Below are 144,179 nucleotides of genomic sequence, written 5' to 3'. Positions count from 1 at the left end.
GAACGCTTTAAAGACGGAGCTCAAGTTCAGATTAGGGAAGGAAATCGGCCACGTCGTTTTCAAAGGAACCGTTCCGGCGTTTGCCACAAGCGATTTAGAAAAACATATGATCAGAAGCAAGGAGAGCTCGGTGACTTCGAGCGTGAAATTGTCGTTGAATGTCACCTGACTAACAAATCCAGCAGGGGCATTTCAATCCTTCTAAAACTGCTGAAGTCGTCTGAGGTAACAGAACGCAGCATGTCATTCTCAATAGAGAGAGGTCTTCCGAAGTAAGAGTGATTTCAGGTGTGCCGCATGGGAGTGTCGTAGGACCGTTGCTATTCACAATATATATAAATGACCTTGTGGATAACATTGGGAGTTCACTGAGGCTTTTTTGTTGATGACGCTGTCGTATATCGAGAGGTTGTAACAATGGAAAATTGCACTGAAATGCAAGAGAATCTGCAACGAATTGACGCATTGTGCAGGGAATGGCAATTGAATCTCAATGTAGACAAGTATAATGTGCTGCGAATTCATAGAAAGAAAGATCCTTCATCACTTAGCTACAATATAGCAGGTCAGCAACTCGAAGCAGTTAATTCCATAAATTATCTGGGAGTAGGCATTAGGAGTGATTTAAAATGAAATGACCATATAAATATCCAACGGAGAGCAGCGCGCTTCGTTACAGGATCATTTAGTAACCGCGAAAGCTTTTCGGAGATGATAGATAAACACCAGTGGAAGACTCTGCAAGAGATACGCTCAGTAGCTCGGTACGGGCTTTTGTTGAAGTTTCGAGAACATACCTCCACCGTGGAGTCAAGCAGTATATTGCTCCCTCCTACGTGTATCTCTCGAAGAGACCATGAGGATAAAATCAGAGAGATTAGAGCCCACACAGAGGCATACCGACAATCTTTCTTTCCACGAACAATACGAGACTGGAATAGAAGGGAGAACCGATAAAGGTAGTCAAGGTACCCTCCACCACACACCGTCAGGTGGCTTGTGGAGTATGGATGTAGATGTAGGATGTAGAGTGTCTAGTAGGAACGCGAATGAACAACCACAGCTAAACCAACACCAGGCAGACCTAAGTACTGACGGACAGTGACCGCCGAGCATTGCGGAGTGGCCGGCCGGGGTGACGGCGCGGTTCTAGGCGCTACAGTCTGGAACCCCGTGACCACTACGTCGCAGGTTCGAATCCTGCCTCGGACATGGATGTGTGTGATGTCCTTAGGTTAGCTAGGTTTAAGTAGTTCTAAGTTCTAGGCGACTGATGACCTCAGAAATTAAGTCCCATAGTGCTCAGAGCCATTTGAAACATTTGAACCATTGTGGAGGGTGGTCGCAAAAAATCGTAGGAAATCAGCGGAAAGAATCACTCGTGAGTTCCAAAGTGCTTCCAGCAGTCCAGCTAGCACAATGAATGACCGTAGGATGTTTAAAAGGTGGGGTACACTCGTCTAGCAGGTTCTCATTAGCCACATTTTTCTGTAGTCAACACTAAGGGACGCTGGAGGTAGTCTAAAGAGCGACGCCTGTGGACAGTGGATGACTGGAAACGAGTGGTTTGGACTGATGAATCACAATATACACTGAACAGTCCGATGGAGGGATCTAAGTTTGAGTTCGGCGAATAGCTTGACAACATCACCTGCCACATGCATGTTCGACCTATACTTGAGTATTGCTCATCAGTGTGGGATCCGTACCAGATCGGTCTGACGGAGGAGATAGAGAAGATCCAAAGAAGAGCGGCGCGTTTCGTCACAGGGTTATTTGGTAACCGTGAAAGCGTTACGGAGATGTTTAATAAACTCAAGTGGCAGACTCTGCAAGAGAGGCGCTCTGCATCGCGGTGTAGATTGCTCGCCAGGTTTCGAGAGGGTGCGTTTCTGGATGAGGTATCGAATATATTGCTTCCCCCTACTTATACCTCCCGAGGAGATCACGAATGTAAAATTAGAGAGATTAGAGCGCGCACGGAGGCTTTCAGACAGTCGTTCTTCCCGCGAACCATACGCGACTGGAACAGGAAAGGGAGGTAATGACAGTGGCACGTAAAGTGCCCTCCGCCACACACCGTTGGGTGGCTTGCGGAGTATCAATGTAGACGTAGATGTAGATGTATAGTGCCAACAGTGAAGTTCAGAGGAGGTGGTGTTACAGTGTGGGGGTGTTGTTTGTGGTTAGAGTGTGGTTCCTTTATTGTGATTAAAAAAGCTCTAAACGCGGTATAATATGAACACATTTTACATCATAGTGTACTGCGTACAGTAGAGCAAAAGTTCGGAGACGACGATTGTTTGTATCAACATGACAATGCTCCCTGTCAAATAGCAGCGTCTGTCAGGCAATAGTTTGCGGACAATAAGGAAAATAATTCCCTGAAATGAACTGGCCTGCCCAGACTCACCACCTGAACCCAATGGGACAAAAAAATGGTTCAAATTGCTCTGAGCACTATGGGACTTAACATCTTAGGTCATCAGTCCCCTAGAACTTAGAACTACGTAAACCTAACTAACCTAAGGACATCACACACATCCATGCCCGAGGCAGGAACGAACCTGCGACCGTAGCAGTCCCGCGGTTCCGAGCTGCAGCTTCTAGAACCGCACGGCCACCGCGGCAGGCCCAATGGGACACCTTTGAGATGAGTTAGAACGTCGACTTCTCTCCAGACCCCAGCGTCCAGCATCAGTACCTTCTCTGATTTTGGCTCTTGAGGAATAATGGGCTGCCATTCGTCCACAGACATTCAGACACCTCAGCAGGGTCTAAGTAGTCATAAAGGCAAATGGTGGACACCCTCCATATTAACGTCCAATAATAGGTGTCCATAGACTTTTGATCAGATGCTGTATACACACGTTCACCTCCGCAGCTGCGTGATTAGCTTTGGTAGCTGCCACGCGAAGGACACAGATTCGATTCCCGGTACTACCAAGGATTTTTTCCTGATGGGAGGACTGATACAGGGTACACTCAGCCTTGTAATGCCAATTGAGGGGGTACTTGAGCGAGTAGTAGCGGCTCCATGGACTGGAAAGTCTGCAAAATGGCCGGGCGATCGGTGTGCTGACCACATGCTTCTTCATACCGCATCCTCATGACGCTGCAACACAGAGGATGAGACGGCGGCTTGAAGGAAGATACGAACAGAATGCAAGAAAAAATTAAAATCGAAGCAATGATAGAAAAATTGGTGTAATCGATCAGCCAAATGAAGTCTTTTCTTATAGTAACATAATCAAAAATGGCTTTGGAAACCTTTCTGACGTAAAGGAATGCGAATCATTTAGTCTATTTTACTATCAGACGACGCTGTTTTCAGTGCGTCTATGTACCCGTAAACGAAAGCAAACGTTACACCCGGTGTTAAAGATCACATAAATGATACATGCAACTGAATTTGAAACAGAATGAGATTTTCACTCTGCAGCGGAGTGAGCGCTGATATGAAACTTCCTGGCAGATTTAAACTGTGTGCCGGACCGAGACTCGAACTCGGGGCCTTTGCCTTTCGCGGGCAAGTGCTCTACCATCTGAGCTACCCAAGCACGACTCACGGCCCGTCCTCACAGCTCTACTTCTGCCAGTACCCCGTCTGCTACCTTCCAAACTTTACAGAAGCTCTCCTGCGAACCTTGCAGAACTAGCACTCCTGAAAGAAAGGATATTGCGGAGACATGGCTTAGCCACAGCCTGGAGGACGTTTCCATGATGAGATTTTCACTCTGCAGCGGAGTGTGCGCTGATATGAAACTTCCTGGCAGATTAAAACTGTGTGCCGGACCGAGACTCGAACTCAGGACGTTTGCCTTTCGCGGGCAAGTGCTCTACCATCTGTGGCTAAGCCATGTCTCCGCAATATCCTTTCTTTCAGGAGTGCTAGTTCTGCAAGGTTCACAGGAGAGCTTCTGTAAAGTTTGGCATGTAGGAGACGAGGTACTGGCAGAAGTACAGCTGTGAGGACGGGGCGTGAGTCGTGCTTTGGTAGCTCAGATGGTACAGCACTTGCCCGTAAAGGGCAAAGGTCCCGAGTTCGAGTCTCGCTCCGGCACGCGGTTTTAATCTGCCAGGAAGTTTCGAATTTGAAATAGTTTATATTGATTGGTACATTCAATGGAAATACTCTTTGCACTCAATATTGAAAGCTAAGATTTATAGCGACCGGAAACAGGTGAATATCAGTTTGAAGCCATACACAGTTCTAGAGAAAGCTTCTATCGAAACAAATACTCTATCAGCCACTGCTCCGATAGTCTTCTCAGAGCTGACGATTAATATTTGTTGTGTCAGATCAGAGGTACATTTTGGTTCAAGAGATCACGTACAAACGATAATCACTGCTGCAAATTACTTATTATCGAAATGAAACAAAGCGTTACACAATGACGGCTTTAGCGTCAGTCCTATTGCACCCAGCTATCTTTTGATCGCCAAAGTTGGCAGCAAGAAGCATCAACATAATAGCTGGTCAAAATCTTACGATTCAGTACTACGGACAAGAAAAGCCGAGAAAATGTGAACAGGGATTGAGGATACAAACTGCACTGGCACAAAGACGAAAGTTACACATACCTCTACAGCTTTAATCTGCATGCCACTGTGAAGTGCATGGCTGAGTGTACTTCCAATTGTACCAGTTATTAGGGCTTCTCGTTCCATTCACGTAAGGAACGCGGAAGAGGGATTGTTTAAATCCCTCTGTGTGTCTGTAATCCTCACGATCCCTGCGGAGCGATATGGAGGTGAGTTGTGGTGTATCCATAGAGTCATCATTCAAAGGCGGTTCTTGAAACTTTGTAAGTAGGCTTTCTCGTGACTGTTTGCGTCTGTCATCAAGTGCCTGTCAGTTCAACATCTCTGTGACACTTTCCTACGGGTCAAACAAACCCGTGACCATTCGTGTTGCCCTTCTTTGGATATTCCTACATGGTACGGGACCCACACATTTAAACGATATTCTACATCTACATCTACATCTACATGGATACTCTGCAAATCACATTTAAGTGCCTGGCAGAGGGTTCGTCGAACCACCTTCACAATTCTCTATTATTCCATTCTCGTATAGCGCACGGAAAGAATGAACACCTATATCTTTCCGCACGAGCTCTGATTTCCCTTATTTTATCGTGGTGATCGTTCCTCCCTATGTAGGTCGGTGTCAACAAAATATTTTCACATTCGGAGGAGAAAGTTGGTGATTGAAATTTCGTGAGAAGATTCTGTCGCAACGAAAAACGCCTTTCTTTTAATGATTTCCATCCCAAATCCTGTATCATTCCTGTGATGCAAATAGAATGGGTTGCACGGGTGATTTGTAGACCAATTACATTTCCCTAGTATTCTACCTGGCACCTGTTTTACCTACGTCTAAGCCTATGTAATCGTTCCATTTCATATGCCCACACAGTGTTACAACCAGGAATTTGTACGAGTTGGCTGATTTTAACTGTGACTTGTTGATATTGTAAGTCATAGGATACTACGTTTTTTCGTTTTGTGAAGTCTGTAGTTTTACATGTCTGAACATTTAAAGAAACCTGCAACCTTTGCACTATTTTGAAATCTTATCAAGATCTGATGTAATATCTGTGCAGCTTTTTTCAGACACTACTTCAATATAGATAACTGCTTCATCTGTGAAAAGTCCGAGGTTACCATTAATATTGAATGCAAGGGCATTAATATACAACATGAACAGGAAGGTTCCCAACATCTGTCACATCTGTCACATCATGACTCTCCATCCTACATAACATACTGCGTCCTCCCTGACCTACCTTATGTAGATATGCGGAAGCAGAAACAATAATTTCTAATTACATTTAATTTCGTTTGTCAGTCACCTATCAATTAAAAGGCCTATTAGTTTTATGAGAAAAATGCAGCTTATATTTTACATTTGTCCATAATGGTTGAAATTCTTATAAAAATGTACTATTTCTTATGATAATCAAACGGAGAACATATGTTTCAAAACACCGTGGTGACACACTTGACTTGTCTAAAAGTGTCTATAAGAATGAATACAATCGCTTGGCACGGAAACTTCGCAGCAGAGCGTATAATTTGCAGTACTGTGATTTTCCTGTAAGTGCAAGATTTGTAAAATTCACGCTTCTCCGACACTAAGTGCCTCAGACAAACCTTGATAAATAGTCTGGCTGACTAATTTTCAAATCAGATTCCCGTAAATATAACTGCAGTGTCGAAGATCCTCATATTCATTAAACGTACATACCTCTGAGACTTCATGCTGTTGGTTCGCAGAATGGTGTAGCTGTTTTGACGTCTATGTTTTGGATTCCACAGATTGGCAGAACTGCGGTGACTTAAGTTCTGACTGCTGCCATTGCTCCATTCTCTTACTGCACTTCACTCCTAAGATTTTTCTGACAATACGGACACATTCATGTTACTCGCCAGTCACCTCGTCTCAAAGTAATGATAAGTTACGTCGTGGGCCTCTGCAGAGACCCGTGTATTGTTGAAAACTGCGTTGAGTCGCGGTATGCTCTTTACTCTAAGAGAATGTAAGGAGAATAGTCACCACAATATTAGGGAAACTATCCAGCGACAATACGCTGCTTGACAATTGCTAAGGAACAACTGACACTTACTAAGGAACAACTGCCAATTGCTGCAGAACAACCGATAATTATTGTGCGGGACCACGGGACCAATGAATTGTAGAGGCGGGACGTGTTAACTGCAGCGAAGCTTTTGCACGAACGCTCTGTATGCATTCGATAGTTCATGCAGTACGGTGTTTGACGAATATTGTTCAGGAACCGATTAGTGCGACATTCCGTGTGGTACGGCAACGTGTCTGCAAGACTTCATTTGAGTGCTTACGAACGTGGTCGAGCGGTCGATCGGCTCGAACCTGGTCAGAATGTCACTACTGTGGACACATGAATGACTATGTCCAAAAGTGTCATTCCGCGATTAAAAAAGGCCGCTGAGGGAGGAAATTTTATGCGGAAGCCTGCCGGTGTCGTAGACGGAGCACCACACCGCACGAGGATCGACACATAGCCCCAGTGTCGAAAAGAAACAGCCATTTCATTCCTAGGCAGATCGATGCAGATCTTGCTGTCGCAACCAGTACACGTGTCTCTGCCAGAACCATCTCGCTGCGATTAAATCAGACAGGTTTGTATGCTGGGAAGCCTGTTAAACGCACCCCACCTCAACCTCACCATCGTCGAGGAAGAATTCGGTGGTGTATAGAGCATGCAGAGTGATGTTCTCCAACGAATCCCGCTTCACTGTGGCAAGTGATTCTGGCCACCCGTTAGTGTGGAGAGAGACAGAAAGATGTCACACACCACACATCATCGGTTTGGCCTAGGCGTAATAGTGTGGGCAGGCAATATGCACAATGGCTGAACACTGCTGCATATATTTGCACGATGTGCCGTTACAGCACAGTGGTATTACAAGGAGATAATTCTGGATCTTGTCAGTCTGTTTAGGGGTGCGGTAAGTCCCGACTTTCTATATTTATGGACGAAAATGCCCCCCCCCCCCCCCCCCCCCCACACACAGGACCGCTTAGGTGTCCGACACAATGGAAAGTGGAGACACTGAACGTATGGAATGGTTTGCTTATTCCCCGGACTTAAATTCTATAGAGCATTCCTGGAATGCTTTTTGCTGACGTGTTTCATAACGAACACCCCTGAACCGTGCAAGAACTGAACACCGCCTTGAGAGATGAATGGGACAATATCCCCAAGGACTCCTCAACAGTTTCGTAGCCAGCAGGAATAATAGGTACAAAATATGCATTAGTGCCAGAGAAGGGTATATCCCTTATCGAGAGTCCGACATCGACCTTCATGAAGGGAGTCTAACCCGTTTCAAACATGAACGTTATTTATGTCTGTTATCCTGTTTTCCCATGTGGTGAAATCTGTACCATCTTTCGTTATAAATATATCACTCCACTTTTATTGTGTATGTACGTCCATCATCGCCTGTGATTACTCCTGTTCCAACGTTGTCTCTGTTCCTTAGCAGATGTCAAGCAGTGTATCAGGGGCTTAACTAGGCTGGGAGGACCAGCGCATTGCCCCGAGGATAAGGTACGCTTGGAAATTAAAGGAATTAAAAAAGAAAAAAAAAGATAAATTAAAATGGGAAGGAACAATGGAAAAAATTAGTAAAATCTATCAGTCCGCGGAAGCCTTTCGCTATTTTAAAATAATGAAATACACTTTTGGAAATCATTCGGTTGTAAGGATAAACGAATCAGTAACCTCCTTTACCATGTCAAAGATTGAACATTAGTACATAATATAGAACGAAAGGGACTGAATGCGAGCAAAGTTTTTGGACAAGGAGCATTAGTCATGAGTGGTGTTTAGAGTGGTGCGCAAAAAAGAATCAAGTTACAAATCAAATTTAGTCCTTAAAGGCAAGGCACTCTAGAGTCTAGGAGACTATTCAAGCATCAGCGCTGTCCTTCGAAACAGTTCAGAATAAAACTTTTTGGTCGCAGCATGTTCCGGTGATAGGGTTAAAGACCTTGTTCCATCACAACTTCCAAAGTAACGCTAAAAACACTAAATCCAACTCGTTGGGCTGGCAGATAAAAGAAATCTGTACACGTAAAGAGATATTCATTGACATTCTTAAGGCTATGCAAACGTAATTCGTGAGAGCAAGAAATGTAACGAACGAAGAGTAGCAATAGGTCTTAAAACCACAATCTCTCCCTTTACAGGTTCAATATAATCCACTTTAAAGAATTTATACACCACATAAGGCGTTGTAGATGCATATGACTTCTTAGCAACGGTGCTGTCAGCAATAAAGACTGAAGATTAAGAGTTTAACGTTCCGTCGCCGTTGAGCTCATTAGAGTTGTTGTGGTCTTCAGTCCGAAGACTGGTTTAATCCAGTTCTCCTTGCAAGTGCAAGCCTCTTAATCTACGAATAACTATTGCAACCTACATTCTTCTGAATCTGATTGCTTGGTTCTGAGCTTTATCTTGTTCTCCCTCTATGGTTTATACCCTCCCCCCCCCCCCCCCCATACACACACACGCTTCTCTCCAAAATTAAACTGGTGATCCCTTGATGTCTCATAACGTGTCCTCTCAACCGATCTCTTCTTTTAGTCAAGCTATACCACAAACACAAATTTCTTGTCTCCCCAGTACTATTCAGTACCTCCTCATTATTTATTCGGCCTTACCCATCTAACCGTCAAAGTTCTTCTGAAGCACCACATTTCAAAAGCTTCTATTCTCTTCTTGTCTAAGCTGTTTATCGTCCATGTTTCATTTCCATACATCGCTACACTCCATACAAATACTTTCAGAAAAGACGTTCTAACTCTTAAATCTATATTCGATATAACAAAATTTCTCTTCTTCAGAAACACTTTTCTTGCCATCGCTAGTATCCGTATTATATCCTCTCTACTTTGGCCATCATCAGTTATTTTGCTGCCCAAGTAGCAAAACTCATCCACTACTTTAAGTATCTCTTTTCCTATTCTAGTTCCCTCAGTATCACCTGATTTAATTCGTCTACATTCCATTATCCTTGTTTTGCTTTATTTCATGTTCATCTTATCTCCTTTCAAGGCGCTGTCCATTCCGTTTAACTACCATCTTTTGATGTCTGTGACAGAATTACATTGTCATCGGTTAACCTCAAACATCGGGGACAGACTACAACCCTGTGCCACTCCATTCTGAACCACTGCTTCCCTTTTATGTCATTAGAGAGAGCGTGCAAAATCCGGTAGAAGGATGGGTAAGAAAATCGGAAGTATCCTTTTCAGAGGAACCATCCGGACATTTTCCTCGTCCGAGTTGAGTGGAAATCACGGAAAACCTCAATCTGAATTGGTAGATTGGGATTTGAAACCCCGTCTTGACGAATGAAGTCCAGTGTCTTAGCGCTGCGACGTATCGATTATTTGTTTTTAGAAGATGTAAAAGGAAATGCTGAAAAATTTTAAGTGGCAAAATTGGAAGCCTTACGTCGTACATCTCTCAGGACCGTGCTTGGAAACTCCAAGATCCATATTTCAACGCAGAAACCACGTATGCTCATCCCCTGCCAATCTGTTCCCTAAAGATCGTGCAGATGAAATTAGGCTCACACAGAAGCAGTCATTCTCAGAACGTTCTATTTGTGAATGGCGCAGCAACAGGCTTTAATGTACAGTACAGTAAAAAATGTCTTTCGCAACACAGTTCACAGTGGTTCGCAGAGAATACATGAAGATGTGGGTGTATAAATTTATGTGGAAAATTAAAGAGCCCAGAATATTGATTTTTCTAAAATAATAGACCATTTTGCGCATTCGAAAACGAGGAAAACTCATTTAAGTAATCTACATGTACATCTACGTAATTACTCTGCTATTCACAATAAAGTGCCTGGCAGAGGGTTCAATGAACCACCTTCAAACTGAAACTTCCTGGCAGATTAAAAGTGTGTGCCGGACCAAGACTCGAACTCGGGACCTTTGCCTTTCGCGGGCAAGTGCTCTACCAACTGAGCTACCCAAGCACGACTCACGCCCCGTCCTCACATCTTTACTTCTGCCAGTACCTCGTCTCCCCACAGTTTTAATCTGCCAGGAAGTTTCATATCAGCGCACACTCCGCTGCAGAGTGAAAATCTCATGCTGGAAACCTTTAAATTGTCTCTCTACCGTTCCACTCTCGAACGGCGAGAGGGAAAAACGAGCACTCAAATTTTTCTATGCAAGCCCTGATTTCTCTTATTTTATCGTGATGATCATTTCTCCCTATGTAGGTGAGTGCCAACAGAATGTTTTCGCAATCGGAGGAGAAAATTGGTGATTGAAATTTCATGAGAAGATCCCGTCGCAACGAAAAACGCCTTTGTTTTCATAGCCACTCCAATTCTCGTATCATGTCTGTGGCACTATCTCCCCTACTTCACGATAATACCAAACGAGCTGCCCTTCCTTGTACTTTTCGATGTCATCCGTCAGTCCCATCTGATGTGGATCCCACACCGTACAGCAATACTCCAGAATAGGGCGGACAAGCGTCGAGTAAGCAGACTCTTTAGTAGACCTGTTGCACCTTCTAAGTGTTCTGCCAATGAATCGCAATCTTTGGTTGGCTCTATCCACAACATTATCTATGTGATCGTTCCACTTTACGGTATTTGTAATTGTAGTTCCTAAGTATTTAGTTGAATTTACAGCCTTCAGATTTGTGTGACTTATCGCGTGATCGAAATTTAGCGGATTTCTTTTAGTACTCATGTAAATAACTTCACACTTCTCTTTATCCATGCTCAATTGCCACTTTTCGCACCATACAGATATCTTATCTAAATCATTTTGCAATTCGGTTTGGTCACCTGATGACTTTACAAGACAGTAAATGACAGCATCATCTGCAAACAATCTAAGACAGCTACTGAGATTGTTTAACCCATCCAGTACCTCACAGAGAAAAGAGAATATAGCATTTTCAGTTGTTAAACGACTTCTAAAGCCGAACTGTACATTTGATAGCAAATCGTGTGATATAAAATAATCAATTATCCTTACATACACAGCCTTTTCAATAACTTTTGCAAACACTGATGGCATAGAAATAGGTCTAAAATTATCTACATTATCCCTTTCTCCCTTTTTATAAAGCGGCTTTACTACTGAGTACTTTAATCGTTCAGGAAACTGACCATTCCTAAAGGAAAAATTACAAATATGGCTAAATACAGGGCTAACATGTGCAGCACAGTACTTTAATATTCTGCTAGACACTCCACCATAACCATGAGAGTCCTTAGTCATCAGTGATTTAATTATTGACTTAATCTCCCTCTTGTTTGTATTACAGAGGAATATTTCAGACATCAATCTCGGAAAGGCATTTTCCAAGAAAGTTATATGATTTCCTGTAGAAACTAAATTTTTATTTAATTCACCAGCAATGCTCAGAAAATGATTGTTAAATGCTGTACATATATCTGATTTATCAGTAACAGAAATATTTTTACTGTGAATTGACTTTATTTCGTCGACCTTGTGCTGCTGACCAGATACTGCCTTCACAACTTACCATATGGTTTTAATTTTATCCTGTGAATTAGCTATTCTATTTGCACACCACATACTCTTTGCCTTCCTAATAATATTTTTAAGCACCTTACAGTACTGTTTGTAATGGGCTACTGTAGCTTGATTGTGACTACTTCTAACATTTTGATATAATGCCCGCTTTGTTCTACACGATATCCTTATCCCACTAGTCAGCCACCTGGGCTGCCCATTACTGCTAGTACCCCGTTTTGAATGTTCTAATGAAAAGCAACTCTCAAAGAGCATGAGAAATGTGTTAAGGAAAGCATTGTACATCATCTATGTCATCGGCACTATAAACATCCTGCCACTCTTGTTCCTTGACAAGGTTTATAAAACTCTCTATTGTTGTTGGATTAACTTTCCTACATAGTTTGCAATTCAATATGACATTGGTTTGAGTACAAAAGCCTTTTAGTGTTAAAATTTGTACATCATGGTCTGAAAGGCCATTCACGCTTTTGCTAACAGAATGCCCATCTAGTAATGAAGAATGAATAAAAATATTGTCTATGTCTGTGCTACTGTTCCCCTGCACCCTAGTTGGAAAAAACACAGTTTGCATCAGATCATATGAATTTAGGAGATCTACCAGCATCCTTTTTCTTGCACCATCATATACAAAATTTATATTGAAGTCACCACATATAACTAGTTTCTGGTACTTCCTACAAAGTGAATCAAGAACCCTCTCTAGGTTGAGCTGAAACGCTCTGAAGTCAGAGTTAGGGGACCTATAAACAACAACAATTAGAAGTTTAGTTTCACTAGATTCAACTACCGCTGCACAACATTCAAATATCTGCTCAGTGCAGTGTCGTGATATGTCTATGGACTCAAATGGAATACTGTTTTGTACGTACAGAGCCACTCCCCCACCCCACAAGGAACTCCTTGAGAAACAGCCAGCTAATCTGTAGTCTGGTAAAGGAAGCCTGCTCTCTACTGGAACCGTTAGAACAACACGCTAGTCATTACAACTGAAGGGTGAATGCACCGTCTACAGGATTTAATAATGCCAGCAGGAAATTACGACATTTGAAAAAAATATTTGTTTTGGTGTCCCATGCAAGCGCCCAGAGTTTGTCGGTTTAAAAATGCTTCGAATGGTTCTGAGCACTATGGGACTTAACATCTATGGTCATCAGTCCCCTAGAACTTCTTAAACCTAACTAACTTAAGGACATCACACAACATCCAGTCATCACGAGGCACAGAAAATCCCTGACACCGCCGGAATCGAACCCGGGAACCCGGACGCAGGAAGCGAGAACGCTACCGCACGACCACGAGCTGCGGACTTGTTGGTGTAAATAATTTTCATCGTGTATACTCATTCTTGTTTGGTCTTGTACTACAGTATTCGATATTATTTCGCCCATCGTGACATTATTCAGTGTAGTAATCAGATAAATTTCAATTATTTTTTATTTTGAAAGTGGAAAGATTGTCTTAAAAGCGCAATACAGATTCTCATTGTCATCATCATATCCAGTTTTGGTTTAGGCATTTTTGCCTGTTCCAATTTAAGTAGATTGCAACTAACATGTCTATCTCTTCTTAGGACGCCATACTTTTTTTTCCTCGAGGAGCATATTTTAATTTAGATATTCATTAATCTGACACCCCTTGAATGTGTTCATGCCATTTGATTCTGCGCTCTTCTACGTTCTGAAGTATGCTTCTGACGCCTAGTTCATTTCTAATTTCACTATTCTTTTGCCCATCTATGAATCTGTAACCAGACAATGGTCTTAAGTGTCTCATATTTGCTGCTTCAGTCCTCCTCCGTTGATTCGGGAACGAACTGCTGTTACATATATGGATAGATCAGGGAAAATTGTTAAGTTTATATTTCTCTTACCAAAGTATTTAAAATAAACTAGACAGTTTCACCTTTTGACTCATCTGAGATTAGGGTGACCGGGGGGTGGTGTCATGTAGCGTGTGTGTATGTGAGGGGGGAGGGGCGGGACTGCTGTCTGTGAGGGAGGAGGTGTGACCGACATTTGTTGACTTGGGAATAGGGTGTGGAAGGGGTCAGAGTGCAGGAAAAGGAGGGGCGGCCCACTTTAGGTGCTTATCCCAGGGCCTCCGTGAGTGTACTTTTTGTGTGTGTGAGTGTGTGTGTGTGTGTGTGTGAGAGAGAGAGAGAGAGAGAGAGAGAGAGAGAGAGAGGGAGAGGGAAGGAAGGGGAGAGAGAGAGAGAGAGAGAGAGACTGTGTGGGTGTGTCTGCCTATGTGAAAAGGACACTGTTGTTGTCGCCGTAGTGTATTGTCTTTATTTTCGGCATCTAATGTTGACTGAAAGCCTCAGAACTCGAAAAAAATTAAAAATTAAAGCTAGGAATATGGAAAGCGTTTTTTTTTTTTTTTTTTTTTTTTTTCTTTTCGAGCGTCACGTGAGATTGCATTTATAACAGGAATTAGCTTCAGCTGATACGTAATCGCCTCTTTAGCTACAAAGGGACTGTTTATCTAATCACCGAACGTGATAAAATCTGCCAGATGCTGCGTCATGGAAGTCTGTCCTGAACTGGAGGTGACATCACGACGTGTGCGATGTGCTAATCTCCTGTTTGTCAAGCAGAGAGATAGATGATCTCACCGAGAATATAGGTGATCTCTCACCCGCGTACCACATAAATACTGAAGGATTTTAGTTGTATATCAATGGCAGCGCGTTCACTTTAAAGTTTCTGTGTTACTGAAGCCGAAGTTCGAGATTTTCGCCAAGTATCTGGGAGCCAATACCATTACTGTTTATGAAAGTGCAGAACACTTGCAATAGAAAGAAAAGAATGAAGGTTAATGTTTAACGTCCAGTCGACAACAAGGTCATTAGAGATAGAGCACAAGCTCGTATTAGCGAAGGATGAGGAAGGAAATCTGCCGTGTCCTTTCAAAAGCACCATCCCGGCATTTGCCTTAAGCCAGTTACGAAAGTGACGGGCAACCTAAATCCGGATGTTCGGACGGAAATTTGCCCTGTTGTTCCACCGAATGAGAGTCCAGTGTGGTAACCACCGCGCCACCACAGTCGGTTAGTAATTGCAAGTGTGACTGAAAAAGTTGTTTGTACCTTCTTGACTTTCAACATAAGGAGACACCCTCAAAAAAAACACACACACTGTACTAATTACTGGGATTAAAGGTTTGGGAAATGAAGTTTTTCTGATGAAGGGGAGTCCAAGAAGCAAGAGTGGCGAGAAATGCCTCGATATTGATAAAAATCGGCACAGTTTGAAAAAACAGCTCACTGCGATTTTCAAAAGGCTGGAATATGGGTGTGTGCTACTACGTGTGGTCCAAATCGCTGTGGAAGAACTTACTTATATAACTGCCTTAATAGATATCATACATAGCATATACTATATTATGATTACAGTGCTTATTAACATATTTTATACTCTGAAAACAGCACAGAAAGTTGTGTATTCGTCACTTGATATCATCTCTAATGGTCCTCGATTTCAGTGACCATCTCCATTCTGTGCAGGATGGTTTGTTTGGAATACCACTGCGTGGCTGCTACGGATGGATATAGACTACAGTAACTCACCACAGGGCAGCCCCATACATCCGATGTAGGTTCTCCACTCTTTATCTACAACTATATCTGCATGGATACTCTGCAAACCACGCTTTAAGATTCTGGCAGAGGGTTCATCGAACCACCTTCACAATAATTCTCTATTATTCCACTCTCGAAGAGCGCGTGGAAGAAGCGAATACCTATATCTTTCCGTACAAGCTCTGATTCCCCTAATTTCATTATGATGAGCGTTTCTCCCTATGTAGGTTGGCGCCAACAAAATAATTTTCGCATTCGGAGGAGATAGATGGTTATTGAAATTTCGTGAAAAGATCTCGCCGCAGCAAAAAACGCCTTTGCTTTCATGATGTCCACCACAAATCCTGTATCATGTCCGTGGCACTCTATTCCCTATTACTCGATAACACAAAACGTGCTGCCCTTCTTTGAACTTTCTCGATGCACTTCTATAACCCTATCTGGCAAAGATCCCACACCGCGCCGCAGTACTGCAAAAGAGGACGGACAAACGTAGTAGGGCAGTGTCTTTAGTAAATGTGTTGCATCTTCTAAATGTTCTGCCAATAAAACACAGTCTTTGATTCACCTTCCCGACAACATTTTCTCTGTGTTCTCTTCACTTTAAGTTGTTCGTAATTATAATTTCTAGGTATTTGGTTGAATATACGGCCTTTAGATTTCATTGATATATCGTGTAACACAAGTTCAACGGATTCCTTTTAGCATCATCTGAATGACCCCACACTTTGAATTATTTAGAGTCAATTGCCAATTTTCGCACCATACAGATGTCTTTTCTAAATCATTTTGCAATTGATTTTGATCTTCTCGTGAGTTTCTAGGCGGTAAACGGCAGCATCATTTGCAAGCAATCTAAGACTGCTGCTCATATTGTCTCCTAAATCTTTTATATAGATAAGGAACACCAGAGGGCCTATAACACTACCTTGTGGAAGGCCAGAATCACTTCTGTTTCACTCGATAACGTTCCATCAATTACTATAAACTGTGACCTCTCTGACAGGAAATCACGAATCCAGTCACACAACTGAGACGATATTCAATAAACACGCAATTTTATTATAAGCCGCATGAGAGGTAAAACGTCGAAAGCCTTCTGGAAATCTAGAAATACGAAATCAATTTGAAATCCCTTGTCGATATCACTCAAAACTTCTTGTGTATAAAAAGCTAGTTGTGTTTCACAAGAACGATGGTTTCTAAATCCGTGTTGACTATGTGTCAATAGATCATTCTCTTCGAGGTAATTCATAATGTTCAAACATAATAAAGTTCCTAAATCCTGCTGCATAGCGACGATGATGATATCTGCCTGTAATTCTGTGAATTGTTCCTATTGTCTTTCTAGAATATTGTTGTGACCTGTACAAGTTTCAGGTCTTTGGGTACGGATCTTATGTGGAAAAAGCAGTTGTATATAATTGTTAATAGGGAGCTATTGCATAAGCGTACTCTGAAAGGGACCTAATTGGCATACAGTCTGGACTGGAAGACTTACTTTTATTAAGTGATTTAAGTTGCTTCACTACACTGAGGATATCTGCTTCTGAGTTACTCATGTTGACAGCTGTTCTTGATTCGAATTCTTCGTCTTATTTGGTGAAGGAATTTCAGAAGGCTGTGTTTAGCAACTCTGCTTTAGCAGTACTGTCATCGATAGTATTTCCATTGCTATCGCCCAAAGAGGGCATTGATTGTGTCTTGCGGCTAGCATACTTTACATACGACGAGGATCTCTTTGGATTTTCGAGACAAGGTTTCATTGTGGAAACTATTAGAAGCATCTCGCACTGAAGTCAGCGCTAAATTTCGAGCTTCTGTAAAAGATAGCCAATCTTGGGGATTTTGCTTTCGTTTAAATTTGACTTTCTTTTTTCGTTGTGTCTGCAATAGTGTCCTGATTTTTTTGTGTGTGTGTGTACCAATGGGAATCAGCTCCGTCGTTTGTTAATTTATATGATACAAATCTCTCAATTGCTGTCGATATCAAGCCACATCTGATCCACACTCACGTTGTTAATTAGGAATGAGTGGAGATCGTCTCTCATGAAGGCGTCAAGCGAATTTTTATCTGCTTTTTTGAATAGATACATTTTTCATTTATTTTTGGAGGATTTGGGAGTTACGATATTCAGTCTCGTTACGTGACCCCTGTGTTCTCTAATCCCTGTATCTGTTTTGATGCTTGTTATTAACTCAGGATTATTTGTTGCTAAGAGATCAAGTGTGTTTTCACAACCGTTTACTATTCGAGTGGGTTCATGAACTAATTGCTCGAAATAATTGTCAGAGAACGTGTTTAGCACAATTTCGGATGATGTTGTACGCGTAACTCCGGATTTAAACATCTACTGGTTTAATGAATGAAAGGCGCTACTTTGCTTTTGTTTTGCAGTATTAATTTATTATGTTAACCGGTTTTCAGATTACAAAGCCATCATCAGACATTTAATGACTATTGTCGCCACCTACTGCGTGTTTCTTATTGATGCCTTCGAATTCGGTACAAGGTCTGATTTCGGGGCTTTATCATGTATACACTTTAATCAGAGAAGAGACAGCGTCTTGCTGCCTGCCTTGGCATGTGTATTTAGAAAATTACCTGATGTTACGGCACTAGCTTTCCAAATCGGTGCCCGTAACCTGCGGCCAGGCGAACCAGGAGGTTGCCTACCACATTCCGTCGCAGAAGCTGGACAGGTGCTGAGCTGACATGACAAAAGTCTCTGTTCCAGCACTGAAGTGAGATCGGTTACAACACTCCAGGCCCTGCTGCCTGCTGCCACAGTTGGAACATTGTCGACGCAGTATGGTGCGTGGGCTTGTAACGACAACTGTACATGTAATAATTTTTTTCTTTATGAATTTAGATAAATTAATTTAAACAATGTTTTGAACTTTTTTTTTTTGGTTCGTATTGTTAGGTTAAAGAGACTGTGAGCAACTTTTGAAACGAATATTATTATTTATGTTAGATTTCAAATAATGTGGTAATCAAAGGGAAGTGTATTTAATGTTAAAACTATTGTAAGATGTGAAAATTGTAATTTATACACTTGGTCCATACGTAGGTAATGCATTAGGATATGTGTAGTAGAAAACCTGTGGTGAATACCCTACCTGTAGGGGAGCGGTAAAAGGTGGAGGCAGGCGAGGCGGGAAAACGCACACTGGCGCGGTTCGGCACAACGGGCACATTATAACAGTCGGAGGCGAGCAACAGTCGGAAGTACACGTACTGTACCGAGGAGGCTACCCAGGAAAAGTGGATTCCATTGAGCCTCGGATGAACCGATTCCGACGACTACTTGGCATGGCTATATTCTGAGGCACAAAGTTGGAAAGATAACGACGCTAAGAAGAAGGAAAGTGCCGCTGCCGTGAGAGCCTTAGCCGTGCTTGCATGTGTGCCGTGCTTCTCGCTATCTCGCTGCCCGCCATCCGCCGCACCGACTTGCACAGGTCAAACATTTATTTCAGCTTTAGAAGTGTATCTGTGTGGACCAGTGTCGAAACTGTTTCTAACTGTTCAATAATAACGTGACTTTTACCAGAATTGCTTTAGCCATGACTTATCCTGATCACTGACCTAGACAGGATCCTTACCTCGTATTGTGCAACCCGAGTATCCTAAACTGAAAGTTTAATGTTGATGCTAATGAAAATGATCAGCAGATTAATCTATGCCATAAAGGAGCCTAAAATTTCTATGTGTTATTGCAAATGTTGAGAAAGAACAAAAGTGTGACTAAATTGGAAGAGAGTTTTTGTTGGATTGAGTTAGCGATGTTATTTAAGTAATTTGAGACAGAAATAATGACAGTTAAATTATTCAGAAGTAAGACAAAAGAGTAGTTATCCATAGATTGATAATTTTGAGTGTTAATTTGCCTTCAGTACTTAATAGTTTCAGTATAACGACCATAACAGTTCCAGCCCCCCCCCCCCCTTCTCTTGTCCATTCTTTCAAACCTTGAAATGTGTTGATCAGATTTGACCAGTAAAGCTAAGTCTATATTAATCCTAAGTGTATTAGTGTTTTTCCATCATTAATAGTGATATTGTGTGTGTACTTTCGAGATTGTCGATGCTAGGGCAATCTATGCCCGATTTCAGTCTGATCAATATACAAAATGTAGTTCGTAGTAATCATTGCTGTGTGGTGTTGTGTAAATGTAGTTCATCCAAATTAGTACAAAGGGAGAAAACTTTAGTTCAGTGGATTTTTCCGGTTCCAAACTTTGCCATATAACGCATCATTACTACGAGTTACTATGCTTGTACATGCACCCACTTGTACAAGGAAAAACTCACTCATTGCCTAAGTAGGCTGGCGAACGAATTATTAATTATAGGTGACATCTACTGTGTGTACTTCTTGTCCATGCGAAAGAGTAATTATACTTTACATTTGCTTGACTGCATCACTGTAGTTATTGACTGAGTATAAGTCCGATCTTGCTTCTATTAGGTACACGCGGTCAACTAATGTACTAAAATCCTTGTTTATAAGGTGAAGCCCGTGAACTTATTGCAGTACAGGCTTTATAGAGCTAACGTACGTCCGAGTAGGGCGGAAGCGTTACAAGTGGCTTCCCGGTGACAGGACATCCATCTGTTGTCGGTTACAAATTAATGTAAATACCGAACAGTGGATGTTCAGTGGCACGAATTGCAATAAGAGTCAGTAAAATAAACTGCAGTGTGAGTCAAGTATAATAGTGTGGTATAGTTGGCATTCAATATGGACAGGAACGTAGGCAGGGTAGATGCGCCAAGTGAAATGGAGAATGCGGCTGGCAGTAGCCGGAGTTTATGCGGCCAGATAACAGATGGCGTTAGCGAAAGACAGTTGGCGTACATACAATACCACGAACATGTCAATGAACAGATTGAAAGGTTGAGATCGCCTCGGACACAGCAAGGGACAAAACAGGAAGCAGAGGGTGACTTTGTAGATGATAGTGGGTATGTGAATGAATCCACTGACATGTTTGATTCTCCACAGATAAAGAAAGAACCGAAAGAAACTTTTGAAGTAGGATCGGAATACACCGATTCCGTAGGACAAAACAGTGTGAAAATTTTAAGCATAAACGATTTATTTGAACAATTAACCAAACAAATTTCAGGACAGAGTGAGCAGATCAAAACACAGAATGATCAGCTTCAAAAACAAGTCGGTAGTCAGGTTAGTCAGCTTAAAACACACGCTGACGAGCAGCTTAAAACACAGAGCCATCAGCTCAAAATACAGAACGAGCAGCTTAAAACGCACGTTGACGAGCAGCTCAAAACACAGAATGAGCAGCTTAAAACACACGTTGACGAGCAACTCAAAACACAGGTGGGTCAAATTAAAGCACAGGTCGAAGGACAGGGAATTAAAATTAGTAAACAAATAGAACAGGTAGAACAAAAAGTGGGTAATTTAAGTTCTGTGGTAAATACACTGAAACTTGAAATTGATACCATTAACAAAAATATGGATACTATGCAGGAGGAAATTGGAAACATTAATAGTAGATTCGATGTTGAAATTCTCAACATCCAAGAGAAAGTAGAACCTCTGGTTGAAACTAAGGTAGACGAAAAAGTCTTCGGTCTTAAAACTGAGATCGTAAACGAATGTCAACACGGGATATCGCAATTGAAAAAGGTAGTTTTAGACACTGAAAGGGATTTAAGTAAAAAAGTATCCGGATGTGTTCAAAATTGTGAACAAAATACTACGAAAATTCAAGGCAGAATTTTCGATCTGGAGAGCAAAATTAAAGATAGGCCTGGTGTTGTCTGTAATGGCACACCAATTACGAAGCTGTTAGAAGGCGAGGAACGCTTCGATCCAGCCAAGAAACATAACGGGTGGCATCCGTTAGATTTTATCAAAAATTGCGAGAGAATATTTCCTGAGCACTTGTCTGATCAGGAAAAGATAAATGTTGTAATTAGCGCCTTAGCAGGTGATGCTAAGCGCTGGGGAATAAATTTAAATACCGAACGAATGACGTTCGAAGAATTTAGGCAAAGATTTACGGAAGAATATTGGTCTGAACAAAAGCAGGACCATTTATGGCGCGAGTTTATCATGGCCAAACAGCATGATAATAGGGGCAGGAATTCTTTGAAAGATTTCTGCGAGTATTGGTACCGGAAACTGACGCATTTAAGAGGCCGCAGATCAGATTCAGAAATTATCTGGGAGCTATATAAAAAGCTTCCAGAAGATTCAAAGAGGTATGTGGGAAGCAATCATCGCAGCTTCCAAGCATTTATCGAAAGAGTCGAAGACGAAGATCATTGGCGCGAAAGTCGTGCCAATTATCGAAATTTTGGTAACCGTAATAACCAAAACAATGACGAAAGAAATGACGGCGATGGATTTCGCGTCAATATAATACAGAGAGGAAGAGGCAGAGGAAGAGGCAGAGGAAATAATTCAGGTCGCGGTAGAGGGTATACCGCGCAAAATAATAACGACGCGGGAAACTAATTTCCGCGAACGTTGCGGGCCAAACGGAAGCGGACAATACATACCGGCCCCGATTTAAGAAAAGATACCGGACCGACCGTAATGTAATGAGACAGGCTAGGGACGGACATGGAACGCCGCAAAGTGTTGTGGCGAAACAAGCGTCAGGTGCCAGAATGAGTCATCTCTGCCGCACAGAGCGCTACATGTTAACAGGCGAGTGGAGCATCAGAGGGCAACGGCCCAGCCTAGCAGAACATCTGTTCGGAAAGAAGCCGCTAGCAATACGACAGCAGTAGATACGAACATAGCCGTCAGAGCTAATGAAAATTTTACGAGTGATAATTCCGTGGCAAAGGAAACAATAAATGAAACTGTGAATACACAGAGAGGTGCGGTTAGCAGTGTTTGCAATGAGATAAAAGGCGAGGATGAATTAGCAGAAGTAACTGATTGGCGTGTGCAGATCGATGATCTGTACAAGGGCCTAAAGCAATGTGAGTGGGAGGATTTTAAAAGGGAGTATGAGGCGAAGAAATTAGTTGGTGGAAAGAGAAATAGTAGGGACGTCCATAAAGTGACGTGGCCCAAATTTGAAGAGGGGAGAATAAATAGCGCCGCGCAAAGTACGCGTGCTGCCGATAGGAGGAAGGTTAATGATAGGAAGGATTTGAAGGATGAAATCCTCAGCATTGACGAAGAAATAACTTCTGCTAACAGTCCGCCAATAGTACAAGCTGCTACCGAGAGGCACCGTGGAGAAGGGGCAGATGATTACCTGAAAGTAATTAAAGTCCACGAGAATTACACCGAATATGAAGTCACAGTGGATGTGAATAAAGCTGAGGATGAGGCCGTTTTGCCAAAAGAGGAGATTGAATTGAAATCCAAGCCTGACGACAATACAGATGAAGAACTTAGTGCCTGTCTCAGAAAAGCTTTTATGTTAGAACCTGAAAGCGATCCGGAATGGTCGGATTCCGACGATAGTCCAGATGATGGAAGGTACGCAAATGCAAACACAATTGAATATTCTAACTCTCCCTATTGTGCAAAAGTAGCGTACTTAAGTGAATCTGATGTAGAGGAAGAGAGTAGTGATGACTCTAGTGAAGATGAATTTTCAGGTGTAAAGGAAAATGAATATACTTTTACTGAAAGAGGGCATGAGAAAATCAGTGAAAATAATAGGGATGCAGTTAATTGCGGTATTGTAACTAATGATGACGAAGTTTCAAAACAAAATCCAGACGTTGAGACCGAGCAAAGAAAGAAAGAGCCACCGGACGACTCAGTGTTTATTTTGCAAAGAGTTCAAGTAAGCAAAGACTTTGAACTTCAGAAACTGAAAAAGCCGCCAGATATAAATGGTTCACAGGTCAGGAACGTATCTTGGGACGATGTCACAGTCGACCAAGGTGCGTTGCGGAAAAAAGAGGAAGGGGCATGATTTAGAGTCCGGGGCAGGTTTATATCGGAATTTGAGAATGTCATGAACACATTACATCATGAAACTACAGGATTTCCACCGGAAGAAGTTTTGTTAGGCAGAAGTAGTAAAAGTTTAATTGAAGAGAAACTAGAGTTTCCACCTTGTATAAGTTTGGGATTGGATCAAAAGAAAGAGTTGGTGATAAAAAGGGCAAAGCAAAAAGCTGAATCTAGATCTAAAAGACACAATAAAAATTTAAAAGTTTCAAAATTTAAAATTGGAGATTATGTTCTTTTAAAAACCCACGAAAAGTCTAGTGAACTAAACCATGAAATTTCAAAATTTAAATATATTTATAATGGACCATATATAATACAGAATATTCCACACGACAATGCTTACTACCTGATTTACCCAAAATCCAAAAGACCTTTAGATGTAAGAAATATTGTGGACCTGAAACTGTATGTTCCTAGGAACGAGTAAATGTGCTGTATCTTATGCTGAACCCAAGTTATTCTAAATGTATCTAATCTTTGTAAATGTCTGTATACCCTTGAAAGTGTGCTAATGTTGTTATGTGAGTTTCAGATTACCAATTGTACTGTAACTGTAAAAATGTATGGAGAAAAGGACTCAAAAGAAAGGATAAATGCTATCAGCCAGATAAAAGATGGGACTGTCAAAAATGAAAATGGGCAGTGTATGAACCATAATATGAAGGACTGCCAAATACCAATGAGGGCAGATAAATAATCGATGGAAAATTGTAAATGTGATCCAGGAGATGTGACAATATGAAGTAAAAAGGACTGCCCAAATCCGCATAATAGGCAGCAAATATGTGTAGTTAATTTTCTGAATATATGTGTGTGTGTTTTGTTTAGTAAGTAAGAAAATGGACTGCTATTCAAAGCATGCAGCGATAAATTATCTTATAGTGTATACAAAATATGCAATTGTTTTTGTAGTTAAATGTTTGTATTCCAGAATTTTAAATTATTTCTTTGAGAAATTTAGAAAAAATGATCAAATTGCTATTTTAGTGATGTTATGATGGGAAGTTGGACTGTGCAAAAGGGACTTGAGTAAATGACAAGTAATTATTCTTGATGTGTTAAAAAAGTGTAAACCTATATACAGTGAGTAAAAGGAAATATGTAGTGTAAATCTTTTTGGACATTTAAGTAAAGATTCAGAACCACTGTATAATTGTAAGATTTAGTGTTCCCATAAAATTTGGACTTAAGAAAATTTTCTGGAAACAGGGGCATGTGTAACGACAACTGTACATATAATAATTTTTTTCTTTATGAATTTAGATAAATTAATGTAAACAATGTTTTGAACTTTTTTTTTTTTTGGTTCGTATTGTTAGGTTAAAGAGACTGTGAGCAACTTTTCAAACGAATATTATTATTTATGTTAGATTTCAAATAATGTGGTAATCAAAGGGAAGTGTATTTAATGTTAAAACTATTGTAAGATGTGAAAATTGTAATTTATACACTTGGTCCATACGTAGGTAATGCATTAGGATATGTGTAGTAGAAAACTTGTGGTGAATATCCTACCTGTAGGGGAGCGGGAAAAGGTGGAGGCAGGCGAGGTGGGAAAACGCACACTGGCGCGGTTCGGTACAACGGGCACATTATAACAGTCGGAGGCGAGCAACAGTCGGAAGTACACGTACTGTACCGAGGAGGCTACCCAGGAAAAGTGGATTCCATTGAGCCTCGGATGAACCGATTCCGACGACTACTTGGCATGGCTATATTCTGAGGCACAAAGTTGGAAAGATAACGACGCTAAGAAGAAGGAAAGTGCCGCTGCCGTGAGAGCCTTAGCCGTGCTTGCATGTGTGCCGTGCTTCTCGCTATCTCGCTGCCCGCCATCCGCCGCACCGACTTGCACAGGTCAAACATTTATTTCAGCTTTAGAAGTGTATCTGTGTGGACCAGTGTCGAAACTGTTTCTAACTGTTCAATAATAACGTGACTTTTACCAGAATTGCTTTAGCCATGACTTATCCTGATCACTGACCTAGACAGGATCCTTACCTCGTATTGTGCAACCCGAGTATCTAAACTGAAAGTTTAATGTTGATGCTAATGAAAATGATCAGCAGATTAATCTATGCCATAAAGGAGCCTAAAATTTCTATGTGTTATTGCAAATGTTGAGAAAGAACAAAAGTGTGACTAAATTGGAAGAGAGTTTTTGTTGGATTGAGTTAGCGATGTTATTTAAGTAATTTGAGACAGAAATAATGACAGTTAAATTATTCAGAAGTAAGACAAAAGAGTAGTTATCCATAGATTGATAATTTTGAGTGTTAATTTGCCTTCAGTACTTAATAGTTTCAGTATAACGACCATAACAGTTCCAGGGCCCCCCCCCCCCCCCTTCTCTTGTCCATTCTTTCAAACCTTGAAATGTGTTGATCAGATTTGACCAGTAAAGCTAAGTCTATATTAATCCTAAGTGTATTAGTGTTTTTCCATCATTAATAGTGATATTGTGTGCGTACTTTCGAGATTGTCGATGCTAGGGCAATCTATGCCCGATTTCAGTCTGATCAATACACAAAATGTAGTTCGTAGTAATCATTGCTGTGTGGCGTTGTGTAAATGTAGTTCATCCAAATTAGTACAAAGGGAGAAAACTTTAGTTCAGTGGATTTTTCCGGTTCCAAACTTTGCCATATAACGCATCATTACTACGAGTTACTATGCTTGTACATGCACCCACTTGTACAAGGAAAAACTCACTCATTGCCTAAGTAGGCTGGCGACCGAATTATTAATTATAGGTGACATCTACTGTGTGTACTTCTTGTCCATGCGAAAGAGTAATTATACTTTACATTTGCTTGACTGCATCACTGTAGTTATTGACTGAGTATAAGTCCGATCTTGCTTCTATTAGGTACACGCGGTCAACTAATGTACTAAAATCCTTGTTTATAAGGTGAAGCCCGTGAACTTATTGCAGTACAGGCTTTATAGAGCTAACGTACGTCCGAGTAGGGCGGAAGCGTTACAGGCTGAATTCGAAGGCTGCGCTGCCGTAGTGGTTACCTGGACTACACCCTGCTGGAGCCTGGTGCTGCACCAGTTCTGTGGTCTACGTAACAAAAAGTGATGTCCTATTATAACAGATCTGGGCTTCCGCCGTCGGGGGTTCGAGTCCTCCCTCGGGCAGGGTGTGTGTGTTGTCTTTAGCGTAAATTAGTTGACGTTAGATTAAGTAGTGCGTAAGCTTAGGGAACGATGACCTCCGCAGTTTGGTTTCATAAGACCTAACCACAAATTTCCAATTTCCAATTACAGATCTGGATCAAGTGGCGATAAATACTCCACCTGCCTCAGGTATGCACTATCTGTCATCAACCACTGGCTACACTGAAAACTACGAGGTGTGGCTAGAAAAAAACCGGACTAGTACTGGTGAAACAATAAAACGAATGCAATGAGGCTGAGAGTCGCGTGGCCTGTCACGTGACTCTCGCTCCGCCTACTGCTCGAGTTTCATCTGCCACCTGCACTCAGTCTGCCCGTGGCGTCTGTTTTAAGTAGTTGACGTTTTGTCTGTGCGTCGGAAAATGTTGAGTGTACAGAAAGAACAGCGTGTTAACATCAAATTTTGTTTCAAACTAGGAAAATCTGCAAGTGAAACGTTTGTAATGTTACAACAAGTGTACGGCGATGATTGTTTATCGCGAACACAAGTGTTTGAGTGGTTTAAACGATTTAAAGATGGCCGCGAAGACACCAGTGATGACACTCGCACTGGCAGACCATTGTCAGCAAAAACTGATGCAAACATTGAAAAAATCGGTAAACTTGTTCGACAAGATCGCCTTTTAACAATCAGAGCAGTGTCTGAGTTAACAGGAGTTGACAAGGAGAGTGTTAGGCAGATTCTTCATGAAAGTTTCAACATGAACAAAGTGTGTTCAAAAATGGTTCCAAAGTGTCTCACAATTGAACAGAAGGAACGCCGAAGAATGATTTGTTCTGACATCCTGGAAAACATTGAAAGTGATCCCACCTTCTTACAAAATGTTATTACTTGCGATGAATCGTGGTTTTTCACTTACGATCCCGAAACTAAACGCCAATCGATGGATTGGAAAACTCCTGATTCTCCACGACAAAAAAAGCGCGAATGTCAAAATCGAAATTCAAGGCAATGATGATTGTTTTTTTTTTTTTGACATCAAAGGGATTGTGCACATTGATTGGGTACCAGAGGGACAAACAGTGAATCAGCATTACTACATTAGCGTCCTGGCTACCCTACGTGAGCGAGTACGGAGAAAACGGAACGATTTGTGGAGAAAAAAGTCATGGATCCTTCACCAAGACAATGCCCCAGCTCACAGTGCGTTGTCAGTGAAGACGTTTTTGGCAAAACACAACATTCCCATCTTAGATCATCCACCCTACTCACCTGATTTGGCCCCCTGTGACTTTTTTCTTTTCCCTAAAGTCAAGTCAGCTTTGAAAGGAACTAGACCTGAGACTGTTGAAGCAGTAAAAGAAAAAGCGACGGAAGTAATGTATGGACTTACCGAAAATGATCTGCAGCATTGCTATGAACAGTGGAAAATTCGTATGGAGCGGTGTAGAGACCGAGGAGGAGAGTACATTGAAGGAGATAACATGAAATTGTAAATAATTGTAAATAAATGTTTTTCCAGTATCAGTCCGGTTTTTTTCTAGCCTCACCTCGTAATCCGCGCCAGTCGTCTACCTGAAGTGCGTCATCAAGCCCCAACTACTACTAGACGCTGCCTGCACTATATGTGGGTCTAAGGGCCACGCCTAGTTATGGGGCTGCCGCGCTGCTGAGGACTGAACTGTTGTCTTCCAGCTTCGGGCCTACAGCTGGCTGAAATAAACTGTCTCCAGAGAGCCTTTTGGGGATCCTTGGTTCGCAGTCCACACTTGGGTGTTCCCTGCTGTCTGTTGGCTGGTCGTTGCATCTGCAGTGTTGTGGCCGGCCTGCACCATGAAAACTGTGTTTAAATATTGAAAAAGGGTAGACTTCTTTCATAAGTACTGACAAATGTGCCTTGAATATTTTGATGATACAGTGAGTGTATATTTCTAATGCTCAAGAGAATTAACTTAGTAACGCTATCTGACTCGTGAAATACGAAGGCGTCCTGAAAAGTAAAGCCATCGAATTTTTTATTCTGTCCGCAGTGTCGGTCGAGGTATTACATGCGTGCATATTATTCGCTTACTTACTTTCCCGCTTCGCCGACGCAAGTTGCAACCCTCTGCCGCTGATGAACTTCGAATTGTGGCGTGTAATATAGCGATGTGTAAGGTAACTATGTCCGTGCGTGAGAAACAGCATGGTGTAAAGCGGTTTCTAACGGCAGAAAACATGCCTCCAATTGAAATCCATAGAAGAATGAAAGCTGAGTACCGTGATGATTGTATCGAAATGAGTACTGAGCGATGTTTGATTGTTCGTGCTCGTAATGAAGGAAATGGCGGTGTTCACCTCAACGTGTGTGAAAGAGCTGAGTGGACGACCACGTACGGCAACCGATGAGACTCATCGAAATCGGACTGATGTACTCATCAGAGAAAATCGTCCGATAACACAGACACAGCTGTCAGATAAGTGCGGCATATCACGAGAGCGTATACAGGCACGGTGGGTGCTCGAATGAAACAGAGAAGATTGGACATCTGTTAACGATTTCTTTTGCGTTCCAATTTGAGGGTTACGGGTTCCATAACAACACTGTGACAGGTGATAAAAGCTGGGTTCACCATTTTGATCCCGAAAACAAGAGAGCACAAAGGTATTTCCGCCACCAAGTACACCGACGCCAAAAAAGTTCAAGACCACGCTATCTGCAGACAAAGTCATACTCACTGTGCTCTGGGACGCTATAAAATTATAGATATGGCATGGGTAGACTCATTAAAACCATCTAGTTTCAGTTCTATCCGAAAGTCAAAGTAGCGAATTTCGAAATATGACAATTGCGTCGTAATTTTGATCTAAAATCATAGTTGATTCCAAGACTGTTCACATAAAAAATGCTATAATTATTTGTAAATCTTGATAGGGAACATAAAACAGATTTAACCTATTCGTAGAAAACACAAAACTGCAAAACACCGCCGACCACGGTGGCCGTGCGGTTCTAGGCGTTCAGTCCGGAACCGCGCGACTGCTACGGTCGCAGGTTCGAATCCTGTCTCGGGCATGGATGTGTGTGATGTCCTTAGGTTAGTTAGGTTTAAGTAGTTCTAAGTTCTAGGGGACTGATGACCTCAGAAGTTTAGTCCCATAGTGCTCAGAGCCATTTGATTTTTGAACTGCAAAACACCTATTTGACAATCAGAGTGGGAAACACGTCCAAATGAAATTAAGTATACCATCGTCAACGCAATATAAACCTCGTATTCCCATAAATAATTACCGATAGTTACCGTACATGTTATTCCCAACCTGTATGTTTCACATTTTTCTAGTTTTTAAAATGACATTAACCTGCCTCAAAAGCGTGTAAATGAAAACCAGAATAACAACTCCAGCATGAACCTGGAGGTTGTACGACGTATCAATGCAGACGACGCACTTGGCAGTCAGCGATGCACGAAAGTGGATGTGTGTTAAAGGGCCCCTCTATAAACTGTTGTCATCACTAATATATGTGAATATTGTAATCAGTTGTCAAAGTGCATCAGACTCTAAATTAAGCCATCTGGTGGAAAATGAAATCATGGTCAAAAATATTTATTTAAAGGCAAACATTAACTTAATACTACTACCAGAACCGACTTTTACAAGCTTGCGCAAGAATTCTGGGAGGCTACCGTTAAAAATTCATCACCAAAAGGCTAAGTACAATTAATTCAGTGACTTCTTCATTTTATCCAAATTTAGATACTTTATGTCAGAAGACGAGTACTAGAATTTGCTCATACCCAAAAGATATTAGGATAGGTGGACGAAGTGACTTTAGAATGTTGATCGTATGGTAGATTTGGAATGCATGCCTGAAAGGACCACCATAGATTCTACAAGGTACTGCGAAACCTTCAGAAAATTGAAAGCGCGAATTCGAAGAATTCGTTCACACACGGAGCATACTCTCTTTCAGCATGACAATGCCAGACCACATACGAGCGCTGCAACATCTGCAGCACTATGACGCCTTTGGTTCACTGCAATCGATTACCTCCATACAGGCCCGACTTGGCCCAATCCGATTTTCACCTGTTTCCTAAACAAAGAACACCTACGAGGACTTACCTTGGTACTGAAGTGGTGCAGTCAGAGGTGAGGTTGTGGCTCCGTCAACAAACTCAAACATTCTACAGTGACGGTATCAACTAACTAATCTCTCATTGGGAGAAACGTATTTGTCACCAGGGTGACTATGTTGAAAAATAAAAATGTAGACATGAAGAATAAAGATGTAGAATATTAATAAAATTTGTTTTGTTTAAACAGCTTTAAACGTTTTCACATAAAAAATTCGGCGGAAATACTTTTCAGCTCACCCTCGTGACTGGAAAATAGTCACACAAAACACACTTTAATAAATTATGTGCAATGAAAAGAACTGGGGGCCTGTATATCTAACATTTTGTAGGTACCACATAAGGATCCTGGTTTGTAAATGTAAAAGTTTACTTTGAATATGTGTTAGCTTTCCACTAATGGAGTCCTGCTGTGCAATGGTACCGTTTCCCCGCTTGTACACACGTAACTACAGAATGCAGAGAATAGTTATTTAGTAGAAAGATCATGTAGAAGTTCGAACTCCCTTCCTACCTTTCATTTCAGTAGTTAAGTGAAACAACATATGATGTCTCATAACAGCAGTCCAGTACATCTTGACCATGCTTTTATCAGCACCTGAAGCCTAATTAGCTCCAGAGAAATTCTATTATTACTTATAATTCTCAGTACCACCTTTGTAGTTGAGTGGCTATTCAACACAATGACTGTAACTGAGGTATTTAAGTTATTTAAGACAACAATATGGCGGCCACCCAGCATGGAACTTTCAAGCAGATTAAATACAAAGAATGATATGGTTCTGGTGAGTGAGATTAACAAGCAATATATTGATCTTAAATACAAGAGAAACACTTTAAAACCCCAGATATAACTTTACAAACCAGAGAAGCACTGTCTGATTTTTTTTTTTAAAACTAATCTTTACACATAAGAGAGGTTAACGTCTTTGAATTCATAATAGTACAAAGTGAAGTAAAGCATTATGTAATGCAATAACCAGTTTCCAAACAGTTCGTAATAGTAACCTATGAGCACCTGTATTCATGATCAGAAAAAAACGTAACACCTTGAACGACTAGAGATAGGACGTCTATATTCACAGGACATGTATATTAGTGCGTTCTGCAGAAATGGTTAGCATTTCAGTAACCTCGGTTTAGCACGTGTCCTGTTGCCTGATAGGCATAGGGTTCGCCATGGGCCCTAATAACTTGTTCCATGCGTGATGGCATCGACGCGTATAAAGCGCGGATGGTGTCCTGTGGTGTAGACATCCAAGCTGCATTCACCTGGTTCCAAAGTTCATCTATGGTGGTTGGCACTGGGTCACAGCGCTGTACCTGTCGCTTCACCATATCCCACACATTTTCGATTGGCGACAAGTCTGGTGATTTGGCGCCCCAGGACAAAAGGCTGACATCCAGCAACATGTGGTCGTGCATTGTCTTGCTGAAAAATGTCGTCTGCGGTGTCGTCTCAGGATGACGTTCACGTAGGTCAAACTGGTCACAATGCCCTGGACACGCACCACTTGTATTGTACCCAATAGTAACCCACATCATAAGGCCTTGAGTTGGCGCAGTATGTCTTGTGCAAATGCATTCACTGTGTTGCTGCTCCGCCTGTCTGCGGCGGACCAAAATGTGGCTATCATTTTCAAACAATCAGAATCTGGATTCGTACGAAAAGACTATTTGATGCCAGTCCTGTCCCCAGAGACGTCGTTTCACAAGCCATTGTCGTCTAGCTTGTTTCTGCACATTCGTCAAAGGTAGGCGGAGAAGTGAACGACGCGCACTTAACCCATGCCGTAACAAACGGCGACGGACTGTCAGCCCTGATACTGTACAATTTGTTGCACTGTTCAACTATTGCGCCGGAGCCGACGAGGACGCAGATGTGTCCTCCAATGCCATTCGGATGAGGTGCGATCTTCTCGGGGATTGGTCTGGGTGGTGCGACCTGACCCGTCTCGTTATGTTCTACGGCCTACCATTCTGCACACACCCCTTGCACTGCCGAAACACTTCGTCCCACAGTAGCAGCAACTTCCCGGATGGATGCATCACATTCTCTTATACCAATAATGCGCCCTCTTTCAAACTCACTACTTTGACGGTACGGTTGAGGCATCCTGCACGTCTGCTCATATCATACTGATCCATTACCTTCGGTTTATAGCGACAGCGAAAGCCGCAGGTTCATTTTACCAGTAGGTGGTGTTGCGCCACGATATCGATGCTGACGTTGAACCCGCGGGCCGACATGGTTGAAATGCTTATCATTTCTGCCGAACGTACTAACGTACATGTTCTCTGAATATGAACGTCCTATCTCTAGTCGTTCAAGGTGTTCTGTGTTTTTCTGAACATGAGCGTATTACACTACACGGAAACACGCGATCAGGTACCTAAGTGCTGAGTAATACCAGCAAATATTCCCAAATTAACCTCGCCACAAAAAACTAACCTTCGTCACAGTAAATAAATTGAGTTGGTCTCACCCAAATCCTTAAGCATTGCAATGTCTGCTCAATGGCCTGGACCTCCCCGAAAGACAATTTTCTTCCCAACATCAGAACGGCGCAAAGTGCCTGTTCGATTTTACCACAACAAACTGGAACAAGAAATGACCAAAAATAATGGCGAACTACTCTCCATCGAGAACTCCCACACCCATGAAAGAATACTATTGGCCAAGAGCAAAACGACTCGCCAAAGACATAAGTTTGTCGCAGTGACTAAGCAAAGAGGTTGCTAAAGAGATTGTGTCAATAGATAAAACTGGTTGGAATAAGTTCTCATAGATTATAGTAAGTACACTACTGGCCATTAAAATTGCTACACCAAGAAGAAATGCAGATGATAAACGGGTATTCATTGGACAAATATATTATACTAGAACTGACATGAGATTACATTTTCAGGTAATTTGGGTGAATAGATCATAAGAAATAAGTACCCAGAAAAACCAACTCTGGCCGTAATAACGGCCTTGATACGTCTGGGCATTGAGTCAAACAGAACTTGGATGGCGTGTACAGGTACAGCTGCCCATGCAGCTTCAACACGATACCACAGTTCATCAAGAGTAGTGACTGGCGTATTGTAACGAGCCAGTTGCTCATCCACCATTGACCAGACGTTTTCAATTGCGGAGAGATCTGGAGAATGTGCTGGCCAGGGCAGCAGTCGAACATTTTCTGTTCAAAATGTTCAAATGTGTGTGAAATCTTATGGGACTTAACTGCTAAGGCCATCAGTCCCTAAGCTTACACACTACTTAACCTAAATCATCCTAAGGACAAACACACACACCCATGCCCGAGGGAGGACTCGAACCTCCGCCGGGACCAGCCGCACAGTCCATGACTGCAGCGCCTTAGACCGCTCGGAAAATTTTCTCTATCCAAAAAGGCCCGTGCAGGACCGGCAACATGCGGTCGTGCATTATCCTGCTGAAAAGTAGGGTTCGCCGGGATCGAATGAAGGGTAGAGCCATGGGTCGTAACACATATGAAATGTAACGTCCACTGTTCAAAGTGTCGTCAATGCGAACAAGAGACGTGTAACCAATGGCACCCCATACCATCACGCCGGGTGATACGCCAGTATGGCGATGACGAATACACGCTTCCAATATGCGTTCACCGCGATGTCGCCAAACACGGATGTGACCATCATGATGCTGTAAACAGAACCTGATTTCATCCGACAAATGACGTTTTGCCATTCGTGCACCCGGGTTCGTCGTTGAGTACACCATCGCAGCGCTCCTGTCTGTGATGCAACGTCAGTGGTAACCGCAGCCATGGTCTCCGAGCTCATAGTCCATGCTGCTGCAAACGTCGTCGAACTGTTCGTGCAGGTGGTTGTTGTCTTGCAAACGTCCCCATTTGTTGACTCAGGGATCGAGACGTGGCTACACGATCCATTACAGCCATGCGGATAAGACGCCTGTCATCTCGACTGCTAGTGATACGAGGCCGTCGGGATCCAGCACGGCGTTTCGTATTACCCTCCTGAACCCACCGATTCCATATTCTGCTAACAGTCATTGGATCTCGACCAACGGGAGCAGCAATGTCGCGATATGATAAACCGCAATCGCGATAGGCCACAATCCGACCTTTATCAAAGTCGGAAACGTGACGGTACGCATTTCTCCTCCTTCCACGAGGCATCACAACAACGTTTCACCAGGCAACGCCGGTCAACTGCTGTTTGTGTATGAGAAATCGGTTGGAAACTTTCCACATGTCAGCACGTTGGAGGTGTCGCCACCGGTGCCAACCTTGTGTGAATGCTCTGAAAAGCTAATCATTTGCATATCACAACATCTTTTTCCTGTCGGTTAAATTTCGCGTCTGTAGCACGTCATCTTCGTGGTGTAGCAATTTTAATGGCCAGTAGTGTATAAGCACTGTGATTCAGAAAAAGGGAAAATATACTGTGAGGAAATGAAAGTGTTGAGTTAGCAGGCATCTTCAACCAGAGTGTGCTTCTAACGCGTGCCTGCTATCTGCAGGCCTGACACAGCTCTACGCCCGCCGAGACACAGACTTTGCTTCGTCCATGACCACCTGTCTGGCCCGGCATCATTGCACTGGTGTCCGTCTCCTGCTTCCACGTGCAGAGTCAAGCAAGAACTGCAGCCCAAGCTTAACACGAGCAACTGGAGCACTGTCTACTTCAGCTCTATGAATTCTGCTAAATAAATTATGATTTAATTTCATTGCCTTTGTGATTCCGCAACAACTGAGGAACTGGTTCTTCGTACCTTCTGCTCTGTTTACGATACTACAATGTCATTGTCACCTGCTGTGGGGTCAATAACGCTTGAACCATAGTGATCCCATTATAACTGGCGTCAGTGTCACTAGAGATATAGAGCAACATCGTGGGCCGGCATACATCATCTGCACAGTGGGGTGAATGAAGAAAAAGTGCCTTTCCCGATTGTCGTTTCCTCAACTATTGTGCAATGGCAGGCTGATTGGATTGGCAGACTCATTTGAAAGTGAAGAGTGTAAAAATAGATTAGGGCAGATATCTGGAGGAGTTTAAAAGAAATAGCATCCCGTTATATCTACTCAGTGCAGTTTTTTAGGTCATAGTCCCCCCTGTATGGAATCATCCTCGGTGACAAGCTTCACATGAAGAAAAAGCTAGGATGTTAGACCAGGATGTTAGACAGAAGAGTAGTTGCTGCAAGTGGCCAAATTACGTTTGATGGCGGACGTGAAGACTTGTAAACGGAGCGGGAGACCCACGTCCGCTGGGTACCGCTCCAAGTGAATTTTAATGCTGCAGAAACGTATGCAGAGGCGGAAAGTTGCTTAATTGGCGTTGTGGAGGATAGGGAACAGAAGTTTTTTGTTAGATACAGGTGCGCACATGTCAGTGACAAGTTTGAAATTATGAGAAGATGGCGGGTAAATCCCCCACAGTCAAGATTATGTGGAGTTGCTGGTAATGAGTTGCATTTATTAAGTTCGGCCATGTTAATTTTTAAGGTGGGAGAAAAGCAATTCCGGGAAAATATGGAATTTTTGCCCTGCATATGTGATGGGTGCTGCACGACGATGGGGCTAGATTTCCTGTATAAGAATCATGCTAAAATTGACTTTGGACGACACGTGGTGAAACTCGGTGGAACACTGCTCCACATGGGGAAAACTGTTGTCAGTGACGACTCGTCCGTCATAAAATATGATTAGGCAGAATTACGTGCAAGATCACCAAGGGTCCATTCGTGTTATATGATACTGCAAAGTACAGGGAAACTGCTGTAGGTGAGCGTAGGAACAGAACTGCCTGTAAACATGTGTGTGTGCTTAAGCCATTAGGGGAAAACGATGAGTTACATAAGGCATAGTGTTTCATGTGCAGCAGTATTATATGCACACAGGAAAGTAGGTATTGATAATTTTCGAACTGAAGTCTTGGATTTGTCTAAAAGTTAGATGTTATAGATAAAAATTATCTACACAGGACGAATAGAAACTCCAAGCCATAAGCAAGTCCATTATGTAAAACGCTGAAACATTTAAAAGAAATGGGAAAAGTAGTGATGGAGGAATTATGTTAGTATCTGAGGAACGGTTTAATCCTCATTGGTTGTTACCAGCGACAGTGGTGATGCAACACAAAAACCCAGCTGGAAGCAAGTCAGCACTGCGCTATAAGCCACACTGTGTGGGCCATCACCTGCAACCATTGATGGAGGATTTTACTAACCAACAGTTACGCTATAGAATCATTGAGGAGAGTACCAGCTCATGGGGTGCACCCGTGCACCTAAAAAAAAGCTAGGACAGAACGAAGAAGATTCTGCTGCAACTACAGATACTTAAATAGTCGTATGATTACAAATTCGTGTGGAGTTCCGAATATAACCGAAACCGTGGACAATATGGGCAATGCAGGTATTTTCCTCTATAGATCTACGGAGTGTCTGTCATCAACTGGAAGTAGTACCAGAGGATAACCTAGAAACTGGATTACGGTTCCTTCGGGTCACTACCGTTCTCGTCAGAAACCATTTTGATTTGAAAAGTGCACAGGCCACATTCCAAAATTTGTTGGGCAGAGTTTTGAGGGGATTAAAGCAAAACTATTTTATGAAATATCTAGACAATATTATTATGTTTGTGAATGTATGGAAGTGCTTGTAAAATGGTTGAGGGAGGTTTTTAAGAGATAACAAGCACCACATATAACCCTTAACACAGGGAAGTTAATTTTGTGCTACAAGAAGTAAATTACATGGGGCATACATCCAGCCAAGACAGAGTATGAATAGATACTAGTTTGGCGAACTCTATACAGAGTTTTCCAACACCTCGGATAGGCAGTGAACTACAATCATTTTTAGAATCACCGAAATATTACAGGAAATTTGCCCCAGTATTTGCAGAAATAGCATTTCCAACACCTCGGACAGGCAATGAACTACAATCATTTTTAGAATCACCGAAATATTACAGGAAATTTGCCCCAGTATTTGCAGAAATAGCATAACCTTTTGCACACTTATTAAGGAAAGGTATAAAGTTCCAACGGACATCAGGGTGTCAAAACGCATTTGAAAAATTTAAGTATTTTCTGACAATTACTCCAGTATTACTATTTCTGGATTATGAAAAGGAGTTCATGTCGTCATCTGACGCTAGTAATCATGTATTGGCTTGTATTAATTCAAGAATGAAGAATGAAATATTGTTGATGAAAAGTGTAATTTAAGTTGAAGTTAGTCACTAGTGCCATGTATGTTTTGTATTGTTATATCCTAACATATTTTGATAAATAATACAGATAATCTTATTTTGGTGCAAAGATCGAATTTCGTAGATCAAACTCTCCTCTGTGTGGAGCCTCATCCATCATTGTCTTTGAGATAAGGAAACCGAGCAGCCATCTTGTTCATCCAAGTGATTATGAAGCTAATATATCGTATTTGGTGCTTTTAGAAGCTATACTTGCGTATTGATTTCTAGCATGGTTTATTGTACTAACGAGTCCTACAATGTGATGTCGATGGCTAAACAGGCTATAGATAATAGTATTATTTAGTAGCTGATTCTGGAGACACAGTCTTCAAACTTAGAGCACCTGGGTACCAACGTTGCGATTTGTAAATGTCACGGCCGGCCGCTGTGGTCGAGCGGTTCTAGGCGCTTCAGTCCAGAACCGCGCTGCTGCTACGGTCACAGGTTCGAATCCTGCCTCGGGCATGTATGTGTGTGATGTCCTTAGGTTAGTTAGGTTTAAGTAGTTCTAAGTCTAGGGGACTGATGACCTCAGATGTTAAGTCCCATAGTGCTTAGAGCCATTTGAACCATTTTGTAAATGTCAAAAATGGTTCAAATGGCTCTGAGCACTATGGGACTTAACTGCTGAGGTCATCAGTCCCCTAGAACTTAGAACTACTTAAACCTAACTAACCTAAGGACATCACACACATCCATGCCCGAGGCAGGATTCGAACCTGCGACCGTAGCAGTCGCGCGGTTCCAGACTGAAGCGCCTAGAACCGCTCGGCCATCCCGGTCGGCTGTAAATGTGACAGCCCTCTTCGAAAGTTCGTTGTGGAGACCAGCAGAATATAATCACAGATAGGGCACAAATTGAAAGTAATAAAAAAGCTATATTACCTAACCAATAACGTTCAAAAGAACTGGGAGGAACATGTGTATCAACGTCCATTGTATTAAATCCATTTTGATACAGGCGGTACCTGTGTTCTTATTGCATGGCTTGAGATCTTTACTTTCAATGTAGGCAACGATTAAAATTATTCACCATCTACTGGCTATATTATGCATTACATTGTCAGCTGACCCCTCAGAAGGAAATGAGTACCGGTATTCCAGTGTTTTCTAGTGAGGTACACAGATGTCAGTTGACATTTATGGACGTTTTATTCACCCATACATGCAATGCGACGTCTTAATGCAGTGTAAATGCAAGGCCTGTCTGTATGATCCAAAAATTGTGGAGTATCGGTCGTGTTGCTGCAGACGCCATGGTCATCCATAGGTTGTGGACACGCTACAGGAAAACAGGTCAGTACACAAGGCGAGTTGGACAACGTCGACGAGACATTAAAACCCACGTGGAGACCGATATCTGACCGTCTCTGCATTGCAGAATCGTACGGATACCGTCAGAGCACTGCAAGACGATCTCAGAAGTGCCACTGGAGCTGCTGTGTCCGATCAGACTGTACTGAACAGGTTACGAGAAGGGACATTGCAACCCAGACGTCCTATTCGAGCAACCCGTTTGAGACGATAACATCTTGCAGCTCGCCTTCAGTTCTGCCGTTTCCATGTCAACTGGCAACTTCTTCACTGGCGAAACGTGTTATTCACAGACGAGTCCAGATATCATCCTACGCAAGGTGATGGCCGGTTCGTGTGAGGAGACCTGTGGTTAGCGATACCTGTCAATCGACAGATTTCCACGGTTCTGTGATGTTGTGGGGACGTTCAGTGTCGACAGCCATACGGATCTTGCCGTTGTTCATGGTCATCTTATCGCCAGGCAGCACATCCAACAGATCCTATTGGAACATGCGGTGGCTATTGCATACGGTGGTGGCCCTGAATTCCTTCAAATGGCGGGGCCTATGTGGCGGGCGTCAATAGGGATATCTTGCGAAGCCTGGACACTGAAGTAATGAAATGCTTAGCAGTGATTCCCGACATAAACCCCATCGTGCTTATGTGGGACATGTTTGACAGATATATTCGTGGTCGTCCCGTGTTCCACCAGAGCCTCTCCAAGACCTCTCATGGGCTCCCATGGAAATGGAAATGAGCGTTTGGCGTCATTGGCCGGGACGCCCCTTGCGGGGCAGGTCCGGCCGCCTTGGTGCATGTCTTATTACATTCGACGCCACATTGGGCTACCTGCGCGCCGGATGGGGATGAAATGATGATGAAGACAACACAACGCCCAGTCCCTGAGCAGAGAAAATCTCTGACTCAGCGGGGAATCGAAATCGGGCCCGTAGGACGGCAATCCGTCACGCTGGACCAGCGCACCGGATAGGGATGAAATGATGATGAAGGCAACACAACACCCAGTCCCTGAGCAGAGAAAATCTCCGACCCAGCCGGGAATCGAACCCATGCCCGTAGGACGGCAATCCGTCACGCTGACCACTCAGCTATCGGGGCGGACATGGGCTTCCATTGAAGAATGGGAACGGATACCACAGGGTGACCTTCGCAGACTTACACGGAGCATGCCACGTAGGTGTCAGGCACCGATAAAAGCTCACGGAAGGCATTCTCGTTATTTAAGCCCTCAGCGACCAATAAGAGCACCCAGGACGACGGGGTGAATAGTCGTCTCCACTTTGTTTTCGACACATGTCGGACACTTCAGCTCTTTTTATGTAAACGATCGAGGATGTAATGGTGTCTTGTTGTGTACTTAATTTGTGAAAAATAAAAGTATAATTTGGTAACATACCCTGTCCTCAATTATTGTTCAGTGGAGTATGGCACAAGCCCAAATCATGTTCCCTTAATTCTTTTAAGCAGTGTATTCTTTTAGCATAGAACATGATGCAGTACCCTTTTCCCCGCTAAAATAATGCTTGGTCAGGTGACGAAAGTTAGTTTTGTACCATCTGTGCCGGCCGCGGTGGCCGTGCGGTTCTGGCGCTGCAGTCCGGAACCGCGGGACTGCTACGGTCGCAGGTTCGAATCCTGCCTCGGGCATGGGTGTGTGTGATGTCCTTAGGTTAGTTAGCTTTAAGTAGTTCTAAGTTCTAGGGGACTTATGACCTAAGATGTTGAGCCCCATAGCGCTCAGAGACATTTGAACCATTTGTACCATCTGTAACATGGCGTCACTGAGGCCTAATGAGAAGTGTCAACTATTACTGCACTACTTGCTTAGCGTGTTATTTTAGTCACACGTGTTTCGTACTGTACAGAACATTAAAACAGGTAATTTAGCTGTGAGAATAGAATTTTGGTACTTAATTTGAGACTCCCCTGCCGGCCGCTGTGGCCGAGAGGTTCCAGGCGCTGCTGCTACGGTCGCAGGTTCGAATCCTGTCTCGGGCATGGACGTGTGTAATGTCCTAAGGTTTAAGTAGTTCTAAGTCTAAGGGACTGATGACCTCAGGTGTTAAGTCCCATAGTGCTCAGAGCCATTTGAACCACTTGAGAGTCCACAGTCATATTTTAGGTGCCAAGCATATCCTAACCTGTAAGTTACACAATAATTTGACTCTGGCAGTAGCTGACACCAACTGTCAGGCTACGGCACACATATACTGTCAGCTTCTGGTGTCAGTTTGAGTTCTGAACGCTCATTTGTTTCTTTGTAACTGCCAATTATCACCGTCTTGCCTGCTTAACATATTATTTTAGCTAACATCTATTTAGTACTGTACATAACAGTAACACAAATAATTTAGATGTGGAAATATTTAATTTGTGACTCCGTTGTTCCTTGCACCAAGTGTGCTACAAAGATTGAAGTTTGCTCATCACCAAGTGCAATTTAACATGTAAAATATGTAAGTTAGATCAGTAGTGCCACATGTATTTTGATAAATAACACAGACATTTTCATTGTGTGTGTGTGTGTGTGTGTGTGTGTGTGTGTGTGTGTGTGTGTGTGTGGTTTGTTGATAGAGCTTACGTATGGTTGGCTCTGAGCACTATGGGACTCAACTGCTGAGGTCATTAGTCCCCTAGAACTTAGAACTAGTTAAACCTAACTAACTAAGGACATCACAAACATCCATGCCCGAGGCAGGATTCGAACCTGCGACCGTAGCAGTCTTGCGGTTCCAGGCTGCAGCGCCTTTAACCGCACGGCCACTTCGGCCGGCGCTTACGTATTTTTAATAAATAATACCGGGTGGTTATGATTAAACTTTCCATATTTGACACGTTGTAACACGGAAACTAATTGCTTTACAAGTACCAAACTTGGTAGCATTAATCTATAGAGTATGAGGTGCATGAGTTCCATGCGTCACAGCGCCACTGTCCAGCTCCAAATATGGCCACTAGGTGCCGTGATCAGTCATCATAATTCATAGTCTCACACACCTGTCCAGTCGCAGTGCACTTGTTGACGTGTCAGCATGAGCTTGGACAAAAGGAGCAGGGCATTATTGGTGAAGCTCTATTGTCAAAATAACTGTAATGCTGCAGCTGCACTTCGAGAATGTCGCCGGCTGAAAGGATTACGGAAGCGCCCTCTTTCTTCACATGCTGTGCGGAGCATGATGAAGAAGTTCGAATCAGTTGGAGAACTGGACGTCGCTCCGGCAAGAGGCTGACGACCGGTTGCACCACAGGTGGTTTATGAAATCGCTGTTGCTATGGCAGACAACGCTGCGCGGAATTCCTTATCGTCAGGCAGTGCGCGGACTGTGTCGCGACAGTTGAACATCCCGTGGTCCACTGTATGGAAGGTGCTTCGAACCATTCTCAAATGGTATCCGTACAAGATCCATATTATACAGCAGCTTGCAGCACAGGGCGCACAACGACGTGTTGACTTCGCTCTCCACTTTCTCGCAAGGATTGAAGTTGACGAGGGCTGGTCCTGGACCATCCTATGGACAAACAAAGCTCATTCTTCTCTGACGGGAGAGGTGAACACACAGAATTACCGAGTGTGGGGATCTTCACCTCCAATCACTGTGCATGAAGTTCCTATGTGTGGAGACCGTGTCACCATATGATGTGGCTTCACGGCTACGTTCATCATCCTCCATTCTTTTTTAACAGGTTGGTGCTCAAGGACCAAAGACGTGCAGCGTGACTGGCACCGTTACTGCGATATGCTTTACCAGCATGTCACATCCGCCCTACAGGAGAGAGATGCATTGAACTGAACGGTTTTCATGCAAGATAAGGCGCCACCGCACATCGCTCGTGAAGTTCACCTGCTTCTCCGAAACACATTTGGAAACGATAGAATTATCAGCAGATCGTTTCCAAATGCTTGGCCGGCACGATCACCTGTTCTCACTCCCTGTGATAGCTGGTTGTGGGGCTACCTGAAGGACGAGTTAAATAGGGAAAGTTTAATCATAACCACCCGTTATAATACAGACATTTTAGACCTGCAAATACTGTAAGCTACAACAGTGTTGTCAATATACTTATGAATTTTTGATGTTGTTTGCAAACATGGGTGTGTGTGTGCGTGTGTGTGTGTGTGTGTGTGTGTGTGTGTGTGTGTGTGTGTGTGTGCGCGCGCGCGCGCGTGCGTGCTTGTGAGAGAGAGATGAAATTTACTGATGAGACAGAAGTTTGGATACCATATTTGACACAAACTGTTTTTAGTGAAGCATAAAATCAACATTTATGAAAGAGAGAGAGTGTTTGTGTGAGTGTTACTGACAAAGCTTGCATAATTTTGATAAATAATAGACATTTTAGACATGGAAATACTGAACAGTACACCAGTATTGGCAATATCTTTACATATTTTTGATCAATAATACAGATATTTCAGACCTGAAAAAACAACGTTGTAACAGTAGTATACACAGTTCAGTTCTTTTGAATACTTTTCATGACAGCATCATTAGCAGAGCAAAATAGCCTCCGACTGCAGTACTGACCAATTGAGGCTTCCTCAACTCACTTTAGTAGCAACAGACTGCAGCGCCACTAAGCGAAAGCCCCTTGAACTCGGTCAGTGGGCCAGAAACCCCATAGCTATACTACTGATATTAAGTGATTCAAAGATTTTTCCAAGCGAATAAAAGTAAATAAAATTAAAAAAGTTAGCAATGTACTTGTTCACTAATGTAGCACATTTTTTCAGGAATGTCTTTCACTAAAAAGACTCAAACACTCGGTCATGAGAGCTCTGGAAAAGAAAAGGGAGGTATTTGTCTGGTTTACTGGAAATTTACTGAATATACCTGCAATCGTCTCTGAAGGGGACATGTTGTTCATCTATAGCTAAAATTTAATCAGGATGCGTTCTTTGTTGGTAGTTTTCTACGAAAATTTTCCAAACTTTGCGAATTTTTGTGTTGTTCTTGACCTCTCTGGTCCGTTTTTCATCGAATTTCAAGGCTCTTCTGACATCTCCAAATCTGTTAACTGGAAATGTGGCCTAGTAACTAGTGTTAGTGGAGCTATCGTGAAATGGCTCTCTGCCTGCCACATTTTCAGTTTCTACCAACATCAGCAATAATCAGTAATCCATTCATTACACTGTGTTAACGCTGTTCTTGCTGCTAGCAACGAGCTTACCTTCTAACATTCTTTATGAGATAAAATAACCCCATGCATCATTAAGAGAGATGTCCATAGAATCTCTTACTACTCACAGATCAGGTGGAAATTTTGTGTTATGTACTCGAATTTTGCTGAATGGAGGCGGTGATTTACTCGACAGAATTGCAGTACGACCGGTAAGGAAATCAGCATATTTTTGGCTCAGATGGTTCAAATGGCTCTGAGCACCATGGGACTTAACATCTAAGGTCATCAGTCCCCTAGAACTTAGAACTACTTAAACCTAACTAACCTAAGGACACCACACACATCCATGCCTGAGGCAGGATTCGAACCTGCGACCGTAGCTGTCGCGCGGTTCCAGACTGTAGCGCCAAGAACCGCTCGGCCACCCCGGCCGGCTTTTTTGACTGTCTCGTCTGTTTCTTCACTGCTTGGTTCACCTGGGACCGTAGGGATTCAGATCCCTTATGGACCATCACTGTGTTGCGACCCGTGGGCTAGTGGAATGTTGTGATCAGATGGTCGAGCATACGGCGGGGATGAGTGCTCTCGTAAATCCACACAGGCGTCAGTGATGCAACGGTTTCTATAATAACATTTATTTATTGTGCAAGGTGTATACGGGTATGAGTATCTTCAGAGCTGCAGACGGTGGCCGGGTGTAAGCACACATACCGCCAAAGAGTGCTGACACCTCGTCAGCAAATCGTGATGTCACTGCTGTAGATCAGAGTGCCAGTGACGGTGGCATGGCGATGAAGGTGCTGCCAGCCCTGACATCCAGTGATGACGTAGCACAGCTCCCACCTCGGTGTTCTCAAAGAGAGCCTGTCTTGCACTCAAGTGGAGACTGCTGACTGTGTTTGGTGGCGTTGGTTGTCATGGGGATTAGGCCCTGGTCAACCACCATGGATCGACCAAGACTGCAGCAGATGCTATGAGTCAGCCTGCAGGCTGGACAGATTCGCCTTGCCTGGCCAGTGCCAAGGTGGCAGCCTGCATATCATTCTTGATGACTCAGAAGTGGAATAGGCTGGGCACTCACCAGTCTTCTCATCCGCAATGACGCAGTAGGCAGCATCAGTAGACCATGGCTGTCGTGTGTATAAGTTTGGCTGCATCTCGGTGTTGAAGTCAGCAAGCAAGCAGCTCGTTGACCATCACCAGTCAGCTTGCCGTGGTTTCACTGAGACTCAACAGACTGTCAGTCTCTCTGGTTCTAGCAACACAGACAGAATGGCAGCGTGATAGAGATTGTTCTTCAGCTTCGAAAGCCTCTCTATTTAACGAGTCGAGTCCGCGCATAAAATGGGGCGGCTCTGAGTGTATGAGTGCATTTGTTCTCATTTACCGGACATGTCAGTGCTCCTTGCCTCTCTGTGGTAATTCATTAATTCTGAATCGTTGAGCTCGGTTCTTTTCTGTCTAGTTTTGATTTTGTACTGACACTCAGGCAGTGATGTTCAAAATGGTTCAAATGGCTCTGAGCACTATGGGACTTAACATCTGAGGTCATCAGTCCCATAGACTTAGAAATACTTAAACCTAACTAACCTAAGGACATCACACACATCCATGCCCGAGGCAGGATTCGAACCTGCGACCGTAGCGGTCGCATGATTCCAGACTGAAGCGCCTAGAAACGCTCGGCCACATCGGCCGGCGCAGTGAAGTTACTTAGCGTTACCTCACAGTGACTTGTTAAGTGGCATAGCAGTGTGTGCGTTTCCATCTCCCTCATTCTGAGGTCTGTTGACATACCGACTAGCACACCAGCCCGGCACTAATCTATTATCTTCCGAGCTCACCTGGTAGAACGTTTACAGAATTTAAACACGTACAATGTGAATGGCTGCTATCTTCCTGATAAAAGAAGGCTTCATCTTCACGCTATTCAGAAAACGTTAATTCAAAATTTCGATCACTTGTGCTAATTCCAGATCATGTTTTTGCTTCCCACAGGTATCCACGCTGAAAGTAAGGAGAAAAGTGCTTAGCATAATTATTCTGCTTATGAAACTAAACATATACTCATCTGAAAGTATCTAGGTGTAAATAAACACATTTACCTGGCCGGACGGAGTGGCCGAGCGGTTCTAGGCGCTACAGTCTGGAACCGCGCGACAGCTACGGTCGCAGGTTCGAATCCTGCCTCGGGCATGGATGTGTGTGATGTCCTTAGGTTAGTTAGGTTTAAGTAGTTCTAAGTACTAGGGGACTGATGACCTCAGCAGTTAAGTCCCATAGTGCTCAGAGACATTTGAACCATCTTGAACACTTACCTGTCAATAGAATACTAGCTTGTAATTTTTGCAGTATTTCTGATTTTTCAAAACTGAATGTAGCTGTGCTGTTCTTCTAATTATTGTCATTAGTCTTGACAACATAAAGGGCCTTTCACATCCACTATAAATGAACTATTCGAAACACGACTTGTTTGCTAAAGGGTCTTAAAGAACCCTGTCATCCATCAGATATGTAGAATTATAGTATTAATAAAGAAAAATAATTAACTTGATTTGCATCAAATAATGCTTTTTCCCAAAGAAAGTTAGTTGTGTTTCCATGGAGTACTTCTTCATTTTTTTATACCTTTGTCCCACATCGGTGCACAGTCGGTATGGGTATTTACGGATTTGTCGTGCTCAATACAAGGGGCGGCCAGATGCCCTTCCTGTCGCGTCTCCGTTACCCCCCCCCCCCTCCCAGATCTGTGTGTAGTGTTATTAATGGCCGGCCGGAGTGGCCGAGCGGTTAAAGGCGCTACAGTCTGGAACCGCACGACCGCTACGGTCGCAGGTTCGAATCCTGCCTCGGGCATGGATGTGTGTGATGTCCTTAGGTTAGTTAGGTTTAAGTAGTTCTAAGTTCTAGGGGACTTATGACCACAGCAGTTGAGTCCTATAGTGCTCAGAGCCATTTGAACCGATTTGTTATTAATGTGAAAGTCAGGGAAAATTTTCTAAATATTTGCGAAACGTGTAAGTGAGGTGGGACTTAGATACAAGCCCAGTGTTCACTTAGTTGGATGTGGGAAACCACCTAAAAGCCACATCCGGGCTCGTCGGCACGCCGACCCTCGTCAGTAATCTGCCAGACGGACTCGATCCGGTGCCGCTCTCCTCCCCTTCCTGGAAGGAGGGCTTTAATGCACGCGGGTACCGGGTGGTGCGTGTCGAAGGACTACACAGAAAACAAAGTAAAACAAACTGCTTTTAAAACTGTTTAACAAATGAGAGGACCAGGTTCAAAAGACTCCTGTTATGCATCCCAGGGCTAATCACACATATGGTGTTACCTGAAGCAACAAGGAAATGTGTAAGGTGCCAGGACATCGGCACTTACACGTTAGCTTACCAACATTAACATTAATAATAAAGGGACTGGCAAGGGCATCAGACCATGACTCTATTGAATTATGATAAATATGAGGCACTCTCGAGCAGTATTCGCTGCATGTCTGCGAAGCCTTGGTGAAAAGTGTCGGAAATTGCGAGTTGTGGAATACAAAGTCTGCAGCTGGCAGTAGCTCGCCGGGCCGCCGTGGGTGGCAGGTAGCGGGACAATACGGCGCTTTTGTGAGTAGCCCGGCATCCGGAGCCACCTGTGCTGGCCAACACGTGGCAAAGACGGGAATTTCGTTTGCCTAGGGGCGTTATGGCCTACTCGATCATTGGGTAGATCTCAGAAATGCCGTTGGAGGGATTTCGGCGATGATAGAGCGTTCGACATTGGCCGAAACTGAGTATTCTTCCACCGCGTTTTAGTACGCGTGGGAGACGGGATAATTGTGGAGAGAGTGGACTTCGCCTTCAGCCATCGAGCGGTACGGACTTGGAGACGGCGTCTTGGCCATCGTCTTCGAAGGGAGATGTAAGGTCTGTATCCCAGCACTGCACCACCGCGTGTTCCGTGCAGAGTTCTGCGGTTAGAGCTCTTTGTGTGCTCAGAAGCGAGATTTTCACCATCGCTTAACCACTTACAACAACTTACCTAATATTCTTGATCTGGTAGTTATCCTTGCGAGGTGCCGAGTATTTATCAACGCAGCTGCCGGTAACAGGGGCGCGTAATTGTTAATTGTTAATGTGCCATTCTCAGGAGTGTGTGGGTGGACAAAGAAATTCACATTTTTTTTGTAAATTTTGTCAGTTGTGGAGGATATCAAATTAAAATGCCAGTATTACAATCGAATTATCGACTTCATTGTAGCTAGCATTTATCTTGTCCCAGTGAGCTTTACATGTACTCTAGTCACTGCACAGCTTGCCCAGACGGAAAGGAAAGAAGATTTGCGGTCTTGTATGTCAGCGACGGAGAACTAAGCTTACAAATGATTCAAACATGATGATGATGATGATGATGATGATGATGATGATGTTTGGTTTGTGGGGCGCTCAACTGCGACAAAGATAATATCGCCTACTCTGTTCGTCAGATAACGGTGGAAAGAATTGACACAACTGTGGCCTGCATATTAAGTATCACGAAATTTAAGATACATACGTGGAATAACAGTATTCCACATCTGTATAGGGGAAGGGGATGTAATTGTTTGTGTAGAGTGGTCATACGAATGAGCACCGTGTTTTATTTTAGAGTTTGCTTTATTGAAGCGATTTTACATTTAATAATCAGACTTTGACTGGACGGAATGTGAAGACTGTGACAGTGGAACCTTCGTTCACGACTTGCTCTCGACCACCTCCCTGACCTGCTTCGTCAGCCACTCGACGCCCTCCTGCAGCCCCTCGCCGGTGAGGGCGTTGCTGGCACAGATGTGCCACGGCTTGTCCAGGATGCGCTCGAGACCGAGGGCGATGGCGATCTTGACGCTGGAGAGGGCCTCGCGCACGTCAGTCTTGTTGGCGAAGAAGAGGATGGGCAGGCGGCGGCCCACGACGTCCGGGTGCTGCAGCAGCAGGTCCAGCTCCTCGCGCACCACCACCAGCCGCAGCCGGTCGCTGCTGTCCACCACGAAGATGACGCCGTGGCAGTCCTTGTAGTAGTGCTCCCACAGGTCGCGGTACCGGCCGTGCCCCGACATGTCCACTGCCGTGAAGGCCACGTTCTGGTCTGCAACAACAACGACTTGCAGGGACAACCACTAAAGTCGCGTAACGTCGCTGAAATAATACAATATTTAGAACAATACTTCTTGTTGGCCCAGATTGATGATAAAATCTCTAAACAAAATCAGCAATAATTTCAAAGATTTAACTAGTGTTGGTATTATAAAAATGGTTCTGAGCACTGTGGGACTTAACATCTGAGGTCATCAGTCCCCTAGACTTAGAACTACACTACTGGCCATTAAAATTGCTACATCAAGAAGAAATGCAAATGATAAACGGGTATTCATTGGACAAATATATTCTACTAGAACTGACATGTGATTACATTTTCACGCAATTTGGGTGCATAGATCTTGAGAAATCAGTATCCAGAACAACCACCTCTGTCCGTAATAACGGCCTTGATACGCCTGGGCATTCAGTCAAACAGAGCTTGGATGACGTGTACAGGTACAGCTGCCCATGCAGCTTCAAGACGATACCACAGTTCATCAAAAGTAGTGACTGCCGTATTGTGACGAGCCAGTTGCTCGGCCACCATTCACCAGACGTTTTCACTTGGTGAGAGATCTGAAGAATTTGCAGGCCAGGGCAGCAGTCGAACATTTTCTGTATCCAGAAAGACCCGTACAGGACCTGCAACATGCGATCGTGCATTATCCTGCTGAAATGTAGCGTTACGCAGGGATCGAATGGAGGGTAGAGCCACGGGTCGTAACACATCTGAAATGTAACATACACTGTTCAAAGTGCCGTCAATGCGAACAAGAGGTGACCGAGACGTGTAACCAATGGCACCCCATACCATCACGCCGGGTGATAAGCCAGTATGGCGATGACGAATACACGCTTCCAATGTGTGTTCACAGCGATGTCGCCAAACACGGATCCGATCATCATGATGCTGTAAACAGAACCTGGATTCATCCGAAAAAATGACGTTTTGCCATTCGTGCACCCACGTTCGTCGTTGAGTACACCATCGCAGGCGCTCCTGTCTGTGATGCAGCGTCAAGGGTAACCGCAGTCATGGTCTCCGAGCTCATAGTCCATGCTGCTGCAAACGTCGTCGAACTGTTCGTGCAGATGGTTGTTGTCTTGCAAACGTCGCCACCTGTTGACTCAGGGATCGAGACGTGGCTGCACGATCCGTTACAGCCATGCGGATAAGATGCCTGTCATCTCGACTGCCAGTGATACTAGGCCGTTGGGATCCAGCACGCGTTCCGTATTACCCTCCTGAACACACCGATTCCACATTCTGCTAACAGTTATTGGATCTCGACCAACGCGAGCAGCAATGTCGCGATACGATAAACCGCAATCGCGATAGGCTACAATCCGACCTTTATCAAAGTCTGAAACGTGATGGTACGCATTTCTCCTCCTTACATGAGGTATCACAACAACGTTTCACCAGGCAACGTCGGTCAACTGCTGTTTGTGTATGAGAAATAGGTTGGAAACTTTCCTCATGTCAGCACGTTTTAGGTGTCGCCACCGGCGCCCACCTTGTGTGAATGCTCTGAAAAGCTAATCATATGCATAACACAGCATCTTCTTCCTGTCGGTTAAATTTCGCCTCTGTAGCACGTCATCTTCGCGGTGTAGCAATTTTAATGGCCAGTAGTCTACTTAAACCTAACTAACCTAAGGACATCACACACATCCATGCCCGAGGCAGGATTCGAACCTGCGACCGTAGCAGCCGCGTGGTTCCGGACTGAAGCATCTAGAACCACTCGGCCACCGCGGCCGGCTATTGTATTACAAGCAACGTGGAAAATGCCTTATACTTTAGTGGGATACGAAGTGTATTGACATCATAAATATACAGGAAATTACCCGAATATGACATGATTGTCTGTCACTTGTGGCATGGTCGACTTCTTTAGGTTAATTACAGTGCATTATTGCATTATAAAATGTCTTTTACATCCAATTAAATGTATAAAAATCACAACTACGGCGCTCCACAAACACCAACAAAGTGCTACTGTCCACCATGAGGATCACATCGTTTTAGTCCTTCTAGAACATATCTTAGAAATCACGATATTGCCCTATCTGTCCACTGCTGTAGTGAGCACATTTTAGTATGCAAAGATAACTAAAGCATTAAATCATTATAAAACATCAAAATTATTTATGCTTTGCAACCACCGGCGAGTTCTAAAATTGTCGTGAAGAAATCATCCCGTTCCTACAAAATTCTCGGATGACAACTCTTACAACAATATGGAGATCATTTCGCTGTAAGCACTACCATCAGATTTTGGACATTCTGTCTCACTCAACATCAGCATAGAACTACGGTACATTCCATATCCTTTCCCCATTCTCCAAGTTGTTTTAGATAGATTATCATCTGCCGGCCGGTGTGGCCGAGCGGTTCTAGGCGCTTCAGTCCGGAACCGCGCGATCGCTACGGTCGCAGGTTCGAATCCTGCTTCGGGCATGGATGTATGTGATGTCCTTAGGTTAGTTAGGTTTGAGTAGTTTTATGTTCTAGGTGACTGATGACCTCAAATGTTAAGTGCCATAGTGCTCAGAGCCATTTGAACCATTTTTGATTATCATCTGACGCACTCTCCTGTTTCCAGAAGACAAACTGAGGCCAGCATTCGAATCTACACTATACTGGTGTACAGAAGGTGGGCGGGTGGCGGGGGAGGGGGGGGCGGGACCAAGGATCAACTGGCACAGTTTGCTGATTTTTTGGTTGTACTCTGAGATCAGTGTGTTTTTCGTCCAGAGTGGTGGAGGAATAAAATTGCTCAGGACAGGATGGTGTTAGTCGCATTATAATTTTCTTCTGAGCCTTGCTATCGGGTCCTAATATCAACTTGACATAATATTTCAGGTATCCACCTGGCCGTCTCTTCAGTGTCCTGCCGAAACGATGCCAACGCCAAAGAGGGCACCTTATACAGCATGCTGAACCTATTAATGTTGCCCCAACGTAATGAAAAACATGCAATGGAAATTTGTGGTAAGGACTATGGGACCAAACTGCTGAGGTCATCGGTCCCTAGGATTTCGCACTAACTTAATCTAACTGTAACTAACTAATGCTAAGGACAACACACACACCCATGCCCGAAGGAGGACTCGACCCTCCGACGGGGGGAGCCGCGCGAACCGTGAAAAACATGCAGTGCCTCCACATGATAACAGCAGATAAGAACGACTTATCATTATCGAAAATTGTTATCAAAATTATCTCGCAGCTGAGCCGAAGTAAATTTTATTTTTAATCAGATTAATACAGGGTTTCATGTCTTGCTTAAGTTGAAGCCCTTGTTCTGTTAATACGATTATAACTAATTTTAATTGCTTCTTTAAGGTCACAGTCCCAATGGCGGAATGTAGCAACAGCTACCTGTATCTCCTCATATTTCACGCAGTGTCCCTCGATCAGCAACAGCTACCTGTATCTCCTCATATTTCACGCAGTGTCCTTCGATCAAGCAATGCCCCGTCGCGTCGTATTATTCCGGTTGTTGCAACCTAGTGTGGCGGTCATGTTCCACAGGCCTGTCGTGGAGAGTGTGAACAGTCTGGCCTACATAAGCTTTCCTGTAGTGACACTAGACCATCTCAGCCTCATACTATCTTTAACAGAATCCTAATCTTCCTCAACGAACTAACGTACACTTGTTTAGATTGATGATGGTGAAGTGAATCCTGAAATATTGTTGCAAGGTGATCTTAGAATCCTGCCGCAAACATGAAAAGAATACCATAAATTATGACAGCGAGAAAACCTATTTAGTTATACGAGAGATCATTTGCATAATGCAGCTGAGCCGGGTATCTCATGAATCAAGGGCCTCGTCGAGATGGGGTGGCTTGTGTGCCTCAGCGATAGAGATTGTTTGCCGTAGGTGCAAAAACAACAGAGCGGTATCTGTGGAGAGGCCAGGAAACATGTGGCTCCTGAAGAGGGACAGCAGCCTTTTCAGTAGTTGCAGTGCAAAAGTCTGGATAATCGACTGATATGGCCTTGGAACAGTAGTCAACAGGGCCTTCTTATGCTGGTACTGCAGACGGCTAAAAGCAGAATGAAATTAGAATTTTTATAATTCCCTAGGCCATGCAACTCTACTATATCGTAAATTAATGACGGTATCCTCTTGTGCAAAATATTACGGAGGTAAGATAGTCCATCATTTGGATCTCCAGGCGGAAAGTACTCAGCACGATGATGTAGTCAGGAAAAACAAAACAGCATTCTACTCGTAGGACGTGGAATGTTATATTCCTTAACCGTTTAGATTGACAAAACAATTTCAAAACTGAAATGGACAGACTGTAGACAGACATTGTGGGAATTAGTGAAGTGCGATGGCAGAAAGAGCGGGACTCCTGATCAGGTCACTGCAGGGATATAAATACCAAACCAAATAGGGGTAATGAAGGAGTGGATCTAATAATGAATAAGAAAATAGGAATGCAAGCAAGTGCCGGCCGAAGTGGCCGTGCGGTTAAAGGCGCTGCAGTCTGGAACCGCAAGACCGCTACGGTCGCAGGTTCGAATCCTGCCTCGGGCATGGGTGTTTGTGATGTCCTTAGGTTAGTTAGGTTTAACTAGTTCTTAAGTTCTAGGGGACTAATGACCTCAGCAGTTGAGTCCCATAGTGCTCAGAGCCATTTGAACCATTTGAATGCAAGCAAGTGTCTGTGAATAAGATAGTGAACGCATTATCTTCGCCAACACAGACACCAAGACAACACTCATAACAATACCACACGTTTATGTGGCAACTAGCTCCGCAGATGACGAAGAAATTGAAATAGTGTTTGATCAGATAACATAAATTATTCAGCTAGTTAAGAGAAGCGAAAATGTCTTTCTGATTCGAGGAAGAGGAAGAGAAAGAAAAATAGTCAGAGAACATGGAATAGGGGAAACGAATGAAAGAGGAAACCACCTTACAGAATTTTGCATAGAGCATGATTTAACCATGACTAATACTTAACTTAAGATCATGAAGGAAGATTGTACACGTGGCAGATACCTAAAGACAGGGCCGAGTTTGAAACAGATTACGTAATGGGAAGACAGAGGCTTCTAACCTACAACGGAAACTTCAAAACATTTTCAGGGACAGATATGAACACCGACAATAATTTATTGGTTATTAATTGCAGATTAAAAACAGATGAGATTGCAAAAAGGTAGGACATTGAGCAGGTGAGACATGGGCAGACTGAAAGAATTAGAGGTAACGGAAATTTCTAGAAGAAGTTTAGACAACGATTGATTGAAACAAGGGAAAGGAATACAATAGAAGACGAATTCCTAACTGTGAAAGGTGAAATAGTGGAGACAGCAGAGAATCAGAAAGGCAAAAAAGGCAAAGCCCAGTAGAAATCTTGGATAACGCACAAGATGTTGAAGCTAACTGACGAAAGGAGGAAATATAAAAACCCAGCAAATCGAGTCAAAAGGAAATATAGATGTTAAGACAATGAGACTGACAGGAAGTACAAAACGGCAAAGCAGGAATGACTGGACGAGAAAAGCAAAAACGTAGAAGCATAGATAATTAGGGGGGAATTAGATGCTGCCCTTAGGAAAACTAAAGAAATCTTTGAGGAAAACAGAAGAAGCTGCATGAATATCAGGAGCTCAGATGACAACCAGTACTAAGCAAAAAAGGGAAAGTTGAAAGGTGGGGGAAATGTATAGATATATATAAGGGAAACAGACTTGAAGATAGTATAATAGAAAGAGAAGATGAAGTAGGTGAAGATGAGATGGGAGACACGGTACTACGAGAAGAATTTGGCTTAGCACCAAAAGATCTAAGTCGAAAGTTGAAAGAAAGCTCCCGAAGTAAATGACATACCCTCAGATATACTGAGGACCTCGGGAGAGCCAACCACGACAAAACTATTCCACCTGGTGTGCAAGACACATGAGACAGGCGAAATACCCTCAAACGTCAAGAAGAATGTAATAATCCGAATCCCGAAGAAGGCAGATGCTGGCAAGTATGAATATGTTTAATAAGTCATGTACACAAAATTCTGTGACGAATTATTTACAGAAGAATGGAAAAAGCCGTTGAAGCCAACCTAGGGGAAGTTCAGTTTGGGTTCCGGAGACATGCAGGAACACGCGAGGCAGTACTGACCTTCGACTTGTCTTAAAACAAAGACTGAAGGAAAGCAATCCTACGTCTATAGCATTCGTAGATTTAGAGCAAGTTTTTCACAATGTTGAGTCGAATACAAGTCTTGAAATCCTGAATGTAATAGGTGTAAAATATAAGAAGCGAAAGGTTATTTGCAACTTGTACAGAAACTAGACAGCAGCTATAAGAGTCGAAGGACATGAAAGTTAAGCAACAGTTGAGAAGGGAGTGAGACAGGGGTGCAGCATAACCCCAGTGTTATTCAGTCTGTACACTAAGAAGAAACCAGTGAAGAAACCAAGCGAAGGAAACCAAGGACAAATGTAGAGACTGAATTATAAAGTTCAAGGAGAAAAAATAAAACTTTTAAGGTTTGCCGATGACATTGTAATTCAGTCAGTGACGGCTAAAGACTTGGAAGAACAGTTGCACGGAATAGACAGTGTCTTGAAAAGGGGGTATAAGACGAACCGTAACAAAGTAAAACAAGGGTAGCGGAATGTAGTCGAAACGAATCTGGCGATGCTGAAGAAATTAGATAACGAATTTAGACGCTAAAAGTAGTAGACGAGTATTGCTATTTAGGCAGGACAATCACTGACGACGGCTGAAACAGATAGAATATAAAATTCAGACCGACAATGGCACGAAAAGCTTATCTGGAAAAGAGAAAAAAATCAAATGATCGAATGGCATTGCGGCCAGAAGGCCTCATCCATTCTTCGGATTGGAGACCAGAACAACAACAGTTGAGGTGGTAAACTCTAAGTTAGACTTAGGAGTTGTTCAACCACATTGGAACACAAGTGACTCAGCTGTCATGAAAACCAGATCCAAATACAGGTATTTGTACGTCGCGGTTGAAGCATCGCACATTGTTGCAGAAATTTTTTGAATTATAGTGTGGAGACAGTACATTTGCTGCTACGATTTTAAGTGCTATCCGGACTGATTTTTGAATATTTAGTGTACCAGTTGTGCCTGTGAATCATAACGTTAAAAGGCGTCTGAAGGGCAATTTTGGCCATCTACTAGATCAGAGTCCCAGGGCGCCATTTCGAATCCTAGAGATGAAAAAAGTTTCATCACAACAGTTTGGGCAGAATGGTGATGAAGTATAGTAATAAGCTTTGCCCTATGATCAGATTCTGCGCCTATGTCTTGGAGTAAATCTCTTTCCTCCTTGGCGCCATTCTTGAGAAGCTATCCAAGTCTCGACGAGACTGCTGAGATATTGTTACTTCTTGCTTTCGTTCATTTCTGAAATCATCCATAACAATAAAAACATAATACTATAGTGCGAATTCAGTGAGCACAATGGTCAATGCGCTATTGCGCAACGCTTACACATCGAGTAAGGCCTGTCTCTACACCTTAATTCTTACCATGCATACCGAAGGGGACAGGGGATAAGATCCTGCCTAGGACTACTGAAGAGCTAGACATTTATTTAATTTCTGCAAATATATTGACAACATAGTATTTTGCCTCTAAAACTGGACAGTTTGAGAAAAATGTTGGCGATCTGGCAGTGCTAAAGCTGAAACATAGATGCAGTACAAAGTTAACCCCACCGAGAAAATTTCGGAAATGGTTCAAAAATATTTTCTGAGTATTTTGATACAAGGACCAGTGGTATCCAGTGGCTCGTTACAAAGTAATTCATTTTATTTGATTTCTCATCTCGGTTTATTGCACTAAATTTATCTGCACTACAGTGCAAATGTCGACGGCATGAGCAGTGTATTGTTTTACTCTTAGTCCTCAGACTTGTATTTACTTCTGTTCGGTTTTGTCTCGGGTTTGTTTTCCTGGCAGTGTTTGTTATACGTTAAGAGCGATACACGCAGCAGTATGGAAAGGTTTAAACGGAAGAGCGGCATACCGACGCTATGCTGAACATAAATCTAACCGTACTGCTGTTCATAATTGTTTTTGGCACAAGTAACTCGCCAGAAAAACAAACTCGAGACATACTCGAGCAGTAATGAACGCAGAGTAAAATGGACGTTACTGTTGTCAAGAGCAAGTATCGTGAGTGAATTGAACAAGTTTGTTTCCAAATACAACACACAGTGGAGACAGTCAACATTTGCACTGTTGTGCAGATATTTTCAGTGCTATACAGATACAAAGATACAAGATCGTAAGAAATCAAACGAAAAGCGTTTACTCGGTAACAAAACAACGGAGACTCCTTGTTCCTTAGGCCAAAATACTCAGAAAATATCCCTGAACAACTTCCGAAATTTTGTCGGTAGTGTTGGGGTTAACCTTGTACGTAGATTCGACTTTGGGCGGTTTCCCTTTCTTTCGAATCACTCTTCCTTTAGCTTGTATTTACAGAAGACTTGAAACTTCTTTAAGTAAACGTACTGAGGCAGTGAATTAAATTCATTATGGTACCAAGTATTTACAACTTTTCATACGCTACATTTTTTTCTCAAATCTTATTTCAGATACCGATAATTCGACAACAGATAAACGAATGACGTGTTGCTGTACATGTCATGACTTCGGGGTTTCAAAATACATTATCTGACCAAAAATGTCTGGACACTTATTAGTGGACATTAATATGGAATGTGTCCACCACCTACCTTTATGACTGCTTGAACTCTGCTGGGGACACTTTTAATGAAGTGTCTGAATGTCTGTCGGGGAATGGCTGCCCGTTCTTCCTCAAGAGACAAAACTAGAGATGGGAGTGATGTTGACACAGGAATTTCGAGTGAAGTCAGTGTTCTAATTCATCCCAAAGGTATTCCATTTGAGTCAGATAGGGACTCTGGGCAGGCCAGTCCATTTCATGTTTTTATCGGAAATAGCGTGCAGTGTTACTGTCACACAATCAGTCATCGTCTCAGATATGTTCCTCTACTGTGTGCAGTACACAGTGTTGTAAAATTTGCTCGTATTCTTCAGCATTTAGTATTTTCTTAAGTGCGATAATGTATCCACACCCTAAACAAGAAAAACATCCCTATAACGTAACACCCCATGTCCCGTACTTCACTGTTAGCGCTACACGTAGTAGCAGGTGAAGTTGTCCAGGCCTTCGACAAGCCCAGACAATTTCGTCTGCCTTCCATAGGATACAGCGTGATTCATCACCCCAAATCACTTGTTTCCAGACACACTGGGCGGTAGCGTCGCTCTTTACACCACCACAAGCGTCCGTTAGCACTGATTACAGAACTGTGTGGCTTATGAGAAGCTGGTCGAACGTAGTACCCCATTCTTTTTAGCTCCCTACGCACAGTCATTGTGCTAGCTACCACGATAGAACTCAGAACGATTCCCACCGTTGATTTCATGCGACTTTTTATAACCACTCTCCACAGTGCTCGACGGTTCCTGTCTGTCAGTACATTAGGTCTGTCTGGTCTTGATCTAGCTGTGGTTGTTCCTTCGCGTTTCCACTTAACAGTCACATCTCCAAAGTCGACTTGGGCAGCAATAGAAGGGTTGAAATGTCCCTCATGGATTTCTTACTCAGGTGAAACTCAATGACTGGTCCACGTTCGAACTCACTGAGCTCTCTTGAAAGACAGATTCTGTTGTTTAATGCTTCTCTACTGATAGCACAATACCCCCTTCTTCTTTTTTTATTCTGGCGGGCACGCCTCTCGTAACATGTGAGGTCAGTTCCGCATTACATAGGGGAGTCCTGATATTTTTGATCAGATAGTGTGTACTTATACTCTGACGATAAAGAAATGCGATTGCTCACAATACTAAGGAACTACACTACTGGCCATTAAAATTGCTACACCACGAAGAGGACGTGCTACAGAGGCAATATTTAACCGACAGGAAGAAGATGCTGTGATATGCATATGATTAGCTTTTCAGAGCATTCTCACAAGGTTGGCGCCGGTGGCGACACCTACAATGTGCTGACATGAGCCGGCCGTTGGTGGCCGAGCGGTTCTGGCGCTACAGTCTGGAACCGCGCGACCGCTACGGTCGCAGGTTCGAATCCTGCCTCGTGCATGGATGTGTGTGTTGTCCTTAGGTTAGTTAGGTATAAGTAGTTCTAAGTTCTAGGGGACTTACGACCTCAGCAGTTGAGTCCCGTGGTGCTCAGAGCCATTTAAACCATTTTGCTGACATGAGTAAAGTTTCCAACCGATTTCTCATACACAAACAGCAGTTGACCGGCGTTGCCTGGTGAAACGTTGTTGTGATGCCCCGTGTAAGGAGGGGAAATGCTTCTCATCACGTTTCCGATTTTGATAAAGGTCGGATTGTAGCCTATCGCGATTGCGGTTTATCGTATCGCGACATTGCTGCTCGCGTTGGTCGAGATCCAATGACTGTTAGCAGAATATGGAATCGGTGGGTTCAGGAGGGTAATACGGAACGCGTGCTGGATCCCAACGGCCTCGTATCACTGGCAGTCGAGATGACAGGCATCTTATCCGCATGGCTGTAACGGATCGTGCAGTCACGTCTCGATACCTGAGTCAACAGATGGGGACATTTGCAAGACAACAACTACCTGCACGAACAGTTCGACGACGTTTGCACCAGCATGGAGTATCAGCTCGGAGACCATGGCTACGGTTACCCTTGACGCTGCATCACAGACAGGAGCGCCTGCGATGGTGTACTCAACGACGAACCTGGGTGCACGAATGGCAAAACGTCATTTTTTCGGATGAATCCAGGTTCTGTTTACAGCATCATGATGGTCGCATCCGTGTTTGGCGACATCGCGGTGACCGCACATTCAAAGCGTGTATTCGTCATCGCCATACTGGCTTATCACCCGGCGTGATGGTATGGGGTGCCATTGGTTACACGTCTCGGTCACCTCTTGTTCGCATTGACGGCACTTTGAACAGTGGACGTTACATTTCAGATGTGTTACGACCCGTGGCTCTACCCTTCATCCGATCCCTGCGAAACCCTACATTTCAGCAGGATAATGCACGACCGCGTGTTGGAGGTCCTGTACGGGCCTTTCTGGATACAGAAAATGTTCGACTGCTGCCCTGGCCTGCAAATTCTCCAGATCTCTCACCAATTGAAAACGTCTGGTGAATGGTGGCCGAGCAACTGGCTCGTCACAATACGGCAGTCACTCCTCTTGATGAAATGTGGTATCGCGTTGAAGCTGCATGGGCAGCTGTACCTGTACACGCCATCCAAGCTCTGTTTGACTGAATGCCCAGGCGTATCAAGGCCGTTATTACGGCCAGAGGTCGTTGTTCTGGATACTGATTTCTCAGGATGTATGCACCCAAACTTCGTGAAAATGTAATCACATGTCAGTTCTAGTATACTATATTTGTCCAATTAATACCCGTTTATCATTTGCATTTCCTTTTGGTGTTGCAATTTTAATGGCCAGTAGTGTATTTGTCATGATGGATTAGTACGCGAACAGTGTTTTATGCTGTGAGAAGTATAATGAAAACAGTTAACTTAGTGGGAGTGGTCTCTAAATTTATTACAGATATTCTTACGCTCGATGGAAGGTAAAAAAGAGTGAGCTCCTACCCTCCCTCACAGAACGCGCCATGCGGAAATTATTTGGACACTGGAAGGGACGATTTTAGTCGTGTGTGGACTCAAATGGATCCTTCTTTCAAAGCGGACACTACTAACTGAACATATTTCGTTTGTTGTTGTTGTGGTCTTCAACTGGTCTGATGCGGCTCTCCATGCTACTCTATCCTGCGAGTCTCTTCATCTCTGAATAACTACTGCAACACACATCCTTCTGAATATGCTAACTGTATTCATCTCTTGGCCTCCCTCTACAATTTTTACCCTCCACGCTTCCCACCTTGCTAACTTGGTGATCTTTTGACATCTCAGAATGCGTCCTACCAACTCTGCCTATCTTTTGGTCAAGTAGTGCCACAAATTTCTTGTCTCCCCATCTCTATTCACTACCTCTTCATTAGTTACGCGATCTACACATCTAATCTTCAACATTCTTCTGTAGCACCACATTTCGAAAGCTTCTATTCTCTTTTTGTCTAAACTGTTTAGCATCCATATTTCACTTCCATACATGGCCATATTCCAGACAAATACTTTCAGAAAAGACTTATTAACGCTTAAAACTACATTCGATGTTAACAAATTTCTCTTGTTCATAAATGCTTTTCTTGCCATTGGCAGTCTACTTTTACATCCTCTCTACGTCGGCCTTTGTCGCTTATTTTGTTTTCCAAATAACAAAACACATTTACTGCTTTAAGTGTCTCGTTTCCTAATATAATACTCTCAGCTTCGCTTGATTTAATTTGCCTTATGGTTGTTCTGCTTTTATTGATTTTCATCTTATATCCTTCTTTCAAGACAATGTTCATTCCGATCAACTGCTTTTCCTTTGCTCTCTCTGACAGAATTACAATGTTATCGGCAGACCTTGGTTTTTATTTCTTCTCCCTGAACTTTAATTCCTACTCGAAATTTTTCTTTTGGTTCCTTTACTGCTTGTTCAATGCACAACTTGAATAACGTCGGTGATAGGCTACAATCCTGTCTCACTCCCTTCCCAACCATTGCTTCCCTTTCATGCCCAGCGGCTCTTGCAGTTGCCGTCTGGTTTCTGTACAAGTTGTAAACAAATTTTCGCTCCCTGTATTTTACCGCTGCTATCTTCAAAATTTCGAAGACAGTATTCCAGTCAAAAACTTTTTAAGTCTACAAATGCTATAAACGCAGGTTTGCCTTTCCTTAACCTATCTTCTAATGTAAGTCGTAGCATCAGAATGCCTCGCGTGTTCTTAAATTTCTCTTTAATCCAAACTGATCTTCCCCGAGGTCGGCTTCTATCAGTTTTTCCATTCTTCTGCAAACAGTTCGTCTTAGTATTTTGCAAACATGTCTTATTAAACTGATAGTTCGGTAATTTTTACACCTTTCAGCAACTATCAGCAAGGCTATCAGTAGTTCTGACGGAATACCGTCTACTCCCGGCGCCTTGTTTCGACTTAATCTTTCATATAATCTATCAAATTCTTCTCGCAGTATCATATCTCCCATCTCATCTTCATCTATGTTCATTCTCCTTTCTATGATCTTACCTTCTAGTTGATTTCCCTTGTATAGGCCCCCCCTTTCTATGATCTTACCTTCTATTTGATTTCCCTTGTGTAGGCCCTCTATGTACTCCTTCCACCTTTCAGCTTTCCCTTGTTTTGTTAGTACTGGTTTCCGATCTGAGCTCTTGATATTCTTACAGCTTCTTCTCTTTTTTCCCCAAAGGCTTCTTTAATTTTCCTGTAGGCAATATCTACTTTTCCCCTAGTGAAATATGCTTCTAAATACTTACATTTGTGCTCTATCCATTCCTGCTTAGCCATTTTGCACTTCCTGTCAGTCTCATTTTCTAAACGTTTGTATTCCCTTTCATCCGTTTCATTTGGCTCCATTTTTATATTTTCTCCTTTCATTAATTAAATTCAGTATCTCTTATTTTATCCAAGAATTTCTACTAGGCCATGTCATTTTATCTATTTGATCCTCTGCAGATCTCCTGTTAGCTGACAGGGAGACCTAGTCACACATATGTTTCCCGCCGCGCGGTTAGAGGCGCTATGTCACAGATTCCGCGGCCCCTCTCGCCGGAGGTTCGAGTCCTCCCTCGGGCATGTGTGTGTGTGTGTGTGTGTGTTGTTCTTAGCGTAAGTTAGTTTAAGTAGTTTGTAAGTCTAGGGACCGATGACCTCAGCAGTTTGGTCCCTTAGGAAACACACATCAGTATTCCCCGCAATTTGAAACATAAATGCTAAAACATGGATTTGTGGCTGCTCACAGTTTTAACTGGTGTGTGACTGAAAAACTTGGCGATCTCAAAATCAAAATATGCTGTTTTTCTACAGATTTTTGACTCTTACCAGTTCAGTGTGAGTAATCGGTGTTGCAAATAAAATCTGTGTTGATACTAATTACCTAGAATGTACCTTAAGGCAGTGTTGTGTTTTGTAATGTCCTGGAAATCATCAACACATTGACAAATTAACCGGTTGTAATATCATGTAGTTTACAGATGATGGTAAACAGGTATCACTTATCTCGCAACCTTAAATTATTTATCGTTTTATAAACGCCAAATTTACAGAACTCGTAAGCAAAAGAACCACTTCTCAACTTGTTTGTGTATTCTGACAAGAGGATTACAAACATTTATTTTCTGTGGCAAACTAACTCAAAAACGACATACTTTGAAATTTCTCTATGTTGAATCCCACTGTAGGTACAATTTCCATGGCTCTGTCTTCTTCATTCTTGAAATGGTTGATTACGGTTGACTTGCCGCTATTGTTCAGTCCAACGACGAGAACATTCACCTCTTTCTTTTTTCCAAACAGCGTCGTCAACTTTTCCCACAGACCCATAGCCAACTAAAGATTTTTCTGCAGCATAAAAGTTAGAAATATTTCAAAATTTCGTAATAGAGAAAGATGCAATACAGAATTTTGTTCGGTTATAATGAATTCTGTCTGACTCTACTTACTTCAATCAACATAGCAGAATTAAAATGTTATTTGCAATGCTGTTACTTCTTTGTCGAGTCTCAGTCGATACGGGCAAGCAGTAGTTATTAGAATCCTTAAGTCCTCTGGTTGTTTATAGTCAGCGAATTAATAAATCGTTTTTTAAGGCTACTCGCCAAACGTAGATTGTCCACCTGAAACAAAAAACCATAAAAAGTGCCTTTAAATTTTAAGAAATTCAATCCTGTATATTTTGAATTAAAATAAGATGAAATCAAGAAAATATGAACGCTTAGACACACAGACAGCACTTAATGTAGAGGTAAAATATCATAGGCACAAGTGAATAGTTTCAAAACTGAAAATTATAACGATTAAGGGATTTCCTCTATTTCGACAACTACTAACGAGATGAAACGATACTGAGCACCTTAGCAAATATACGACTGACTCGAGCAATGTTTGACTAATACAACCTAGTACGTTATACTGGACAACGAATGTTCCACAGAAAGGAAAGTAACATCGGGTTTTCAGCAGGGAAGCTTGAAAGGACCTCTCATATTTTCAGTATAAATGAATTACTTTTCAGATATTATCAGCAGCATTACGGTAAAAGATTGATCACTGGCGATTGAGTACTGGGAAGTATCGTCTTTGGATGATGGTAAGGAATTGCATAAGGACTTGGACAAAATATCTGCTTTGTGTAATGAATGGCAGCTCTCTTTAGACGTGGATGTATGTGAAATAGTGCCTACAACAAAGAGAAAGAACCGTATATTATCTGATTACATGATTAGTGGTGAATATCTTGAGCACGTCACATCGCGCAATTATTTAGGGATAATACTACCAAGTGATATAAAATGGGAAGACTACATAAAGTCAGTTTTAGGGAAGACGAATGGAAGACTTGGATATGTTAGAAGGGTTCTGGGAAAGCGTGTTGTGCCTGTAAAATAAACCGCATACAAGGTGCTCACACCAGCTTGCGATGTATACCACAGTTTCATCCCAGTACGCTGCCAGCTAGCGTGGCGTTACCACTACGAAGTGTGTCCACTTGTGAGTTGCGCTCTGTCATTCGCTATTTTCGCAGGAGAACAACTATCCGCTGTTGATATCCATCGGGAGTTAACCTCTGTTTATGGGGACGGCTGTTTGAGCATTAGAATGGTTCGACGTTAGCGTGTACAGTTTGTGGGAGACATGAAGATGCGCATGACGAACAGTGAACAGGGAGGCTTACTGCAGTGAGGTGTGATGATGCCATTATTGCACTTGCAATATTGTGGAGGAATAGCGTTGCGCTACCGTTTACAACATCCTGAAGCGGCTACCTTCTGGGGCTGCAATTTGACAAAAAAATGGTTCAAATGACTCTGAGCACTATGGGACTTAACTTCTGTGGTCATCAGCCCCTAGAACTAAGAACTACTTAAACCTAACTAACCTAAGGACATCACACACATCCATGCCCGAGGCAGGATTCGAACCTGCGACCGTAGCAGTCGCGCGGTTCCGGACTGAGCGCCTTAACCGCGAGACCACCGCGGCCGGCGGCAATTTGACACTCAGCCATCACAAAGACCCTGACAGACCATCTGCACCACTGCAAAATCTATGCAAGATGGATGCCACGTTTTCTGAGTGAGATCCACAAGCAGCATAGGATGGATTCAGCCAGAATTTTTCTGGAAATTCGTAAGAGAGAGGTAGATCTGCACTTCACTCGGCTCGTCACCGGGAATCAGACCTGGATCCACCATTCCAGTGCATGGTGTGGAAGAATCCCAGCGAAAATGTCCATTTGGCAGGGAAAGTTACGCCAACCAACTCCTGAGACTGTCGAGGGGGTTTAGCTCGTTCACCGTCTGCCTTGCGATGAATTTCGATCGATGTTGATTCTGCCATCAGCCACAATAAGCGTAAGATACAGGACCCTGCTGACCTACCAAGTGCACTTGTTTGTTCGCCTAAAGCATCCCATAACAGTTCTGTACATTTATGCAGACAATTGACCTTATTACTAAGGAATTATTACAGAATGGCTCCATAAACATCTCACGATATGAGATTCATCTATACTATTGTGCAAAACTTAAGAATGAAAGTAACTTTCGCATGATGTGTCACTGTTAAGTAACATAGCTCAGTGAAACTTGGACCAAACATAGAAAGAGCTGCTACAGTAGGTTCCTGGGTGCATTGCGTGTTCCCACTTCTCACCATATGAGAGTACGTCCAGCATGGTCGAACGTGACCGTTTTGATGTTCTGCGTATTATGGTGTAGGAACACATGAAGTTCCTTGTTCTTCTTAACCGTCTGTTATTACACCACAACACTTTCAAATCTGTTACTATACACTGATATGGAGTGCTAACCTCCTCGACATGGGCGCATCTGAAGAAATCCTGTGCACTTGGATGGGCGAGGACTCGGCAAGATCCATTCATTCACGGAATGTGGAATGTAGCGGTCTACTTCTGGTCGGCTGCAGATTAAATCGGTAACGGTGCTGCAGGGCGCGTTGGTCAAAGACAGTGCGAGGGGGTCTTTCAGTCTCTAATTTTATCCTAAGACTGCGAGAATGCTCTGTGTCTCCCATCCGCATAGAGACAGATCGCAAATTAAGCACTATGCTTGAGGTGCTAGAAATCTGTAGAGCGCTGTCTGGTATACTTTGATGGTGTATATGTTCGAGAATTAACAATGAATGGACGTACTGCACGGTCATCTATCTAAATTCGTAATAATACTCGCAAAATAGAGAAGGGACGGTTTAGCTGTGATACTGAAATTGGGAAACATGCTTTTGCATCATTGGTTGGTGTTGAAATTACTGTAAAATTGCTAAAATTGTTTGCACTATCAACTGTAATTCTTATTATTTCAGTACATCGACGTATCTTTTCTATCCCATCCGTCCGCTGGTACACTGTTGGTTACCACATAATGATTGACTGACATCTCTTGTTTGAGTTGGAGAATGAGTTTTAGTGGAGGGGCAACACCTTCTGGGGGTCACTAGCACCGAAACAGTGATCGCGTACATGACTTCAATATGAGGAATCAGTCGAAACGGAACGCAGAGCCATCAGCTATTTCGTCACTGTGACAGAGGAGTTTAAGTGTAGAGGTTGTCAATCACCTTCGGACAGCAGTTTAGGAACTCTCCACAACGCCACCAAACTCTTCCAGTTTCCTTACTTTGTAACTGTCTTTTATTTAAAATCATCCATTGTGTGTGATGTGTTATTATAGCAGCAGTAACAACATGACTTATACCATGTGACGTCTAGTTTTCTGTGAGAAGCAATTCATCATAACGTGTTAATGTGAATTTAGAACCTGACACAGACCTCGAAGTGGTGGCAGAAAAACCAAACTGTATGGCAGTGTACAAAGTGTGTTACAGCAGAAAAAAACAATGTTTTAAACAATGACACAGGGTCACAGGGAGGATCTCTTCGACTTATAATATAGTTTGTGGGACACGGTCATCCTCCTGCAGTACAGGCGATGTATCTTTATACTGGTCCGTGCAAAGGATCAATAGCTGTATATTGAATGGTATCATCACATGAGCTCGATGCCGGCACGTAGACGGTATTTATTTTCGATATATGGGAGGAGAGAGACGCGGTAAAAATCTTGTCTAGTTCTCTACAGGATGAACTTAGTGGAGCTTTTATAGTTTGTAATTTTTCTCTGTTGGATGGTACAGAATAACAAAGTAGCATGTTGCGGTGATAGACGTGAATGGGTCCTGAGGGACTACTTAAAACGACGTTAGAATTTTACTGTAGCAGATAGGTTCGAGAAAGGTGACTCTTTTCGAGATATGAGAGTGCCAGAAATATGATTCTCTAGTGGCTGTAATCATTAAAGGACTTCTCCACAGGATCCAACGCAGGTATGAGGTTGAATGGAGAGACTCGATTCCAAATTCCAGAGAGCATTTTTAGCGGATAGCATAACACTAGTGATCTGAAAAGCTAGTGTACATTTCTTACGACCTCAATCAGCACATCATCTATTTTTTGTGATACTTCTCAAACAACCATCGCCTATAACCCAGTCGATATACCATCGAACCTCTGACATGGCATCGAGACAGAATGCATTACAAATACTGGAGAAATACCTAGCAGCAGTGGCGTGTTGGAGTTTCAAATACTGGTTTCATACCACGTTCCTTTCACTTTCTAAATTCGGTAGTTTTATTACGAGGTTGCACTGTTGGCGACGTGTAACAGCACTTTTGGTCTGATACTATACACTCCGGCGATCACCGTCTATATTCAGTGTCTCGGTATTTGTCTGGTAAAAACCACTTCATTCAGAGGTAATGCCAACCTCAATTTATAAAGCCAGTATAGCTTTTCACATGGATACTTCTGTGCACCTGTAGAATCAAGACCGCTTGTGACCGTATCATACAGTAGTTGTTGCGATCGGGTTTTTTAACAACTGGCGGTTTGTAAGACGATTACGCCTCTCTTTCTAAGACACAGTGGTACCACTCTCAAGAAAAACTTATAAGACATGTTCACCCATCGCTGATTATCTCTCAGTATTATTTCGTATCGTCAGCAATCATTTATTGGCGAAGCATTATACTTAATAGTGGGGGATGCGTGATAGTTTCACCATGAGCATCAGACTTATGAAGTATGTGCGTGCGTGTTCCCCCATGTGCAAAGGGAATGACTATGTCTGGTCATAAGGAAGGTATGGATTTGACGTGGAATACTGTGATAGCAGAGGGAAAAGTATGTCCAGTCATAAGAATGGTACAGATATTTCTGTTTCCAGGGCTGCAGCCGTCAGCCGGGTGTATTTCTGATACTTCGGCTCATTGTCGAATGTCGTTCAACTGATACCGCAATCGTAACATTTAATTGTAAGTATAGCGATCAAATACATATGTGACTGATTTCTTAGGACAATTCTGTCTAATGGTGCGTGGCGCGCCAACGGTGGTCTGTGGCGGGAATGATTCACGTTTCCCATTAACGGCAGGAGCCGTCCGAATGGAAAGGCCTGTTGGGATGCAGGGATGCAGGTGACATATCCATCTCGTCCTCTAGACGGCCGAATAGCGAACTAATACTTAGTATGTGTTGGACAGCTTTCGTGGTCACGTGGAAATTTGAGAGAATTCAATATGGACATGTGTTTGCACTAGGCCATTATTCCCTCCCACGTAAATTGTCCAGTGGACTGCTTCTTCACATTTCCCATCTTTATTTAGTTGAGAGAACATCGATTGTGGTGTGCGCATCTAGCAGGTGAAAGACGAATGGAAGACACATTTGCTGGTTCTCTAGACATGAGAAACACCTTAGCTGAGTTTGTGAATTATAAGGATGATATGGAATCTGTTATATCATCAACACTGGTATTCGCGAGTGGAAATATCAGTTTCCTCTATTTTTTTCGAGGTTTCACGTAAAGGTCTTGGCAGACAGGATAAATTTCTAGTTACTCTATGGTTTACAGCACGCTCCACCTCGCTAAGGGTTCGGGTTTGTAGAGAAATAATTTCCATCCTCTATCTTCGGAATCATGTTGCACGAGCGATCGGTAGGATCCTGCTATGTGCTTGATATCAAGAAGTATCGCGAAAATGCCATGATATTCTGGCAAACCACGTGAAAATACATGTGTTCTTGAAATCCCAGAGTCTGGAGATGCGTGTAGAAAGCAAGCAAGCAAGCAAATAGGTCAGGACCAGAGGCAGTGACGCCTTTGTGCCTAGGGGAACCAACCTAGCCTTTGTACAATAGTCTTCGCAGTACATGTACGAGTGTCTGGTGGACGCTACTGCGTGTCCTATCGTGAGGGAGGTTAGATTCAGCACATCGATAGCCATAAGGGGAATGAAAGTATTTTTTTTTTACATGGAAAATTATGCGCACTGTAGATACTGAGATTCGTTCCAGAACCATGGTCGTAAAGAGGAGACATATCCAGTACATTGCTTGGTGTCAGACTATGGCAGCAATCCTAATATTTATATGTAGTTACACTGATAAATGTGTGTCTGGTTCGTAGTATTCTTGTGAGTCTGGAGATGGCTGTAGAAAGCGTAGCAGCAAGCAAACAGGTCGGAGCAAGAAACACTAACGCCTTTGTTCCGAGATGGGGCTTGCCCATTCTTTGTACATCAGTTCAGAGAGTCCGAGAAAGCTTATGGCTTATGTCGATTTGTCTCGTGTCTCCCCTTGGACGGGTGAATACTGAGCTAATACCCAGTTTGTGTTGAGCTGCCTTTGGGACCGCGTGTGTCGCGTGTCTACTCTGTGGAAGTTTGAGAAGATCCAATATGACAAGTGTCTGCGCTGGGAGTATTGATAGTGTTCTCCTGGGATGCACATCAGTGTACTGCATTATTTACGAGCAGTTTGTAGGTCTGCAGACTATTTACTGTGACCTCAAGCATGTCAGGGGGAGTGTTTTGTATCAGTGTAATAAATAAACTATATGAAATTCGTATCTAAATAAATTGTTCCAAAAATAAATAAAGTACACTCCTTCATCTCTCCAGCAGCCCAGAACAGAATGAGTCCTTTTCCTACAATTTTTCCCCTCCAGACCGCCGTCTTGCATTACTTCATGGGAGGGACAATGGCGCCCTCTGGTGGCAGTACTGTGTACAAGGTCAGTTGGACTCCAGACCTCATGGTGAACAAACTGGATGGATCTACTGCCTCAAATTGTTTAAATAAACTCTGCATGCAAAATAAAGACTTATGTCCATCCTATCCAGCACAGGCTGAGTCCTTTTCCTGCTAAAACCTAGGAAGAGGTGGCGGTCGGATGACTTAGGTTAGTGGAGGTAGACCAAGTGAGCTATTTTCCCACCATTTTCTTGGGTTAGTGTAGGTATCTGTGGTGTGTTGCATTGTCCTGCTAGAATTGGAACTTCCCGCCATTTTCTGGCGGAGGGGAGGGAGGAGAGGAGGGAGAGGGGAGATGGTTAGGTTAGTGGAGGTAGCCCAACTGACCTATTTTCCTGCCAAAATTTGAACTTTGCACCATGACGTCATAGCGATGTTGCCATATCTATTGCTACCATCTTCGATCCGCCATCTTGAATAAATTTGGCAAAAATGGAGAGTGGGGTGGAGCCTCCCTTGTTTTACTACTCGCACACCCTATTAAGAACCATGTCCCGGCGGTTGTTACATACGGGGGACCATCACGAATTACAGTGACTTCAGTGTAATTATTATCTTTGAATAAAAGTGTTTTTCCGTTCGTCTCATTGCATATTTCTTTCAGTTACCCTCCGTACTATACTGTAGTATTTCTTTGTATGTATTGTCCAAGTTTCATCGAGCTGTATTTCTTGGCAGTGATATATAATGCGAAAGTTACTTTCGTCGTTAAGTTTTGCACGCCAGTGTAGTCGTTATCGTATCGCGTCCATTTTGGATAATATCAAGAGGCAGACGATTAGTTTCGCAAGGGCTAAATCCAGTTGAACGGTTAAGGATCGTTTACGGCCTTCCAGTGTTTTCGCATTTTGTTGGTTCCATCTCATCATAAACTACTTACTTCTTCAGATGTACTACGCTTTAGTAGTGAGAAGTTATTTCGGCACAAAAATGTAGTGTTATTGCATTTTGCAGCACTTGTCTCATCAATGTCTAAATAGTATATATCACACAAAACTCAAAATTCTCTGAAATAGGCAGACCCTTCAGTTGAATGAAGTTCCTGCGAAAGTCGGTCTGAATCGCCACACTAATTATTCACACAAATGAAATGAGTGGTTCTGTCGGTTATTGGAGTCTGAAAGTATTCTCCAGATAATCCAAAACATCTTGTATGAACAGTGTTCAGCAGTTTTCACAAATTTAAGGAATATCATTTTGAGAACTCCATAAGCTACTCGGTGAAAATATTTTTGTTATAATAACTAGTTTCTATATGTACTGATCATCATGTTTGCGACAGTGCGCAAGTGAAACAACATGTAAAAATTGTAAATGTCTAATGAGTCAGCAGATATACGAGGGACAGAGAGCTTCCAAGATCATTTCAACAGCATTTTCTTACAAAATAACGTTATGATTTCCAGTTTGTAATGACGAAACATCACAAAATATGGAACAGACATCCGGAAACTGGGACAGAGGGCACAGGAAGACAGCAACGAAACAATTGGCTAACTTGCATTGACCGTGTCTTTCTCGTCATACTATTGGATTTCCGCAACAGTTCTATGATTTTCGGTAGCCCAAATTCTGCAGTTGTGGGTGTTGACAGACTCTCAGAGTGTGAAACGGGCTTCGACGGGCCACAACACGTTAGATAACCAATCTTCATTTTGCCCCATTTTTCTAAGTGCCCACACCACAAATTATCTCTGTGTCTCAAAACTGGTGGTTAAGAGTGCGTAATGACGCTGGATTTTGTACGGATAGCTGTTGTTGACAAGACGTAACACTTGTCTTCGGTTCCCGTCAGTAAGGATGCTTTTAGAATCACTATTCTTACACCGTGTTACATGACTGTGAGTGGTTCACCATTACTTGCAGACAGGTTAGTCAGTCTGCGTCGATACACTAACAAATCGGACAACTTCACTCACTGTGCGATCATGGGCACGTCCAAACACGATAGTTCCTTCCAGCCATTCCCTAATGTCTCCACGCTGATGCACCTTAATGCGTTGATTCCATACAGCCGACTGGCGCAAACACATCATTTCACTGTCATCACTTACGTCAGCAGTGGAGCGTCACATGACGTCCTGTACCAGTTCTACACCACCCACATCGTTCCAAAGCGACTACTGTGCAATTTTAAGGCGGGTCATTGGTATTTTGTCTAGTGAGCTTATGTAACAAAGTTTTACTTGCATTGTTGTTGTTCTTGTGGTCTTGAGTCCAGAGACTAGTTTGTTGCAGCTCTCCATGCTACTGTATCCTGTGGAAGCCTTTTCATCTCCCAGTACCTACTGCAACCAACATCCTTCTGAATCTGATTAGTGAATACATCTCTTGGTCTCCCTCTACGATTTTTACCCTGCACGCTGCCCTCCAATACTAAATTGGTGATCCCTTGGTGCCTCAGAATGTGTCCTGCCAACCGATCCCTTCTTCTAGTCAAGTTGTGCCACAAATTTAGCCTCTCCCCAGTTCTATTCAATACCTACTCATCAGTTATGTGATCTACTCATCTTATCTTCAGCATTATTCTGTAGCACCACATTTAGAAAGCTTCTATTCTCTTCTTGTCTGAACTATTTATCGCACTCCATACAAATACTTTCAGAAACGACTTCCTCACACTTAAATCTATACTCGATGTTAACAAATTTCTCTTCTTCAGGAACGCTTTCCTTGCCATTGCCAGTCTACATTTTATATCCTCTCTACTTCGACCATCTTCAGTTATTTTGCTCCCCAAATAGCAAAACTCATCTACTGCTTTAAGTGTCTCATTTCCTAATCTAATTCCCTCAGCATCACCCGACTTAATTCGACTACATTCCATTATCCTCGTTTTGCTTTTGTTTATGTTCATCTTATATCCTCCTTTCAAGACACTGTCCATTCCGTTCAACTGCTCTTCCAGGTCCTTTTCTATCTCTGACAGTATTACAATGTCATCGGCGAACCTCAAAGTTTTTATTTCTTCTCCATGGATTTTAATTCCTACTCCGAGGTTTTCTTTTGTTTCCTTTACTGCTTGCTCAATATACAGGTTGAATAACATTGGGGAGAGGCTATAACCCTGTTTCACTCCCTTCCCAACCACTGCTTCCCTTTCTTGCCCCTCGACTCTTATAACTGCCATCTGGTTTCTGTACAAATTGTAAATAGCCTGTCGCTCCCTGTATTTTACCCCTGCCACCTTGAGAATTTGAAAGAGAGTATTCCAGTCAACATTGTCAAAAGCTTTCTCTAAGTCTGCAAATGCTAGAAACGTAGATTTGCCTTTCCTTAATCTATCTTCCAAGATAAGTCGTAGGGTCAGTATTGCCTCACGTGTTCCAGTGTTTCTACGGAATCCAAACTGATCTGCCCCGAGGTCGGCTTCTACCAGTTTCTCCATTCGTCTGTAAAGAATTCGCGTTAGTATTTTGCAGCAGTGACTTATTAAACTGATAGTTCGGTAATTTTCACATCTGTCAACACTTGATTTCTTTGGGAGTGGAATTATTATATTCTTCTTGAAGTCTGGGGATATTTCGCCTGTCTCATACATCTTGCTCACCAGATGGTAGAATTCTGTCAGGGCTGGCTCTCCCAAGACTGGCAATAGTTCTAATGGAATGTTATCGACTCCCGAGGCCTTGTTTCGACTTAGGTCTTTCAGTACTCTGTCAAACTCTTCAGGCAGTGTCATATCTCCCATTTCATCTTCATCTACATCCTCTTCCATTTCCATAATATTGTCCTCAAGTACATCGCCCTTATATAGACCCTCTATATACTCCTTCCACCTTTCTGCTTTTCCTTCTTTGCTTAAAACTGGGTTTCCATCTGAGCTGTTGATATTCATACATTAATTGCATTAAAAACGTAAAAATAATGGTAAAAAAGAAATACAGCGGAGAATTAATCATGAAACACCCACATAAAAGAAAGTAGTGGATGATTAGATGAAAATAGGTGTTTTTACAATAGAAGTAATACCATCATCATTTTTCTGGCCCTTATCCCTTATCTTCATCACTGGGTAGGCATGTAAATTGTTGCGCTTGGCAACGTTAGTGGTACAGGGTAGCCCGATACACTTTCTGTCGATTGATTTGCATCTTTAACATGACGAAGTGTTCGCCTATCGAAATATCAGCGCTTGTCGAGAACGTTATCCCGCTGCAACCCCTAATGTTACCTGAACGTTCGATACATCACGAGGGGTCAAGATTCGGGAAGTCTGGAAGTTCAGTATTCGGCTATAAAAACCGCCACCGTTCCAATCCCCTCCCCTCCCCTCCCAACCACGAAAAAGACTGAGGTTGTGTTCATTCATAATGACCGCCTATGTCATTTGCAGAGATCTATGTGTGTATTCTCGGAATACGTCAATCATACTGCAACGATCAGTTTTTGCTTAATCTGTTCGTAACGTAAACATAAATACTAAACATTGCTTTTCATTAGGTGCTCATCTCTGCTGTCATCTATTGGGCAAACGTAACGATCCGTGTTTGAGGAAGGTCAGCGTGATTACTATACAGGGTTGTTCACAATTCCTATTACAGGCTTCTATGGGTTGTAGAGGATACTTAGTAGATAATGTTTTGATAAGGAATCCATGTCCAGAAACGTACCGTTTGGATATAAAATAAGTTTGAAGATCTGATCGCTTTCAAATCTCCCGCTTCAGTGTACAACTCAGCAGAGACAACGAGCTATGCCCTCTGTGCTCTAATGGAGCTTGGACAATGTTTCGAGTACTCGTCGTGGGTTCTCTTCAACGTGACGAGTCGAGAGTGTGGCGCGTCCATGGAGCACCACATTAACCCCCTATTTACAAACGTACCAGTTTGTCGCAGCCGTTGCTGTTGTCGAACGGAAATGGGTATGTGATATTATAATTGCAGCAGGAATTGACAACGGCGCCCTCTTTTCAGTTTGTGTGCGTTAAGGAAAGCGGGAGATTTGAAAATGATCCGATCTTCAAACTAATTTTATATCCGAGCGGTACATTTCCGGGCATGGGTTCCTCATCAAAATTTAACCTACGAAGTCCCCTCTACAAATGGTTCAAATGGCTCTGATCACTATGGGACTTAACTTCTGAGGTCGTCAGTCCCCTAGAACTTAGAACTACTTAAACCTAACTAACCTAAGGACATCACATACATCCATGCCCGAGGCAGGATTCGAACCTGTGACCGTAGCGGTCGCGCGGTTCCAGACTGTAGCGCCTAGAACCGCTCGGCCACCCCGGCCGGCAGTCCCCGCTACAACTTCTAGAAGCTTGTAATAGGAATTGTGGAAAACACTATAACTAACGGTTCCCGATGCCCTTTGTTATGCGCAGTTTAGCTGTCAGCGCGGATCTCACTGATCATCTGCTCTTTCTTGCAGTGATATGCCTCTTGTGATCTATCTGTCTGGAAATGTGAAGTCACAAGGTGTGTAGAGAACGACAGCTGCTAAGGCCAGAGAGTACTCCTTCTCATGCGGCACGCGATAGTTTTCAAAAGCAGCAGAGTGCTGTCGGTGTTTGTCACCAAGTTGTCAAACATAAATATCGATAAAACCTATAAACTGTCACTAACATAAAGCTTGGCTTTGAGCTTGAAGGGCAGGTATTATTCAGACCAAGATGACGTGACAGTCTGCAGATGCTGGGAGCTTTTTCCGTGACGGAATACAGGACTTAGAGAAGTTGAATCACTGGATTTGTAGAACCTCGTTTCCCAAACGAACGCCAGAAACAGAAGCTGCCGTTTTCTTTTTAAAAACACACAGCGTAAATACACGAATTACAGAAATGAATGTGCGGCATGCAGTAAACCCATTCGTGGGAAATAATTAAAAATGGTCAATCTATAATCGGCCAGTTAAATGCAATAATCGTAAATTGCCAGAACAGCAAGTCACCTCACTAAACTGTCCCCCGCACCTACTTTTGTTCCATTAAGTGCGACATCGATGGCACATTTATTTAAATCGGTAATATGTTGCAAATAAGGGCAGGGATGCTGCTTCCACAATCTTGGCGTGGCATAAAGGTGACAATTTTCGCCATTCCCGACAGCCTGGCGTCGAGGGTACAGAACACAACGCACGCTCATTCCTTTCAGCACTCCGTAGGCACGTCATGCCCACTGTGTGAAGTACTTGCCCTTGGCTTGGGCAAGATAGGAGCCAGTGAAAAAGAAAGAAAGGAAGGAAGGAAGGACGATTAGTGCTTAACGTCCCATCGAAGAGTCAAGAGAAGATTCTTCAAGTCACCTCTGCTCAAGTTCGTATCGGCATCACGCGGTAGGAGACCTGATCACCGGGAGAAAATTGAATGGAAAAGCATAGTGAGCAGCAAAATTAAAGATGCAGTTTCTCGAAAGCCCGTAATTTCTATCAAAGATGCCTACAACTTTCCTTTGTAATGGTGCAAAACCGTGGCGCCCTGCGACATGACCCACGGGTTCGGCGTCGCTTCAAACAGTAAGGCGTCGACACATGCGAAAAAATATACTTATATGGATATGATGTCTGTCCAAAGGAACGTTGCATCGTAATACGGAACAACACAGGCACGACAATATTGTATTACAGCGGAAGGTTGTAGACGCCTTTGAGCCAAATTTCAGACTTCTGTGTCGCAATGGGAGACAATACGAGCTTTGAAAAAGGACCTTTTAATTCTGTTGCGCAATGCTTAAAGCTGCCAGCGCCTCGTTGTTAAAAGGTCGGTTATGCATTAGTTCTCGGCCCGTCTCCATCGACGCCGCCGTTCCAATGTGAGATATTTATCCGTGAGATGAGCTCGTCTCCTCATTACTTTCCTTTGCTGCAAACTCCATTCTTTCCTCTCTGGTTAGGCCCTTGGTTAAGCTCTCATTGGGGTGACTATCTGTGGTAGAGCAGTGTACTCTTTCAAGGTTTTCTGTAAAATGCGTATATATATATATATATATATATATATATGTGTGTGTGTGTGTGTGTGTGTGTGTGTGTGTTTCCAGTGTATAGATCCATTAAATTCAATGCACCGTTTGCCCACAGATCGATATTAACTTCATTTCAAAGAACATGGTTCTTGTAGGTCAATATGAGCTATGGTTTCACTCATAACGGCATTACTAAACTTGTTTTTGTCTGATACATGTAACTTTTTATTGTGCTGAGTAATGGCTGCAGGAATGAGATACCTTATCACTTGCAAAACATGGTACCGCAAATAGGAAATGCACCATCAGCAAAAGCATAGGACCCGACTCTCACCTAGAAGTAGACAAAACAGTTCAAATTGCTTGTGCAAGGAATAAATTATGTTATCTTCCTCGTGGCATACGTGTGAATCTCCTTCCTCCTCCGCCTCCATCAGCCACCAACCAATCGTCTCCTCACCCACGCCCCCGCCGCCGCAAGCTGCACTTCCAGTGTAACCGAGGTCGATTAATCACGCTAGGGTGATGGCTGTAGGCCCCGATATAGCCTGTTCCGACCTTTACGGCGATAGATTTCAGCGCTTGCAGTTGCAAAACGGGGTGGTTTAGAACTGGCGATCGCCAGACTGTGCGCCAATATCCTGCATTGTCTTTAAACCCTTTCACGGTGCATTAAAACTCAGTCACACGACGAGGCCCATACAACGGGCTTAAAGTGAATTTGCTACATTTTGTTTAATAGAAGTGACAAAACCTTGTGGTTATGCATCAAGTTTTATAAAGTTGACTTAGGACATGGCTTGATTTAGGCAAACATTTAAATAATATTTTATGTTCTGAAGATGACGTTATTACTAACGTTGAAACCTAGGTAAACGATAAAGTTAACCTGCAAATGTAGGCTGTATATTCTTATATAAACAATATCAGTTGCTGTCGCTGCATTAAAATGTTAAAAAATTCTCGCAATAACTTTTTGTTAGCTAGTAACTAGCCACTTATATACCGGTTTGAACTATTTATTTCGCATTTCGAAAGAAAGCATTTCAGTGATTATTCCTGAAACTGAGAAATACTTAAGGATGATTCTTAGTCGTTATGAGAAGGTTAATTAACATTCAGTGCGTCAGTTGTATTTTATTTCATAAAAAGTTTTTTATCCAGTTTTAATCATGAAAGATGATATGTAGATTAACATCCTCGAACTCGAAAAATTTGGGAATTTCATAGACGCCAGAATCCACTAGAACGGACGCTGCGTTTTCAAATTTTGTATTTTTTGCTTCATCGATGTTCTACATTTCTATTTCTAGTTTATTTTGCTCGGATGTCATGCTCCTCAGTTGTTATACTATTAAGTCCCCATAGCATGAATATTCGTCCACAGTTTTTATATACACTTTTCATAAATATCTAGCTTATTCTTCTCTGTTTCCTTACTTCGAAACTTACGGTATCTTATTCTTTACATCAATATGATAAAATACTTTTTATCTAATACTTGATGCTCAGGGCATCACATCTCAGGTTTTTATTTGAATAACCTGTGGAAGCGGCATTCCACGACTTTTCATTGTATGTAATCACCTATAAATTTAAGCGTGCTTTCTTTGGAATCAAGAGAGATTAGTCCATACAAATCGCTTCACAGAATAACCTCAGCACGCTACACGATCAAACGCACATGGACCACAGCAGTCTGTGTGCTAAAACGCTCAAAGATTTCCATCGAAGACGGGAACTAATGCGTCATTTCCTGGAAATTACGCATGTACATCTACATCACATGGGTACTTTTCAAATCACACTTAAGTGCCTGGCAGAGGATTCATTGAGCCACCTTCACAATTCTCTATTATTCCAATCTCGTAAAGCGCGCGGAAAGAACGAACACCTATATCTCTCCGTACGAGCTCTGATTTCCCTCATTTTATCGTGGTGATCGTTTCTCCCTATGAAGGTCGGTGTCAACAAATTACTTTCGCATTCGGAGGAGAAAGTTGGTGATTGGAATTTCGTGAGAAGATTCCGTCGCAACGAAAAACGCCTTTCTTTTAACGATGTCCAGCCCAAATCTTGTATCATTTCAGTGGCACTCGCCTCCCATATTTCGCGATAATACAAACCGTGCTGCCCTTCTTTGAACTTTTTCGATATACTCCGTCAGTCCTATCTGGCAAGGATCCCACACCGCGCAGCAATATTCTAAAATAGGACGGACAAGCGTATTGTAGGCAGTCTCCTTAGTAGATCTGTTACATTTTCTAAGTGTCCTGACAATAAAACGCAGTCTTTGGTTACCCTTCCCCACAACATTTTCTGCGCGACTGCTACGGTCGCAGGTTCGAATCCTGCTTCGGGCGTGGATGTGTGTGATGTCCTTAGGTTAGTTAGGTTTACTTAGTTCTAAGTTCTAGGGGACTGATGGCCTAAGATGTTAAGTCCCATAGTGCTCAGAGCCATTTTTTGAACAACATTTTCTATGTGTTCCTTTTAATTTAAGTTGTTTGTAATTGTAATTTCTAGGTATTTAGTTGAATTTGCCGCCTTTAGATTTGACTGATTTATCGTGTAACCGAAGTTTAACGAATTCCTTTTAGCACTGACACTTTCTGTTATTTAGGGTCAAATGCAAATTTTCCCACCATTCAGATATCTTCTCTAAATCGTTTTGCAATTTGTTTTGATCTTCTGATGACTTTATTAGTCGATAAACGACAGCATCATCTGCAAACAACCTAAGACGGCTGCCCAGATTGTCTCCCAAATCGTTTATATAGAAAGGGAACAGCAAAGGGCCTATAACATTACCTTGGGGAACGCCAGAAATCACTTCTGTTTCACTTGATGACTTTCCGTCAATTACCACGAACTGTTACGTCTCTGACAGGAAGTCACAAATCCAGTCACATAACTGAGACGATATTCCATAAGCACGCAATTTCACTGCAAGCCGCTTGTGTGGTACAGTGTCAAAAGCCTTCCGGAAATCCAGAAATACGGAATCGATCTGAAATCCCTTGTCAATAGCACTCAACACTTGATGCGAATAAAGAGCTAGTTGTGTTTCACAAGAACGATGTTTTCTAAACCCACGTTGACTGTGTGTCAATAGACCGTTTTCTTCGAGGTAATTTATAATGTTCGAACACAATGTATGTTGCAGAATCCTGCTGCAATCGACGTTAATGATATGGGCCTGTAATTAAGTGGACTACTCCTACTACCTTTCTTGAATATCGGCGTGACCTGTGCAACTTTACAGTCTTTGGGTACGGATCTTTCGTCAAGTGAACGGTTGTATATGATTGTGCATGCACAGTTGCACTGTCGAAAATTTATGCGCATGTACAAAATTGAACACAGAAAAGGCATCGTGTGGAATCACTTTCAATCCATCCGCCAGATGCAGTTGTAACGCCTAGCAGGAGACTCGGAAGTAGACATAGTTTTTTCTTTCGTATCTTATTAGTCAGTGCACAGCATTACACTTTATACTGATACACCCATCACTGTCGTCCGTACTAAAACCATTACCCTTAAGACACACTTCTCACACATAGAGAAAGAAAGCTGCCGACTTGTACGAAGACACAAAACTTTTCAATGAGAGTCTCCCAGCCAAAAAAGCAACACTATTTTGACTACACTCTTCTTTGCCAGTAAGTGGTTTGGTTCCTGCTGCAATAAACATAATCAGGGGTTGAAACAAACATAAATGAAGATGATACAGATCACTGTACTGAAAATTCGTTTTGAGTCTCAGGAGGCGATGATAGCAGCGGAAATATTCTCAGAGCTCCTTTTTTCCCAAAGCAATTTTCGAACTAAACGAACGATTTCGTTGCAGACGAATTCTGCAGGAATTAACTCTTCATCGATTAGCTGTTCGCATTCGACAATGAATGTTTGTGTTGCAGCAAATTTCGGGAAGCGTTAAGTTAACTTTGTGTCAAGTCGTGTTATTAAGTGTATGTCCTTTAGCTCAGAAACCCGTTCAGTATTGCCTATGACTTGTACACTACTGGCCATTAAAATTGCTACACCACGAAGATGACGTGCTAAAGGCGCGAAATTTAACCGACAAGAAGAAGATGCTGTGATACGGAAATGATTAGCTTTTCATAGCATTCACACAAGGTTAGCGCCAGGTGGCGACATCTACAACGTGCTGACAAGAGGAGAGTTTGCAACCGGTTTCTCATACACAAACAGCAGTTGACAGGCGTTGCCTGGTGAAACGTTGTTGTGATGCCTCGTGTAAGGAGGAGAAATGCGTACCATCACGTTTCCGACTTTGATAAAGTTCGGATTGCAGCCTATCGCGATTGCGGTTTATCGTATCGCGACATTGCTGCTCGCGTTGGTCTAGATCCAATGACTGTTAGCAGAATATGGAATCGGTGGGTTCAGGAGGGTAACACGGAACGCCGTGCTGGATCCCAACGGCCTTGTATCACTAGCAGTCGAGATGACAGGCATCTTATCCGCATGGCTGTAACGGATCGTGCAGCCACGTCTCGATCCCTGAGTCAACAGATGTGACGTTTGCAAGACTGCAACCATCTGCACGAACAGTTCGACGACGTTTGCAGCAGCATGGACTATCAGCTCGGAGACCATGGCTGCGGTTACCCTTGACGCTGCATCACAGACAGGAGCGCCTGCGATGGTGTACCTAACGACGAACCTGGGTGCACGAATGGCAAAACGTCATTTTTTCAGATGAATCCAGGTTCTGTTTACAGCATCATGATGATCGCATCCGTGTTTGGCGGCATCGCGGTGAATGCACATTGGAAGCGTGTATTCGTCATCGCCATACTGACGTATCACCTGGCGTGATGGTATGGGGTGCCATTGGTTACACGTCTCTTATTCGCATTGACGGCACTTTGAACAGTGGACGCTACATTTCAGATGTGTTACAACCCATGGCTCTACCCTTCATTGCCTCGTGATGACTGGGTGTTGTGTGCTGTCCTAAAGTTAGTTAGGTTTAAGTAGTTCTAAGTTCTAGGGGACTGATGACCATAGATGTTAAGTCCCATAGTGCTCAGAGCCATTTGAACCATTTTTCTACCCTTCATTCGATCACTGCGAAACCCTACATTTCAGCAGGAGAATGCACGACCGCATGTTGCAGGTCCTGTACGGGCCTTTCTGGATACAGAAAATGTTCGACTGCTGCCCTGGCCAGCACATCCTCCAGATCTCACACCAATTGAAAACGTCTGGTCAATGGTGGCCGAGCAACTGGCTCGTCACAATACGCCAGTCACTACTCTTGATGAACTGTGATATCATGTTGAAGCTGCATTGGCAGCTGTACCTGTACACGCCATGCAAGCTCTGTTTGACTCAATGCCCAGGCGTATCAAGGCCGTTATTACGGCCAGAGGTGGTTGTTCTGGGTACTGTTTTCTCAGGATCTATGCACCCTTATTGCGTGAAAATGTAATCACATGTCAGTTCTAGTATAATATATTTGTCCAATGAATACCCGTTTATCATCTGCATTTCTTCTTGGTGTAGCAATTTTAATGGCCAGTCGTGTATAAAGGGAAGATCCGTGATATCATATTTAAGTTAAATATACTGTCATATCTTGTTTCTTCCATTAAACATGATTATAATTTTAACTTAAATTACATCCACAACCTATTGTATCTTATTTCTTATCATTATTTTGTCAGCAACAAATTTAAGCAAAATTTTATATATACATTTGTACTTTTTTCTATTTCCTTTTTTCTCTAGTATTATGCTTTTGTAAAATTCTCAAAAAATGTACTAGTGATGAAACTGAATTTGTATGAAATAACATGTAAAATCACGAAATGTCCTATTTACTATATAACAAACAGGCAGCAGGGCTTTACTTGAGAAATAAATACATATACCAGCCAGCCTGGATGTGGTTTTTAGATGGTTCCCAACATCCGACTAGGTGAAAACTGCTGGTGGCTGATGCCTACGTCCGTCTCAGATACATACCGCCACAGCGTTTGATGTCGTGCTCCTTTACTTCCAGAAGGCGTTCGATATAGTTCCGCACTGTCGCTTAATGAATAAAATACGAGCGCACGAAATATCATACCAACTTTGTGATTAGATGGAACAGTTCCTAGCGAAAAGAATGCAGCATGTCTTTCTTAACGGCGTACCCATGAGGAATGTTATAGGACCACTGACTTTCATAACAAGCACGTTGTTTCTCTGTAATAGACATAAACGAAGGGGGCGGTAATGGACAACGAAAAACCATCCTAAAACACATCCCAGAAACCGATGGTTGCCCTATGTGACGTTTCACGGCTGAGTACATGAACACCTTATATCAGAGTTCCCGATTACTTTAGGTATGCTCTTGAGGACAAACGTATTACAGTAAGCGTTTCACATGGCCACCGTTAATGTGAAGGCAAGGCTTTAGCGCGTCTCATCATCGATGCCCATACGTTCAAAAATCTCTGTCGTGTCCCGAAAACATCGACAACCATCTACAATGAACTTCTGGAGTTCAGCGACGCTGTCAACTGGGCTGTAATACACCAAATCATTTAAATACCTACACACAAATAATCCAACGAGTTCTAGTCGGGGACCCGGGTGGCCATAGTATTGGCGAGTCACGTCTGATACACTTGTTGTCGACACAGTTTTCTCCAGTACTTACGATTCCAGAACGATGATGAAACCAAATGCAGGCAGTTTATCACTTTTCAATTCACGCCTCACTTGCGGTGTTTAGAAAGAAATACAATCTTAAAGGCATAAACAGTGTTACTGCATTGGCATGACTACACTTGGGCATACTTCATATTGGGGAAACCATTGGCCTCAGCACATACGTTTATTAGGACTGTTTCAAAAATGGCTCTTAGCACTATGCGACTTAACTTCTGAGGTCATCAGTCGCCTAGAACTTAGAACTAATGAAACCTAACTAACCTAAGGACATCACACACATCCATGCCCGAGGCAGGATTCGAACCTGCGACCGGAGCGGTAGCTCGGTTTCAGACTGTAGCGCCTAGAACCGCACGGCCACTACGGCCGGCTATTAGGACTGTTTGCTTGTTCCATTGTCCGCTACACCCCTCACTTTTGTACCTGTAATAAACACATTGTATATAAATGACTTAGTGGATCACGTCGGGAGGTCTATGAGGTTTTTCGCGGATGATGGTGTTAGATACAGAGAAGTCGCAACGCTAAAAAATTGTAGGAAAATGAAGAAACACCTGCAGAGGGTCCACGCTTCGTGGAGAGATTGGCCTTTGACTCTCAACATAAACAAATGTAGCGTACTGAGCATAACTAGGCAGCAAGACCCCTTATTTTATGGTTACACGATTGCAGAAAAATCACTAGAAGCTGTCACATCCAATAAATATCTGGGACCGATTTAAAGTGGAATGATGACGTAAGATTAATTACAGGTAAAGCAGATGCCAGACTGAGATTCATTGGAAGAATCTTCAGGATGTGTTTTCCGTCCACGTAGGAGTTAGCTTACAAAACCATCGTTCGACCAATACTTGAATATTGCTCGCCATTGTCGGACCCGTACAAGATATGATTGATAGAGGAAATGGAGAAGATCCAAAGAAGGGCAGCGCGTTTCATCACAGGTTTATTTAGTAATCGCGAAATTGTTATGGAGATGCTCACCAAACTCCAGCGGTAGACGCTGAAAGATAGGCGTTGTGCATCACACTGTAACGTAGTATTAAAATTCCAAGAGCTTTCGCTCCTAGAAGAGTCCCGATATATTTCTTCCTCCAATATATCACTCGCTGAAGGATCGTGAAGGTAGGATTAGAGAGCCCACACAGGCTTACCAACAGTCGTATTTCCTGCAGACCATTCGTGACTGGAAGAGGACAGGGACAAAGTGGCAGTGTTACAAAAAGTACCCTCGGCCACACATCACAAGGGGGTTTGCGGCTTGCAGAGCATAGATGTAGATTTAAATGTGAGTTTGTGTGTGTAAAGTGGGGATGGGGGTTATTAGAGACCGAACACAAATAAGTTAAACATACAGAAGAAAATCCGTAGTATTCCATTCAAAGAAGCTAGTGCTGGATGGCCAGACTACGATTTGAACCCAGCTCCCTCCGAGTGCGAGTCCACTGCGCTATTTTTTTTTTTTTTTTTTTTTTTTTATTGTTCAGGTCGTGGGTATGGGGTGGCGGCGGCAAGGTGGGCAGGGGTCGCAACCCGAGGTCTGGCCACAATGTCTCCTCCCTCCCATCCCTGTGGATGTGGTACAAGGGATGCTATGGTTTTATTGTTTATTTTTTTGTAATTTTATTTAATTCATTAATTTGCTTTTTTTAAGCAGTAAGTAACTAAAACTAATACGTACACTCGTTTTGTCGAATTGGGGACGCACATAACTGAAAACACACTTATAGGTGCAGCAAAGAGCAAAAAGAAGGAGAACAAAGTGTGAGGCTAAGGAAGTCATTAAATAAAACCTAAGGGTGGATGCTGTACCACCATTAACCGATACTACATCCTGCAGCGGATGGGAAACAAAAACTGCAAGAACCTTTCGCACTGGGCACGAAAAGAGGAAAGAGGACAAATACTGCTACACAGTGCGAGGGGTCACGAAGAAAGTCTCCATCTGCTTTATCGTCCAGGTATGACTTCTCGCAATGACCAGGGTAGATCCCACGTTGTACCATGTAGTGTTCTATCATTGTCTTGTAATTTTAGCTTCGCTTACCCATGCTGATCCAGCTGCGTGGAGGGTCGTGGAACGCACTCCACAAATAATTGGAAAAATATTGACGATACTTTGGGTTACGAAGGATCTTGCAATGTCGTTCCTGCAAATAGTTCCAAAAGTCTCAAGTGTCCTTAGTGTCGTCTTGAAACGAATAATGCACTGCATGTCCACGAAGTCACGTCACGACACTAGTTTTCGTGCGTGGATAATACGTCTCATCCGGGAATAATATAGTCTTGGGTTCGATATGATTCGTCGTCACTCGAATGTAAAGCATTATGCCGACTCGCTTAGTCTCTTACCGCAGTCATCAACTTATCGCTTTCCTTATTCAGTAATACTTCCTGCTTAAAACAGGAATATAGGACTGTAGAGGAGATGGATATTTATCATTGAATCAAAGCCTACACGTGGCGACAGCAATAACGGAGAGTGAGGAAGGACAGGTCATACTATTTCCAACATCTGCTGAAAATGTGAATTTAGAGGTTACAGCCGCACTGGCAGCAGTGGCGAAACTTGAAGATAGACAGCTGCTGTAAGTTTTACAAAGCTGATCTCAATTAGGCTCATTATCATGTTTGTAACGGATGTCTCCGTACCTGGAGCTAAAGTACTAAAGCAAGAACGCAGCCACTGAACATTATATTTTTTATCCCTGAGTTGCTACTGTGTTCGTTTGTACCACCGTTGCTATGAGGGGTCTCACAGACTCGACCTGCGTATCAGTCTGATTTGTTAAGGATAGGGAGCACAAAAGGGCTTCACATTCACGTATGTTGCCTAGATGAAGTAAACAAACACGTTTTGCTTTGAGTCTGAGTAAATTATTGTCCTTTATTACTACGTAATCAAATTAGACAGTGATTATACACTGCTGGCCACCGTAAATGCAACACCAAGAAAGACAAGAGGTAGCACAACAAAATTTATTTTGTAGATAACATGTTGAGCAAGTATCAAATGATTACGTTTAAAGACGTCTGTGACATGTGGTTCCTGCCAGAATCAGTAGCCAGAGTAGCAGCCATTGTTGGAGATTACCGCTGCCACACGTCTCGGCATTGAGTCAAAGAGACGTTGGATGTGTTCCTGGGGTACAGCAGCCCAAGCAGCTTCCACACGTTGCCAAAGATCATCTGGTGTGGCAGCTGGGGATGTAATCTGGGTCACTCGTTGAGCAACCATGGACCACATGTTTTCTATCGGCGAAAGATCCGGAGAGCGAGCCGGCCAGGGAAGCAATTCAATCTGGTTATTGACGAAGAACCTTTGGACAATGCGTGCCACGTGTGGTCGCGCATTATCCTGTTGAAATGTGGCTGTGGCCGAGCCCTGAAGGTAAGGAAGGACAACTGGCTCCAACACCTCGGATATGTAGCGCCGGCTATTTAAAGTACCGACAATGCGTACTAGAGGCGTGCGAGAGTAATATCCAATACCGCCTCATACCATAATACCCGGTGCAAGACCAGTGTGGTGGTGCATAATGCGGCTGTCCAGCATCCACTCTCCACGGTGTCTCTACACTCGAATCCGACCATCTTGGTGCTGCAGACAGAAGCGTGCCTCGTCAGTAAAGACAACGTCATTCCATTCTGCCGTCCACATCCGTCTGTCATCACACGATTGGCGACGGAGACGTCTGTGGTTCTGCGTCAATGGTAGACGAAGCAATGGACGTCTTGCGGACAGACCACTCTGCTGTAAACAGCGTCGAATGGTACGGGCAGACACTGGATGATGCGTTACAGACGCAATGTGCTGTGCTATGGTTCGGGATGTCACTGAGCGATCCGTCACTGCCATGCACACAATTTGCCTATCAGCACGTGCAGTGGTGCACCGAGGTGAATGCGATTTACCACGTCGGTCCGTCGTACCCTCCTGCATCCAACGGTCACATATCCGCATTACAGTTGTTTGGTTTCGTCCAACACGACTAGCGATTTCTCTGTATGATAATCCACAATCTCGGTAAGCCACTATCCTTCCTCTGTCGAACTCGGATACTTGATCAAAAGATGTTCGCTGTTGTCTACGAGGCATAACTGATCGTCTTGTGAAACAACAACAAAGGTAAACACACGTGCCGAACGTACACTCGTCGAAATCGCCAAGCCTTAAATGGCGCTATGAGGTGGCGCCACAGGCGCGCGTGATGTGCGTCTGCGCTGAAATTCTAATCAGTTGCATATCTCATCGCTGCAAACTCATGGTGTAAATGTCACTTGATTCGGATGTTTCCTTCAGGGTGTTGCTTTTACGGTGGCCAGCAGTGTAACTGTTACATACCGTACAGGACAAAAATAGTTACACAATGTGACTGTCGTGTCTCATAGCGCACAAAGTAGAACAATGAAAGCTACCAAAACTAAACTCAGGTATGAACAGATGAGTAGAAAACATCTACGAAAACGCCGTAAGTAAACGGAGAGTCTCCACAATGTCTTTTGAACGTACTGTTTCCACATGTCGTTTTACCACACCAGGCCACTACATGCTGTCTTTACAAATTAAACTTGAGTGTTTTTTGAGACACACAAACTTAGAGCATCTGTAACAAATATATTGCGTTTTGCTATCTTCACACCCATAGCACCGTCCTCTCTTAGGCACCGTGCTCTCGTTCACATTCCCATCGTCTTGCTGTTCGACCCCCGCCAGTCAGTTGACAGATCTTTTGAGAGGTCGGTTGATATGCTGACTGCCAGCCCTGTGTAGTAATTGGCCTCTGACAAAAGCCTTCCCAAGCGATTTCAGAAAGTCCCTCCTCTTGGTCTCCCCCTGGTTGGTAGTTCTGAAGATGACGAGACTATTTATGCGTGCCACATTCAGTAAGCAAAAGAATAAGGCCAACGGCCACCTTCTAGTTGTTCTTGCTACATCATCGGTGACACACATCTGATCTATTAAATCTCCGCCGGCCGTGGTGGCAGAGCGGTTCTAGGCGCTTCAGTTTGGAACCGCGCGACCGCTACGGTCGCAGGTTCGAATCCTGCCTCGGGCATGGATGTGTGTGATGTCCTTAGGTTAGTTAGGTTTAAGTAGTTCTTAGTTCTAGGGGACTGATGACCTCAGATGTTAAGTCCCATAGTGCTCAGAGCCATTCTTTTTTAAATCTCCAGTTGTTGCATCTATTATGTTGTCATGGTGCATAGTACTCATTAGAAGTAGGCACCTGTTTTTCTTTGGTACAGAACTCACTAATGTGCATGTCTTCTGAAAGCCAAAGATACTTGTAAAAACATTTCTACCTCTTGTGTTCACGAATTCTGGGGGAATTTCGGTCTTGTTCTTTCTTACTGTTCCTAAAAGTGTTAATGTAAGGTCTTTCAGAAGTGACAGGGTCAGTTCATAGCGCGTAAACCAGTTATCCATCGTTATGTTCCTTGGTGTTTTGGAAATATGATTACACAACCTTTTGAGGACATCAGCTGCACGATTATTTACGGTCCATCTTGCTGCTCACCTAAATAAACTTTCAAATTTGACGTGTACGCCTTTCTTGCATCGGCTAGATTGAACACTTTTATTCCATATTTGCCAGGTTTGGAGGGAATGTACATTCGAAAACTACATCGTCCTCGAATTTTGACAAGCATTTCATCTACAGTGACATATTCTCCAAGAGAATAGTGTGCTATGCAGCTTTTGGTAGCCGGCCGCCTTGGCCGAGCGATTCTAGGCGCTTCAGTCCGGAATCGCGCTGCTGCTACGGTCGCAGGTTCGAATCCTGCCTCGGGCATGGATGTGTGTGATGTCCTTAGGCTTAAGTAGTTCTAGATTTAGGGGACTGATGACCTCAGATGTTAAGTCCCATAGTGCTTAGAGCCATTTGAACCAATTTTGAGCTATGGGTAAACAAATTAAATATATTTCGATTAGGAGCCAATTTATCCTCTTTTCGCCTGTCTACCTCGTTGGCTTATCGTCAAATCTCAGACACTGTGCCAGAAACCTGAATCTCTGTAGGGTCATTGTAGAGTAGAATAATTCCAGTCCTGTTCAATCTCTGTCCCAGAGTTCTTCTAAATTAACCCTACCGACCTTGTACATTCCACCCATAAAAACAGACCAAGAAATGCTCCAATTTCACCTTTATCTGTCTCATGAATGAAGGTCTGAGGCGAAGAGCATCTCGACTTAGCGGATTCGATACATTGGTTAGTATGTATCACTACTTCATCCATTATTTCATCCGTGGAAGAACAGCGCCATATTTCTACTTCTGTCCTTTTATTCTTTGCCATTCCCCTCACACCAGGAATATGTGACACAATATTATGTGACCTCGTTCTGATACGAGGAATAGGCATGTCTTTCATCCATTTAGTACGCTTGTCCTTACCAACAAAATATTTCTTATTTTTCTGATATCTATCACTGTCTTTCCCACTTCCGCTTTCCGTATGGTGTTCACTATACAGTTGGACGTATACGTCTCCACCTTCGTCACCTGATTCATCACTAACGACTTCATTTCGCAGTGCATCATTGCACAGATATTCTGTTAAATCCATTATAGCCCTCGTCTGAAATAAATAGACTGATTCAGCAATCTGAATGTGTGCTACAAACGTATTTGTGTTGGGACGAACGATATCATCATTGCTACTCTGGGTCCTATAGCCCCAACAAGTACTTACCTACTTGCTTTGGTCGATCTGGCAGACCCAAACACGCTACTAGCACTCCTAGATAGTGGACTTCCGCCGTCACTTGACGAGCAAATGGTACAGCTGTGTAAGGTAGGAAGCTACAAGGTTCAAATGGTTCAAATGGCTCTGAGCACTATGGGACTCAACTGCTGAGGTCATTAACCCCCTAGAACTTAGAACTAGTTAAACCTAACTAACCTAAGGACATCACAAACATCCATGCCCGAGGCAGGATTCGAACCTGCGACCGTAGCGGTCCTGCGGTTCCAGACTGCAGCGCATTTAACCGCACGGCCACTTCGGCCGGCGAAGCTACAAGGAACGCTGCTCGTGTGCAGTGTTGTGAACGTAACGAAAACGAATCGCTCACACAAGTCAGGGTCCGGGAGACCCACTAGTAGCAATGCAGAGTAAAGTGCGAAGCATTTCAGAGTTTCTTTACTTTCTCGTCTACAGCCCAGATTCTTTTGGTTGACCTGAAAAAACAGTGGCAAGACCATTCAAAGAGAGGGAAAAAAATCTACAATATTTGACAGCTTGCGATAGCACTAAATTCAGTCGGTGAACAAAACGTTGAACGAATGTTGCAGCAGAAAACGTCTTTATTGCATTACATTGAAATGGCCAAACATAACTGCAGCTCCATCGTAACTGCTAGCTTGTTCGTGAGTTTTAAAAACCTCTCATGAACTTCATCACCAGCTGTGACATAACGAAGTACTGAGGAGTGACGATACTTGCGAGTAATTATACATATAAGTTGTTTCATCCAGAATAGCTGACACAGAATTCATTTCACTTATCTCCTTTTTCCATTTGATTTTTGACCATGTTTGAAATAAAAGCAATGAAGTCAGTATATATTACATTTGACACTCCTGTAAACAAAGAAGAGTGTTCTAAATGACGCTTCAGCTTTTCTTAATATTCAGTGAGAAGACATACGAATTCACTGTTGTATGTTTGAATATGAAAACACTGTATGCAAGATTTCAAGTTATGATGCCTGATGAAGTTCTAGGTTACAGAAATGCGTTATGTTCTTCTCCTCTACAGAGGTAGTATGTCATTGTATTCATCCGACGAATCACATGCTGTAAGCTATCATGCATCCTGTAAGCTTCAATGTGAAGCACGTTGCAATGCAACATTTTTTGAGTTCATGAAGCCTCCTGGAGGTGACACAATACGCACCAGAGGTGCCGGATGACACACCCTTGGCTAACTGCAACCATTGTATCGCCTCATCTGCTTATCTACATCTATCCTCTGCGAACCACTGCGAAGTGCATGGCAGAAGGTACGTCCCACTGTACCGGTTATTAGGGGTTCTTCCCGTACCATTCAAGTATGGAGCACAAGAAGAAAATGATTCTTTAAATCTTCTGTGCTTGATGTAACTAATATACTCTTGTCCTCACGATTCCTATGGGAGCGATATGTAGAGGGTTGTAGTATTTTTCTAGAGTCATCTTTTAAAGGCGGTTCTTGAAACTTTGCTAGTAGACTTTCTCGAGATTGTTTCCGTCTATCTTCTAGAGTCTGCCAGAACAGTTCTTCCAACATTTCTGTGACACTCTCCCACGTGTACAACAAACCTGTGACCATCTGTACTGTCATTCTCTGTAAACGTTCAATATCCCCCTCTAATGCTGTTTCATATGGATAACGCACACTTGAACAATATTTTATAAAGGGTTCCACGAGTGATTTGTAAGCAATCTCCTTTGTAGTATGACTGCATTTCCCTACTATTCTACTAATAAACCAAAGTCTGCTACCTGATTTACCAATTAGTGAACCTATGTGACCCTGAATAAAGAAAAGTGGGAAGTTATTCACATGAGTACTAAAAGAAATCCGCTAAATTTCGATTACGCGATAAGTCACACAAATCTCAAGGCTGTAAATTCAGCTAAATACTTAGGGATTACAATTACAAATAACCTAAATTGGAACGATCACATATATAATGTTGTGGGTAGAGCAAACTAAAGACTGCGATTCATTGGTAGAACAATTAGAAGGTGCAACAGGTCTACTAAAGAAACTGCTTACACCACGCTTGTCCGCCCTATTCTGGAGTACTGCTGTGCGGTGTGGGATCCCCATCAGGTGGGACTGACGGATGACATCGAAAAAGTACAAAGAAGGGCAGCTCGTTTTGTATTATCGCGAGTGTATTGTATTATCGAGTGTCACAGACATGATACGTGAATTGGAGTGGCAATCAGTAAAACAAAGGCGTTTCTCGTTGCGACGGGATCTTCTCATGAAATTTCAATCACCAGTATTCTCTTCCGATTGCGAAAACATTCTGTTGACACCCACTTACATAGGGTGAAATGATCATCACGATAAAATAAGATAAATCAGGGCTAGCACAGAAACATTTAAGTGCTCGATTATCCCGCTTGCCGTTCGAGAGTGGAACGGTAGAGAGACAGCTTGAAGGTGGTTCATTGAACCCTCTTCCAGGCACTTTGTTGTGAATAGCAGAGCAATCACGCAGATGTAGACGTAGATGTATGTGATACTTCCGTTGCATGCCCCTTCTGCTACTCCCAGATATTTGTATGTGTTTACAGATTCCAGCTGTGACTCACTGATACTCGTATTATGGGCTTAGGATGCTATGTTTTTGCGTTTAGTGAAGTGCACAACTTTACATTTCTGAATATTTAAAGCAAGTTGCCTATCTTTGCACCACATTAAAATCTTATAAAGATCTGACTAGATATTTGCACAGCTTCATCCAGACAGCAATTCATTATATATAACTGCATCGTCTGCAAAAAAAGTCTGAGGTTACTGCTAATATTGTCTGTAAAGTAATTAATACGAGGGTCGTTCAATAAGAAATACCCCACTTTTTTCCTCAGAACATATTTATTGTTAAGAGTCAAAATTTGGTGATAATATACATCAACATGTCTTTTCTGTGTCATATTTTTCTACGTAGTCTCCATCACCTTCTATGGCCGTACGCCAACGTTGTGGAAGAGCATGGTAAAAGCTCTTGTCCTGTAGGTGTAGCCATTTTTTCACTGCATAACTGACACTCTCGTAATCTTCAAAGTGTGGTCACAGTAGAGAATCTTTAAGCGGCCCAAAGAGATGGAAGTCCGAGGGTGCCAGGTCTGGACTGTAGGGTGGATGAGGCAATGGTGTCTAACCAAATCTGGCGGTGTGTTCCCGTGTTCTCAGACTTGTGTGTGGGCGTGCATTGTGTTGGAGCAAGATTTCTGCTGGACTTTTGTCCGATCGAACACGTCGGGAACGTTTCTTGAGTCTATTCAGAGTTTTCACGTATGCCTCGAAATTCATGGTTGATCCTCTTGGCATCACATCCACGAAACTGACGCCATCACAGTCCCAGAAGACTCTCACCATGACTTTTCCGGCAGAGGAGGTTGTCTTGAATTTCTTATTTTGTGGTGAATGAGGATGATGCCACTCCATGGAGTACCTTTTTGTTTCCGGCGCAAAGTGGTGCACCCAGATTTCGTCCCCCGTAACGATCTGTGACAGAAAGGCCTCTCCGTCGGTTCCAAAACGCTCCAACAACTCAGATGAAATGGCCTTCCTTTGAATCTTGTGGTCCGTTTTGAGCATTCGTGGAACCCATCGCGAGCACTTCTTTGAATATCCGAGAGTCTCGTCATAGCAGACGCACTTCCAATGCTGACCGACAATTGTAGAGCCAATTGTCGAGTTGTGACGCGCCGGTCGGCACCAGTACCGCACGATTCAGCGTGTGTGGAGCAGTGGCTGTGACAGGACGTCCCGAGCGTGGCTGATTATGGAGCTCTGTTTCTCCATTTCCTGAGGCTGTAACTTTCTTTGCCCATCGACCAACTGTACTCCCATCAACTGCAGCATCGCCATACACTGCACACAAGCGTTTATAGATGTTCACCACGGTTGTGGGGCATTACTTACTGAACGACCCTCGCATATAACATGAAGAGCAAGGAACTCAGTACACTTCCCCACGATACACACTCCTACATATGCCGATGACTCTCCATCGAAGATAACATGATGCATTCTCCCTACCAAGAAATCCTCAGTCCAGTCACAAATTTCGCCTTATACTCCATACGACCGTCCTTTTGATATCGAGTCAAACGCTTCTTTGAAATCGGGAAATACTGCATCTACATTCCTGCCTCGATCCATGGCTTTCAAGATTCCATACGAGAGAAGTCCTAGTTGGGTTTCACATGACCTTTGCTGGTTAGCATGGAAGAGATCCTTCTGTTCGAGATGCTTGTGGGGAAGCGGGTGGTAGAGGAGATGTGCAGCTTAACTTGAAATTGAAATGTCGTGCAATTCACTACTCTAACAAAGCACTGTCGACGATGAAAACCACATCAAGCGCCAGCATAAATCTTAGAACGGCCTGGGGAAGAAACGCTGAACCTCTGAATTTAGAATCTAACACCTACTGAAACTCCAAGAGAAACGGAAAAAAATCGCAACACCAAAATATACACTCATGCTCATAAATTAAGGATAATTGCACAAAACTGGCGCTAATAGCATAGGCACATAGGAAACAACACGACACACATCTGTAAGTCCACGGTAATGGTGATAAGTTAAGGAAACCGTCCCGAAACACATGTGCTACAAAACGCCACTGTTTCCTGCGCATGTACCCCGACAACAGTATGGGATATGATCCCCATTCACACGTACACAGGCCGCTCAACGGGTTGGCATACTCTGGATCTGATAGTCGAGCAGCTGCTGGGGTATAGCGTCGCATTTTGCACCAGTGCCTGTCGAAGCTCCTGAAGTGTCCTAGGGGTTTGAAGACGTGCAGCGATACGTCGACCGAGAGCATCCCAGACGTGCTCGATGAGGTTTAGGTCTGGAGAACAGGCAGGCCACTCCATTCGCCTGATATCTTCTGTTTCGAGGTACTCCTCCACGATGGCAGCTCGGTGGGGCCGTGCGTTATCATCCATCAGGAGGAAGGTGGGACGCACTGCACCCCTGAAAAGGCGGACATACTGGTGCAAAATGACGTCCCGATACGCCTGAACTGTTACAGTTCCTCTGTCAAACACATGCAGGGATGTACGTGCACCAATCATAATCCCACCCCACACCATCAAACCACGACGTCCATACAGGTCCCTTTCAACGACATTAAGGGGTTGGTATCTGGTTCGTGGCTCACGCCAGATGAAACCCCGGCGAGAATCACTGTTCAGACTATACCTGAACTCGTCCGTGAACATAACCTGGGACCACTGTTCCAATGGCCATGCACTGTGTTCTTGACACCAGACTTTACGGGCTCTCCTGTGACCAGAGGTCAGTGGAATGTACCTTGCAGGTCTCTGGGCGAATAAACCATGTCTGTTCAGTCGTCTGTAGACTGTATGTCTGGAGACAACTGTTCCAGTGGCTGTGGTAAGGTCCCGAGCAAGGCAACCTGCAGTAGTCCGTGGCACTGATGGTGAGATATCGGTCATCTTGTGGTGTTGTACACGGTGGACGTCCCGTACTGTAGCGCCTGGACACGTTTCCTGTCTACTGGAATCGTTGCCATAATTTTGAGATCATACTTTGTGGCACACGGAGGGCCTGTGCTACAACGTGCTGTGTTTGACCAGCCTCCAGTCGCTCTAGTATTCTATCCCTCATAACGTCATCAATATGTGTTCTTGGAGTCATTTTCAATACACAGTCACCATTAGCACGTCTGAAAACGTCTGCACACTTACTCGCTGCACCGTACTCTGACATGCACCAACACACCTCTGCATATGTGGACTGCTGCCAGCGCCACCGTGCGACGACCGCAGATCAAATGCACCGCATGGTCATACCCCGAGGTGACTTAAACCCGCAAACCACCCACCAGAGCGTTGTTTCACCATGTATCAGCATTATCCTTAATTTATGAGCAAGAGTCTAATTAATGTAGAATAATGAAATTTCGGGAATATGTTTTTCTAGGTAACAAATTTAAGTGATTAACGTTGCAAGATCACATGTTAATGTAAGCGCGAGATAAGCCTTTGCAAATGTGAAATGCTGGTACATTACTAACCGGTGTAAGCGCCAGATTGACGAATGTAAACATGCAAATGTACATGCATTGTGTTTTACAGGTGCTGGATGTCAGTCAGTTTGTGGGATGGAGTTCAATGTCTGTTGCGCTTGGTCGGTCATTTCACGGACTGTTAATGCTATTTGTTGATGACGTTGGAATTGTCGTCCGATGATTTCCCATACGCACTCGACTGGAGAAAGATCTGGTGATCGAGGAGGCCAAGGCAACATGTCAACACTCCGTAAAGCGTGTTGGGTTACAACAGCGATATGTGGGCGGTTCAAGGCGCTACAGTCTGGAACCGCGCGACCGCTACGGTCGCAGGTTCGAATCCTGCCTCGGGCATGGATGTGTGTGATGTCCTTAGGTTAGTTAGGTTTAAGTAGTTCTAAGTTCTAGGGGACTGATGACCTCAGACGTTAAGTCCCATGGTGCTCAGAGCCATATGAACCATTTTTTGTGGGCGAGCGTTATCTTGTCGGACAAAACCCCCTGGAATGCTGTTCAGGAATGGCAGTGCCGAATGAAAAGAATGACGTACAAATTTTGAGTCACAGTGCGTAGGTCAGTCACGAGAGTGCTCCTGCTATCAGACATTTCTGCAAAGTGTTTCTGCAATATCGCAAAAGGAACATCCAGTTTCTCGTAACCATATTACACGGGCTCGTTCGAACTCAATGAGGTGTTGATAATGGCGTCTTTGTCGCCTTAAAGGCATTCTTGACTAACGTCAACTCACCCCGTCCAATCTCAAAGGAAATTAACTCTTACGACCGTTACACAGGATATTTAAAGCAAACCTGATCTGCATTTTCATCGTGGCGCTACTAGTGCCACTCTTATGCGACTGGCGCGAAATTTGAATAGACACCGTCTTACAGACGCCTACCAACTTTCGTTTACGTCGCACAACTCTTTATGGTGTTGCGATTTTTTACGTTTTCTGAATGAGAAACACGCTGCGTCATCTTACATACAAATCGTAGATTGCGTTACTTCTACCTACGTTGTGCGGTTGCACTGAAATGCTACTCATTTGCTTATACAAGTATGCAATACACTCCAACGCCGATTAGACGTTTTCTGGATAACCCCTTTATGGTGTTGCGCTTTAAATGACTAGAAGGTTAAAGATCATGATGGAGAAATTTCGCACATTTCGTCCTCGCAAATGAAAAAGTTCAGTGTGAGATGTACGTGTGATGCTGTCACATTCTTTACTCCAGCATCTCGTGTCACTCACATCTTTAGTCAGAAACTAGGAAAAGGTGATCTGCCGAATCGCAGGCCCATGCAAAAAATGTTCAGATGTGTGTCAAATCTTATGGGACTTAACTGCTAAGGTCATCAGTCCCTAAGCTTACAACACTACTTAACCTAAATTATCCTAAGGACAAACACACACACCCATGCCCGAGGCAGGACTCGAACCTCCGCCGGGACCAGCCGCACAGTCCATACCTGCAGCGCCTAAGACCGCTCGGCTAATCCCGCGGGGCAGGCCCATGCATAGGCTGCCATGAATACGAAACGAAAGACGGCTGCCTTTGAAGTGGTGCCGCACACTGTAAGCAAAACCTGCTGATGAGTGGCGTCGCATCATTTTCAGCGATGAATCTCGGCTCCATCCTACCTCAGATGTCCGTTATGTCGTCTTCGAAATGAGGGGACACGTTCTGCCAATGTTTTGGAGACCTACACCACTATCATGGTGAGGGGAGCCATTGAATATGACTTCGTGTTACCTCTGGTAGTGCCGGACGCTGTGGCCGAGCGGTTCTAAGCGCTTCCGTCCGGAACCGCGCTGCGGCTACGGTCGCAGGTTCGAATCCAGCCTCGGGCATAGATGTATGTGATGTCCTTAGGTTAGTTAGGTTTAAGTAGTTCTAGGTCTAGGGGACTGATGACCTCAGATGTTAAGTCCCATGGTGCTTAGACCCATTTCAACCATGTTTTGAACCTCTGGTAGTGATTCAGGGGACTCTGACATCACAGCGGTAACTCTCTGATATTGTGTTCTCCTGTGTTACCACTCATGAGAAAATACCCTGGTATCATCTTTCAGTAGAATCTACAATTTTCTCTATGAACTTCCTGCATAATGTTGAGTAACTCCCTTAGCCTGCAAGATGCATCAATCTGCCTCCAATGGAACGTGTGTGGGGCCAGCTAGACCGTCTAGTCGAGTTCAGGAACAATATCAGTGATATCGAGAGTTTGCTACTACAGTTGTAGGCCTATTTACCCATACAACGGCTGCATGAGATCCTTCTCACTGGAATCAGTGCATGTGTTCAGGACCAAAGAGATTCAGCATCCTATTGACAATGGACAGCACTGTGCTCATTTAATTTTAGTTTCTAATCACTGAAATAATACAACATAATTCCGTAATGTGTGCAGTCTCATTTCATTTACATCTCTCCTTCTAAGAACTTCTTTTCAGTATGCATGACAAAAGCTGGCCCCTGTGGCCGAGCAGTTCTAGGCGCTTCAGCCCGGAACCGCACTGCTGCTACGGTCGCAGGTTCGAATCCAGCCTCGGGCATGGATGAGTGTGATGTCCTAGGGTTAGTTAGGTTTAAGTAGTTCTAAGTCTAAGAATTCGAAAGTGGCAACTGTTTATGATCTGTCAAAATGGTTCAAATGGTTCTGAGCACTATGGGACTTAACATCTGAGGTCATCAGTCCCCTAGAACTTAGAACTACTTAAACCTAACTAACCTAAGGACATCAGGCACATCCATGCCCGAGGCAGGATTCGAACCTGCGACCGTAGAGGTCGCGCGGTTCCAGACTGAAGCGCCTAGAATCGCTCGGCCACAGCGGCCGGCTATGATCTATCGCTACAGTAAAGCTGCTAGCTTAAAAATTGGTGCACCTATCCAAATGAAGTTCACATACTAAGAGGTTAACTGCTTATAACACTGTTTGTTATTCCCTGCCTGTCCTCTTCCCTCCGTGAAAACCAATTTATCGAGTTCTAAATAAAACTCGAAATTTCTTGAACATTTAGGAATTTTAGCCAATCATCTTTGTGCCTACGGTTTGATTTGTTCTTGCCTCAGACACATGCAGGTCCATTGGTCTTCTCCCTCTTCCATTACGTTGCAACCGTATGTAAGATGCTTCCTTCTGAGAAAACTCCTTGTATCCTTATTAAAAGTTATTTCGGTTGCCTGTGACAAAACTAAAATTCATTAGATTAGTGTGACGACCTCAGCCTGTTTAACCAGACTTGGCCCGCCATTAGAATTGTTCAATGTTAAGATGAACCCAGATGTTTATGAAAGCATGGAAGAAGTTCGCAAGATTCATGACCTTATTTGGTGTGCTTTATTTCCATAACTTGGACGTAATTCGCTTCAGATATAATTTCAATTCTCATAGTGTGCAAGTTGCCTGCGAGTGGCTTGTGAGCCGCTCAGCAGGAGCTACTTGCCGTCGGTTTTCAGGGCGCTCAGCCACAGCGTTGTTGTGCACTTGCAAAGTGCGAATGCGCTCGCAAGTGTGTATGCGCTCGCGGGCAAAGTTCTCGCCAACTATGGCGCTCGTGTGCAATGTGACACATAGCAGGCGAGATTCAACGCTTCATTTGTTTTGCCGAACGGCTTATAGTAGCTCGTGAACACTTTGCTCGCAAGTATATACGCACCTCAAGCTAGATCTCGTATTCGTTGCTTTGACTTCTGGAAAACAGCTGTCTAAAATCTCGTCCCGCTTGAAGTCACTCATTTCTCTCCGTGATCTACTTTGACAGGAAAATGTCTATAGCGTTGACTTATCATTCGTATATCAGCAATTTCACTCCCTTGGGTGCATAACATGTGACATAGAGAACACATTTAGAAGAGTGTTTCTGCTACATACTGCATGTCGCCAAATTTTCATTAAAAAGTTTGGCGAAGGGTGTCTCCTAAGAATGTAAAATTTTTGGCAGATAACCGGTTTGGCAGTACGTAGAACAGAATTAGGATCTTGAATCTCTCTTATTACGCACAGGCATTTATTTCAGCAAATAACAGATGATATACAGGGTATTACAATAAGGTACGGCCAAACTTTCAGGAAACATTCCTCACACACAAATAAAGAAAAGATGTTATGTGGACATGTGTTCCGAAACGCTTAATTTCCATGTTAGAGCTCATTTTAGTTTCGTCAGTATGTACTGTACTTCCTCGATTCACCGCCAGTTGGCCCAATTGAAGGAAGGTAATGTTGACTTCGGTGCTTGTGTTGACATGCGACTAATTGCTCTACAGTACTAGCATCAAGCACATCAGTACGTAGCACCAACAGGTTAGTGTTCATCACGAACGTGGTTTTGCAGTCAGTGCAATGTTTACAAATGCGGAGTTGGCAGATGCCCATTTGATGTATGGATTAGCATGGGGCAATAGCCGTGGTGCGGTACGTTTCTATCGAGACAGATTTCCAGAACGAAGGTGTCCCGACAGGAAGACGTTCGAAGCAATTCATCGGCGTCTTAGGGAGCACGGAACATTCCAGCCTATGACTCGCGACTGGGGAAGACCTAGGACAACGAGGACACCTGTAATGGACGAGGCAGTTCTTCGTGCAGTTGACGATAACCGTAATGTCAGCGCCAGAGAAGTTGCTGCTGTACAAGGTAACGTTGACCACGTCACTGTATGGAGAGTGCTACGGGAGAACCAGTTGTTTCCGTACCATGTACAGCGTGTGCAGGCACTATCAGCAGCTGATTGGCCTCCACGGGTATGCGAATGGTTCATCCAACAATGTGTCAATCCTCATTTCAGTGCAAATGTTCTCTTTACGGATGAGGCTTCATTCCAGCGTGATCAAATTGTAAATTTTCACAATCAACATGTGTGGGCTGACGAGAATCCGCACGCAACTGTGCAATCACGTCATCAACACAGATTTTCTGTCAACGTTTGGGCAGGCATTGTTGGTGATGTCCTGATTGGGCCCCATGTTCTTCCACCTACGCTCAATGGAGCACGTTATCATGATTTCAGACCGGGATACTCTACCTGTTCAAATGGCTCTGAGCACTATGCGACTTAACTTCTGAGGTCATCAGTCGCCTAGAACTTAGAACTAATTAAACCTAACTAACCTAAGGACATCACACACATCCATGCCCGAGGCAGGATTCGAACCTGCGACCGTAGCAATCGCACGGTTCCGGACTGAGCGCCTAGAACCGCTAGACCACCGCGGCCGGCATACTCTACCTGTGCTGTTAGAACATTTGCCTTTACAAGTACGACACAACATGTGGTTCATGCACGATGGAGCTCCTGCACATTTCAGTCGAAGTGTTCGTACGCTTCTCAACAACAGATTCGGTGACCGATGGATTGGTAGAGGCGGACCAATTCCATGCCATCCACGCTCTCTTGACCTCAACCCTCTTGACTTTCATTTATGGGGGCATTTGAAAGCTCTTGTCTACGCAACCCCGGTACCAAATGTAGAGACTCTTCGTGCTCGTATTGTGGACGGCTGTGATACAATATGCCATTCTCCAGGGCTGCATCAGCGCATCAGGGATTCCATGCGACGGAGGGTATATGCATGTATCCTCGCTAACGGAGGACATTTTGAACATTTCCTGTAACAAAGTGTTTTAAGTCACGCTGGTACGTTCTGTTGCTGTGTGTTTGCATTCCATGATTAATGTGGTTTGAAGAGAAGTTCAAAAAAATGGTTCAAATGGCTCTGAGCTTTGTGGGACTTAATATCTATGGTCATCAGTCCCCTAGAACTTAGAATTGCTTAAACCTAACCAACCTAAGGACATCACACGACACCCAGTCATCACGAGGCAGAGAAAATCCCTGACCCCGCCGGGAATCGAACCCGGGAACCCGAGCGTGGGAAGCAAGAACGCTACCGCACTACCACGAGCTGCGGACTGAAGAGAAGTAATAAAATGAGCTCTAACATGGAAAGTAAGCGTTTCCGGACACATGTCCACATAAAATTTTCCTTCTTTGTGTGTGAGGAATGTTTCCTGAAAGTTTGGCCGTACCTTTATGTAACACCCTGTAATATCGCTGCGTTGCAGTGATATGTTCACTCCACGCTTTTAACGAAAGGAGCTAAGTGACGAATAGATAATATCTTCAAAACAGCCATTGTAGTCCAGGTGACGCCAAAGAATGGAAAGGTCCTCATTCAGTTCGGTACCGCAGCTGTCATTCTTTACACCCGCTCTTGAAAAAGGTTTATCTATCCGCAACACTAAGCTTAGTTTAAACACCACGGTCCCACCCAATGGTGATGTTGCCTTTTTCCGACCCATGAACTGACTAATCCGACCAATTGGAGGGACACCTTCAGGTTAACGCGAAACCCAAACCACAATACAGCTTCGTTTATACACACTACTATTATCAGATATTGACGAAGCGATAACTGACAGAAATAATCATGTATACTCACTCTAAAATCAGGTTGAAACGGCATCTGACTGCGCTAGTCACAAATAGCTGGCCTGATTTGTTACTGATCGTTTAGTCTGTAGTGTTGGCAGAAGAGCCAACACTGTGTTTCTAGAGGAGGCCGAAATGCACGCGTTTAATTACACGCTGACTGGCGTGAGGTCTGGAACAGGACAATATCTTGAGAATTGCAAATAAAGTACGTAGATGATGTAATACTTAACTTTAATCCACAATTGTAGAACGTCTCTCTTGATGATACATGTTTCACATAATAAATATCAATTGAATACGGCGCCTTGCTAGGTCGTAGCAAATGTAGCTGAAGGCTATGCTAACTATCGTCTCGGCAAATGAGAGCGTATTTGTCAGTGAACCATTGCTATGAACGTCGGCTGTACAACTGGGGCGAGTGCCAGTACGTCTCTCTAGACCTGCCGTGTGGTGGCGCTCGGTCTGCAATCCTGACAGTGGCGACACGCGGGTCCGACGTATACTAACGGACCGCGGCCGATTTAAAGGCTACCACCTAGGAAGTGTGGTGTCTGGCGGTGACACCACATAGTCCGCCCCCGGTAGCTGAGTAATAGCCGCCACGGTAGCTCAGCGTGTTCGGTCAGAGGGTTAGCTGCCCTCTGTAATAAAAAAAAACTGAGTTACTCGATCAACAACGAACTTAAACGGATGTCTTACGACATCCGCTCCGAGCAGATGCAACGAACAAAACCGAACAAAATGAGATAAAAAAAAGAGTGGTAAGCGCGACAGACTGTCAATCCAAAGGTCCCGGGTTCGATTCCTGGCTGGGTCGGAGATTTTCTCCACGCAGGTACTGGGTGTTGTGTTGTCCTAATCATCATCATTTCATCCCCATCGACGCGCAAGTCGCCGAAGTGGCGTCAAATCGAAAGACTTGCACCAGGCGAACGGTCTACCCGACGGGAGGCCCTCGTCACACGACATTATTATTATTATTACTGATCGTTTATTTGTCTTTACTTGTCAGTTCCCTTGTGTTCAGCATAGAGTTGAATTCCTCATCAAGTGTACGCTGCAGAATAGCGTAAGCAGGCAGCTCGAGTGAGGTGGCGAAATGGTAAGACACTGCACCAGCAGTCAGGACGATGGTGGTTCAAATCTCAATCCGGACATCCAGATTTAAGTTGTCCCTAATCTTTCTAAATCTCTTGCAGCAAATGCCGGGATGTTTCCTTTGAAAGGGTACGGCCAGTTTCCTTCCCCATCCTTTCCAAATCAATCCTGTGCTCCGTCTCTAATGACCTCATTGTCGACGGAACAGTGAACCTTAATCTTCCTTCCTTCACTCATTCTTATTGATAACTGCGATTCTCGACCGATTAAAAGTAATATAATTGTTTGAAGTTTTCTAAAATATTTTTGTCTCCAAATCGTCTATTTACCATACGATGCGGTTCTTCCGAGTAAAAACAGATACGGATTACTTTCCTGGGCGAGTAGACCTAATCGAAGATGCCATTAAATATCTCCATCTCCATTCACACTCCGCAACCCAGTATGAAGTTTATGGCAGAAGGTACTTACTACTCTACACTTATTAGGCATCGCCTGTTTCCACGTGCACCACAGTCTGCAGTTGGTTGCATCTGTTCTCCCAATGGCATTGTAAGACCAATTAGAGAGGCTTCGTTGCGTAATGAGTAAGTGTCGAGCTACCCATCCAAAGATCCAGAATTCAATGTCATTTGGTCCTATTGTTTCTTCTGCGACCTACCGTTTGTTTCACCTCTGATAATGGTTTGTTAAAGCGAAAACTAACAAGTTGCTCTGTGATTCACAGCCTACGTTAAACGGTAGGTCTCCCTGTAATGGACTGGGTAAGTCAGTTCAAAGATTACAGGAAAGTAGGGGCATACCGAGTCCAATGGGACCATACCTAGCAAAGCATAGTGGTGTCTGAACCAGTTTTAATCATCTTTCCTTTTTTGAGTCTCTTGTTATCATTCTTCGCAACATTTTGTTGCAACTTCCTGTTGTAACAGTATGTTGTAAGATGAAATGGACCGTTCAATTAAGTTTAGTCATAGGTATCAATGGGTTTTGCTTGATTGACAGGATACTGAGAAACCGTACTTTATCTGTGAAACCCTTGTACATCTGCAAGTGAAAAACTGTTGTGGTGGTATCCATACAAATAAGGACAGTGTGTTTATTATCTCACAAAGACATGTCAGGAAATATCCAAGAATTACTTCAGGTCAGACACAATAGCGCGTTTATGCGATGGTGCGAAGTAGTGTTGCTACGTGCCACATGAAACATAATCTTTCGTGTTAGGTTTCATTCTACTCCCTGAAACTCCAGGACTATTCGGTGTGAAAGGGTAGAAACAAAAGGGGCGTTCAAAAAGAAACGAGCTGGAGGCAAAATTACAGAAACCAGTATCTGTATGTTAGAAGTATTGACCCTGGCTGTTGAGACATTTGTCCCACTGTGACACAAGGCGGTGAATGGCTGTCTCGTAAAACTCTCGGGGCTGCGATGTTAACCAGTTCCGCACATACAGCTGGACGTCGTCGTCTGAGGTGAATCGTTTGCCCCTCAGAGCCTTTTTAACGGGGCCGAAAATGGCACAATCACAGAGAGAGAGGTCCGGACTGTATAGAGCGTGGCGATAACCTCCCATTTGAATTTCTGCAGGAGTGCCGAGACTGTGTTGGCCGTATGAGGCTTTGCATTGTCGTGGAGCAGAATGACACCACAGGTGAATTGCCTGGTCGTGAATAAAGTTTAAAGGGCTGCATAGCGACCAAAAAACCTTTCTTACGCAAAAGAAATAAGGTGACAAGATTGCAATGGGTACAGTAACATAAAAAAATGGAGCTTGCAGTGAAGATCCAAGGTGTTATTCGCGGAAGAATCTAGCTTTGAAGTATTTGGAAGCCGTCGTCGAATGTTTGTTCGTCGACTTCGTGGAGAACTTATGAAGAGTCAGTGACGCCAACGGCGATGCATGGCGGAGAGGTAGTCATGCTGTGGGGATGTTTTGAAGGCGATAAAGTAGGCGATCTAGTAAGGATTAATGGAACATTAAAGGAAGGAAGGATATCAATGGATAGTGATCAACACTGCAGTTCCATCTGGAAAGAGACTTATTGGCTGCGGGCTTGTTCTGCAGCAGGACAATGATCCAAAACATGCTTCTAAATTGTGCAGAGGCTATGCAAAAAGAAAAGAGAAACGGTTGACTGGCAGTGTACCTGTTCAATGACATTAGATACTTTAATTATCTTTTTCTAAAGTAATAAATTTAAAACTAAGATATGTGTGTATTAACAAGACGGGAAAACTTATCTTAAATATCCCTCTTCACTGAAGGAAGAATTTCTATACAGAACATTACATCAGTATTGTAGTAGTTAAGCAGCAAGTTATAATTTTGCTACTGTGCGGCTGGTCCCGGCGGAGGTTCGAGTCCTCCATCGGGCATGGGTGTGTGTGTTTGTCCTTAGGATAATTTAGGTTAAGTAGTGTGTAAGCTTAGGGACTGATGACCTTAGCAGTTAAGTCCCATAAGATTTCACACACACACACACACACACACACACACACACACACACACACACACACACACACACACACACATAATTTTGCTTTGTTACCACGTACCATAGTAAACATACTGCTGTGTTCACATGAGCATAATTTCTGTGCCAATAGCGGGAGAACTACGTTGACACTATTCCTATCAGTATCACAGTTTTTTCTGAAGTACTACTGTCGTTATATAGCGATATAATAACTTCCTAAGTGGCTTTTCGAAGACACGTCCTCTCTCCCACGGCTTTTTTTTCTGTGTTGCATTGTGTATTACAGTCAGCTTTCTTCTTCTCTTTAGACATATTTTCCTAACAGCTTTCTCGTTACGTTCTTCAACTGGGGACAGGATAAATGTATTTTCTTTCTTGGGACGGCAGCCTTCAGGCCTAGATCAACTCTGCTGGGTTGAGATGCCAGCCGTGACACCGAAGCAGCCATGACTGCTTTTCCATATTTTTTTTTTCAGCTCGTCAATTTTGTATTGGGGAAACTGTGATTTAAGAAGACCATATAAGTTCTGTAAGCTCCACTCTTTTCTTCTTTTTACTTCTCAATTCGTTTAACGTTTCGTCGCTGAAGCCAATCAATATCTTCCTCCCTCTTTCACGTGGTTTATCGTCGCGTGGCATTGGCGATTCTAGAGAACCGCTTTGTGAATGTGTGATGATTCATTTCCTCATGATAATGTCATATCTTATTCAGCTTCAAAAGCAGTAGACAGTCCGATGAAAGACTTTCCTGGAGTAACAATCGTGGCGACTCTCTGAAGATAATGCCGTTGTCCCCTTTGTTGTGTCATCTGTCCAAAGCCACATCAAATCCCTAATATTCACCCAATGGATCTGCCTCAAAAATCGGCTCCTCCATGACAGTAGCTTCTCGTTCCACCATCATCATCAACAAAAACATCAACAACAACAAGTTGCCATAGTGGACGCCGAAGTTATCAAAAACTGAAATAAAGGCCATTTTCATTTTAGACCGATCAATAAAGTCATCATCGTCAAATATTTCTTTCTTCAATAATAATCATAAGACTGGCAGCAAATCTCATCCTCACTTAGCAAATGAATCTAAATTGAAAATATCCATATCCATATGACGTTTCCCCATAGTACCCAGCTCTGGTGATTTTCCATCTTTCGTCTTCTTTCTAGATATTCTCGTTGAGAACATTTACATAATGTTTGTGTGTGTATTTAAACTGCAATAATTTTTTCTGCTATCTACTTTACAGAGACATTTTGTTTATTGGTGTTGGTACGTAATGTGCAAATACTTTTCTCGACCGACCTTGTATGCTAATGTCCTGGCCACCAGAGTAACATCGAAATCTTGTTTTTCCTCATTCACGTTGGCGACCTTGGTTCCACATCATTACTTTCTTTGCAGCTGCCAATCCTAAGATAATTTTGAACAGTCTATAGGGGACCCTGCGGCTCTCCTCTTGCCACACACACACACACACACACACACACACACACACACACACACACACACACACACGAGCACGCACAAACGCACGCACGCGCTGACGGACGGACCATTTCCGTAGTAATCGTAAAGATACGATTAATTACAGGTCGAACATAGACAGATGAAGCAGTCAGTCAGCTCACGTACTGCTGTCCATGATTGAAATGGGAAGAAAATGTAGTGCATGGGGCGGTAAAAAAAAAGTACCCTCAGCCAAGTCCCTTCCAGTTCAGATATGCCTTTGAAAATGCGTGACTAGATTTTTTGGAGTTCTTTGTCTGTAACTGATAATATATGAGTTATTTCACTAAAAAATAAGCATGTTTCTGTAATTTTCAAGCGAATATGTGGCGTGTCCTTTCTTCCCTTTTTCTCTGCCCTTATTGGTTTCATTCTGTGCTTTCTTTCTCTAAAATTCAGTTCAAGTGCAGGCAAGTCACTTACAAATTTAACAAACCATGACGTCAGCACTTGGCCGGAAGTTGGTTTAATAATAATACACTGATTTTTTTTCTGGATGCAGCGAGTGTATTGGTACCGACAGTGAAACACAGCGGCTGATGCTTTACCCACTGATTGTGGTTTCCGTCTGTGATCACTTCGCAGTCGACTGGCAGGTTCTGTAGGAGCGAGGCGGCGCAGTGATTAGCATAGTGGAGTCGCATCAGGGAACTGACCGTCCTGCCATTCAGGTTTATTGATTCCGTAGTTTCCCTGAACCATTTATAGTGAAAGCCAGAACGGTTTCTTCGAATAAATTACGATAAATTTTCTTTCCCATCCTTGTGCACTCAGAACTTGAGCGCTGTCTGTAATGAATTCGTTATCGAAAGGCAGCAACAAATTTAAAAGAAACATCCCTGCTTTGGCAGCAAGCTGCAGGAACACGTTTCGTGGTGGTTGGTTCTTTTATAATTGAAGGTTCCTACAGCTAAGATGATCCATTATAAGGTTTATAATTGTATTACAACCATGTTTCTCAAAATGTCAATGTCTGTCAAAATAGCAGCAAGATGGTACCGTTTGGGTTCGAAATTTTTACGCTTAGGAGAAAAAAACATACACACACCCTGCGTGGTTATTCTGTTATTTAGCGTTATTAAATCGCAATGACCGCCAGAATAAATTGTATGAGATTTTAGTCTCCGCGAACCGCTTCACTGGTCTGTGTAGTACTCGCCTTGGGAGTTTGCGCTGTGCTGTGCTCAAGCAGAAATTACCGAGGGAGGTGGTAATGAAATGAAATGATCGTATGAGCATTGTTGGCCGGGATGTTCCATTCGGGTTCGACCACCAAGTGCAAGTCTTATTTCAATCGGCCCCACATTGGGCAACTTGCGGCCGATGATGAGGATGAAGTGATGATGACAACACAACACCCAGTCCACGAGCGGAGAAAATCTCCAACCCGGCTGGGAATCGAACCCAGGTCCAGCGCATGGGAGACAAGCTCTTTACCACCCAGCTAAGCTGGCGGACGCGGGAGGTGGTTCAGTGAAGAAATGAATGTTATTAAGAAGCAACCAGTTTAAAAGCTAACGCCGGCTCTCCCGGTCTAGGTTTTCGTTGTTTTTCTAATCACTTAGAGAGGAAAATTAGCGTTAACGTCCTGTTAACGACGAAGTGATTAATGACAGACCACAATCTCTGATTAGGAAAGAAAACAGTCCGTGCCCTTTCAAGGGAACCACTCACATTAAAGTACATGGTGTTTATAAATTAGTTGTACAAAAGTAACCATTAATTGTGAAAAGGGTAAATAACTGACAGAAATGTTTAATATAGCACTGAATGCTTTATATCTTCAAGTACTGTTTCCGCCTAACACTGTCAGTTTCCCATTCTCAAAGGATATTTTTGGTTCAGAAACGGGCAGTTCAGGCAATAAGTGGTGTAATTTAGCTAACCTGTTGTCGACCCCTCTTCACTAGTCTGGGTATTCTGACATTGGCCTCTCATATATATATTCTTTGCTGTCGTTTCTTGTTGGCAATATCAGCTTATTCCCAAGAATTAGCAGCTTTCACTCAGATAATACTAGACAGAAATCCAATCTGCATTTGGATCGCACTTCCTTAACTCTTGTGCAGAAAGGTGTGCAGTATACTGCTGCATCCATTTTCAACAACCTATTACGAGAATTCAAAAATCTTAGCAGTAATCTATGCGCTTTCAAATCGAAACTAAAGAGCTCCCTCATGGGTCACTCTTCTATTCTGCCGAGAAGTTCCTTGAAAAATTAAGCTGATTCCTATGTTATATTGTTGATTGCGTTTACTTAAACTTATGGCTTGACTTTTTTTGGGTTCATAAACATTTTATTCTATATGTTATTGCTTTTACGTTGTAATTTCATGTACTGACACCTTCCATGACCTTGGAGATTTGCTCCTCAATTTGGTCCTACGGAACTAGACGTGTAAAATAAATAAAATAAAAAAAACTGGGGCAATGGCAAATCCGCCGCTGCAGATGATGTAGATCTTTACATTTTAGTACCCGTTGGAGTTGAAGATTACGCGTTAAAGTGGTGGAACAGACATGAACAGGATCTACCACGCATGGCTGCAGTTCAAGACGTTAAATATCCCAGCAACAAAGGCACCTAGTGCAAGATGCTTTAGTGAAGCTGGTATGTTATTAACAAATCGGGAGAACCAGTTAAACAAACTGCGCTAGTTATCTACTGCTGATCAATAATAACTATAAATTTACTTCAAGTGAAAAGTTTGAATAAATGGTTCAAATGGCTCTAAGCACTATGGTACTTAACATCTGAGGTCATCAGTCCCCTAGACTTAGAACTACTTAAACCTAACTAACCTAAGGACATCACACACATCCATGCCCGAGGCAGAATTCGAACCTGCGACCGTAGCAGCCGCGTGGTTCCGGACTGAAGCGCCTAGAACCGCTCGACCACAGCAAAAGTGTGAATAGTTGCGGCTGTGAATATATAATGTTCTTCATATTTGTTTTATATAGACAGTCGTCTCTTAGATTTGAGGGATAGTATTTATTTAATGGGTATGTAGATTCCTGTTATTTACAAGCAGAACAAATCTCCTGTTAGGAAATGAGTATCTTTTTCTGTGCTTGTACTGAATATCACATATTTTCCACATGCTGTATGAAGCTAGCTATGGCACGTAAGACTTCTTGGAAATGTTACTTTTGTGTTAGAGAGAGAGAGAAAGAGAAAGAGAGAGAAAGAAAGATAGAAACAAGAAAGAAAGAGGAACTAAGGCAGAGAGAGGCGTTTGATTTGCAGAGCGCGGCGAGACGAGGTGAACTGAGACGTCAGCGATGACGGTGACGCTCGGTTATTCGCATGTCCGGAGTTCAGACATCAGACATGGAGCTAGTACGTGGGGGGGGGGGGGGGGGTGGACACGAGCTGCTCGGTCCCCCCTTCAGCAGGCGAGCCGTAAACCCTCCTAAGCAACCAGTGTGGACTTTTATGGGGGTGATTAAGACACCGTCTGGTGAGTTATACGTTATCTTAAAGGAGACGGTTAAGGAGTAACTTCTGTTAACTAAGCAAATTGTGAACTCAGAAACGTACGCTGTTTGAGTAGATGCGGAAAACCATCTGAGAACCACTTTGGGGCTGGCTGTCACATCGTTGTTCTCTGGTTCCGATATATTCCGTTGACCATTTTGCTATATCGACATCGCTGTCACTTGATCGCGGACAATAGTTTATTAGGACAACGATAAGGAAACAAACAGCAAGCGCTTGTTTAAGGAAGCATCTGCGTAATCGCCTAGAGCGATTAAAACCGAGCGAGGCAACTCAGGGGTAAGATGCTGGAATCGTATTCGGGAGGACGGGGTCTAAATCCCCGTCCAGCCTTCCGGATTTCGAATTTTTTCCAAACTACAGGGTTTTTATAAATTAGTTACACAAAAGTAACCTTTAATTGTGAACAAATAAATAGCTTACAGCAATAAATACAGTATATCAAATGGTTCAAATGGCTCTGAGCACTATGGGACTTAAGAGCTAAGGTCATCAGTCCCCTAAAACTTAGAACTACTTAAACCTAACTAACCTAAGGACATCACACACATCCATGCCCGAGGCAGGATTCGAACCTGCAACCGTAGCGGTCGCGCGGTTCCAGACTGAAGTGCCTAGAACCGCATGGCCACACCGGCCGGCTACAGTATATCTTCTGGTTTTATTTACAAATGTTCGATGTGGATACCTTACCGGACAGACTGCCGAACTTGTTCAACTGCTCCATCAGATACTGCAGGCCGACACTGGCCCGGCGTCCTATGTGATACACAGACACTTTCGGTGAAACGATTGTGCCAATTAATAACAGTTTATATTTGAGGTGGTGGCTTGCGATATTTAGTCTTGAATTCTCTCTAAACTGTAGTAGCGGATTTGGATTCATGAACCATAAACAACACTGTGAACGCTCTGCACCGATAGACTCCATGATGAATGAATAACTCATTCGCACATAATGTCTAGCCGAATGGGAAACCGACCATTCTTAAACGAAAAATTGCAAATAAGTACAAGGCTAACATGTGCAGCACAGTACTTAAATATTCTGCTAGGGACTCAATCACATCCATGAGAATCCTTAGTCTTCCATCATTTCATTATTGACTCAATCTCCCCCTTGTCAGTATCACAGAGAAGTATTTCAGACATCAATCTCGGAAAGGCATCTTCCAAGAGAGTTCCATGATTCAAATGTTCAAATGTGTGTGAAATCTTATGCGACTTAACTGCTAAGGTCATCAGTCCCAAAGCCTACACACTACTTAACCTAAATTATCCTAAGGGCAAACACACACAACCATGCCCGAGGGATGACTCGAACCTCTGCCGGGACCAGCCGCACAGTCCATGACTGCAGCGCCTAGACCGATCGGCTAATACCGCGCGGCTTGCATGATTCCCTATAGAAACTAAATTTTTATTTAATTCACCAGCAATGCTCAGCAAATGATTGTTAAATACTGTACATGTATCTGACTTATCAGTAACAGAAATATTTCTACTACGAATCGACTTTATATCGTGGACCTGACACTTCCTACACAACTGACCATATGGTTTTACTTTTATCCTATGAATTCGCTATTCTATTTGCGTACCACATACTCTTTGCCTTCCTAATAACATTTTTCAGCACCTTGCAATACTGTTTGTATCGGGCTATCGTAGGTTGATTGTGACTACTTCTAACATTTTGGTATTATTCCCGCATTGTTCTACAGTAATTGAAACGATCTCTCCTCCTGGGAGGCAATGAGACTTGACACTTGATGGCTCTGTCTTAATAAGCAACGGAGAGAGAAGTAATACAGAACTGCATGAAGGTGTACCTGAGAAAATGTATTTCACATTGATAAAATATTATACAAATTGTAATATTTCCGTTTGGCAATAAGACAATTTGCACTAACTGTACAAGAACGATTACGTTAATGATTGCATATAGTAGCCGTAAAACTAGCACACTTTTGTCGCACACCCCTAAGAATTTCCTGCTTATCATTTGTATCAAGTATGTAGATATCACGAGAAGACTACCAAAAGAACGTAGCAATTTTATAGTTAGAGGTCATGACGACTTTCTTATGTACAAAAGTAAGGGCTTGATTTTTAATCCCTTGTATCTCATATTGACAAATACATATCTGTCAAGTACACATCAATTACGCTAGTTAATTGCAAATCTATCCTTTCTGATTCGTTACACAGCAGATTTGTTGTCAAACCAAAGAAGAACTAACTAGATTGTAGGTTCTTTTTCACCTTCTAGGCAATCAGTTCCCCCATTAAATGGTTTCAGGAAATCCACAATTGTTCCTGTAAACTAATTGTTATAAAACTTTAACCGGAATTATTTTCCGTCATTAAAGCAGCAACTTCGTTATATTGAGTGTGTATGGACTGCTAGCTGTTTCGACGTATACTGACCTCTTGTTTGGAAGATAAGCAGAGACCACTTTTTTTCGTGTACCATACAACGTATTTTTCGATACTTATTGTTCCTGCGATCTTTGTGGCACCATTTAACAAAAAGCTACCTTAATCGAAAGTGTGGCTAAGTGCAGCACAAAGAACCTTTCTTCATATTCTAATGCTTTTGGTATACTGACACCCTGGTCTCTGACAAAGAAAACAAAATTATGCAACATGTCCGGCGAGATGTTACAGTCCGCCATACTCTCTTATATATTTTTTTTAATATTTAGTCCCATTTTCTTAAAGTCCGGGAATAAAGTATTATTCACAACAGACTAATCCGTATTAATGTCACATGCTGAAAGCGTCAAACGATGCACCTGGTTGTGTGAATCAGTCCACATATCGGCGGCTGTAGCAAATGATTTATTAATAACTTTTTCTTGGTTCAAATGGCTCTGAGCAGTATGGGACTTAACTTCCGAGGTCATCAGTCCCCCAGAACTTAGAACTACTTAAACCTAACTAGCCTAAGGAAATCACACACATCCATGGCCGAGGCAGGATTCGAACCTGCGACCGCAGCAGTCGCGCGGTTCCAGACTGTAGCGCCTAGAACCGCTCGGTCACCCCGGCCGACAGGCATTGTTCTGTTTCATATTGCATCAACCTATTCTTTGAAATGTCCGCTTGTATAAGAGGAATGTAGCATGACATCTTAAGAGCTGATTTCGCTAAAATGTACATCTAGACCTTCTTAGCCCAGTTCTTTAAAATGTTCACGAGAAACAGCATTTAAAGATCTCATATCTTTGCCGCATAACACAACACATTTTGCTCTTCTATTTACTTATTTATTTATTTTCCTGCTGGTGTGTAGGATTTCTTACAATTGTGCGTCTTTAAATGAGTAGTTTCCGACTGGAAAAATAACAGTATAGAGCAGTTCATGCACGATACGTACCCAGGGGACTTCCTGTTTTTGTCTACAACCAACAGAAACTTATGTCATAGTTCGCGTTTTAGCCTTCCAATTTCTTCAGTGCCTATACATTGGTTTCAATGTTACTGCACTGGCTTCCTCATGCTGCAGGATTACAGACAGAAGACGAATGAGAAGCCTGTACTGGCAGCAGTTGCGCGCATATCGAGATACGTTTAACGTATTTATCAGACATTACCTAGTATTCGGTCATGCCTCCTATGCTCGGCCACAATAATTGGTGCTATGTCAGGAATCAGTTACTACCTGAAACTGCGTTTGCTCTTTCCGCTTACTTCTTTTACGGAGATATGTTGAAAAATTAACGGAAATTGAGAAGATAAATCAGTATTGTATTCTACGTAGTTAATGATCCAAGGCACCGTGTCAGAAATAATATTGGGTATCCTCCATCACACGAAAATTAGCTATTACCTAATAGCAATAGCATATGCATTAACATCGGTAATAACGGAATAATAGCACACTACGTATAAGAGAAGATACAGAACACCGTTTCCATCAAAAGTGGCGAAGGCGCTTCATGATAAGCCCCGTGTCTTGTCCTTAAGTGGCGGCATTGTTTCCGTCGGGAGGACGACGGTTCAATCCCGCGTCCGGCCATCCTGATTTAGGTTTTCTGTGATTTCCCTAAATCGCTCCAGGCAAATGCCGGGATGGTTCCTTTCAAAGGGCACGGCCGACTTCCTTCCCCGTCCTTCCCTAATCCGATGAGACCGATGACATCGCTGTCTGGTCTCCTTCCCCAAACAACCCAACCCCATTGTTTCCGTACCATTCACCGCACTTCGTTTTCGTAGTTGTATCTGAGCTGCCAGCATCAACGCTTGCTCTCCACTGGTGCAAAAGCAAAATGCTAATGAGAATTCTATTTCTGGTACTGAAAGTTGTCAGTCGATCAACAACCTACAATAAGTCGTCTGGCATCTAGTAACGAAGAAGTACAGAGAGTAAAAGTGCCCCTTTCTGTTTGTAGTTACGCTGAGTGTCAAGTCACGACATATAGTCGAGAACACGTTCGCCGAAGAACGGCTATGTCTCTTAAACAAAGTAGACACTTACGAGAGTGTTTTTCCTGGGGACCGTCACTTATAATCATCATAAGGAACAAAAGAACATACAAATACTTCAACCCTTTCCTCGCTACATTAAACGCTTAGAACTCAATATATTTACTAGTAATACCGGAAGCGATTAGAAGACTAAACAGTAAGTAATATACACTGACGGAAAGAAGTCACAATACCAAGGAATAGTACGACATAAACGAAAGTTGGCACGCGTGTTTCTACATTTGAAAGATGTCTATTCAGTTTTCTCGCCAATCGCGTAAGAGTGGCGCAAGAAGCGCCGCTATGAGGATGCAAATCAGGTTTGCTTTAAAAACACGATTCAACGATCGTGAGCGTTAGTTAGCTTTGAAATTCGACGTGATGAGTTGATGTTAGTCCAGAATGACTTAAAGACGACAAAAAAGCCATTATCAGTTCGAATGGGGTCGTGTAACAGGGCTAGGAGAAGCTGGATGTTCCTTTTGCGATATTGCAGAAAGACTTTGCAGCAAAGTACCCACTGTACTTGATAGTTGGCAGCGGTGGTCTCGAGAACGTACGGCCGCAAGAAGATCGGGCTCCAGACGACCACGTGACACTACCGAGAGGGAAGATCATCACGTTCGGCGTATGGCTCTTGCGCATCGTATTGCAGCTGCTGCAACAATCTGCGTAGTGGTTGGTTGCGTAGTGACACAACGAACTCTTACTTCAAGGATAGCTCCGACCTAGACGCCCTCTAGAGTGCATTCCACTGACCATAAGCGACAGCCATTTGCAGTTCAGTGGTGTCAAGCGAAAGCTCATTGGAGGACAAAGTAGAGATCTGTTGTGTTTTCTGATGAAAGCTGGTTCTGTCTCATTGCCAGTGATGGCCGTGTGTTGGTAAGGAGGCCAGTTGAGGGCCTGCAACCAATCTGTCCGCATACTAGACACACTGGGCCTACACCTGGAGTTACGGTCTGGGGTGCGATTTCGTATGGCAGCAGGAGCACTCTCGTGGTTATCCCGCGCACCCTGACTGCAAATTTGCATGTCAATCTGGTGATTCGACCAGCCGACTGGAGTGGCCGAGCGGTTCTAGGCGCTTCAGTCTGAAACCGTGCGACCGCTCCGGTCGCAGGTGCGAATCCTGCCTCGGGCATGGATGTGTGTGATGTCCTTAGGTTTGCTAGGTTTAAGTAGTTCTAAGTTCTAGGGGACTGATGACCTCAGATGTTAAGTCCCATAGTGCTCAGAGTCATTTGAACCTTTGTTTTTGGTGATTCGACCTGTTGTGCTGCCATTCATGACAAGCATTCCAGAGATATCTTCCAGCAGGATAACGCTCGCCTACATACGGCTGTTGTAACCCAACGTGCTCTACAGAGTGTCGACATGTTACCTTGGCCTGCTCGACCACCAGATCTGTCTCCATTCGAGCAGTCCGCAGCTCGTGGTCGTGCGGTAGCGTTCTCGCTTCCCGCGCCCGGGTTCGATTCCCGGCGGGGTCAGGGATTTTCTCTGCCTCGTGATGACTGGGTGTTGTGTGATGTCCTTAGGTTAGTTCGGTTTAAGTAGTTCTAAGTTCTAGGGGACGGATGACCATAGATGTTAAGTCCCATAGTGCTCAGAGCCAGTTGAACCCAATCGAGCACATATGAGACATCATCGGACGACAACACCAGCGTCATCCACAAACAGCATTAACCGTCCCTGTATTGACCGACCAAGTCGAACAAGCGTAGAATTCCATTCCAATAACTGACATCCGGTACCTGTACGACACAATGCATGCACGTTTGCACGCTTGCATTCAACATTCTGTCAGTTACACTGGTCAATTGATGTAACAGCATTTGACATTTGCAGTGGCTTATCTCACGCTTGCATTAACCTGTGATTTTGCGATGTTAATCACTTAAATATCGCCGCGCGGGATTAGCCGAGCGGTCTTTGGCGCTGCAGTCATGGACTGTGCGGCTGATCCCGGCGGAGGCTCGAGTCCTCGCTCGGGCATGGGTGTATGTGTTTGTCCTTATGATAATTTAGGTTAAGTAGTGTGTAAGCTTAGGGACTGATGACCTTAGCAGTTAAATCCCATAAGATTTCACACACATTTGAACATTTTTGAACACTTAAATATTTTATCTACTTAAATGTATTCCCAAATTTTCATTACTCTACATTAATTATATTTTCGTGTTGCGATTTCTTACCGTCAGTGAATAAAGTGAACTACTTTCCTCGCATCCAGCAATACTAGAATTTTACGGACTTCAGAAATTTAAGTCTACAAAGTTGGATTATGTTATCTTCGTTGGACTTTGTTAAATCAAAGATTTTTAAAAAATTCAAATGTAAAGAGTTCCGCTACTCAGTCATCTGACTGTCCTGATCAGATACATATCTATAATCTCGAAATAAGGACAGGGGCGTGTGGCATACAGTACTTTTTACAGTGCCATATATGAAAACTTATTCCCAATCTGTTCACAGATGGAGCAATGGATGACGCTTTACGTGCATCTACCTATATGCTAGCTGCAGTTACCTCCATGGGAGTGGCACTTAGGAAAGGTCTGTAGTACACGTGAAAATGTCCACGCAGTATTAAACTAGTTCGAGGCTACGCAGTTACTGTAACTAAGAATCACTTAGACAGACGCAGGAAAAGCGCAAATTACAAAAGTGCAGCAACCACTGTTACTGCAATTACACGAACGCGTGGTGCCCAAAAGAACAGACACCACGCAGAATCCGCATCTGTGATAAATTAGATGTAAATTGAAAGTGGAGAGGGGGATGAGGGGAGAAAGGAAAAGAAAAGGAAGGGATAACTGATATAAGCTACATCGAGACATTACGCAGAATCAGCGGCGACGAGTGCAAATGTATACCGGACAAGGATTCGAACCTGGGATGTCCTGCTTACAAGGCAGGTGCGTTAACCACTGCGCCATCTGGGACACTGTTGTCGCAACTGCGCAGACTGTCTCGGCACACCTCGAGGCTGACCCACATTCCCACCGTGCGCCGCCTATCCACAGCCCCTGTTCATTTCCTCCATGTCCGCTACACAGAGATCAAGCTTTTGCTATCGGACTCTCGATACTATTAAAAATATCAAGAACCCTAGTTCACAACATGCAGCGATGTTAGAATGTACAGGGTTGTTATCGACACCAAACCAACACCGACAACGATGATTTAGGTATGCATGATGACGTGATAGATAAAGTATACGAAGATATTGGTAGGGTAATACAGTGCGTAAGGCACTGAAGAATGTGGATCCATTGCCAATCTAAGCGAATCAATAATATGCGGATGCACAAGTGCGTCCGACCTCCTGCAGTAATCTCTGGGTAGCGAGCATGGAGGAAATGGACAGGGACTGTGGATAGATGGCACTCTGGTGGAAATGTGGGTCGGCTGTAAGGCGTGCCGAGATAGGCCGCGCAGTTGCCATAACACTGTGTTCCGGATGGCGCACTGGTTTTCGTACCTGCCTAGTAAGCAGGAGATCCCAGTTTCGAAACCCGGTCTGGCACACATTTTCACTCGTCGCCGCTGATTCCACTTAATGTCCCAATGCAGCTGAGATCAATAATCCCTTCCCTTGCCTTTCCTCCCCTTCCACCTTCAATACTTTTACTGAAAGAGTAAAACACTGACGTCACAGGAAAGGAGCTGCATCATTTTACTCGCTGTAGTCTTTTTTAGGGTTCAGTGTCTCAACATGTAAAAACGGAACCCTTACAGGATCACTTTGTTGACCGTCTGTCCATCAGGCTGTCTATCCGACTGTTCAAAACCCTTTTTCTCATAAACAGGTGAACGTATCAAGTTGAAATTTACGTCACATACTGAGGTCTATAGTTCCTTGGTGGTGTAAAAATGTTAAGCTTCTTAGTGAATGTAGTCAAAGGTCACATACTTTGATTCTAGCAAACTCACTCATCAATGCATATAGGGTATTTCTCGTTGGTCTCGAATTATAAAATTTGGCAAGAAGAAAGGTTTCACATTAAGGTTTCACATTCAAGTAATGAGAAAAATCCGAAATTCTTAATTTGTGATTATATCAGAACAAAAATATTTCTTTTGTCATTTGTTATCCGACTTCAAACTTGAAATTAAAACATTCTCGAAAGTCTAGGAATCTCTGGGATCCTTTAATGTACTGACGGGGACGGTTATGTCGTTAATAGGTTATGCGGTACTCGTTTCTCACAGTCACGACATATCTCCGAGTTGCCTGTAGCAACGTCGATAACACGCAAAAATCGTCGAGATCTCAGATTTCTGGAATGGATTAACTGTCTATAAACATATTTAACTCTATGTGGAACCTTCAGTGCGCGAGTCCTACTCGCACCTGGCCAATTCTTTATTTCATGAAATATATGCAATGCTAAAAAATTTTGATTCAAACAGTAATGAAATTTTCTTGAAGGGACACATAAGTTAATGCACGTAAAAAACCAAAGTCAGTTATAAGCTAAGCATGGGACAAGGAGTTTGAAGTTTTTGACAATATAAGGCGCAAATATACATTTGTAAACATGTAACTGGTAGACAGCACAAGGAGCAGGTAGCAAAAAAATAATGTACTGACGGGGACGGTTATGTCGTTAATAGGTTATGCGGTACTTGTTTCTCAAAGTCACGACATGTCTCCGAGTAACTGCGTCTATAGGGGGGAATCGTGGAACAGAATAGAGGGATACTCCAACGAAAAACCGGCAAAAAACATATCCGACGAGGTGTAGGGGAGGACAACAAAACTCACTCCTTTAGAAATAATCTTCGCAGACTGAACTTGCATTGTGCCCCGCTTTCAAAGACACATGTATCAATTTAGTGTCAGTCTGAATATTGACTAGTAGCAAGTGTATCCAGAGTCGTGAATCCGTAAACTGTTTCGTCATTTACCGCGAAACTCACACGAGTTGCTCACCCTCACCTGTGAAGATCCTGGATAAGCTATTGAAAACCGGCCCAATGTCCGCAATGTGTATTATTTTTAAGATCTTTTCGACGTTATGACTGCAATAATACTAAGGATGTAATAGCAACCAAGGACGCCCATACCTGGAGAAAAGGGGGACCGCCACCACGCCCAGCTCTCAGGAAAAGGTAAAATATAGTGTAGCCAGGCGTCTTTCTTTCAAGCGAATGATTTAAAAGTCGGTATTATGCAGGCTTTTAACAGGATCGGAATGGGAACTTTTTAATGGCTGCTTACAAGTCGCCATTTGTCTTCCAAAATATTAAAAATGTCCCATACCCCAAAGTCTAGCCCCCCCCCCCCCCCCCTCTCCCCTTACAAGATATCGTACAGGCGCGGCAGCAGCTCGGTTTCTATTACGAAATGCCGGTGGTTTTGTACAAGTTAATATCTCACTATTCGCTCAAAAAGCTTTAGGGAAAGCACTAAACCTAGATATTGGTTAGCAGAGGGCGATTCGAATCAGAAAAATATATGTATTCGGCAAGATAGTTTACATCTCAGTATTTGATGACAGCTAAAAACTTGAAGACTTAAGAAATGAATTCAGATCCTCAGGAAAATTAGCTGCATTCTCGCAAATACAATCCGTGCGATGAAAGACAGAATGACATCTTGAGAATTAGGTACACAGTACCTCCAGATAGAAGCTCTTTAATTAACATAAAAAGGAAGCCACTTTATTTATTTATTTTACTTTTGTTATTAATTGGCTCCTTGGATCAAGTCAGTACAGTAGGTTGTACAATTGATATGGGATAAGTCCACTTACGAAGAGTAAATTCTTAATTCATTTTTAAAATAGTAATACAACGCTGCTGTTGTCAGAACCTTGCTAAATGATAAGATCATGAAAATTCTGCAAGCTATATAAGAAAACTAATAAACAAATCTTTCGATCATTCTCACAGGCCGAGAAGTCATCGCGTAACATAGGTACCCTAGTATCCATTAACGGCTCGACAATGAGGTCATATCATTCAATTTTACATACTTTGTCTTAAATGCAATAGACACTCTAAAATTTAGAAACATCAAAAGTTTGAAGAAAATAGTTTGACGATCAACTGCGCAAGAAATGCCAGAAGTTTTTCAGCGAAATTGGAAATAATGAAGATGAAAAAGTCACGAAATATCATTCTCAAACATCGACGGATCGGGAAAGAGATAAAAATTTCATGAAATATATGCAATGCTAAAAAATTTTGATTCAAACAGTAATGAAATTTTCTTGAAGGGACACATAAGTTAATGCACGTAAAAAACCAAAGTCAGTTGCTAAGTATAGTGCCACAAGTGTCTTGCCAGACAAAATTAAGTGATGTGCTTGAGTGCTGTTCAAATGGTTGTAGTTTACCTTTCTACGAACCACTAACACGGTACAAGGAAAACGAGAACTTAATACGGAGTGACGTTTCCGTCAGCAGAGCCACGCTGCTGTGATCTGGATCGATGTGAGCCCACATGCCAGACAAACCGTTGGGGTAGGGGGCAGGTGTTCCCACGCGCATGCTTCGTTGAGTTCAGTTCCAGTCCGTTGTGCAGGTTGCACGCTATATGTTGTAGTAGGCACACTAGCTGATTGCCGGACAGAAAACGAAGATTAAAAGCAAAGCGTTATACATTTACTGTCACTTCTCAAATGGCATACACGGCACGGTTTCCTCATCTTAGGATAAATATCGATGTGGCGACAGCAACGCTATCTGCCCATTGATTTAAAAAAGAAAAAAAAAGGGGGGGGGGGAGTTGGCTTTAACGTTCCAACGAAGACGAGGTTATCAGAGACATAGTACAAGCTCGAAATGAACAAGAATGGGGAGGGAAAAAGGCCGTGCCATTTTCAATACAACCATCTCGCTATTTTCATAATAAATATGGTCAAACCTCTGAAAACCTATAATTTCAACTCCCTCCTTAATGAATGCGAGTCCAGTGTCTTGACCAGAGCGCCAACTATCTTGATAAAGAGCGAAGTAGTGCACTCTGAGCTCGCATTCGTGTAGGTTCCGTCGAAATGGGGATGACCGATACCCTCGACCTGTCCAAGATTGAGTGTTGTCTGTAAATAATTTAATTGTAACCGTGGTCGGCAATTAATGCACAGGAAGCTGTCCGTGTGACTGAGTGGATGAAACAACTGGATGGATGAAACAACTGAGTAGGTAATGAAACAACAAACCTGTGTAAAGTTACAAACATAGCGAGGAAAATGAAATAAAAATCAAAGAAGTAGCAAATGTTTGTAGTTTGGAAAAATAATGACATCACAAGGCATCAAGTTTTCAGACTTAAACATCAATGTCCCATTACCAAAATGCATAAAAAATAAGTCTTACTTTTGTTTTTATGTCCTAATTGTATTATAAATGTAAATTACAAAAGTTTTTAACCAGATACATTTCACTTTATTGGTAAAACATCATCAGTGTTGATTCTGTAAACATTTTGAATATATAATCCACTTTCATTCCTATAGAATTATAAAAATAACAAAATATGTATTCAACACGTTACAGAATCATCAGTCACTACATTTACCACTAAAATTAGTACAGTAGCTGCTATGGAAGATGGCAAAAATCTACACACCACAATACTGTAAAACTGTCCATGTCTTGAAAATCATACATAATAGAACTAGAAATCAGAGGATGCTAAAACAGATGCATGATAAACCATGAACAAAACTTGAAGGAACAGTTTTTAAAAAGAAATATTCGCTCACCGCCATCATCAATGAAGGATTATCTCTAGAAACTATAGTGCAAAGGCAACAAAAAAAAGCAGCATAAGAATCATATGATCATTACCTTTCACTAAATTACTCCCCACCCCCCACATACATACACCAACTAAATGGCTCAGTGCTTCAGTTTCATGTCTTCCATGTATGTTATATTTTCTAAAGCCTAAACTGAGTTATTTAATCAGAACTAAGTACAAAAAATGTCACTACTTAAAAAGTAACAAAGATGGTATAAATCTTTATTTACAGGTATGCATGACACTATGGATGCAAATTCTTGAGAGATATTCAGAAACACTGCAATATGAATGAGTAATTCATTGGTAAATATAACAGTAGCATAGCCAGACGCCATTGTGAATATAGCACCAACAATGTCTTATGCACTGACTCCAGCAAATGACCGTTTTCTCAGTAGGACACCGAAATTTTACACACTCTGCATGTGTTGCTCGCAGTCAAGTGACTGGCAGCACTTCAGAATGCATCACGACATACTCGCAAGCTGAACTGTTCATGCAATGAAAATTTGCTTACATTAAAATTACAATGCAATTCCTCTTTCTATTGAAATATTCACTTGATCTGGTACTAGTATCTTGGCACCCACCTCAAAATTGTCCCTGGCCTACATTTATCTCTTCTTTTAAGCTGGGATACAAGGTAAGAGACTTTATAGAGCCTCAGGTAAAACTGACCTTTTTTTTCAGTGGTCTCTCATCAAACCTCTCATTTTATTTAAGGCATACAGGCCACAACCTGTCTTCACTCCCTTTTCACGGAGGAAGTGGTAAAAGAAATGCTTTCAAATCTTTTCCAATTCAAAGCCCCCAAAAATTAAAAATAACAAAGTGCTGCAGAGAAAATATTCACAATGTGAAATTCTGCTAGTTACAAATTTTTATTTCCCTTTCCTCTTTAGAATTAATATTGGCCATGACTATTCTGTTTCCAACAACATAGGATTTTATACTCTCGCTTTGAATATACTCTGTTTCTGGTGTCTCCCTTTCAGACACCAACAGCTACAGCACACACTTCTCCAAAACTCAAGTTTTTAATATTCTTAAATTCACTTCAAATTCCAGTGCGCTCTTTTTCTTCATTTCAATTCACTGTCTCCAACTAATCTCTAAATTCGATACAATTTCTTGAACGCTGTGAATCATCTGTAAAATCTGACGTTACTGGCTGACCCTCATCGTGGGATCCCAATCTCTCACCAAAATCAACTCCTCTAGAAATTCATCAGTCATTTTCTCTAGTGAAACGTCTTTTCTTGGCATGACAATAATGCTTGTATCATCAGGTCCTGATCTGTTTAACTTGTAGCAGTTCCCATGGTCATTGGCTATACCATCACCTAGTGCTATGATCGGCTGTGCGAAATGCTGTTCCTTGCATAAACATTTTGAAATACTCTCAGGTGAATAATACAGAATACAGTTCTCCATTTTAGCTCCAAAAATGATCCCATCTCTTAGCAGTATACTAGAACCCTAATATTCCCTTTTGCATTTTTAATTCTGGGGATAAGTTGTCAGTTGTATGTCTCTCTTCTTTCTGTGCTAAAATCAGATCTACATGAGGTTACGCAGATCATTTTTCTTCTAGTGTTTCATTTATAAATGTCTCTGTTATGCTCAAAATCAAATGAATTGCTAATAACCAATTTCAAATGAATGAATGTATTGTAAAGCTGCAGTTAACATTTTTATCTGCTTTCACACATGCTTGCTTCACATATGAATCCCATACATACATACATGTTGTTGTTGTGGTCTTCAGTCCTGAGACTGGTTTGATGCAGCTCTCCATGCTACTCTATACTGTGCAAGCTTCTTCATCTCCCAGTACCTACTGCAACCTACATCATTCTGAATCTGCGTAGTGTATTCATCTCTTGGTCTCCCTCTACGATTTTTACCCTCCACGCTGCCCTCCAATACTAAATTGGTGATCTCTTGATGCCTCAGAACATGTCCTACCACCCGATCCCTTCTTCTAGTCAAGTTGTGCCACAAACTTCTCTTCTCCCCAATCCTATTCAATACCTCCTCATTAGATTAGATTAGATTAGATTTACTTTCATTCCAATTGATCCGCAGTGAGGAGGTCCTCCAGGATGTGAAACATGTCAGAAAAACAACAATACATGACAAATATTTACAACTAAAACAAATAAGCTAATGTACCGTTCCACAGGTCCCAAGTGGAATGATCATCATTTTTTAATGAACACTATATGAAAGTCATTTTACAAACACTAATGCACTGAATTTAAAACAAAAAAGTTTTTTATTTATTTATAAGGTAATAAACATGTAATACAACTACTATAATACTTATTTTTATATATACTTTAGGCTTCTCTTAAACTGAATTTCATTGGCAAGTTATGTAAAATGTGTGTTCCTGAGTAATGCACACCTTTTTGTACAAGACTAAGTGACTTTAAATCCTTGTGAAGATTATTCTTATTTCTAGTATTGATTCCATGAATTGAGCCGTTGGTTTGAAAAAGTGATACATTTTTAATCACAAATTTCATTAAGGAATAAATATATTGGGAAGCAGTAGTTAGTATCCCTAGTTCCCTAAACAGGCTTCTGCAGGATGTTCTTGAGTTCACACCACATATAACTCTTACTGCACGTTTTTGTGCCCAGAAAACTTTAGTTTGGCTTGATGAATTACCTCAAAAAATAATCCCATATGACATTATGGAATGAAAGTAAACATAATATGCCAGATTTTTCATTTTTATATCCCCTATGTCTGACAAAATTCGCATTGCAAACAGAGATTTGTTAAGACGCTTCAGCAGTTCTGTGGTGTGCTCCTTCCAGTTGAATTTGTTATCAAGCTGTAATCCCAAGAATTTAACAATGTCCACTTCTTCTATCTTCTTGTCATTGTATGCTAGACATATGCTCGTGGGACACCCCTTACAAGTTCTGAACTGCATGCAGTGTGTTTTTTCAAAGTTTAGTGACAAAGAATTGGCTAGGAACCAGTGATTAATGTCCACAAATATTTTATTAGCTGATCTTTCTAAGACTACACTTGATTTGCTATTTATTGCAATGTTTGTATCATCATGATCTACCCATCTAATCTTCAGCATTCTTCTGTAGCACCACATTTCGAAAGCTTCTATTCTCTTCTTGTCCAAACTATTTATCGTCCATGTTTCACTTCCATACATGGCTACACTCCAGGCAAATACCTTCAGAACGACTTCCTGGCACTTAAATCTATACTCGATGTTAACAAATTTCTCTTCTTCAGAAATGCTTTCCTTGTCATTGCCAGTCTGCATTTTATATCCTCTCTACTTCGACCATCATCAGTTATTTTGCCCCGCAAATAGCAAAACTCCTTTACTACTTTCAGTGTCTCATTTCCTAATCTAATTCCTTCAGCATCACCCGAGTTAACTCGACTACATTCCATTATCCTCGTTTTGCTTTTGTTGATGTTCATCTTATATCTTCCTTTCAAGACACTATCCATTCAGTTCAGCTCTTCCTAGTCCTTTGCTGTGTCTGACAGAATTGCAATGTCATCGGCGAACCTCAAAGTTTTTATTTCTTCTCCATGGATTTTAATACATACATTTAATAAAATCTTATCCCTTAGAACACCTGCAAATGACAGTATGTTAACTTAACTTTTTCTGTGCCCTCAAGATGACAATTATTCCTGAGGACAAAGCCACTTTTTCACTTTAGGTTTCCATCCTTAAATATGTCCACACACTTTCTATTCTGTTTATTGTTTATGCTGGTACAATATATGAAACAAAGGTGACATATTTTTTGACAGTACAAAATCATATGAGCTATAGTTTTCAAACTTTAAGGTGGGTCAATCTGAAAAATATTAGTTAATGACTTTAGCAGAAAAGTGATATACTATTTTCTCTACTGATGTTTCTTTTCTTGGTGCGACAGAAGTACTTATATCATTTGTAAAAAGGGTTAATTCAGTCTTCTGATTCAAATGACATGGTTATGGCATTCATTCAGAATAAGAAGAGGTGTCTTACTGTATCTTTTTTACCCATGCAGATAGTATAGTACCCCTTTGGTTATTACATGAACTGTTTATTATAACATTCTGCATGCCATTTCTCCAAGAAGAACTAAACCAGGCATGTAATGTAACTCTCCTGATAGAATGTTACATTTACACACTCAAATGTTTGGAATAAGTTCCAAGTGATCCCAATTGGCAAAACTGTATTCATGGAAGTTTTGGACTGGCTCTCAGTTTTCATCAAATATAATCCATGGTATTTCAACTAGGAACCTCCTAGTCATCTTCAGATGAGCCACCAAAGAATGAAGGTTCCCCCCATCCTGCAGTTTATTAGTGTGTTGCGTGTATTCACACACACATCAAGATAGTGTTGGCAGGCTGACCACACAACCCAGCCGGCAACACTGTCAATGGCGAAATTGGAAAATTCAACTCTCCTGAGGGATGTGACTTGCTGCAACCATTGGCATACTGTCTTCTTCATCTAGAGTAAACTGTGGAAATAATGGTATTCCATGCATTATCCAACTGGTGGCACTATCATACTTCATCAGATTTTCTGCCACACATATTTCAAGAGATTCTTTAATAGTGGAGACCCAAAATCGTGTTGGTGTGACCAAAATTATTGTTTTATCATACTCCATTGAATGTCTGACAGGGGTACAATGTTCAGCAATAGCAGACTAGGTTGGTTGCATAAGGTGAGTGTAGCGTTCTTCTGCAGTCCGCAGGGTCTGGCCTATGTGACGTATTTTGTAGATTCCAGCGCTATGCAATAATAAATCTTCCTTCGCTGATCCCACATGACCTGAAATTTTAGACTGCGGGCAGAATATCACTTTCACCTGAAATTTCCGGAGGATTCTGGCTGACTTGGATAGAATATTGCCAACAAAGGGAAGAAAAGCTGAAGATTTTGCCAACATGCTGTCCTCTTTATCCACTTCCTGGCTTTTACCTCTAACTGACAGTGCCTTGTTAATCTGCTGGCTAGAATATCCTTTCGTCTGAACATTGCATTTAGGTGGGTAAGCTCTTTAGGCATGCACATTGTGTGCAAGTATGGCAGCTCTCTGCATATTTGTGGCAAACCACCACTCATAACCTATCATGCCACTCTCATTTTACTGATTTTTGCTTCTGTACTGAGGTAGTATTCACATTCAAGCGAACAGAATTGAGAGATTGCATTACAGTAGTGAAGTTGATGGAATCACCTTGAGATCTTAAGAGTCAAAATTAATTCTGAGAATTTCGTGCTCAAACTGCTATTTCCAGTGGTTTACACTTCAATAATAGCATTACAGTATTGGCAGTCTTTGTATATAATATAAAAAACAAATTTAGCTAGATTTTTGTAGTGATTCAGACTACATAAAATGGTTGTGGTGGTGGTGGTTAGTGTTTAACGTCCCGTCGACAACGAGGTCATTAGAGACGGAGCGCAAGCTCGGGTTAGGGAAGGATTGGGAAGGAAATCGGCCGTGCCCTTTCAAAGGAACCATTCCGGCATTTGCCTGAAACGATTTAGGGAAATCACGGAAAACCTAAATCAGGATGGCTGGAGATGGGATTGAACCGTCGTCCTCCCGAATGCGAGTCCAGTGTGCTAACCACTGCGACACCTCGCTCGGTTAAAATGGTTGTATGTGACAACCTATAGTACACCTGATTGTCACATACAGTGAGGTGTGATGATAAAAACAAAACGAAAAGTTATGGCAATTATCATGAAGAAGGAAGGGTTGAGCTATCTCAGCATGAGTCCTAAATTTGAGCATCAACATCATCTGGTGTTGGTTGGTTGGTTGGTTTCGGGAGTTAAGGGTCTAAATTCAGCTGGTATACCCAGCACATTATAATCAGAGCAAGCACAATGGATAGCCTTTCATTGGAGTCATATCTGGAGTGGCACAGCCAAAGGAACTGTAAGAATATAGTTTTATCAGTTGGTCTTGTGAAACATTCAAATGACTGATGGGAATTCCCTACTTTTTGTGTAAGTTGTGTCAACACAAAAGCATGACCTCATTTCTTCTTTACTTTTGTTTCCTCTGCAATCAACAATTGTGTTAATGGAGACATTATATTATTTCCATTTTGAAAGGATACGCAAAGAATGTGGTCACGGAATACCTGAAACGAAAAAAAAAGCATATGACTCCACTGTAACTACTGTGCCCTATATTTTTGGTGGTAATATATGTGAATGTAGCACAAATGGTCTTTATCAACAACCTCATGATTGTACTCAGTTTCCACTGCCACATATACAACCATCATAACCAAACAAACTAAAGTGAATAATGGCAATAAATGAGATCTACCTCCGTCTTGTAGGCCACTGTCTGTGTATTACCTGTTTCTACAATTGTTTTAGGTACAAAATAGCTGAAATCTGATAAGTTGACCAGAAATTTAAAATGTCTGAATTTCTATTAAAACAAATAAGTATGAGACAAAAAGAATGCAATTTTGCAGTTCTTTTTCTCCTGCAGTTTGAATGGATAAATCTTCAAATTCTGGCATGGTCGCTGCATCATTGGCACTTAACATTATAAATACACTGGTGTGCCAAACTTAACAACCGAAGTAAATTTAGCATGGTGGGTCACTGCCAAGTAACATAGCTTGGTGAAACTTGGACCACACATAGAACTGCTACAGAAGGTAAATAAAAGAAATGTGCAATGAGGCCACACTGCGAGCAGGAGCTGAGACTGCAATCATGTGTGTGAGTTGAATTTGCATTAGTGTGTATGTGTGTGTTCGTCGTCTAATTTTGACAAAGGTCTTACTGGCCAAAAACTATACTTGTGACAGGCTTTTTGTTGTGCCTATCTGCAACTCAGCATCCCCATTATATGGTGAGTGGCAACTTTCCTTTGCACATATTGTTACTGTCCTTCCTGGATTTTCCATTGCTTGAAATATGCAATGTGACAAACAGAAATGACACTTTTATTCAAAGACAATAATTACCCTGAAGTCACCACGATTCATGATGGTCCCCTGGACATTACGAAAGACTTGACATTGTTCTTAATAGGATGTGTGATCACCACTGATGGCATGCATGTGCTCCTGTGCTAGCCCTAAGGTTAGTAAGGAGTTCTTGTGGTAGAATGTTCCATTCCTCCACCAGTGCACTTGACAACTGCTGGATGGTTGTTCATGCATGTGGACATGCTGCAATGTGTTGCTGCAATGCATCCCATGTAAGTGTGATGGGATTTAAGTTGGGGGAATGGGCAGGCTAGTCCATTCACCAAATATCTTCTCTTTCCAAGAGCTCCTCCTCCTGCTCAGTTTGATGCAGTTGCACATTGCCTTCCATTAAGTCATGGCTGAATGCACCCCTGAAAAGTTGTACACAGGGAACTATTAGAGTGTGATAATAACACTGATCAGTGATTTTACAATTTTCAAAGATTTGGAGGTCGATATGCCAACGCAAAATTATGCACCCCCAAACCATAACATCTGGACCACCAAAACAATCCTGTCTGACAATATTCCTGGGTGCATTCTGCACTCCCACCTCTCATCATGTGAGGTACATCCAGTATTGTCAAACATGATCACTTTGATGGTGCAGGTGTTATGGTGTTGGAAGTCTAATGTTAAATGGGCATACTGACATCCAAATCTTTGAACACAGTACACTCACCAGTCAACATTATTGTAATATTTTACTCCTTCCCCCTGTGCACAGGAGCCGATCCCATGGGGCCTGAGGGGGGCCCGAGCCCCCTCAAAAATTCGTTTGGGGAGGCGGAGCTCCCCCTCTCCCCCAATAATTTAAGAAAGTTATTAGTTATATTATGCTTTGTAAAATCACAAAATTATGTTGGAATTTTTTATTTTCCTTGTTTGACAATATTTACCTTTTAAAATACATTCAGTAATGAGTTAAAACAAATAATTATAACAGTAGTATGCAGGTTAACTGAAAATGAGTGGTGTGAATCATGATAGTTTTACGGTGCTGCGGGAACACTTAGAATTTGTCCTAGTGCGCGAACCTTCGGGTAAAGTCTGGCACTGGTGGGCCAGTACTGGGGCCTCGGCGACATCAAAAGGACTGGAACAGAAGCACCTGGAACCCTCTGCCTCGCATCACCTTGACGCTTTGAGACATTATGACGCTGCGGCTATATAAAGCCCACCCTGCTGTCACAGTCATTCAGTGTGTATAGTTTCATTCAGTGCATGCTGCAGACGTGTTGAGTGTTCTGACTTTAGTGTCTAGTGGACTATTTTATATGACTATATTTTATCCATTTATTTTAGTCTCTTAGTGTATTGTGAATTAAGTTTGCAATGGATAAATTTGTTACCAAAAAGGGCGCACTTGGAAGTTGATGATACTGCAAGTTAACCTCCAACAATTATTGTGTCAACCGCTTCGTCGTATTCAGGCGTAACTGTTCACAGCCAATCCTGGACAATCCGGTAAGGGAAGACCATTGCAGAAGTCTTGGTTGATCAAATATACATGGCTAGAATATGAAGCATCTATCGAAAACGTTTTTTGCAAAACCTGCAAAGAGGGATATGCTAATAATCTATTACAATTTTCTTCAAAAAAAGAAAATGCATTTACTTCCATAGGATTTCCTAACTGGAAAAAGGCTTTGGAAAAATTCCATCTTCATGAAAATACGTTTATGCATAAAGAAGGTGTTCTGAAACTAAATTCTATCACTAAGCACAGTGTGGCCTCCCAGCAGAATGAACAGTTGGATAATGATATGAGGAAAGGCCATTTCGCTCTTGAGTCTATTTTTACTACCGTGCAATTTCTATGCCAACAAGGACTAGCAATTAGAGGGCATGAAGATATAAACTCAAATTTTTTCAATTGTTGGAACTCCGAAAGAATGACATACCTGAGTTTAAAAATTGGTTAGGGTGTTTGGGGTATAAGTGGACATCCCACGATATTCAAAATGAGATCATTGATTTACTAAGAAAGTCTGTGTTGAGAAAGGTATTGGCTTCAGACAAGAAGACTGAACATTCTTCTATTATGGTTGATGAAACAAGTGATTCTTCGATTCATGAACAAGTGTCATTTCGTATTCGTACTGTCGATGATTCCTTTATTGGCTTATACGAGAGCCCCAACACTGAATCACAAACTCTGTTTAGTATTTTAAAAGACATTTTTGCTCGTCTTGTTTTGTCAATGGGTAACTTAAGAGGACAGTGCTATGATGCTGTTGGCAGTTGTAGACAGTTTCTGCCATCTTACATCTATGAGGGATATTATGGCTTTAGCCAAGGACTTAATAACCACCATAAGGAAATCCAACAAGGATGGGACTTTTCAGAAGCATACGCTGTGAGAGCGCCAATGACCAAGCTGGTCTACGACCCCTTTGCACGACTTGATGGAGTATGCGAGCTTATAGTATCTTGAGAATATTTAAAAACTTTGAAGAACATCTGTTGATGTTGTGGTCTTCAGTCCTGAGACTGGTTTGATGCAGCTCTCCATACTACTCTATCCTGCTGTGCAAGGTTCTTCATCTCCCAGTATCTACTGCAACCTACATCCTTCTGAATCTGTATAGTGTATTCATCTCTTGGTCTCCCTCTGCAATTTTTACCCTCCACGCTGCCCTCCAATACTAAATTGGTGATCCCTTGATGCCTCAGAATATGCCCTACCAACCAATCCCTTCTTCTAGTCAAGTTGTGCCACAAATTTCTCTTCTCTCCAATTCTATTCAATACCTCCTCATTAGTTATGTGATCTACCCATCTAATCTTCAGCATTCTTCTGTAGCACCACATTTCGAAAGCTTCTATTCTCTTCTTGTCCAAACTATTTATCGTCCATGTTTCATTTCCATACGTGGCTACACTCCATACAAATACTTTCAGAAAAGACTTCCTGGCACTTAAATCTACGCTCGATGTTAGCAAATTTCTCTTCTTCAGAAATGCTTTCCTTGCCATTGCCAGTCTACATTTTATATCCTCTCTACTTCGACCATCATCAGTTATTTTGCTCCCCAAATAGCAAAACTCCTTTACTACTTTAAGTGTCTCATTTCCCAATCTAATTCCCTCAGCATCACCCGACTTAATTTGACTACATTCCATTATCCTCATTTTGCTTTTGTTGATGTTCATCTTATATCCTCTTTTCAAGACACTGTCCATTCCGTTCAACTGCTCTTCCAAGTCCTTTGCTGTCTCTGACAGAATTACAATGTCATCGGCGAACCTTAAAGTTTTTATTCCTTCTCCATGGATTTTAATACCTACTCCGAATTTTTCTTTTGTTTCCTCCACTGCTTGCTCAATATACAGATTGAATAACACCGAGGATAAGCTATAACCCTGTTTCACTCCCATCCCAACCACTGCTTCCCTTTCTTGCCCCTCAACTCTTATAACTGCCATCTGGTTTCTGTACAAATTGTAAATAGCCTTTCGCTCCCTGTATTTTACCCCTGCTTCCTTTAGAATTTGAAAGAGAGTATTCCAGTCAACATTGTCAAAAGCTTTCTCTAAGTCTACAAATGCTAGAAACATAGGTTTGCCTTTCCTTAATCTTTCTTCTAAGATAAGCCGTAGGGTCAGTATTGCCTCATGTGTTCCAACATTTCTACGGAATCCAAACTGATCTGCCCCGAGGTCGGCTTCTACTAGTTTTTCCATTCTTCTGTAAAGAATTCGGGTTATTATTTTGCAGTTGTGACTTATTAAACTGATAGTTCAGTAATTTTCACATCTGTCAACACCTACTTTCTTTGGGATTGGAATTATTATATTCTTCTTGAAGTCTGAGGGTATTTCACCTGTCTCATACATCTTGCTCACCAGATGGTAGAGTTTTGTCAGGACTGGCTCTCCCAAGGCCGTCAGTAGTTCTAATGGAATGTTGTCTACTCCTGGGGCCTTGTTTCGACTTAAGTCTTTCAGTGCTCTGTCAAACTCTTCACGCAGTATCATATCTCCCATTTCATTTTCATCTACATCCTCTTCCATTTCCATAATATAGTCCTCAAGTACATCACCCTTGTATAGACCTTCTACATACTCCTTCCAACTTTCTGCTTTCCCTTCTTTGCTTAGAACTGGGTTTCCATCTGAGCTCTTGATATTCATACAAGTGGCTCTGTTTTCTCCAAAAGTCTCTTTAATTTTTCTGTAGGCAGTATCTATCTTACCCCTAGTGAGATAAGCCTCCACATCCTTACATTTGTCCTCCAGCCATCCCTGCTTAGGCATTTTGCACTTCCTGTCGATCTCATGTTTGAGACTTTTGTATTCCTTTTTGCCTGCTTCATTTACTGCATTTTGTATTTTCTCCTTTCATCAATTAAATTCAATATCTCTCCTGTTACCCAAGGATTTCTATTAGCCCTCATCTTTTTGCCTACTTGATCCTCTGCTACCTTCACTATTTCATCTCTCAAAGCTACCCATTCTTCTTCTACTGTATTTCTTTCCCCCATTTTTGCCAATCATTCTCTAATGCTCTCCCTGAAGCTCTCTACAACCTCTGGTTCTTTCAGTTTATCCAGGTCCCATCTCCTCAAATTCCCACCTTTTTGCAGTTTCTTCAGTTTTAATCTACAGCTCATAACCAATAGATTGTGGTCAGAGTCCACATCTGCCCCTGGCAAAGTCTTACAATTTAAAACCTGGTTCCTGAATCTCTGTCTTACCATTATATAATCTATCTGAAACCTGTCTGTATCTCCAGGCTTCTTCCATGTATACAACCTTCTTTTATGATTCTTGAACCAAGTGTTAGCTATGATTAAGCTACGCTCTGTGCAAAATTCTACCAGGCGGCTTCCTCTTTCATTTCTTCCCCCCAATCCATATTCACCTACTGTGTTTCCTTCTCTCCCTTTTCCTACGATTGAATTCCAGTCACCCATGACTATTAAATTTTCGTCTCCCTTCGCTATCTGAATAATTTCTTTTATCTCATCATACATTTCATCACTCTCTTCATCATCTGCAGAGCTAGTTAGCATATAAACTTGTACTACTGTGGTAGGCGTGAGCTTTGTGTCTATCTTGACCACAATAATGTGTTCACTATGCTGTTTGTAGTAGCTTACCCGCATTCCTATTTTCCTATTCATTATTAAACCTACTCCTACATTACCACTAATTGATTTTGTATTTATAACCCTGTATTCACCTGACCAGAAGTCTTGTTCCTCCTGCCACCGAACTTCACTAAGTCCCACTATATCTAACTTTAACCTATCCATTTCCCTTTTTAAATTTTCTAACCTACCTGCCCAATTAAGGGATTTGACATTCCACACTCCGATCCGTAGTACGTCAGTTTTCTTTCTCCTGATAAAAACATCCTCCTGAGTAGTCCCCGCCCGGAGATCTGAATGGGGGACTATTTTACCTCCGGAATATTTTACCAAGAGGACGCCATCATCATTTAACCATAGAGGAAAGCTGCATACAAATGTACAGACTACCTTGAGTCAATGTTACAATTCAAGACTTATTTCTTTTTATGTCTTTATTGCCATGCAATGAACCCAGTAGAGGATGTCAATGAAAAAATTCAATGCCTACATCCAAGTGTTGCTGATCTGGAAAAAATATATGAGGGCTTGATTTGTATATTGAATGGAAGGCGTGATAGTTTTGAACACTTTTGGGAATTGTGTTTAAAATAAAAACCTTCACAAGTTGATGATCCTTTGCTTCCTCAGAATCGAAGTATACCAAAGAAGTATGAAAACAATGAAGCCAGCTCACTGCTGGGATAGAAGCAATTGAACAACTTGGCTGTTCTTCATGCCTACCGAGATGTTTTGGATGAATTGGATATCCAACCAGTCATCAACAACTTCATATTCAGTAATCCAGTCAGACGGTCGACATTTGCACCTTTCTAAAGACACTCTAGCCCTAATAATAGCATTTAGAGTAATATTAAAAAGCTTTATAAAATAGAGAATTAAATACATATATAATGTTAAATTTTCAGTTTCGAAATATTAGTACTAGTTTTGTACTGTATTAGTATGTTACTATAGTACTGTATTAGTTACTTTCAAATACTTACATATTTTTAAGGTGCACGACCCAATTAAAACCCACTATTTACATACTTTTTGACTGAAAGTATTATGAATACTGTATTAACTTTATTAACTGTATTGAAGCATTAACTTTGGGATGCCGTTTTTATTTAATGAACCCTGAGCCTTATTCAAAGTAAGCTTAAATTAGCTATTTCACTTATTAATCAAAGTGCTATTACTATGCGACAGCAATATTTTATGTTTTATTCTTTTAATGATAGTTTAGGATTTATTTAAATATAATTTCAGTCTTTTCAGTGCTGTATATTCACTGCTCTGTAATAGTCTATAAGCATTATTATTACTGTAAATTAAATTAGCTTTTTACAAAAATACCGTGTGTGTTTATGTTTTGTTTCTTTTTTCAAAGCTAAAAAATGTGTCAGGCTTGTCAAGTTTTCCGGAGTGTCGAGTTATCAAGAATCAAGTTTTTGGGGTTCTAATGTTGATCATATGACTCTCAAATGCTTTAAAAAAACTTTAAAACTCACTATTTTTCATCGAAAATTTAGAAAATTTCCCATGGCAAGACTCCCAGTATGCGCCCCCCCCCCCCCCCCCCCTCTTTTCGATATTTTTTATATGTCGGTGCCCCTGCCCCTGTGCATCTTCTCAGGGGTGCAGTCTACACCTACATCTACATAGATATTCCGCAAGCCACCATAAGGTGCATGGAGAGAGTACCCTGTTCCACTACTTGTCATTTCCCCTCCTGTTCCACTCGCAAACAGAGCAAGGGAAAAACGACTGTCTGTACACCTCCATATAAGCCTTAATTTCTCATATCTTACCATCATGGTCCTTACACGTGATGTATGTTGGCGGCAGCAGAATTGTTTGGCAGTTAGCTTCAAATGCCGGTTCTCTTAATTTTCTCAATAGTGTTTCCCAAAAAGAATGCTGCCTTCCCTTCAGAGATTCCCATTTGAGTTCCCAAAGCATCTTCGTAATGCTTACATTTTTTTCAAACCTACTGGTAACATATGTAGCAGCTCTCCTCTGAACTGCTTCAATGTCTTCCTACAATCCGACCTGGTATGGATCCCAAAAGCTCTAGCAGTACTCAAGAATGGGTCACACCAGCATCCTATATGTGGTCTCCTTTCTTTCCTAAAATTCTACCAATAAACCGAAGCCAACCATTTGCCTTCCCCACCACAGTTTTCACATGCTCATTCCACCTCATATCACTTTGCAACATTACACCCAGATATTTAAATGGCATGACTATGTCAGTCTGGATGCTGGTAATACTGTATCCAAACATTACAGGCTTGTTCTTCCTACTCGTACACATTAATTTACATTTTTCCACATTTAGGACTAGCTGCCATTCATCACACCAACTGGAAATTTTGTCTAAGTCGTCTTTTATCTTCCTACAGTAACTCAACTCCAAAACCTTACCATACACCACAGCATCATCAGTAAACAGCTGCAGACTGCTGCCCTCCCTGTCTGCCAAATTGTTTGTGCGTATATAGAGAACGACAGCGGTCCTATAACACTTTCCAGGGCTGCTCCTTGTCTCTGATGAATACTTGCCATCGAGGACAACATACAGGGTTCTATTATTTAAGAAGTCTTTGAGTTGCTCACATATCTGTGAACTTATTCCATATGCTCATACCTTTGCCAACAGTCTGCATTGGGGCACCATGTAAAATGCTTTAAGGAAATCCAGAAATATGGACTCTGCCTATTGCCCTTCATCCATAGTTCTCAGTATATCATCCGATAAAAGGGCAAGCTGAGTTTCACACAAATGATGTTTTCTAAAACCATGCTGATGCATGGACGCTTCTTAGCCTCATTCAGCCACAACTTCATTTTTCTGGATGACAATGTGTGATACATCAAACAGCACAGGTGGGGTAGTTCTTGAAACAAGACAATATTTGGCAAGCGGACTGGCCTGCCCATCCCCCCCCCCCCACTCCCTCCCATGACTTACATCCCATTGAGCAGATGTGAGACATGTCGGGGAGACATACTGCAGCACGACCACGACCATCCAACATTTATCAACTGTGCTGGTGGAGGAATGGAACACTTTACCACAAGTACTCCATAGTGGTCAGCATCGGACAGTATGCACTGCCATCTGTGGTGATCATGTACACTGTTAGGAACCAATTAGTGCCTTTTGTAATGTCTATGGAAACATCATGAATCACGGTGACTTCAGTGTAATTACTATCTTTGAATAAAAGTGGCATTTCTGTACATCTAACTGTGGATATCTTTCAGTTATCCTCTGTGCCATATTGTAACAGTTCTTTCTATGTATTCTCCAAGCTTCATCAAGCTATGATACTTGGGAGTGATATCATGCTAAAGTTACTTTCGTCCTTAAGTTTTGCACAGCAATGTATTATGTGATTAAAATTTGATTTGCTCTGGAAGGCATTCTGTACAATACTACACTGTCACTTAATGAACAAAATATGACTGTATGGAATATTGGGTCAGTATTGTGATTGAATTGAAGAGTTCCTAGGAAATAGCATGTCAGTCTTAATGGAGTAATTTTCAGGTCTACAAGGAAGTGTTGTAGGACCATTAAGGACTTTTTGGATAATGTAATGGGCTCCTAGAGGCTATTCGCAGGTTATACTGTTGAATATAGAGAACTCACAACACTGCATAATTGTAGTAAAATGCAGGAAGACCTGCAGAGGAGTGTCACTTGGTGCAGGGATTGGTAGTTTATACTCAACATAAACAAATATAATGTGTTACACATACATAGATGAGATTAAATGATTGCTGAACAGTAACTGGAAGCAGTCAAATACATCAAATATTTGGAAGGCTGCATATGGAGCAATAGACGGTGTAATAATAACAGAAAACGGACTGTAGAAAAGAAAGATGCTAGGCAAATTCTTTGGAAGAATCTGCAAGAAATGTTATCCACCCACAATGGAGGTAGCTTTAAAACCCACAACCAAACTGTTGTCAAGTATTACTGAACAGTCTGTAGCCCTTACCAGATTATATAGATAGATAGATAGATTGATTGAGTAAATAGAGAAGATCCACAGAAGAGCAGAACATTTCATCACCAGTTCATTCAGCAAACCTGAAAGCCTCATGGAGGTGCTCACATAACTCCAGTGACAGACATCTTATGAGAAGCATTGTGTGTCATGATACTGTTTACTGACAATATTCTGAGACCTTATATTTCTCGAGGAGTCAACCAACATACCGTTTCCTTCTATGTATGTCACACAATGACCATAAAGGTATAATCATTCTTCTCACACCCCATTTTCTACTGGAAGAGGAACAGTGTGGGCAGTAACAGTGGTACACAAAGTACTCAACCGGAGTGTAGATGTTGATGTATAACATGCTTTCTTAGTCCTCCAGTACACCTCCCACTGTAATGTAGACGCTGTTCACAGTTGTAAAGATTTTTTAAAATTTGTTCTGTTTACAATACTGAATTAAGAGTTGCATAAATGATTTCTAGAGTCTCCTAGCCTTACAACTTCTATCATTGTGTTACCAAGGTCCGTGAAGAGGGGTTAATGTACAGTATTCAGTATGACAAAGTCCGGGTTGCATAAATGCCACCGTTGGGTGGCTTGCGGAGTATAAATGTAGATGTAGATGAATACAAACTGAAAGGGACAGATGGTAATCCTGTGCTGTATACAGTACTCAAGACTGAATAATAAAGACTGTCTGCATGATGTTGAGATCCCCAGCTCCGTCCCCAATAGAACAAGAGTGGGACAAACTCGGACGTCAACACCATCCCTTTGAAGTCCTTTCCAAATCAATTGGTGCATTCACCCAGAACAGAGAAAGTGCAATGTCATACTAATAAGTGAGCTCATTCTGCAAAGTTCTTTGTAAACTCGGCACAGTTTTGTAATCACTATAAAAACATCACACACACCCCCTCCTCAACCCGTGTGGTTTTATTTCATTTTCTCCATCCTTTCTGGCTGCTTCTCCTTTTTGTCATGCAGTGTAGTTTTATCCACAAGTTTTTTTTTTTTAACTATTGAACAGTAAGTCTGCTATGAAAATGAGTACACTAGAGTACTGTGATGTCATAAAATTCATTTTTTAGTTCAGATTCAAAGTTTTTTTTTACGGGCATGTGCCGTGTTCGGCACTATAGTTATGTTGGCTATACTCTCTATGGATGCTGAGGTGACCTCTCTCACTAAGTGAGACTTATAACTGTGCCAGCATAGAGGTAGAAGATCAGTAGTGACTCAGGACTGTGATGGCGAGTAAGCAACAAGTGCAGCTCTCGACATATGCACTGCCAGTGCAGAGAACTTGTTTACTTGGCTCTAGACAGAAGGCACTGTGTTGTCTTATTGGATGCCGTCACGATGTATAGTGGAATATACTGACCATTGTTTGTGAATGAGTAAGGTCTCTATAAATTGTCTTCCTTAATGGTGTTGGAGAATCAGCATTTTCAGGTACACTACAAGATATTTTGTATACTGTAAAAACGACTTGGAAACTGGTTTTACAAATACTTGCACGTGACAAACAGCACCTGGAAATTGAACAAGCACTGAAAAAGGGAAGGAAGTGTTTTTGATAATTTTGGTTGACAATAATAATTCTGAATGTTGATCTGGCTGCCAAATGAAGTAGGCAGAATTTGCTCACTATACCATTATGCTCATTGCTGGGTGGTGTTCCGAGTACAACCAGTGTAATATTTTGCTGTGTTAAAATCTATTTTGTGGTACCAGTACTTAAGTAGAAGTAGCAGCTGTACAACTACATTATCCAAAGATTGGGACTTATGAATATTCTGGTGTTTTTTCACTTCAGACAACTTATTTGATGCTCTTGTAAGTAACTGTAAAGTGCATTCAATTGAACAACTTCTTTGCTGTTGGATCAATAATTGTTTTAAGAGTAGTTTAATAATCTTGAGCTAATGCTGGTTTGAATAATTATCATGTTTCGGCATAACAATTTGTTCTTATGAGATGTTTGATGTTAAAGGCAATTGTTCTATGGCACACACAATTGTAATTTGCTGAGCTGTGAAATGTATTAATAAATCTGTTTTATGTAATGTATCTGTCACTCAATCATTTACACCCTTTCCTAACCATTGATCCCTATATTTTTGCATAGGCAACATAATTCTAATATGGCTGTACTTCTGTCATACACTACCCACACAAAAGACATCCCAAAACTGCCATCACAGATTAAAACATTCAGAATGTGCACAATGTAGTATGAGGTGATTGACAGTTAAAGTGTGTCTTAATACCAAATATCACACACATATCAGAAGTTAAATTTAAAAAAGTAGTGGGGGGGGGGGGGGGGGGTACATTTTAATTAAAGAATTAGCTATGAACAAATTGGATGAAAAATTGCATGGTAAGAAGTTGTACAAAGATGTTTTGAAATGGGATAACTGAGGGGTTTGAGAAGAAAATTATTATGACATCATCCCTTTTTGTCAGATTTGGCACCCTCTGATTTCCACATTTCGACAGTCAAATATTTTTTAGCTTGAATGCATTGATGTCAGTGAGGAGGTTATTACAGCTGTAGATGAGTATTTTGTAGATCTTCCAGATTACACATCAAGGAAGGAATCAAGACACTGGAAAAAATAAAAAAATGAGCAAAAAGTGGACTACACAGAAAATTTTTGATTTTGGATCTATGAAATACAGCGCTCCCAACTAGCTGTTTTATTGCAGTTGTCTTAGTCTAATGGTGAGAGTTTTTTCTGACTTCCCAATCTTCCTCTCAGAACTGAGATCCTGTGACAGATGAAGAATTAGATGAGAGACTAAGCGGTCAATTCAGTTGCGATTTGGTAGTCCTCAGCACAGTTCTCAAACCATCCTCACAACCAAGACTGTGGAACTAAAAAACCCCTTCTCTGTTACAAGCAACACTCTATCATACTGAACAGGGTTTCTGAATCTTCAGGTTTTGGTGGCGCAAAGACTGTTCCATTAAGTTTCGGGTGTGCAGCCGCAAGAAATCTCCTTCGGTACATGTCGTGCGGAACAACAGTATAAAGGGACGAAGCGAGCACTGGAGCGGCACTCTTGCTGCTCACTCTGAAGATGGCTGAACGTTATATAGCCGAAATATTAGAAGAAGAAGGAGATTTCTTGTGGCTGCACACCCAAAACTTAATGGAACAGGGTTTCTGAAGTCTGTCCAGAGTTTACCGTAATTTCTTTTTTGAATTTTTCTTGCAACATGAAGCATCATTTATAGCTGAGCTTTTGAGGGTGCTTGGCATTTAGCACTAGCATCTGTAGCTTAGGCACATAGTAGATTAAAAAGCATTACACAATACACTCATTGAAATCGCCTAAATGACAGTTACTTACAGTATATTGGTCATGAATTGGAGGAAGGTATAGTAAACTATGATCTTCCCCATTATCTTTAAAGGAGAATTCAATTTGCAAGTCCA

The 144,179-nt window shown here is 42.5% G+C and overlaps 1 protein-coding gene across 1 annotated transcript; it reads right to left on the bottom strand.

The window, feature by feature from the left end:
• Window positions 1-49,257: 49,257 nt before the first annotated feature.
• On the bottom strand, window positions 49,258-123,293 carry LOC126471543 (ADP-ribosylation factor-like protein 6). Its single transcript, XM_050099769.1, has 4 exons — window positions 123,204-123,293; window positions 64,313-64,486; window positions 64,019-64,211; window positions 49,258-49,688 (listed from the first exon to the last, which is right to left on the bottom strand). Exons 3-4 carry the CDS (start codon window positions 64,191-64,193, stop codon window positions 49,297-49,299), a joined length of 567 nt encoding a protein of 188 aa, XP_049955726.1. The 5' UTR covers window positions 64,194-64,211; window positions 64,313-64,486; window positions 123,204-123,293; the 3' UTR covers window positions 49,258-49,296.
• Between the last annotated feature and the right edge of the window lie 20,886 nt (window positions 123,294-144,179).

This window comes from Schistocerca serialis, chromosome 3, assembly GCF_023864345.2.
Source record: "Schistocerca serialis cubense isolate TAMUIC-IGC-003099 chromosome 3, iqSchSeri2.2, whole genome shotgun sequence".
In the NCBI taxonomy this organism is placed as follows: Eukaryota; Metazoa; Arthropoda; class Insecta; order Orthoptera; family Acrididae; genus Schistocerca; species Schistocerca serialis.
This window is presented reverse-complemented; position numbering and strand designations above follow the sequence as displayed.

Coding starts and splice junctions, on each gene's coding strand:
- LOC126471543 (XM_050099769.1), bottom strand. CDS start 64,193: ATGGGTCTGTGGGAAAAGTTGACGACGCTGTTTGGAAAAAAGAAAGAG. Junction 49,689..64,018: donor CAACATAGAGAAATTTCAAA/GTATGTCGTTTT, acceptor TTGTTGTTGCAG/ACCAGAACGTGGCCTTCACG.